This window comes from Phaethon aethereus (assembly GCF_964289735.1).
Source record: "Phaethon aethereus genome assembly, chromosome: 3".
Lineage (NCBI taxonomy): Eukaryota > Metazoa > Chordata > Aves > Phaethontiformes > Phaethontidae > Phaethon > Phaethon aethereus.
Genome location: NC_138576.1, coordinates 42,200,167 through 42,344,345, shown reverse-complemented (window position 1 = coordinate 42,344,345; position 144,179 = coordinate 42,200,167). Strand labels below are relative to the sequence as shown.

General features: G+C 43.1%; 3 protein-coding genes across 3 annotated transcripts; all 3 read left to right on the top strand.

Moving 5' to 3' along the window:
• Window positions 1-20,637: 20,637 nt before the first annotated feature.
• Window positions 20,638-40,620, top strand: RRAGD (Ras related GTP binding D; the record flags this gene model as incomplete). Its single annotated transcript, XM_081997104.1, has 7 exons — window positions 20,638-20,944; window positions 27,693-27,988; window positions 28,395-28,594; window positions 29,552-29,666; window positions 35,317-35,459; window positions 37,309-37,457; window positions 40,469-40,620. Exons 1-7 carry the CDS (start codon window positions 20,797-20,799, stop codon window positions 40,618-40,620), a joined length of 1,203 nt encoding a protein of 400 aa, XP_081853230.1. The 5' UTR covers window positions 20,638-20,796.
• Window positions 40,621-53,142: 12,522 nt separating this feature from the next.
• UBE2J1 (ubiquitin conjugating enzyme E2 J1) lies at window positions 53,143-86,433 on the top strand (the record flags this gene model as incomplete). Its single annotated transcript, XM_081997348.1, has 8 exons — window positions 53,143-53,173; window positions 66,385-66,458; window positions 68,624-68,755; window positions 69,429-69,513; window positions 70,956-71,061; window positions 73,496-73,625; window positions 77,420-77,551; window positions 86,173-86,433. The coding sequence occupies 8 exons, from the start codon at window positions 53,143-53,145 to the stop codon at window positions 86,431-86,433; spliced, it is 951 nt and encodes a 316-aa protein (XP_081853474.1).
• Window positions 86,434-89,271: 2,838 nt separating this feature from the next.
• On the top strand, window positions 89,272-127,278 carry LOC309403644 (gamma-aminobutyric acid receptor subunit rho-2; the record flags this gene model as incomplete). Its single annotated transcript, XM_081997872.1, has 9 exons — window positions 89,272-89,459; window positions 99,195-99,301; window positions 112,104-112,171; window positions 115,813-116,036; window positions 120,155-120,237; window positions 121,777-121,917; window positions 122,159-122,311; window positions 123,032-123,228; window positions 126,970-127,278. 9 exons carry the CDS (start codon window positions 89,272-89,274, stop codon window positions 127,276-127,278), a joined length of 1,470 nt encoding a protein of 489 aa, XP_081853998.1.
• Window positions 127,279-144,179: the final 16,901 nt, after the last annotated feature.

The window sequence follows — 144,179 nt, the reverse complement described above, 5'->3', positions numbered from 1 at the left end:
ACTATTGAAGGAGAAACGGTACAGCAGCCATGTTCTCCTCCACACACATCTGAGGATATCCAAACCAAAGTAAGACAACTTCTCTGCAGCAAATACAACTAAATCAATAATTCTAGTAAGCATATCAAAGTTCATTTTCCTCATTAACTGTTCATATCCAAGAATGCAATGGTGTGATGCTCAGATTTGTCATCGCAATGTTCTTGTTGGTACTTTACAAGATGTAAAATAAACACAGGTAGTCAAGGACAGGGGCACTAGTCTAAAACTCCATGATTCTGCTCCTCTTATACATTCATTTTGTCAGTGAGGTTTTTAATGTATCAGCCTAAAGGACCTAACAGTGAGTGCCATGACCATGATCAGTATAATAAGGTCACATTTGGATTTGTAATTCCTAAATATTTTGTTACTGAAATAAAAAGGTAATACAGTTCATGCAAAGAAGAAGAATTAAACTTGAAACAGGATTTATCGCTGAAGCTGCAAAGACAGAATATCACCATAGGAATTATGAGAGAGAGAAACTTGGCAATTACTACCTGAAAAATCAGTTCACTCTTATTTTTTAAGTCAGTGAATAATCTGCTTTGGTGTAGCAAAACACCCATCAGGGTGGTTGTCATGAGCCAGGAGGAACATATCCTTTCAAAAAGGCCGACAAAGCACACGGATGAGACTTGCAAATTACAGAGAGGGAACTTATGCGTGCTTTATGTCCTGTATCAGTCTGAAGGTTTTCTGAAGTCTTTCCTACTGCATGCTTTGAACAACAAAAAGGAAAAGCTTAACTTTACCCCTGCGTAATTACAGAGTATCGGTGGAAGGCAGATGTCTGAAGTAATTAAAAAATGGGAAAAGTTCAACAATGTTGGCAAGTTCTGGACTTGGGGGACTGAACAGGGAACACGATTCCCCAGGGAAACAAGACTTCAGTGCTTAATGCACTCACCACTATTAACAAATGGTCAGGGACAGAGAGAGTGAGATGCCACACAGATAAAACCATGCTCCATGTTCTTCCGGAAGGAAGTCTATTATAATCACAGAATCATTAAGGTTGGAAAAGACCTTCAAGATCATCAAGTCCAACCGTCAACCCAACACCACCATGTCCACTAAACCATGTCTCAAAGTGCCACATCTACACGTTTTTTGAACAATTCCAGTGATGGTGAAAAGTGATAAGAAACAGTATGGGCAAAAAGTAGTCTTAATCCCCCTATGAAGCTGTAATACTATCCCACACCTGATGCTTAGCAGTGGAGCTCTTTCCGATTTTTTCTGGCTGATGAATGGTCAAGCTGCCTTTCACAGCAGTATCTGTCAAACAGGTCATGACAGGCAATACTTTGGAAATCCTGATCCCCCTGCCTGATCCCATGGCAGACATGGAGCTGAATGAGCTCTCAGTGGGTTGCAGGCACTCTCTATGCTTTCTTTAATACTTGCTAAATTCTCTGGAAGTTCTGCAGAAGGCTCTTCCCCACACCACACGAAGTCCAGTGACGGGAATCTCAGTCAAGTTACAAAGTCTGACTTATGGTTGCCTACCCCAGGGCTCTTTTGTTCCAACCCACCAAATAGCCCAGTTCCCAAAATGTCCTTCTTTATTTGTTCTGGCAGGTAAGGCCATGCAGAGCAACAGTCTGCTACCTTCAGCTCAGCATTTGACTCATGAGGAATACCTCCACACAATGCTCAAAATAAACAAAATTGTATGTTTCTGTCCTATTCTACTTAGATTGCAAACTAAAAATCTCAATTAATTAATTTTAAAAAGCTATGTGTCAGCACAAAGTACTTTTAGGCCAAGTAACTGAAGTTAATCTTATGCAACCTCTCTCAGTGCAGGCTACAGCTCGATTAAACACAACTCACCTTGAAGATCACATTGCTGTTCCATGTATCTCTTGAGAATCTTGCCAGCTGTACAAGCACAGGAACAACAGAATAAAGCAGGTATCACAAAACCTTGGATCTTTCATCAGGTGACTATAATGAGCATCGCACAAGAGTGCTTTGATGTTACAAAAGACCTAAGAAAATATCGATGGGTTAGGGTGTATTCTTGCTACGTTTACTCTCTTACCAAAGGACGCTTGTCAGGCATATGCCATCTGCTGCATTGAAATGCGATACCCAATCAGGTAAAATAAAAATCTCCCATACCAGCAGGCTCTTCACACAGATAAAAAGGAAAATCACTAACACAATTTTAGGAGCTTAAGGAGAATCTTTGCTGCAGAGACTGCTTTTCTTGAAAGCTGCTCCTCTAGGACAGAACCTCTGCCCTAATGGCTATGCACAAGAAGTCACAGGTTCATCATCCAGAAATATTGGTACTTGTCTTAAGTACAGGGAGCTGAATGTGCAAAGGGAACACAAATGCTCCCACTCTCCCTCACTGCTCCCTGTTCCCCCATCTTTTCCCGCACACTTGCCGGCCCTGCAGGAACACAAAGGAGCAACCCTGCACTGGAAGCAGGGAACTTCTCTGGGAACAGAAGTTGGGTTTAAAGAGACTCAGCCTCTTAATGCTTGTGGAGGTTTCCCACAGCTTATAAGAAAGGAAAAGCTGGTAAAGCCTTACTACACAGGCCAGGCTACTGCACCTTTGTAGCATTAGGATCCCTTAGTGCAAGCACCTCGTTGGTCAGCCACTGGTAGGAACCGTGGAGGGCAACGGTATTTGTTGCACCCATTTCAGTCTCCTTATGTTTCGTCAAGCATTGGAACAGGCTGCCCAGGAAAGCGGTGGAATCACCATCACCAGAGGTGTTCAAGAGACGTGTGGACATGGCACTTCGGGACATGCTTTAGTGGGCATGGTGGTGTTGGGCTGCTGGTTGGACTTGACGATCTTAGAGGTCCTTTCCAACCTTAATGATTCTATGATTCTATGACAATTTGTCTACAACCAAAAATAGATGCTTTGGTCTTATTTTGAGTACTGAAAAGGATCATGCAGTTCAGTGTATGAAATTTCAGCATATCTGAGTTTCCTTGATACTCTACAAGGAGCTAGCGCATGCAAGACAGTGTTACCACATGGAGAATATCCACATTATCTGCCCACAAAAGCTGCCCAGGTCCTGAATAGAAATATGAAGCAAAAAAAAACCAAAACCAAAAATTCCAAAAATGGAATAATAGAGAAGGGCAGGCCCATATTACAGGGACATCATGTTCCTAGACCATGTTCTCAGAACCAGGCAGGATTTCCTCCTGGCCTTCTGCTTCCCTACTCTCATGACGCTCAGCACCACGGTGCCTCCTATATTCCAGGACACTTTTCAGTCAAATCCCACTTTCACTTTTACAACATACGGGGGGGGGGGGGGGGGGGAATCTCAAGGAGGCGGCAGTTCCTGTCCAATAGGATAGAAAAAGCTATTCCTTCATCCATCACTCCTACCCCAGAACACAGCAGACCAGCATTATCAAAAAAACACTGCACTGCTAAGGCCTGGAAGCATAACAAAGCTGGAAGAGCAACCAGAAAAGCCCATGAGCTGCTGATGTTGGAGTAGACAGAGTTAAAAGAAGTAAGAGATGGGAAAATATGCCCCAAGATCCAAACATTACTAAGGTTGAAGTGAAAGCAGAAAAAAAGAGATTGCAAACTGAGACAGGTAAAACCTAGAAGAGAGGATGAGGAAGAAAATCCCAAACACAGAGCTTTTAAAGAGCCTCAGAAGACATGTTACAAGAACCAATCTGGTAAAGAGCACCTGGGAGAGCATGTGAGAGGGACAGGGAACCTTTTTCACTCTCTCAAATTATTTTTTAAATGTTTGTTAAACTTCCTTTTGCTCCATTCATGGTTTCCTGGGTTCAAAGTGGTGACTCAGCACTCATTAACCACTGTCAGGGACACAACTAGCAAAACAACAGGAGATTTGTAAGGGAGGAGGAACAGATCAAAGAAAACCCCAGGATTCACAGATCAAGGATGAGAGATTACATCTAGGACAAAAGAGGGGAGAAGACAAATTGTGAGGAACAGTACAGAGAAACTTTCGGAAGTGGCACAAGATTAAGAGGAATTTTGCTTAGGAAAATGAAATGGACAGCACCAGAGAAAAGGTGGAGGACATCTTCATTACCTTAAAACCACAACAGTGGCCTAATATGGCCAAAACACACGTTGGCATTTCAGTGCAGACAAGATCAAATTTCATTCCGGAACTATGCCGATCCATCCTTGGACTTGCGGTTACTGCAATGTGATTAAGGAACAGAGTTACAGCATAGTTTTGCTCTGTCGGCACTACAAGACTGAATCATACCTTATCACGGGAGCTGCGTTGCCACACAACCATCAGCTCTTACTAGTGTATAAAATAGACAGAGACAACTAAGGAAGAGGAGGACTTACTCTGTTTCCATTTTCTTTTTCATACAGTTAGTCTGCCCATTTACTTTTGGCTCAATACAGGGAGGCAGAAAGGAGGGGGGAAAAGAGAAAGCAAGCACAATACATATTTTAATTCTTGTTTTCCAATCCCTCCACATGGCCAGTTTTGTAAACAGAAAGAAAGCTGAGACCTTCTTTATCCTGTTTACTACTCCCATGATTGTAACATACCACGCAGAGCTGACAAGCATCTCTCTGCTGAACATTCTCCATTGAGAATGCATTGCGACTTCTTTTGCAACACATGTTATTTTAGTCAGGCTATCTGCACCTTAAAACACTCAGCCTATTGTTTCAGCAGCACAGACCTGCATGCTGAATTATAAAAATTGTCGAATATCATATCATCTTGGCTACAGATTTAATTTCATGGAATATGAAACTTCGCTGAAAATCATTATAGCACGAGACAAGGAAACACAAACTTTGGTTTCCTTTTTTTTTTTTTTAATATTAAGTGTAAGCCTGCTACAACTCCCTCTGGGAAGATGTTTTTCATACAAAGCCAAAGTACTTGAGTCTTATTCACAGAAGCAGATTCACTGAATTAAATAAGATTAGTCACACAAGCAGGGAAATAAGGTTTTGATCCAGCATTACTGTTACAAAACATGGCATCAAAATTCATTTTTAAAAAGCCCAAGATAATAACCATCCATCTTTAAACTACATAATAATGCAAAGACTAGTTGAAGGTTTTGTTTTTCAGGTCTGCCTTTCTGAGACTTAATACAGTAAACTAATTATAATTTTACTACACACAAGTCATTGATAATTACCTCTCTGTGGGCAATACTGTTATTCAAGTACAAACCAAGAGAATTTTGTTAAAAGAAGAGCAATTATTTTAGTATCATTTTATTCTTGATCTTTAATTAAGCAAGGCCTGAATATCCCATTTACAGAGCATGAGCAGTGATTTTTTTAATAGTACTTGGTAAAATCTGCTAACTTTTGCATTACAGACACTTTTACCCTATTCTGTTTTTCTTGAAAGACTGCATGTATTTGAAGAACTAGTAAGTTTAAGATAAACAAACCGTGAGAAACTTCTCTGGTAACAGAAAAGTGAATACTCATACTCAAAATCTGAGGCATGAGAACTAATCAAGTGAGGGTTTGGTTGGTTGGTTTTTACAAGTAAATAGTACAGACATGCAACAGATGCTTGCCTGCTATATTAAAATTTAAAATGTGAATTTACTAATAGCAATCAGACTGAGACACTGCCTGTATGGTTAATGCATTTCAAAATCTTAGTATTTGGGGGGTGACAGTATATAGATCCTTAGAATGACAGGAAATCCATCATCTTAATGTAAAACACTGTAGCACAGTGTTTTAACACATTTTAATCGTGTGCCGAGAAATTCCATCATAGTTTCACTCTACTCTGCTAACCCTCCCTGGCTTAGCTTACTTGAAAAGTGCATTTAGAGTTTTTTCCACCAAGGCAGAGTAACTGCATGTCTCATGAGAGTTACATAGGAGTGAAAGACAGAACAAGATCTCCATTTCACTGACTCTTTGTTGCATCTCTGGGAAACACAGAGACCGGGTCGCACAGAATACTGGCTTTACACCACAGCCTAACGATTTGCTCAACACTTGCTTCAGCTTAGGCAAGGCAAGATTCTTCGCTTCAAATTATGAGAAGGCGAACAAATAAACCTTTAGAATGGTGGGGTTTTTAAGTGCTGTGCTCAGTTCTACTGAATGCACCACTACCTGTTCTCTTGGTTTGCCTGTGTGCTACTAAAAACCAGCTTATCCCATATATATATACACACACATATTTTCAGACACTTGCTGGAGGTACAAAGCCACATACAATATATAAGCAAATTCATATTAATACAGTATTTCAAAAATAATTATTCTTAAAAGCTGGAAATACATGCATTCAAATTCTGGATGCTAGATTTTGAATAAAATATGCTTCTAGCTTCCATGCCAAGTATTCCATTTTGAGGATTAAAAACAAAAAGAAGAGGAAAAACCCGACATGATTCTAATAACTGAAGCAGCAACATCCTCATTTGTATATCTGCACAGTTATAGACATGAAAGGCTAGATTCGCTGAAAGAGTAATGGAGTGTGGAAGCCAGAGGTTTGATTTTAAACTTCTCAAGCACATGTGTTGGTGGGCAGGGATAAGGAGAAACTGAGAGGAAGCAGAAAAAAGTCAGGGTTTGTTTTTTTCAACTTAAGTTACTCCTGTAGGCACACAATGAATCCAGGAATAATTTTCAAAATTTTTTTTTCAGTTAAGAAACTCTGCCAAGGACCAGATCTTTTACTTGCAAATTCTGCTTCAACCTGTTGGTGTGGCATGCTACTTGGTGCAAGTATTCATACCAATCTTGTAATTCTGCTGTTCACTTTTCCCATTGGGTCCCATCTTGCATCCAGATAAACCAAGTGTAACATTTTAATTGAGTAAGGACTGGATACTTTCTGAATAATCAAGGGAGGCCTAAATGTAGAAATAGTCAACCTGGTCTAACAAGTAGGAAGAACAAGAAGCAGAAGTGAGTTACTCTGAACAGTTTGTATTTGAGACCTGTCAAACAAATTCACCCAGGGCACTCTTTGACCAAAACTAAATCTGAAACAGCATACTGAAACTTAAAATTTTATGAAGCAAGCTGGGATGTGATTGTAATGCAACTAGTTAGAGCTGAATGCTGATTGTCTGGACACAAGAAAAACATTTAAATTAAGCTACTTCACATTTGTGGTGAGTTTGCACATAGTCTGTTACCACAGCTTCAATGATATAAAGTTATTCCTCAAGCCATAGTAATTCATGTCCAATTCCCAAGGATTCCCCTCAAAGGAAGGCAGGCTGCTTAAAGAAAAATAAAAAAAATCACTATTATAAAAACTAGGCAGCTATGGGATAACAGGAAAAGTCCTCATGTGTATAGAGAACCAGCTAGACGGGAAATAAATGGTACAAGGTAAAAGCAGTCCGTCTTCATAGTGGACACAAACCCTGCAGCCCCACGGCCATCTGCATTAAGAAGATATTCTGTATAATACACCCACTAATGGATCACAGGGGAACAGTGATAGATTACAACAGTTAAGTGACAAAACTCACTGATAATATTAAATTATTCAGGATAAAGGCAAGTGCTGACTGCAGAGAGATACAGAAGGACTTAATGACACCAAATCACCACCAGTAAAATGGCTGGCAGAATTCAATACCATTTAAACACAGACTGATATTCATGGTGGGAAAAAACACTTCAGCTTCATATGCATAATGATGGGCTCTGAATGATTCAGGAATGAAATCTGGGATTTATAACGGATTCTTCTTATGAAAGCATCAGCACAGCCAAAAAGCAGGGAGCGCGCTTGCAATTACTACCATAGAGAACAAAACCAAAAGCACCTTTATTCAACTGGTTGAAAAGTTCATCCTGGAAGTTGTAACTCTGGCCCTCTGTTCTTGGAAAAGGTTTAACAAAACTGGAAGAGTCTCAAGCGAGGAGAACATAAAAATATCAAAGACAAGACACAATTAAGTAGGGGAAAATGAGCTTGGAGAAATACTAGATCAGCATCAAATGAAACCAGCAGATGTCAGGCTTAAAACAAGTGAGAAAAAATGGTTCTTCTTCTCATAAAGCAATTTTCAAGCTATGGTTCTCCTAGCTTTCTCCTCTGGTTTTCTCAGCCTGTTTCCCACTCACTCATGTTCCCTCCTCAGCTTGAGTCACTGACATGAATGTCTTAAAAGAGGACAAAGAATTAAGGTCAATATATGCCATCCTTCCCTGCAAATGAAATGCAGGGTGAGCATTAGCCAGACACACCACAAAAACATTCACCTAAACCTCCAAGCCAGGTTGATGGTACCTGCAGGCAGGTGTCCGCTCAGCCACTGGTCACCGCACAGGAAGAACTGAACAAAATCTCCCCAGACGGACAGTCCTGTCCTGGTCAGCAAGATATCTCTCTCCCCCTCCCTGCCTTCAGGTTGACTGAAATAATGTGATTCATTAAGATGGCCACACAGAGAAGCAGCTAACATTAGGCAGTCTGTTTTTCCAAGATATATCAAAAGCATCTATATCGCTTGGTAAGTTTTTAAAGGCTCTTTATCTTATTAGAATTTAAATAAATTAGATTTGTTCTTGCTTATTTTGAGGCTAGTAGCAGCTAAGACAGATAACATCAACCCCCTCTCGACTTAGCTGGCCTCACTTGCCCCAAATCCAGTCCTGCTTTATCACGCATAACTGGAAACCCAGCTGTCTGTCTGCAGCCGCATCTCCACTTGCCCGTCAAGACATCAGAGAAAGTGAAATGGATGATAACCTCTCCCAGTGCATGCCATGTCAGGATCTCTTAAACCCAGGCTTCTCCAAACTGATTAAGTGTAATCTTATGGTGGAACAAAAGGATCCAACTTGGAAGCTGATTATTCATTAATAAAATACTGTACTTTAAGTTCACGCTTCAGCTTACTCCACACTAGAGTCGCCCATTCGTATCAGTAGATTTAAACCATAGCTCCACTAATGCAGGGAATTCAAGCACACTGAACAGCCATTCCTGGAGGAAACTAGCACACTATCTCCTGTGCTGAAGCAAATTTATATCTATTCAAGGGCTGGAACATGTGATGCTTCACAATCTCTTTGCTGGAGGGGCATGTGACATAACCCTGACAACTCCAGAGACTGGATTTCAGCATATCTAAGAGAACCTAAATCCATGAAAGAAGTGGTTATTGTAGGCAACATAACACAGGGGCAGGAGCAACAACAGTTTCCAACTACATCTTACCTCTGAGCTTTTTCCATGCTACCAAGTTTTTTGGACAGACACTCACATTCACCTGTAGGGCACCATATGACAGCACACAAAAATGGTAACATGATACAAGTTAAAGCATAACATTTATTCTTATTGTAAGTACCTTCAGAATCTGAAATGAAAAAACAAGCTGGTTGGCAACAGCTGTTGTGACATCCGCCTGCAACTCCATCATCCAGGACTATTAAATGAAAAAACATACCACTGACGATAGATAGATACTTCAGCAGTTTTGTTGCCAAAAGAAATCTATCCAAACTTCTTGCGTTTCCACACATGCAAATTTTAGATCTTGGGGGCTAGTCAAAGGCCTAACTTATATCGCAGTGTAATGAAAGAGGAAGAGTGTAAACATTTGAGACCAATGCCACTTATACTTAGTTGAAAAAAAAGGGGACATGAAAAGAGCACAGTGATTTCATACAGAAGCTTTGAAAAACTATGAACAAAAACATAATTGCACTAATTCAGAAGCTGCTGTAAAGTCTGGAAAACACAAAATTATAAGAAAGCACTGTACTTTCAAAATCTAGATTTAAACCAGAACAATCGTGTCAATGAAAGACTGCAGATAACAGGCAGATAATTCCACAGCCAGAAAAAAGGCCAGCCCTGGCCTCCCATGCCTAAATCCTCTCAAAAGACTTCAGCCAGATGCAGTCTAATCACAAAAGTGGTCAGAAAGAAAATGAAGGAAAATTACTCATAGGTAAGCTTTACAATATACTAATGAACTGACTTAAGCAATGGGTATGTCTTGCAGATATTAGTGCAATCAGTTGAGACAGTAGTGTTGTGGTGAACAGATCATGTCCTGTCCAAGACTCAACCAGCTGCAATTTCTGCAACTGTAGCACAAGTATAGACATCAAACTCTTAATAAAACATTCCTAAAATGATTCACTCATCACTACTAAAAAGTTACTCAAATATTGAGCTGACATATGATCACCATACATTCATGGTGCTTTTTTCACGGAATCACAGAATCATTAAGGTTGGTAAAGACCTTTAAGACCATCAAGTCCAACCATCAAACCCAACACCACCATGCCCACTAAACCATGTCCTGAAGTGCCACATCTGCATGTTTTTTGAACACTTCCAGAGATGGTGACTCCACCACCTCCCTGGGCAGCCTGTTCCAATGCTTGACCACGCTCTCCATAAAGAAATTTTTCCAAATATCCAATCTAAACCTCCCCTGGCGCAACTTGAGGCCATTATCTCTTGTCCTATCGCTAATTACTTGGGAGAAGAGACCAACACCCACCTCACCACACCCCCCTTTCAGGTAGTTGTAGAGAGCGATAAGGTCTCCCCTCAGCCTCCTCTTCTCCACACCGAAAAACCCGTTCTCTCAGCTGCTCCTCATTTTATTTATAAAGCTAGCACGTTTTTCAGTGACTGACCCATCTGAGACAATTTAGGGAATTTTGACTCAGAATTGTATTAGCACAATATAAATAGACTAGCAACAGGTCTTGCTAAGATGTCACACTGCAGATGCTGATAATACCAACAGAAAATATTTTTTACTAGCTTAAAGCAATCGGCATCTCAAACTGGAAAAGAAAATGATACCACTGCAGCACGGACACGATGATGCACACACCCTTATGGAATTCATTCGCATCAAATCCAAATGCATTTTCCGTAATGCAGATGAAGATGCTCTCATCCAACACCATGCTAGGTCATGAACCCAAAAACTTTATCTTCAGTGACTCACTTCACGAAAACAGACAGTGTTTATATGGGGAAAAAGGCAAGTCACGAGAGAGAAAGGGAAAGTAAGGGACAGACTGTTAAAGGAAGCTTGTTTTAAACCAGGATTTACAGGACATAAGATTTCACGATTTGAAGAGTACCAAATATGCTTTTGATAAAAAAGCTTAGGCTTGTTTAGGGCCAAATAAAAATTTTCTTCGGGATTAGTGCAGACCTGCTAGGGTGCCCACACTCAGTACATCACACCCCAGCTACCCCATAGCCCCAGTGGCCCCACCTGGCATCTACACCAGATGCTTCCATCCACCAATTCCCACAGACGTGTCCAAATCCCACCCCCAATCACAGCCAGTTTTGCCCATGGCTGTGGCTTGGCTGAGATGCAGCTAGGGTTTGGAGGACCAGCAGAATGCCTGGGGAATATGAAGGAGGGAGGCACAGAGGAGCAGCAAGGAAGACGTGAGTGCTGGCAGTAAGAGAGAGTCTTGCTGTTGACTGCAAGAATTTCATGTGACATACGGCAGGATCACTGACAATAGATCAAAAGTAAAATCATAGAATCTCAGAATCATTTAGGTTGGAAAAAACCTTTAAGATCGTCAAGTCCAAGCATAAACCTAACACTGCCAAGTCCACCACTAAATCATGGCCCTAAGCACCACATCTACATCTCTTTTAAATACCTCCAGGGAGGATGACTCAACCACTTCCCTGAGCAGCCTGTTCCAATGTTTGACAACCCTTTTGGTGAAGAAATTTTTCCTCATATCCAATCTAAAACTCCCCTGGCGCAACTTGAGGCCATTTCCTCTTGTCTTATCACTTGCTGCTTGGGAGAAGAGATCGACATGCACCTCACCACAACCCCCTTTCAGGTAGTTGTAGAGAGCGATAAGGTCTCCCCTCAGCCTCCTCTTCTCCAGACTGAACAACCCCAGTTCCCTCAGCCACTCCTCACAAGACTTGTTCTCCGACCTCTCACCAGCTTCGTTGCCCTTCTTTGGACACGCTCCAGCACCTCAATGTCCTTCTTGTAGTGAGGGGCCCAAAACCGGACACAGTAGTCGAGGTGTGGCCTCACCAGTGCCAAGTACAGGGGCACGATCACTTCCCTACTCCTGCTGGCCACACTAGTTCTGATACAGGCCAGGATGCCATTTGCCATCTTGGCCACCTGGGCACACTGCTGGCTCATGTTCAGCCGGCTGTCAACCAGCACCCCCAGGTCCTTTTCCACCAGGCAGCTCTCCAGCCACTCCTCCCCAAACCTGTAGCGCTGCATGGGGTTGTTGTGACCCAAGTGTAGGACCCGGCACTGAGCCTTGTTGAACCTCATACAATTGGCCTCAGCCCCTCAATCCAGCTTGTCCAGATCCCTCTGCAGAGCCTTCTGCACTTAAGCAGATCAACACTCCCGCCCAGCTTGGTGCGTCTGCAAACTTACTGAGGGAGCACTCAATCTCCTCATCCAGGTCATCAATAAAGATATTGAACGACCAGCCCCAGTACTGAGCCCTGGGGAACACCGCTTGTGACGAGCTGCCAAATGGATTTAGCTCCATTCACCACAACTCTTTGGTCCCAGCCAGCCAGCCAGTTTCTTACCCAGCAAAGATGCCCACCCAGTCCCTGAGCAGCCAGTTTCTCCACGAGTATGCTGTGGGAAACAGTGTCAAAGGCTTTATTAAAGTCCAGGTAGACAACATGTACAGCCTTTCCCTCATCCACTAAGCAGGTCACCTTGTCATAGAAGGAGATCAGGTCAGTCAAGCAGGACCTGCCTTTCATAAACCCATGCTGACTGGGCCTGATCACCTGGTTCTCCTCTACATGCCACACAATGGCATGCAAGATGTTCTGCTCCATAACCTTCCCCAGTACCAAGGTCAGACTGACAGGCCTGTAGTTGCCCAGATCCTCCTTCCAGTTAACAGGGACCTGCCTGGTTAGCCAGGACCGCTGATAAATGATGGAAAGTGGCTTGGTGAGTCCTCCTGCCAGCTCCCTCAGTACCCTTGTGTGGATCCCATCTGGTCTAATAGACGCTGTGTGTCTAAGTGGTAAAGCAGGTCACTAACCATTTCCCCTTGGATTACTGGGGCTTCATTCTGCTGTCTTAAGAACCGGTCCCTGTCTTCCACCTCAGGCAGCTGGGTACCCAGAGAACAACTGGTCTTACTATTAAAGACTGAGGTAAAGGCAGCACTAAGTAACTCAGCCTTTTCCTCATCCTTTGTCACTGTCGTTCCCCCCGTGACCAGTAAAGGATGGAGATTCTCCTTAGCCCTCCTCTTGTTGCCAATGTATTTGTAGAAACGTTTTTTATTGTCTTTTACAGCAGTAGCCAGATTAAGTTCTAGTTAGGCTTTGGCCCTTCTCATTTTCTCCCTGCATCACCTGACGACATCCTTGTAGTCCTCCTGAGTTGCCTGCCCCTTCTTCCAAAGGTCATAAACTCTCCTTTTTTTTCCTGAGTTCCAGCCAAAGCTCTCTGTTCAGCCAGACTGGTCCTCTTCCCTGCCAGCTCGTCTTTCAGCACATGGGGATGGCCTGCTCCTGCACCTTGAAGATTTCTTTCTCAAGAAAGCTGAGAAAACTCTAAAGAATTGAACAGACACTGGGAGCAACTGCAGCTGTCAGAGATACTGAAATTCGTGTTTCTGTTTTGCCTCATCTAAGTATTCATCCACGCTGTAATCTCAGTTTAGATTAGAAAGTCGGATTTTTTTCCTCCCGAGTAGCAAAAAAAATAAATTAGATGCAAATTTGATCCCATAAAATCCTGGTACAAAAGTTAAATAACCTGTATTTACATAGCAGGTAAGGCTGCACTTCAGTCCATCACATTTCTCCTCAGTACAAAAGGAGCGTACATGTTCAGCACTTGAAACTATGTATAGAACAGATTTTTGTAAACCTTTCAATAATTCTCTACAGCGTATACACCATATTCTCTACCAGCATATCCACCTTACATGGCACTCTGTAGAAAAAAAACCTCTGGAATAATTTCTGAGTCAAATAATAGCAAATATTCTTGCATAGTATTGCTAGCTTGTGGACCCTTTAAGAAGAGCTTAGCTGCTTCTCTTGACTACTCCACTCCCTCTTAGCAGGTGCTGCTGAAGAATAGTTTGTTACAGCATATTGGTCACAGTTGTGAGAGAGAAAAGTGAAATCCTGAAATGCATTGAAGTTGGGTCCTCAGAGCTAGGCAAGAAAATTAGCCCCTTGCTATACTGTTACAGACTGAGGTCTTTCCAAAGTGCAACCTTCGATTTTTGGTTGGACTGTTTTTGAAGAAGTTACATATTTCATTCCTTAATAAACAGAAGGAGATACAATTACTTATTTCAATTTTTTATTTGCCCAAAGCAATTACAATTAATTTGTCTTTGACAAATATCTCCCTAGGCCAATCTTGCCAGTGAAATATGGTACCTCATTTGTGGTCTTAAATAAAATACTTCCACTTAGTGACAAGTTGCACTGATATATCTCTAAGAAAAGATATGACTATGAGTTCTCTGGAAGTTCATCCAAAGTCCTAACTGTTGAGGGAAAAAGAGGAATTGCAAATCTGAAACTACTGAGAATAAATAAATAAAACATTGTTGTCAGATGGTATAATTAATTTAAGACCCTAAAAGTGCTTTAGAAACATTTCTCGTTATGCCACCCATCCAAACAGATAGATATTGTTAGTCCTATTATACAGATTTAGAAAGAAAGGGGCAGCAAGGTTTTTTTTCTTACAACACAAAATGACTCATTGGCAAAGTCAAGCAGAGGTGAAGCTGAGGATAAATGGAGAAATACAGCTCGAGGCTCATTACCATGCCCTACAAGCACCTGATTTATGAAGATCAAATCAAGTCCAAGAACATCGTACATTTAACAGTGCAAACTCCAGAACGTGCCACCTGTGGCAGAGCATGATGCTAAGCCTGATGCTGCAACTACATTATATCGGCAAACACTGGAGCCCCATTTGTGGAGCCTGCTTCCCAGAGTTTATGTTCCCCGAAAAAGAAAAGAGCTCTACGAAAAAGCTTGAAGAAAAGCACCTGGATGATCAGGAGGTTGATCACTTTTAGTTTTACCCATCATTTACTGATCATTTCATTTCTAGTGTTCAAAGCCAGCCTCCTACATGAGGTTGATAGCACTGTCTGGGTAAATATCAGGAAGTAGGGGAAAGTAAAAACTTCCCCAACTGAGAACTAACACAAAGCCGCTTTTGAATTTTATTACAGTTTCTTTTCAAACAAACAACACAGAGAGAATCAATGAGATTAATACTGTTACAGAATCTCCATCCACTCTCACTGACTGATAGGTCCTCACTGACACAAGCAGGTGTACATCATCTACATACCAGGGCTCTACATAAGCACTCGCTGAAATCTAAAGGCAGGTGCCTAATACTTTATGTAGCCAGCCAGCTGTAGTTTTGGTACATGCTGTGGATGTAACTAGTATTTTCTCCTCAGAAATTACTATCAAGTTCTGAACTAGTGTCATTAGGCTATGTCTTGTGGTCTGCAATGCAACTGAAGATCTTACAGGTAATCATAATCTCCAGAAATACTTTGTTTTCCAAGTACCTAGAGAATGAAGATTACACAATACTTGGAACTTGAGCCTGCCAAAGTAAGTTGTTATAAAACTAGCTGCACACCCGGACATATCACATTGAAAGCAAGCGAGTTAAGTAAATAACATTCTTCTCAGAATAAGCCATGCACTCAGACAGTCCTACTAGAGGATTTGGATCATACCTACCTAATGCTGCATGAGTATTTATTCTCTGTTACATTTTTTCATCTTGGAACAGATTTACTAATCTGCCCAGTAGATTGCTCCCTTAACACTGGTAGGACTTTCTTTTCAGTTAAACAACTAATAGGGGGAAGATCCCCCTCCCAGTAAGACACCTTCTACCCCTCTCAGTTTTTCCCCTGTGAATGAAAGGTAGACAACAGAAGGCATGTCCTTTTGGTCATGTGTATTGAAGAAATACCAAACAGAAACCGAAATAATCACTTCACACATAATTATAAAAATACGAAGATATTGGTTATGCCTTTTAAAAAAACAAGAGCGCTGAGCTGTAATGCACACAACACCCCCGGGCATGATAAGCCCTTTATTTATGCTTGCAATAAAATGAACACTGCAGAACAATTACACGCCGTAGCCATGGATTTCTAAAATGAAAGAGCAGCGAGCATATACTCACAAGGTGTAGAGTCCTCAGGGGAAGCTGCTGTTTGCAGTAAACTACTGGAAATATTTTCAGTGGAGTTTTCAGGTGATGTCAACAACAGGAAAGATGACTTTGAGCCAGATTTCCATTTCTCATCAGACGCGGCCTTAAAAGTTGGAACAAGAGCGTTAAGGCTTCTCGTTTATACCCCCAAACCTGCAATTAAACCCCTACGTAGACACAGGGTCCTGTATCTATGCGGCAGCACCGAGAGTTCGTGGGAGCATGGGGCGGAGGGGTGTCCCTGTCCGGACCCTACTCCGGAGCCGTACGAAAGCAACACTAATTACTCGGGCACCCAGCTCTGATTTTGCAGGGCCTGTACCCAGCCCTGCCACCTCCGCCACCACCAGTCTGGCCCCCGCCGCCCCCAGCCGCTGGCCCCAGCCCGCCACCGCCCGCCACGACGCGCTCCCCCCGCCCCGCCCCGCCCCGCCGCCGCCACCGCCCCTCCTCGCCACAGCCACACGCAACGCCGGCGACTGGGCGCGGGGCCCAAGCGTGCTGGCGGCGTCCCGCTCACCGGCGCTGCCCCCGCGGCACACGCTCTCCGCTGATGCGCGGGCCCACGCGCAGCCACACCGTCTCCAACGGCGCCTCCGCCGCCGCGCCAGGCTTCCCCGCAGGTGGCGCCGCCAGCGCCGCCACCGTGCACGCTGCGAGGGCGACACCCAGCGGCCGCGACGGGCAGCGCTCCGCCAGCCCGCCCCGGCGGCCCGTGCCACCGCCTCCCCGGCGAGGGGCCGTGACAGAACAGGCCTCCCCTCCCGGCCCGTCCCGGCCCGCGCCCCCGGCGCCCTCGCAGCCATTCCCCACCGAGGAAACAGGGAAGGTCGCGCGTGGTGGCGTGGGGCCACGGTTCCCCTACCTGGCAGCGGCGCGGGCAGAGGTGGGCTGATGCGAGCCTGGAGCCGCCGGCCTCAAGCGGGGTGAATTACCCGGCGCTGGCCAGGAACGCTGGGCCCTGACTGGAGCCAGGCTCCTGGATGCTCTCCTGAACCGACGCTCCTTCGCAACTTAATTGTGGAAGCTGATAATAATTTGCATAGGAGCAGAACTGCTACGAAACAGATTTCAGCGAGGCCAGAAGCCCTTCCCTCCAGCAGGGAGCCAGCCAGTGGGCTTTGAAGTCTGGGCTGGAGGTCAGAGAGCTGACTGGAAAGCCCACTGTGCCTGCTCACCACCTCACCCGCCCCTCTAGCTATTGCAGCATCCCAAGGACCTTCAGTTCACCAAAGTCACACGTACGTGTGGGCAATTACGTGTGTACGTCGGTCATTCACAGGCTGGTAGGGAGGCAAGTTAGACGGGACCATCCGTAGACACCGGTACTGGAGAAAGGAGTTTGTGTGAGTAGGCTGAGTAAAATGGTAAGAGTGGGATCTGAAGAAGAAGGAGAAAACAGAACGCAAGCAGCTGTTCCCCATGCAACACCTGATCCCGCAGGCACATTGCTTTCAAAGGCCTTTCCTCCGGCTCGAAGGCATTCTCAGGATAATGTCCTAAATTAACTAACTGTTAAAGTACCACAGGCACTATCTAGTTCAGTGATGAAGCTATTCTTCTGAATGTTTTTGCAGATGATTCTACTTCGGCATTTTCCACTAATTACTATGGTATTCATTGTTCTGTGGCAACAGTCACACCATAGGTTCACATCAAAACCCTTGGTGTTCCACAGAAAAGGTTTGCTGACTGAATTTTCTGTTCTGACGCCTCTCTGATCTCAGCAAAGCTTTGTAGCTTTGTCAAAACTACGGCACTAGCCTGAAGTTCTGGTGTCATTACTGAAATTAGAATGTTAATTGCTAAAATACATAAAAATACATTGTGATTCCTCACACAGTAATTTTGTTTGCTCATTTCCATATTCAGGATAGGCCTACTTCATGGGAATATTATTTTACTTGATGTTGTGTAAAATCCTGATGTAGGAATGGAAGTATTTGTGTAAGTAACAGTTAAGCTGTATGTTAAGTAAGTTCCATATATGTAATTGTTTGCAGGGCTACTTTGGCTATGTATGATTATGATTGAGAAACAAAACACTAACACAGTACAGAAAAAGGCTTTCTTGGCACTGACTTGCCACCAATATATTTAATGGGAGTTTTCCCCCTTTAACAGAAGCAGGATGAGATGCTGTCACAACCCTGCAAACCTAGATGCAGATGGGCTCCCTTGATTGTGTGTATGTGAGTAGGACCATTCCCCATGCTTAATTATCGTTAACCTTTTTTAATCCAGACAGCCCATTTTGTATTCTTCTGGATTTTTTTATTGTTCTGTCAGGAAGTGAAATTCATGAGGGATTCCCTCAGTTGCCTGAAACAGAAAGTATGTCATGTCTATGAACTGCAGCTCCCTGCTGACAAAGTCTAGTCACATCTAATACTGTACATATATATGTACATACACGTCATATATTCAAAGAGTCAACCCCTTGTCCACTTCCCCTTACTACAAGTCCTGTGACTGAAAGCTGGGTGCTATTTCCCTATGTGCAACAGGCTTCAAAGATAAATGACCTGACAAAAGAAAAAGAAAGAAAAAGGCCAGGTGCAGAGGGGACAGAGAACAACTTGGTGGCAAAGGGACAAGAGGAGGAACAAGTCCTGAACCTTACATAGAGTTCAGGACAGATTATATTGCCAAGGGCTTGGCAGAAGTGCTTCAGCCCTACTCTAAAAACCTACCTGGCGATGGGCCTGGAGTCTACGTGGCCTTGAACCCAAAGCTGTGATCAAGCAGGAGGTCACTGACAGTGTTGTGGGAAGAGCTGCATTGTAACCAGTCCCGTCATTCCTGAGCTTCTACACCCTGGTTTAGTATTTTAATATCTCCAAATTATTCTCTCTCTCTCACTGGTGGTTTCATAGCTCTTTGTAGAAAAGAAACATAATACAGACAGTCAGATTTCTGGGCAAGACCCACTTCCCATAGCTGGCCTTGAAATCTAATAGCCCTTTCTACACAGACATGGCCAGCCAGTGAGTGAGATAGATGGTCCTTCATTGCAGCCCTACTCTTTCCATCAGGAATTAATGCCTCCCAGGGCTGTCCCAAGACACAATGCTGAAAACACGGCTGGTAAAATTCCTGCTCCAAACTTAAGGCCTTGTAAGGAATTTAACTTTGAAATGTTTCCCATAATCTTTTGGTACATTGTTAATCTGTTCAAGCAGAACTTCCAGGCAGGTTGATAAATTGAGAATAAAGAAAGGTATTTCAATAAATTAATGTATTGGTAGATTTGTTGCAATGTGGAATGTAAGAGGGGGATTTCTTCTTCCCCAGCCAAAAAGTGTGCCTCTATTATCTCAAGTGGGTTAGTGCAGCCTGGAAGGCCTGGTGACAAGAAGACAGTCATGCAGTGTAGAGGGGTGAAAATAACCAGCTGCGGGAAACACATGGAGACTCCAAACATAAAACTGACTCCCCAATTGCAGGGAGGGAGAATGGGACAGGAAGAAGTAGCAAGTCAGAAAAATAAACAGAGGAAAATGCCAGTCACCACCACAGGCAGCGTGGGATGACAGCTAGGGGCTAACACACATGCTCTGGTGCTTGGACTGGTATAAGACAACAAGAACCGCACTGGAAACTGCTGAGGAGGCCTGGCTGAGGGGCAGAAGGTCTGCCTCCATGGTGCAGGTCTGGAGGCAGCTGCGTGCACCTCAGTCTGTCAGGGGCTTCAAAATCCCACCCTCTTCCAAGGTCTCACTCCTATGGTTTTCTTTAGTCTTCCTTATTCACCTAGAGTATTACTTCTAGAATAATCTTTCCCACCCACACTGCAATCACGTTACCACCCACCATTAGTGCCTGGCTTAACATTTTGGGCCTGGCCCTACGACGGCACGGCGGGCACGAAGGCGCACGGGGCAGGCCGCAAGCGGCGCCGCCGGCGCCGCTGGGGCCCGGCAGACCTGCGCGCTGCGCAGCCCGGGGCAGACACGGGCCCTGCCGCGTCCCGCCGCCTCCCGCGTGCTGCAGGCTGACCCGCCTGTGGGGGTGATGCAGGAGGGCCCCGAGAAGCCTCTTTCGGTCTCCGTGCGGCGTGAGGCTGCGGGATTTGACCGACTACCTGTAATAACAATGCCAGCAGTCATTCCGGTGCTGCAGACCGGCACTCCTGCGCGCCCGCCGCCACGCCGCTCACCCACCCAGGCCCCCCGATACGCCAGAGGCAGCGCCTTATGTGCGCACCGGTCCCACGGGTGTCTCCGAGCCCACGCAGGGCGCCACGGGACAGCGGAGCCGGGGTGGGAGGCGGCGGCGGGCGCGGAGGCCCCGGCGGCCCGTGACCGGCCGCGTCAGGTGACGCGGGTCACGCCGCCTCCCCGGCCCGCCCGCTCCGCGCCCCGCCGGCAGGCTGCGCCGCGCGCTCCGGCGAGCGCCGTGCGGGGGAGGGGAGCGGCGGCGGCGGGGCGCGGCGCCAGCGCGGCACCTGGGCCCCCCCGCGCCCGCGGCCAGGCAAGCCCCGAGGCCGCCCGGAGGCAGAGGGGCCCTCGGAGCCCCGGCGGGAGCGCGGCCGGCATGAGCCAGGTGCCGAGGAAGCTGCCGGAGGAGGAGGAGGGGGACGATGAGGAGGAAGAGGAGGAGGAGATCGTGGGCTTGGCGGGCTACGCCGACGGGACCGAGTCCTTCTCGGACGGGGACGCGGAGAGCGGCGGCGATGAGGCGTGTGAGTGCCACCCGCGGCGGCCGCAGCGGCATCGGCACCGGGGGGGCGGCGGGGAGTGGCGTCGTGGCCGCCGTGGGGCTGTGGGAGGGCGGCGGCTGCTCTCAGAGGGCCAGGGGGGCAAGCAGAGGCCTCCGAGGGGGCTGTGGGGCAGCGGGTGTGGGGCGAGGCGGGGCAGGGCCGGCCCCGTGTGCGCGGAGATGCGCCCGGGGTGAGGCAGGGGCGGTGGCGGGCGGGACGGCGCCGCCGCTGGAGAGGTGAGGTTTGGCTGCCATGGGGTCGGGCCTGGCTGCCTGCGGATGTGGGTCAGGGAGAGGAGGCAAGGCTCCCCGCGGGATTTGTGCACGGCGAGGGCGAGCAAGGCACGAAGGGAGTCGAGGATAGCGGCGTGGGGGAGACGAGGCGTTCGGAGGGAGGGCAGGCCTCTCCGGGGACGGGGGTGGGGGTGAGAGGCCGGGCTGAGCAGGGATGCTGCGGCGCTGACCAGGGGAGGGGGACAGGGAGCTCTGTTGGGCGCTACCGTGGGGTCAGAGAGAGCGGGGAGCTCTGAGGCGGGAGCGGGGCAAGGGCTGACAGGTAGCGGGAAGGGTTGGTAAGGGAGGGAGGCAGCGAAAGGAGAGCGATCAAAGTGGTGGTGGGGTGTAATCTCGGTATTTTCCATGTCTGGGGCGACAGTTATTAGTTATTAGCGGCCACAGCCTGATGATGTGACTTGAGTGTGCCAAGGGCGGGGGGGGGGGGGCAGTTGGGTGTCAGGCTATAAAAGGCAGCAGCAACAAGCAGGTCCGTGTCCAGGGCTGCTCTGCAGCTGTGAATGTCAGTCCCCACAGCGGCAGGCTCCGCTAAACGCCTGTTGTCCGTCTGTCTTTGCGCACGAGGGTCCGCATTACACCCTATGTATCCGTGTCAGTATGGCTGGTGATGCTAAAAAGGACAGGCTTACCAGGAAAAGCAGCCTCATTCAGTAAAAAGAGGCAATGCCAGCTCAGAGCCTGTTGCTTTCATTCAGAGCCTGGATTCATTCTTCTGAGACCTATTTCACAAAGGAGCTTGGAAAACTCAGTATCTCAGGGCGAAAAAAGAACTGCTTTTCATAAAAGCATAATAAAAGGCCACATGTTTTAAGGCTACTTTGATTATTAGCGTGCAGAACCTTTAAAAGCCCAGTTAAAAGTCCTTTAAAGGCCCAGTCCTACAGGCTGCCATGGGAGGTAACGCATTGACTACTGCAATTTTGGGAAGGTCAGTGCTTCGAGTATAAGCTTTCATAGTGAAAGGCTGTGAGAACGCTGGTATTGAAGAGCTGTAGCTGAGACTAATTAAAGTCTTATTTGAAACTACGAAAAGATTGCCTTTATTTCCATGCAAAGAGAATATATTTTAGCATATTTCTTTAGTGCTAAACTAACTTAGTATTTTCTGTAGAGAAGTAATCCATATTCTGTTCTCAGAGGAATTTATTTGGATATTTTTCAATAGGAACTTTGTTAGACTGCTGAAAATTTCAATTGCTTCTTCATAGGAACACCAGAATATTGTACTTAACAGAAACAAACCTTTGCATCCTAAATGGCAGGAGAAGACAGTCTGTGCAGGGACCTTTTTTATGCAGGATTAAAACAAAGGGCCATTTTAACTGTCCAGATCCCTTGCGTTTCTGTTTCATTCTGAAGCCTCTGGAGAAAAAGGCATAGAGCATCTATAATGGAGTCTGGGATTTGGGTCTGTGTTTTGTGTATTGAACACTGGGCTTCAGGGCAAGGGGCTTTCCTTTTCCCAGTTTTTGTCATCCCTCTGGATCTGTACAGTAAGCAGTCCAAAATTCAGTGTCACAGTTTCCACTTTTCTACAAAGAATGAATGGAAAGGGCAATATAAGGAGAACAGCTTCAATGTGTGGCTGTTGAAAGTGAAGGGAGAAGCCAGGCTTAAGAGTTTGTGCTTGTAGGCATAAGGGAGATTTCAAAACTTCATATTGGTCGTCTCTCACTCCATATTGGTTTCTTGTGTCCAACCTGAATGCTGAAACCATGTCTCTTGTCCGCTTAATCTTTTTGCTTTACACGTTGGAGTTGTATTCAGAGACCTTGAAGTATTTAGTTTACATAAAGCTGAATCATATTTTTGTTATATGCAAATAAAAAGTATTTAGAAACAAGGAAACCCTCTGCAGAGTGTCCAAGGAAGTAGCTTTAAGACATATCGTTGCAGACTGCCGTACTTGTGGCAGAGTGGAACCAGGTCTTCTGGTTCTGAGTCTTTTCTTTAGCCGCAAGAATTTCCTTCCACCAGGCGTTTCTGCAATGTTTGTGAACCCACAGTAGCTGAACAACTTTCTTGATTGCATATAAGCTTTTTCTGTTAACTCTTTAGACTCAGGCCATCTGTTAGTATTGAAAATGTTCATTGTATGTGTTTTGTAAGGCTGTTGTCTTGAGAGCACTTCAAAGTGCTGCAAATAGCACAGTCACAGTAGAACTGGAAATGCTATGAGATCTATGGGCTTGAAGGTACGTGAGTGGAAAGTTTGGGACTGCTAATTCTCCTTACACAGAAAAGGTTAAAACTTAAAGATAACATAACTGCATTAGTGGGCAAAAAATAATCTTTATTAGTTGTATTAGTTTAAAACTGGACTCAAAGGCTTGTTACCTTAGGGATGGTAACATGAGCAAAATAATTTCTTTTGGCTTGACATCACTTGAGAGGATGAACTGCACTGCTTTATTTGGATGTTTGAGAACTGTTGAGATCTACAAATACACCTTCCAACGTGGCATCCCCATCCCATATACCTGTGATACACTGATAGTCACCTGCTTTGACAGTTAATTGCAATTGATGTGTAATTCAGGATGGGCTTCTAAAATTATTTTAGTTAACGATGAATAGCTATAATAGTGTGAAGGAGATACTGGAGTATTCATTGTGCATCCCAGTGAGACAGGTCAGGACTACTACGTGCAGTTCTCAGCTCCTCAGAGCTGGACTCTTACGCATGTTGCAACGAACACAAATTGCACTCCATAAGCAAGGACAGAACTGCAGTTCCAGAAGTTTTGTAAGGAATTGAGTGCTTCTTTGTGGGGAAAGTGCATTTCGGTTTGTTAAGTTTAATTGGTGAATACTTCAAAGGATATGGCCTCTAACCAGAGTGATTTCTGTTCTTTATGGCTGCTTAGAAAAGTTGAAATATGAAGGACTGTTGATATGCATTAGAAACTGGCATTTTATAACATTTACTCTTTGCAAAACTGGATGAAGCAGGAAATGTGTTGCATCTCACAATAGGGAAAATTATCTTTTCCCCACTAAAGAATAGAGAAGAATTTAGTGTTTCTCTTAGGCATATTATGATCTCAGTCGGTAACCTAGTCTGGGAAGTTGCAGTGATACATCTACTGGCATTTCTGTGGCAAATTAAAGAAGGAGTTGTCATGTACTCTGCAAAGGAATGTGGGCAGGCAGCGCATCGTCCAATTCCTTTACATATAAGGTAATCTCTTAATTCTCTCTCGGAGGAAAGTGCTATAGCAGCCTTGCTATCTAGTCAGGTTTGGATGATACTCATTTACATTTCCCTGCCTTTGAACTGGCAGAATTTCAAAGGCTAAGTAACAGTCTTACTAGCAGAAGAGCTGGTGTTCATTCTTCTCAGCAGTAACTGTTTGCACTTGCTGCTGTATTTTTTTAGTATGACTTTAATATAAAGCAATTTCTTTCTAGTAAGTTTTACAGTCCATAAAAACCTAACAGCCTGGAATAATTTAATACAACAACAATGTAAAACCCAAAGTTATTTAAATTTTTTTTTAGATGCATGTGAGTTTTTAGCCTATTTCTTAAAGAAAAGGGAGTTATGTACATAGCCTGACTTCTGGTTGTCTCATCTCCGGTCAGAACTTTGGAAACTGCTGTCCACTTTCCGCCAAATTTGAATGAAAGACATCTGAAAGATGATTTAAGTTCCCACAAGTTTGATAAAAACTGGCATTCAGAAGAAAGGAGAGACCCGAATGAAGTGTCCTCGGAGGGACAGGCCAGCAGAAGTATGTGTTCTCTGTGGCAGCAGCTGGCAAACTGGTGTACATGTGTGTATGCTCTAGCCAACCGGCATGTGTTTAGCTCCAGATCAGCCACAGCATGTCATAGCTGTTATTTGGAGGATATGTCGTAAGACATACAGGGGGAAGTTGGTGTTACTGTGGTAGGGAGAGGAAAGGGACACAAAGTACAAATCCATAGCCAATTAGACTTCATCAGTTCTTGTTGCGTACAGAGCAAATGGGAGTTTTTTTAAATTTTTTGAAACATGCAATAAAGCCTCAACCAGAAAACTGTTCTTTATATGACTTTATGAAGTATTTTATTCAAACTAGTTTTTGTAAATATTTAAATAAATTATTTTCCCTTCTGATGGCCAAAATGCAAATTGCATGATGTATGGATATATGGACATTAATGAAATTGTAACTATACATTTGGCAGCTGTGGAAAATTTGTATGTTAGAGAGTGGGGTGGAGGAAACCCTGTTAAATCCTGTACCTTTGGTTTGATTTATTGCCAGGACTACCCCCCCAAACATGAAATTACTGTTGTATCGTCCTAGAGCAGAGGTTTATTATTCCTCTATAGGTGTGAAGTATTGTAGGCGCATGTTTCTTGCAGCCACAGGAGGGTACTTCTCACTGTTCAGGTTGACAGAAAGAGCAGAGCAGCGTGTTGACTGCAGTTTATTACTTCCTAAATTTGTTGCCTGTGGATCAGCAGAAGTTGGCCATTGCTGCTTTAGGAGGATGAGATCCTTACGGACTTACCTGTCGCTATTCTGCTTGAAGGGGTTTAATCTGTACGCTGCTCCAGCCTGGCAATGTTTCATGTGTGTAAATTGGCAAGAGCACAGTAAGTGATGGTGCCTGTCAAGGCCTTTCAAATGTATTTAAAATGGATAGGATCCCACCGATGATGAGTTTTCTACTCCTGCCAGTCACTGTAGTGACACGGGCCCACACTGAGTGGCATAACCACTCACGAGCAGTAGATGGTGCCAAGGGGATGTTTTACACGAACACTGCAAGACCTTCAGTTGAGAAGCCCTAATTCCCTGTAACTGAAGCTCAGGAGGGACAAACAGACGTGAACAAGGTTCTATGCCCTCCTGGCAAGCACATGCTGCTCTTTTGTTTCTCAAAGTTGTGAGTGAGGCTTGAGGAATACAAGAGGACGGATGTGATCACCACCCCTGGGTGCAAAACATGTTCCTAGGCAAAGGATTCCTTCAAGCTTTCCATGTTTTTCAGCCCAGTAGGCTATGTGATGAATTGACAGGTTCGAACTGTTGTTGCTGAAGTTTCTTGGTTTGGATTTTCATACTTTTGGAGTAAAGTTGATCACTTGAAGTATGCAGGCCATATGCAGGAAGGATGCATATGAAAAAATGTGTGCTGCTTTTCTGCAATTCAAAATTTACCCCAGCAGAAAAAAGAGAAAGAAATGCAATTATGTGGTGCTCTGAATTACATTGAATAATCTGTACTGCAGTGGGTGGGAGAAGATCTGCCTGACAGCTACTGTCTTTAGTCTCTTGTCTGATCAGTATTTTAAATCTGACACCGCTGTGTGCTGTGAGCTTTACTCTGCAGATTTAGCACTGACAACTCAGTTGTTTGCATTGCTTGTCTTTGATACTGCAGATAGGGTATCACAGAGGTGTCTGAAAGCTCTTTACATCTACGTGCAGTACCGTTTTCAGCTCAGTGCCAAAGGACGTTTCAAAGTTATAGGCCAACTAAATGCAGCAATCTAGACCGTTGTAGCTGTTTTGATTAGAGATACCTGAAACTGAAGCTGGTGTGCTTACAGGTGTGGATAGCTATACACTCACATCCTTACAGATACAACAGTATAGTTTATTCCCGTAACTACCTTTATGATAATATAACTGCATCAGCACTAGAAAATGTTCAGGTTTGGTGGTACCAGTTTCAAACTGGGGAAGGTAACACAATGAAATCACTGTGTTCCCAGGCCTTTGTTTTGCAAATAGGCAGGGGATATGCTGTAATCTTATTTACTGGGTAACAGACTCTTACAGATCATAATGCAAATTATTCAATAGCAGGTGAAATCCTAACCACCTTAGAAAAGAACTCCTCGTGAGCCCAGTACTGTGTTGTTGAGTCCCAACATACATGAGTTGCTGAGCGTGCCTGCTGAGTTGTCCTCTTCCTATAGGTCCTGGGATATGTGAATTTATTTATTTATTTACTTATTTATTTAAGGGAAAGGAAGGCCTCATGTAGCCTTAGGAAGATCACACAGATGTAACTAACACAAACTTCTTTCTTCCAGCAGTGTGATGTAGCTATCAGTTGACAAGGGTATTTGTTACCGGATGATATTCTTTTAAAGATGGGTTAGAATGTATGTGTGGTAGTGTTAATTAGAGTAAAATTAGGTATTTTAGGATGTCTTTGTGTGACAACACGTTTTTCACATACAAACTGAGTGATCAAGTCTTTTGCAGCCTCTGTCTTAGAGGTGAGAAGTAGGTTTTCTGATAGTATAGCCTAAGGCGCAAATAATTCAAGTTAAAATGCCTGTTGCACCATTCCCTAAGCTTAAAAATTGGTAGCACTTGCATAAATCTAAGTAAAAATGTCAGTAAAATAAATGTCAAATGCGTGTTACCTGGTAGTTACTAGTTATATTGCCAGAGTATATTACTTTTTTTTTGTGTGATTTTATTCAGTTTTGGATTTCAATGATCCCTTCAGTACTGAAGTTAAGCCAAGAATCCTGCTCATGGGATTGAGAAGAAGTGGGAAGTCTTCCATTCAGAAAGTTGTCTTTCACAAAATGTCGCCGAATGAGACTCTCTTCTTGGAGAGCACAAACAAGATCTGCAGAGAAGATGTTTCCAACAGCTCCTTTGTCAACTTTCAGATATGGGATTTTCCTGGGCAAATTGACTTCTTTGACCCTACATTTGACTATGAGATGATTTTCAGAGGCACTGGAGCACTGATATTTGTTATTGATTCTCAGGTAAAAAAAGGGGGTTTAAGCTATCTTCTTCTTTTCTTTCTTCAGCAATAGACAAATGGGTTGGAAAGCATAGATTTTTTTCAAAGCAAATAAATAACTTACATCACAAACACACATTAAAAGGAAGTCATTAAAACTTGAAGAGCTGCTTGGTTATTTTTAATCTCTCTCTGCCGTATGTTCAAAAGTTAACTAATTTGCTTTAACATCTCAAGGTTCTTGCTCAGATTCCTAAGTGCTGACAGCATGAGATAGGTGCACATGCTGGATATAGGCTCAGGCTTCTACTTAGAAGAAATTAAGCTGTTGTTGAACTGCAGTGTTATCTAAAAGTAAGTATCATAAAATTTTACATAAATTTTTAAGAATTTGCCTACAGTTGTAGCTTTTCTTTTTCCTTCATTAGGATGATTATATGGAAGCATTAGCTCGGCTGCATCTTACTGTGACCAGAGCCTATAAAGTGAATCCAGATATCAACTTTGAAATCTTTATTCATAAAGTGGATGGTTTATCTGATGATCACAAGATTGAAACACAAAGAGATATTCACCAGAGGGCAAATGATGACCTTGCAGATGCTGGATTGGAGAAGATTCACCTCAGGTGAGAAAAGCTGCTGTGCAGACAGTGTTAAAGAGGAGAGCAGCTTATTTGACAAGTTACTATTTTCTGTTCTCTTGAAGTAGCAGGAAACAAGCTTTTGATATATGAAGGAAAAGGATAATCAGAGACATTTCATTTGACCTGAGCCAAACAAAGTATCTTATTTCTGATTGCTGTCTTGGAGGGAAAGATGGAAAGGAGATGTGCTTAAAAACAGATGACAAATACACCAGAGTCTTACCAGTTTTTGCTGCAGCTGCTGTCTTGAAATAAGTTGCTTGGACAGTGGCGGCAACCAGTAGAGTGTATATGCCACCTACATCACTTTTGCCTTCTTTGAAACCTCTTTGCCTCACAGTCCATTCCCAGTCACTAGTCCTCACTGCTGTAGCCTGCTTGGAGCCACTTGGGAAGACAGGTGCTGTATCTTTGCCTTATGTCTGCTGATAAAGCAGATTATTGTAACAAATAATGAAAAACAGTGGACTTCTGCAGACTGGGAACTGGAGGACATCAAGTTGTCATGTCTTTCTTAGCACTTAAAGCCAAGTACAAAGACATTAAAAAGAGACACCTGCTCTGTGAGCTGTTTAGAGCTCTTAACAACTTGACTGCATCATTGCATTGATAAAGGGGTCTACAGCTTTCAAAAAGTAGATCACAACAGACATACTCAGTAATGATCCTCTCCTGCAATTTGAAAAATATTTTCCTAAAAATACCAAGGTGGGAGTTGCATCATGAAGTTCTATATCGAGTTTGCAGTGTCTAGGTTTTTTTTGTATGGAGATGAAATCCTGTGCTTCAATCACAACATGTGACTGTTGATCACAAGGGGTAATTGCATAAGTGTAGGCACTTGCTGTTTGACAATATTTCATTTCACTCATATTATGAAAGGTACATCATGTTCACAGTATGCGGCTAAAAGGAAAATGTGGTGACGTTTTTTTCCAGCTTTTATCTGACAAGCATATATGATCATTCTATATTTGAAGCGTTTAGCAAAGTGGTACAGAAACTGATTCCACAGCTCCCAACACTGGAAAACCTGCTTAACATCTTTATTTCAGTAAGTACTTGTTATATACTTTGTTTGTAGATCCGCCTATGCCCAACATGCATGTTCAGATAATCTGTTCGCTGCCTTCTGAAAGATTATGAGCAATGTGAACTCTCAGAGAAATTACAAAACTTAATTGAAATGCACACACATGCATTGCTTGGCCTCATCTCCCTGTCTATTAAACAGTGTTGCTGAGCTGCTGAGATACTCACAGTATTTCCTGTATCACATAAAATGGGTTAGCAGCCATCTCTTTTCTGTTCGCATGTTAATCTGAGTGTTGCAAAGGTCTGTGCTGCATGCATTTGTTTAAGTAGTACTCCTAAGTTTGTGTAATAAATTCTTAAAGGAACATCATCTAGTCTGACATCTTACGTAGAGCTGTCTATGGTGCTTTCTAGAATTAATTCTACTTTGTATCAAAGTTTAACCCACTTAAGAAAATCTTCTCGTCTTGAAATTTTTAGGGTTAGAGTCCATCACAACTTTCACAACTTTCATAATTACTCATAAGGCCAATTAGAGAGCTTTGTATATCGAATGGGTTGTTACCACTGTGAAGGTAATTGCTTGCTCCGCTGTTTCTGGATGTGTGGTCTCTTCCTCTCCTTTGTAGGAGAGAACTCCTCCTGGTTCTTACACTCACTGGTTCCCTCATGGAGTCACCAGGACACACACTAATGCACTGTTTAATTTAGTTAAAAGCAGGTCATGGAGGATTCCAACATGCTCTTGTTTTGGCACAAGATAAAGATGGTAACGTGTCCATGAGCAAAGGGGAACACAGTGAGTAGGTTGTGAAAAGGGGGAACTCCCTGTTTTGGTGGTCATTAAGTCAGGTTATAGTGGCTCCTGAAACTGCACGCTTTCTCACAGTATTCTAATTTTGCACCTTGCATCTAGCATTAATTTGTGAAGATTCAATTTCTAAGTAAGGTATTTTGTTGTGCCTTTTTGTCATTTTGAAGTAATGAAATTATTTAATATCATTCAACAGCCTGCAAGATAAAATTAAACGTCACAGTTTCTCAGTGTAGGATGTGAAAATGGAGAGCAAGAAAAGTTGAATGTGTTGCTGAAAGGGAGAGGTAGGATTAGAGGAAGGTCTTCCCAAAACTTACTCTCGTACTATTAGGCAACAAATGATGCTATTTCATAATAAGTGGTTTCTTACAAAGATCTGTTTGTACCAAAATGGCTGGACCACATACCAGTTATCATCCAGTCTCGAATTCCACTTAGGACAGAAGGGTAACAAAGGAGTGATGGCAACAGTTCTGGAGCAACTGGATATTGAATATGCTACCCCGTCTTAAGGAGAAGGCTGTCTGAATGATAGTCCTCCTTGTGCCAGAGTCACCCCAGTCGCTCATGTTGTGAGTCAGATCTCTGTATGGGGTCTCCTCACTTTTTAGAGTTGGTGAAGAATTTCTGCCAAACCACCAGATGAATCGAGCATGAGCTGCTTCCTGAATGGCTGATGACAGTTGCTTGTGTGTCTGGAACACCCGGAAGGCAGCTCCAATAATACCTAGAATATCAGATGTAATTTGTAAGGAAGAACAAGTCTTTCAAATGAATGAAAAGTCCAAAAAAGTGAGAGGTATGCTATTTCCCCTTTTCAATAGGGAAAAGAGTCTCATACTGTTTCTTGGCTCCAAATACAGCAAAATTCAGTTTGTTAATGACCTAGAGCAAGGTGTAGCTGCATCACTATGACCTCAGCATGCTTGCTGTCTGCTTTTACGAGTATCTTCTATCTGTAGACAGGAGACTTGAAATGGCTCTATTTGTAACCACAGGAAAACTAAACATCATTCTTCAACATAGAATTAGTTAGCAAGTGTTTCTTTACTTTAGCAACTCGGTGACAACAAATCTTGACATGGATTTTGGTCGTGCCTTACCTCAGGAAGCGAATGTGCTGGATATCAAAGTGTGGGTGTATTGGTGTTCTAGTTTAGGTTTGGCAGCAATATTATTCATGAGGATTTGCTTTTGTTTATGCCTTGAAGACTTCTAACAGGAAAAGCTGATGATTACAAAAATAGATCTGTGATCACTCTGAAGTTCACAGCAGGTTTTTGCCTAACTTCATAGTGCCACAGTGTGCTAGATTGTATGTTTGAGGAACCATCAGTGCGATAATACTGCTTCTACATTCTTAATGTAACTGCTTGTAAAGCATAAAATAACAGTTGGTTTGGCATTCAAAACCCATGTAAATCTTACTTGACTAACCCTCTATCAGATTCAGATAGAAGGATGTCTGTTTTTTAATTACTGTGGCCTTACCAAGCAATCAAGTTGTGTGACACAGAAATATGGATTTTCATTTTAGGGTTGTTGGGGTTTTTTTGAGGGATGTTAAAAAGTATCTATTAAAAACAATGAGTTATCATGGTAAAAATAAAATTAAGTACAGTTTTGTTTATTTAATGATTTAAATTTCATAATCTGTAGATTCAAATGTAGTATTTAAAATTAAAATAATCCACTAAAACTGCTGTTTGCCTGGTGGTAGCCTGTAATTCTTTTAAAAATTACTTTTTAGGGCCAAATTCTGGCTTACTTTTCATACTTCCAAGAAGGAAAAAGATAGGCCCATCTACCTAATCTAGGAATTGGAGTAGTACTACCAGCTTTACTGAACCCATTCCGTTTAAAGAACAGAAACTGCCTTCTGCTTTATCAAACCCAATATAGTTGAGAAACATGGTTTGAATTTCAACTACCTCATGATTTTTACCTATACAAAATAAAATCTCATAGATTCATTGCAGAAGATTTTTCACAATGACTCTCCTGGTTCAGATTAGCCATGGAATACTCTTACATCGATTCAGATACAGCTGCTAGCACATGTGGCATCTTCTTTCCAGACTGAAGGGTTGTGTCAGAGATGACTATTGCTTAGTCTGGCCCTGCTCTCACTGACATCAATGGCAGCATTTCATTCAGTTGCATAAGGCAGCAGTTGGTCTTCATTTCTCTCACAGGGAACCCTCCTGCTCTAGTAACAAAACCAATCAATTTCTTACTCCATGACTGAGTGTTAATGATATAATGTCTCTTTGAATAATATTTTTTTATCTACTGTTTACTGATTTTTTTTTTTGTTATGACTTGTAATTATTCTTTGTACTGGTATTTTTTTTTTTCCTTGAGCAATTTAATCACAAACATTCTGGCAAATCCTTTGCTTTTTCAGTTAAAGTTGTACTAAAAACCCTGGCAAATGAAATCTGTGAAGTCATGTGGGTACAATTTAGTGGTTACTACTCCTGGCAGTCTGTCCTACCCTTTCACAGAGGTTTCTGTCACCATACAAAGTTCAACAGAAGCAAATTATATGCCAGTTTCTCAGCAGAAGAGAAAGGTCCTACCATGATGTATTGGTTTCAACTGAAAATGAGCATGGTTTAAGTTACGACACCAAGCTCTGCCCTTAGCAGCAGGCATAACTGCTGACATGGCAAACATCTCACAACAAAAACCTTTTAAACTGTCACTGCAAGTACAGGCAGGCCTCAGTTTTAGTTGATGGCCAGCCTGGGTCAGCTGCCTTGGCCTTCATTCCTCCTAGTTTTAGCATCTTGTTATCTCAAGACTGCTGGAGGCCTTGATCACTATGGAAACCTGCATACCATGGCTGGCTGTAGACAAAAACAAAGGGTCTTATCAACTTTGTTCTCACAGTGACGGGTGCTGCAGTCGTCTTAGAAATGCAGCTTCCCCGAACAGAAAACTGATTTTATGATTCTATCCCAGCAAAACCAGGATAACTTATATGATACTTACAGGTGAATCTTACGATTAATCTTATTTGACAGCATCTGTTGAAGTATGTGAGGTGCTGTCAGAATTACTATTTTAAAATTGCAGAACTATCATGTGGCCAGAGTAACCAAAATAAATATACATACATTTTTGTTCTTGGTGCTCAAAGAACATAGACTCATAGAGTCTTGTAGGCTGAAAGGGACCTTTGGAGGTCCGCCCTTTCTCAGAGTCAAGGTAGTTAGAACAGGTTGCTCATGGCTGGGTCCAGTCCAGCTTTGTGTATCTCCAAGGATAGAAACTCTAAAACCTCTTAGGTCAGCATGCTCCTAGTGCTTCACCATTCTCATACTAATTTTTTTTTCTTGTATCAAGTCATAATTCCAGCTTGTGCCTTTTGCCTCTTGTCCTTCAACACTGTAGCTCTGAGAAGGGTTTAGCTCTGTCTTCTGTGCACCCTTACATTAGGAGTTTGTAGATAGCAACAAGCCTTCTCTGCTTCAGGCTGAACAAACCCAGTTCTCTGAGACTCTCCTTGTATATTTTGTGCTTCAGTCCATGTACCTAAGGCATCCACAGTGTACACTTTGTTTTGAATATTTTTTTAATTAATGAATTACTGAAACATGCCACTCATGGAGTCTTTTCTATAATGAAATGCAAGAAATTCACCTCTATACTCTGTTATTATTAATGGATGATTCCAGCCTTAGTTGTGTGCATTATGGTGGAAGAATTAAGCCTCTTTGAGAAGAAAATGCCCAAAATACTGCTGGCCATTGTTCGGTAGCATACCTAGGGTTGAAATTTTTCTACGTATTTCAGGAAATTTGGAAAATGGGAGGGTCACTGTCATCTCTTAACTATGTGTTAAATAGTTGATGTAGAATAGAAAGAAGAAAAAAGGAAAAGTTCTGTAACTACAAAAGAAGCTGAAGCTATTAAAACTTGTTAGGGGTTTTCAGTGTGTCTTTTGGTAGTTACAGAACTGCTTGTGGCAGCAGTTCCAAACCATATTAAAAAGGGAAGTCCATATATGGAAAAAATTCGGTTTGGTGGGACAAAGTTGCTTCTCTTCCTCTATAGGTGGATTGTGAAGCATATTACAGCTTGAGCTTTAGCAATACTTGGAAATTGCCCTTTCTGTTCATGTTGGGACAGCCACCCAGGTGCAATCCTTTGATATCAGCAAGCAAAGCTACTGCTTTCAATTAAACAGTACACATTTTTTTTCCTTTGTTTTTTCCAGGAAGCAGAGGCTTATGACAGTTTACCTTATCTACGCAGAGTATGAGCTAGCATTCCTGGCTAGCCTCTGAGAGCTGCAAATACATCTCCAGTACGGAGAGAGTCTTAATCAGCTTGGCAGGATGACAGGAACATAGCTGGCATCACATTAGCAAGCCTTAGCATTATAAACGTGGCTTCAGCCACCAATGTTACATGAAACTGAAAGAGCACCATCAAAATACTGGTCTTTCTCCTGTGATCCTAAAAGATGTCTTAAGGAGTGAGACAATTTCTCAATTGCCTTGAGAAATTAATTCCTAAACACTACTGCCTTCTTTGTCCATCAGCTTTTTTCTTCCTTGTTTCTACCTCCTTATATGTCCAGCTAGAATAACTTTAAATTACAGCTGTCTTTTTATGTGCATTGTTACAATCAAAAACCCAAAAGCTTGATCTTGGAAGATGACGGTTTGCTACAAATACAACGGTGCTGTATGTACAGTTCTTTGAAAATAAGCTCGACTGCAGTTTAACTTCCACTTCTTCCGCCTAGCTTTCCGTATAACAGGCAAGTAGGGGAACGAAAAAGCGTGGTATTAATTTGAAAACATGGCTTCCATTTTATTTTTCTTTTTTTCTTAAATAGAATTCTGGGATTGAAAAAGCATTTTTGTTTGATGTAGTCAGTAAGATCTATATTGCAACGGACAGTACTCCAGTGGATATGCAAACTTATGAGCTCTGCTGTGATATGATAGATGTTGTGATTGACATTTCTTGTATATATGGGTAAGTAGATTGTTAATGTTTTTCATAAAACTGTGTATGTGTAATCTCAATGGCCTCGAATTAGAATGATGTGGGCGTAAACAATAATGAGAATGTGTAATTTGCCAGAGTAATTTGTCAGGACAGGGGAGAAGGAGGAAACGGCAAGCCTCTCAGGTACAGATCCCCTGCTAGCAACAAGCACTGTTCCCTGCCCAGTCTCTTTTGTGAACACCTTCCTCTTTCTATGCTAATAATTTCATGTGGAGGAAGGAGTGGGAATTAACTAACCTAAAATAAAAAGAAACATTAACATTAACTTTTTGTTCCCCAGGGACAAATTCAACAGAAGGATGCTTCCCATTTAACAACAACAAAAAAAAAGTGGGGCCATATTTAGTTTTGTTTAAATAGCTGGTGGCCTTTACTGGCCTTAGAGAACTGCTTCACTCTTGCTTCGGTTCTCTGTTCATCCTCTTCCCCCTACATGACCTTTGTGTGTTGTTTTTTTTAAGTTTCCCCTCCTTATACATTAGCAGCTGGATAATTCTTGGGGTAGGGATGTACATTCCCATGTACATCTCCTTGCAAGTATGTTTTAAATGGCTTGGTTCTCGGCCAGATGTCATGCTAGCTATTCCTGGGTAGGGCAGAGGCACATTAAGAATCAGTACATTAAGATGCATAGACTTGTAGGCTAAACCACAGCATACTTAGAGTCTGGTAGTCTTTGGTAACCTTGTACTCTTGCCCATTGATAGACTTCTTGCACTCTTGGAGAAGGTATGAGGGAGAATCCTGGTGCAGGTGTATGCAATAAGCATTAGAACTTCAAAAGAAGAAGAAATTGTTGACTACCTTTCTAAAATTTCTTAAGTTTGTATGTTTCAGATTTTGGAGTCAGTCACTTCAGTAACTGTACAAGAACTTGTGTTTTGTGGTGGTATACAATAAAGGATGCTGATTCTGTGGCGCTTTTTTTTTTTGTACAGACAAAGATGCTGCTGTGTAGTTCAGAAGACCATGCATTTAAATTATTAGCTGTACAACACTACTTGTGGGATTCTCTATTCACAAAATAGTCTGTCTTTGTGCAACCATTTAGCATTTATCACGAGAAATATGCTTGCCATGTTTTTAGCTATAGACTAAAGACATGATACTACAATTAATTTCTTGTCCTCTGTTCCTGGAGCATCTGTGGAACTTGCTACCTTTAATATATTATTGATATTAATTGTTCTGGGAGATTGGTGATACCTACCCATTTAACACGATCAGTGTGTGCATTCAGGAATGAGGGTAAAATTAGAAGGTACAATACTAATACAGTGACCATCAGGACATATCCTCTGTAAGGGAGGAATCCCTTTTCATGATATGATGTTGCAAAAGCTAACACCTCATGAGGGAGGTCTCATGATGGCTTAAACTACCAGTCAGCTGCCACTGCTCAAGCAAGGTTACTGGATTTAGAATTACCAGTACAGACTTATGGGTTCACATGTTTTAGAAAAAGTCATAATACAGTGCATTGATAAAAGAAAACCGACAACCTTGTGGTAAGTGGTTGGCAACTAACAGAGGAAAAGTAAGGCTCAGCAATCAAATGATCTGATTTCTAGCCCCAGATCTAAGATTTGGTGTGTGATTGGATAAATTATTTAACCTCTTCTTAGAGATTACATAGTGTCTTCTTAGATTACATAGTGTGTAGTTTGAAGAAGAGTCTCCCTGAAATGTTAAAATGAAAATTTCATGAAGTCTGAGATTATCTGGTGAAAAGAATCAATGTGGGAGTACTTTTGTTAGCTCATCTGGTGTCCTGTCTTTTCTTGTTTGTTTGTTTGTTTTTAATATTGCCCTTTAGGCTTAAAGATGATGGCACTGGAACTCCTTATGACAAAGAATCAATGGCAATCATAAAACTGAACAATACAACTGTCCTTTATTTAAAAGAGGTGACAAAATTCCTTGCTCTTGTTTGTTTTGTCAGAGAAGAAAGCTTTGAGAGAAAAGGTAGTTTTCCCTTTTCTACTTTTGCATTGCTTTTCCCTTGTATTAGCGAGTTAATGAATAACTGTGGTTGTCATTAGGTGATAACAGTCTCTAGCTGTATCACAAATATTAAAGGTAAGTGCAGCTGGATAGAGATTACATAATATGTTTAAAGGCATGAGGTATTTGTGCTGGCATTAAGATAAGATGAAATCATAAATGTATTTGACAACTTTCTGATATGAAAGCATATGAAAATTAACATCCAGTACAGTAGAGCTTCCATCTGCAACAGTAGAATGTATCAGTTTATCTTGGCTAACATTGATCTGTACCTGTTGGCGACAGCATACGCATTTGGAACAGCTTGTGTGCCATAACCAAGGGAAAATTATTGAAACTGGTTGATAGAAAGAAATGTGTTCTTAGTTTTCTCATATCTGAAAGGAGACTTTTGAAAAGCTTCATGTTTGGGAACTACATGGCTTTCATATTTTGCAGTTAAAGTGCATAAAATTTCTTGGTTATCTCCCTGACCCTGGTCAAGGTCAATACTGAAAGCTTAGTTCATGATTGCTCTGCTCGCTGGCGTAATGTTCACTGCGTTACTGGTCTTAGTGAAATGCTCTGAGATTAGAACTGAGCAGTGGAAAGATGAGGCATCATCTGGGCTTGTGTCCCCATCTTATGATATTAATTCACTAGTGAGTGTTCGTGTGTTTGTGAATTCAGTACTTACACCATGTCTGCTGGGCTGTTCAGCTTTTATTTTATAGAACTTCAGATGGTCAAATTTCTCTTTCATACCCATACAGCCTTTATTATCTATGGATGTTAGATGTGGTCACTTCCTTTTTTTCCTGTAAGCATAGAATCGTAGAATAATTTAGGTTGGAGAAGACCTTTAAGATCATCAAGTCCAACCATTAACCTAGCACTGCCCAGTCCACCACTAAATCATGGCCCTAAGCACCACATCTACATCTCTTTTAAATACCTCCAGGGAGGATGACTCAACCACTTCCCTGGACATCCTGTTCCAATGTTTGACCACTCTCTTGGTGAAGAAGTTTTTCCTAATACCCCGCCTAAACCTCCCCTGGTGCAACTTGAGGCCATTTTCTCTTGTCCTATCGCTTGTTGCTTGGGAGAAGAGACCGACACGCACCTCGCTACAGCCTCCTTTCAGGTGGTTGTAGAGAGCGATAAGGTCTCCTCTCAGCCTCCGCCAGTTTCCTCAGCTGCTCCTCCTAAGGAGGAGCTCTAGACCCTTCACCAGCTTCGTTGCCCTTCTCTGGACACGCTCCAGCACCTCAGTGTCTTTTTCTGTAGTGAGGGGCCCAACACTGAACACAGTATTCAAGGTGCAGCCTCACCAGTGCTGAGTATAGGGGTACAATCACTTCCCTACTCCTGCTGGCCACACTATTTCTGATACAGGCCAGGATGCCATTGGCCTTCTTGGCCACCTGGGCACACTGCTGGCTCATGTTCAGCCAGCTGTCAACCAGCACCCCCAGGTCATTTTCCGCCGGGCAGCTCTCCAGCCACTCCTCCCCAAGCCTGTAGCATTGCATGGGGTTGTTGTGACCCAAGTGCAGGATCTGGCATTGAGCCTTGTTGAACCTCATGCAGTTATCTTGGCCCATTGATCCAGCCTGTCCAGATCCCTCTGTAGAGCCTTCCTACACTTAAGCAGATCAACACTCCGGCCCAACTTGGTGTCGTCTGCAGACTTACTGAGGGTGCACTCAATGCCCTCATCCAGATCATTTATAAAGATATTAAACATACTGAGCCCTGGGGAACACCACTTGTGACCAGCTGCCAAATGGATTTAACTCCATTCACCACAACTCTTTGGTCCCAGCCATCCAGCTAGTTTCTTGCCCAGTGAAGATTACGCCCATACAATCCACAAGCAACCATCTTCTCCACGAGTATGCTGTGGGAAACAGTGTCAAAGGCTTTATTAAAGTCCAGGTAGACAACATGTACAGCCTTTCCCTCATCCACTAAGCAGGTCACCTTGTCATAGAAGGAGATCAGGTCAGTCAAGCAGGACCTGCCTTTCATAAACCCATGCTGACTGGGCCTGATCACCTGGTTCTCCTCTACATGCCACACAATGGCACGCAAGATGTTCTGCTCCATAACCTTCCCCAGTACCAAGGTCAGACTGACAGGCCTGTAGTTGCCCAGATCCTCCTTCCAGTCCTTCTTGTAGATGGGCACCACATTTGCTAACTTCCAGTTAACAGGGACCTCCCTGGTTAGCCAGGACTGCTGATAAATGATGGAAGGTGGCTTGGTGAGCACTTCTGCCAGCTCCCTCAGTACCCTGGGTGGAGCCCAGCCCCATAGACTTGTGGTACTTTGACATACCTACTAACAAGTTGTTCCAGAAAAGACACCATGTTGAAGAAATACACATTAGGATTTGTCCACAACTGTGTCAGGCTGTTGTGTCTCCATAGCTTGGGACACTTCATGCTGTAGCCTGTAGTCTTCAACAGTACAATTCTGGTATTGTAGTGAAGATCAGATCTTGGTGCCTGGTGACTTCCACATAAGATATTGTCTGAACTCTAGGGAGGGGGGAAAATAATTCCTGGGAAAAAATCAATATATATCATTTCCTGTTAGGGAAACTGAAGAGGAAAACACTGCAGTATTTGAGTTAAGAAAGCTTATGGCATTAACCTTGAATGAGGTCATAAGCTCAATACCAAAATTCTAAAATTGTATTGCAGTATTACACAATTGTAGCACCCAGTAAGTCTTCCGATTGACTACCAATGTGGCTTTACAGCTTTTCCGTGGGATCACATTGAGCCCACTCACATGGTACTGTTATTTGCCTGTTATGTATGTATGTATGTCATCTAACAGCATGTCTGTTGTGTTACTTTTCAATTACAGTGTAAGATGAAGTATAGCTGGCTGTTATTTCATAATATTTCTATCAATTTTTTCATTACCTAATTGTATAAATGTCTTTATTAATATGGAAAACATTTCTATCTCTATAGGATTAATAGACTACAATTTCCATTGTTTTCGAAAAGCCATACAAGAAGTATTTGAAGTAAGAATGAAAGTAGTAAGATCTCGAAAACATCAAAGCCACATGCAAAAAAATAAAAGACCCACTCCCAATGGGACACCAAGAATGCCACTGTAACTGAGGTTTTCTGGCACTGTGGCAAGCAAAGTTTTCGTGAAGCTGATGTGACTTCTGCATCTCATTGCACTGAGTGAAGAGGAAAACAAATGGGACTGATGTATTATATGAATTTTCCCTGAATGTTCAGAAAGCACTGTTTAAATATTTTTATCCAATCAGTTTTTTTCATATAGTGAGCACTTTGAGAAAAATGTTGTATATATAAGCATTGAGGTGAACACTTGTAAGAATTTTCTTAATATATGCTGTAAACCTTTTTCATGCCATATTAAGAAAAAACAGCTGTGACAGAAATACTGGGTACATAATTTGCACTTTTTCATGTTTTCCTTGTGGAGTTGGACTTTGATAAACTTAGTTTTTATGGTGACTTTGATGCATGGTGTCAGGTAAAATGTATGCTGTAGTTTATTTACCTGCTACAATCAAATTGATTAGTAAACAATTAAGAAAACTTGGTACAATGCCTTTTAAAATTTGTGACAGTTAATACTAACATTCATACAGCTCTAATTTCGTATATTTTTCAATTTGTAAACTAAAGAATAATTTTGAAGTATTACAGCAATAAGCACCTTACCAGAGATCATAACTGGTAGGTAAATGTTAGCTTTTATAAAACAGGCTTTTGGCCAAATTTCATCCTGAGTTCTCCGTAACACTGGTCATGCCCTCTGTTGGGTCTCTTTTTATTATTTACCTCAGCATATACCACTAAAATACCTTTCTATAAAGATAATTGTTTTGTAAAATGGCTCTATGTTGCACTGGTATTTTTATAAGGCTTCAGAGGAGGGTGTTGTATCTGAAAGGTTGAATTTACATTGCTAAGTTTGTTTTGAGAGCCTGCACATCTACAGTTGGCGCAGTGAAGGATCTGTATGTATTTCCACCCTGATGTTCCGATGTACTGATAGGAAGTCCTAAAGATGTGAGCACTGGGTTCTGATTCCCTCTAATAGGGGTACGTCTGTAATTGAAACGAAGAAGAGACCATTAAAATGAGGATCGGACAGTCTACCTGCTGTAGTAATCGGCATCCGTCACTACTTTTTACTTCAATATTGAACATGGGCACACTTGCCACAGGATCAGCCAGGACAGCAGAGCATTCTCAAACCTAAAAAGAAGTAAAACTTTCTGAGTTCTGTATTCACTGGTTTTGTTTAATTAATGATACAAAATTACAGTTTCTAGTCAGAAGAGCAAATCTCTTTTTTCCCAGTCCCGCCACAAACCAATTGCATGTGTGGTCCAGCAGTGTTGTCCACAGCTCTGGGGAATGGGAAGAGCTTGACCTGAATGGGAGGCAGCTTGCCATACACCAGAAACAGGTAAGGGGAGCTATACCTCACTCACTGGTAACTGATCTGCGCCTAGCTGAGATAGCTCCAAAGACAGAAGGGAAGATGAAATTTGAAAGTTTTCTCTTAGCCAAGGTAAGGCATAATGCTGCATGTCTGTCCGTGAGTTAAGAGCCCCTGGTGTTCTCTGGCTTCTGTTGAACAAGGAGGGGTCTAACCTGTGGTAAGCAAGTCTAAATTCAGTTGTGGTTTGAATGCAAATGCAGAGTTTCTGTATGCTATATATTGACACATCTTGAGGCTCTAGTACTATACTGAATACACGAGCTGGAAGAGCCAGTTGGCATGAATGCAAAGTCTCTCTACACAAGTATCTGCCAAAAGGGAGACCAGTAGTTTCCAAGCCCTTTGCTCCTGCCTGATGCACATGACTTACCTTTTTGGTACAAACTTGCTCTTGCGGCATGAGTCCATTGAATATATGTGAAGTTCTTAGGAAAAGATGCTATGCAATAGATGGAACTCAGGCCCATCAAGGCTCACTTGGTAAGTAATGCACTTCTAGGTGCTCAGGAAGGTGAGAAACATTGAGAATAGCCAAAACTACTGGTGCTGGTGCCAGTGTGAAGGATAATGACAATAGCTGTAATCAAAGAACGCTTCAAAAATAAATTCCTTTTGATACTGTCACCACTTGTCATCTTGGGTGAGGGCAGCTCTTCTGACCAACCCCTCAGTTAAAGTAACACACAGCTGTCCTCAGAGTTACCTGCCATTGCTGTATTGAAGAGCCACCTTTTGACAGCTCTCCAGTCCACAGGACTTTCATTGAAGGGCTGCCATAACTTCTGGCCACACATTTGTCTTTTATTTTGTTGAGACCCACCATTGGGTCACAATCTCTATCCTTCTCCCTTCACTCCTTCATGTATAGGTGACCATGTGGGACAAAGAACACCTACTAGGCTGGATCAGAGACCACTTTTGTGTGGTGTTTTTTTTTTAAATAAAGTATCTCATCATACTGTCTATGGTATGAATCATAACTAAAGAATGTAGTATATACATATATTTGGCCTGAGTTCTATATAGTCATGCATACCCGTGTATTTAGAGACTATCAACTTATTAAAGACAATTAAGTTAGCTCTCGTAGTCCCCTCCAGAATTTAACATATACTATGTTGCATAATTTAGTGAAGGTGACTTTTGCTAACGTATACAATTTCTAATTGGATATTATCAGAGTATGCATAACTTTTATCAGGTTACTTATTTTTCAGATATGTTTAATTATAAAAATGAAAGAATGTTAAAAATGCATTAATTTTAAACTTTGGTATTTTCAGTTTAGGTGATGACTTGCGTGTTTCACTTTTGAGTAATCATTTTCTAATTAGTACCTCAGATTTCCATGTTCTAGCTGAAGTGACTGAGCACTGCATGAGGCATGCAAGGTTTTTTTTTTTATATAAAGAACATATTATTTCAAATCTCTTGCTTTTTCTTTTAGATTTTATTGAGATTCTAGTTTTTATTTGAAAGGGAGGAAATACTCCGTATGTTACAAGAGCTAATTCTGACAAGGCAGTGTTGAGATGCCTTTTTTAAAATTGGAGATTATGCAAGAAGTAATCTCCTCCCAAACAGTATAGTATTTCCAAAATACCTGATCTGTGAGTCTCCATTTTTATTATCATTGGAGTTGCTTTGACAGAGTAGGGACCATTATTGAACTAACCGTGTCTCTTTAAAACATGGATTTAGAATAAACTCAAACACACAGACTTTAAAGTTGGGAGATGAATAACTGTACAACACTGGTTCCAACAACTTGTTGTAGTTGAGGAAAGCTCTGTAAGTAATTCAGTAGGCAGCAGCCCAGAGTACTTAATGGATTCTTTGAATGGTTAAAATGCATCCTTGAGCATGCACTGGAACGTGGCTATTTAAAGTGTTACAGTGTTGGAACGTCTTTCTAAAATCCTGTGATTACAGATGCCCTGTGCATTAGTGTGGAAGTGTAATCAGCAGGAGCAAACTATTCTGGTAAAGCATAATTCAAATGCATCATTTGAGATCTCATGTTTTGTGACGGAACTTTTTTTTTTTAATTAAAACGTCTGTGTTTTCTTGCATGTGAAATTGCACTCCTTTGATAAAGTTATATACTGAGTTCATTCTGTGAAAGTACTGCAGTGATTTTTAAAAGAAATTTTAAAGAACTTAGAAACACCATTTTTATGCATCGTCAGCTTAAGTTGAAGAATTAAAGAAAATAAGCCTAAACAGGTCATCATATACAATAGCAACTGTTTGCTTTAATGATGTATCTACTGTCCCTGTCATTTGCCATGGTCATTGCAGAGTATTTTTTTCTTAAATTGAACATTGAGGTTTTTCCATTTTTGTACTAATAATGTGCATGACATTATTACATAGTGATTTTTTGTTGCTGCAGCTTTATCTCTGTCCTGTTTGATGGGGAAATCAGATCATTAAGCCCAAAATTTCTTATTCAGATTCTAAATATTTATCGATAACTGGATGTGAATTTATCCAATTACAGAAACACATATCAACTTCACCCATTTCAGCTGTGTGAGAAATGAGAAATAAGATTGGTTGGGAAATTCTTTGGGCCTCCTGTGATTAGAATCGTAGAATAGAATCATAGAATCTTTGGGTTGGAAGGGACCTTTAAGGTCATCTGGTCCAACCCCCTGCAATAAGCAGGGACATCTTCAGCTAGATCAGGTTTCTCAGAGCCCCGTCCAACGTGACCTTGCGTGGGGGCATCCCATTCCAGGGATGGGGCATCTACCACCTCTCCGGGCAACCTGTGCCAGTGTTTCACCACCCTCCCTGGGAAAAATTTCTCCCTTATCTCTAGTCTAAATCTGCCCTCTTTTAGTTTAAAACCATTACCCCTTGTCCTATCGCTACAGGTGGCATATGGTTGACATCCCACTTGATTTTCCACTGTATTAATATTTGAACTGTTGCTCATGCACATATCCTCACATGGCTACTTAACAGACTGTTTCTTTTCTTTTTCTCCTCGATACCTTCTGTGTTACCTTTCTCATTTTGCTGTGTCTGTGTACATATTTTGTTGTAAACAGGTCACATACCTAGTCTCCTTGATTCCTGTCAGCCTGTTCCCTTCAACTTATGAGCTACAGGCTAGGTCTTGAGCAAAAACCAACTGAAAAAATACCGAGTACAAGAATATCTAAATTGTATAAAATCCGTCACCTGCGACTAACATCCTTAAAAGATGCAACATATTTATGTAATCCACTCAGTGTGAACAAGAAGCCATTGTGGACTCTGCTGAACTAAAGGGTAGTGTAGTTAGTGTTGGTACAAATATAAGTATAAACCGGGCATGAACACATTCACACTGGAAATCAGAAATGGATTTCTAAAGCAAGAGCGCAGCGATGATCTGAAGCCTCTGCTCAGCGCAGGGAGAGCAGCCTGGCTGTGTCCAAGAGGAACCTCAGCTTGTCAATGCAAAGTGTTACAAGTTGTGGTGAGCATGGCAATTCCTTGAGAGTGCAAGTATCAGGGAATGCTGTAATCTTACTTTCTCATCAGCACTGTGAGTTTGCCTTCCAAATGAACTAATATTTGCATTTCGGTGCCAAGAGGTGTCTACTCAGCCGGTACCAGTCCATTCATCACTGCAAGTCTATGTTCTTCCTCCTAATTAAACTGCCTCCTTGCTCCTTCCCACACAAAACCTAAGTCACATACCTAGTATGCACTTCCTTGGTAAATACTGCCCTAGTCCTTCCTCAGCTTTCTGTTATTCCAGATAAAACCACCATCCAGCAGTTTGGGAGACAGTAATGCGTTCAGAGTCCTTCATACTCGGTGTTGTGAGTTCTCTCCTGCAGCTGAGGCTCCTGTAATGCTGCTGATAAAACTGCCTGATCGGATGAAGTGGTGGATGTCCTAGCAATAAAGTTAAAATCTTTAACTAGCACTCCTGGGGTTTCTAGGTGTGGCAACTTTGCAGTCGTATTATCCAGGGTCCTGGCACCTGTGGTACAATTCCTACCTGTTCTGAAGTTAAATCATCTGTTTATCTGTTACGTGAATTTTCCCCTCTTGCCCATGCCCATCCACATCAGTTTTGGGGACTACTTTGATTATAACCAGAGCCATCTGAGCTGTGGGAAACATGATCTGTTTGAACTCCTTTTGCAAAGCAGTGTATGGAGAGAACAGGGGTGTGCCTTCTGGGAAATCCAGTAGAGCCAAATCAAAAGGCCCCAGGGGCCAACATCTTTGTCTCTAAATGTTGCACTGAGAGGTGGAACCATACTCTGCTTTTCTGCAGCGCCCTTTTCAAAGACTGAATCATCCTCTGGCAAGCCAAATGGTCTGATCCACAAATTGCTTCTCTTTCCATACTCCCTTCGCAGCTGCTTGAACTCCTTTTGACTGCCAGTATGCTGTTCATCACGCTGGGTGGTCTCACACCCTAAGTACCGAATGCAAGCTCTGCAGCAGAGGCACACGGATCAGCTCACTCCCTCCGGTCCTGTCGCCTTGCCCAGCACTGTTTCCAGTCCTGTTCCTTCAGCAATTTCATTTCATATTTCAATTCCACATTTTCTATGTATAAAGCAGCAGTCATCTTTCCAAGTTCTGCAGTTCTTTATAAAGCCCATTATGCAGAAACTTGAGTTATTGGCTTTAAATGTAGTGTTCTCTTGACAGGTTATAAATGCCTTTCCTGCTTTTCTCAGTGCACCCTTCTCACCTGAAAGCTCCCTGCTCCCATGAACTCAGTGTATCCTTAAAGGTTCCTCAGGATGGGAGAAGTTAATTCCCTTCTTCTCCTCCCTCTTTATATTGCTACCATTAATAGTCCCCATAAAATCCAAGCTATAAATCTTTAATTTGAATAGTTATGACACCACCAGACTGCACAATTGCTTTCAGTTTTGTTACTCCTCTTTCAGACTAACAGCCTGCATCCCCTGCCAGTCTGCACCCGCCGTGAGTCACCTTGCTAGACACCTTTCACCGTCTGCAAAAATACCCTGCAAGCAGATACACACAATTTCAGAGTGTGAAGTAATAATTTTTTGGTTAATACAGGTAGTTATGACTACTAAGCTACTAGACTAAGCATTAACATGCTCACATCGCCCTGCAAGATACCAGATAAGTCTTCACTGGCCAGTGTCGCCAAACTGTCATTTTCTGACTGCTTTTTCCTTCCAGCATTTTATACCTTTTCATATCAGTGTTTTTCTTCTGGACCTTATCTCAGTAATGCTACTTCCACCTCTGGTTCTGCTTTATCTTGCCTGGCTCTGCTGTGCAGCCCTTTCTCACAGCACAGCGATGCCCTCAGCATGCTGAACCAAGGCTATGGGGCTGACCCCTACTGGGGCTGGGCCCTACTGGGGCTGGGCTGTGGAGCCCAAGCCCCTGAAACTGCGGAGGGAGGTGACTTGCTAGCAGGCGGTGGAGATCGGGGTGATACAGTTGGCTGGAGCCCAGAGCGCAATGTAATTTGCCAGGGGTTAGACCTGTTCGGTCAGCAGAGCCACCCTCTGGGCTTTCTCGTCTGTTGTGGTTAGGGGTTTAGTCCAGTTGCCCACATGGATGCCTCGTGTCACTAAAGGTGCTCTAGGCACTCCACCTGGCCTTCAGCTACTGCTTCATTCAGAACGGCACCAGCATCCCGTATCATACCTCTCTGCTCCACGTGGATGCCTGGCATACCTTAGGATACCTCACATGGCATCAGGTGCTTGTGTGTGTGCAACTGAATCAAGCCCTAGATTTCCGCTAACAATCTGAGAAACTCCAGGGTGTCCCAGATGTTTACAAGGGGCTGGTGGAGATGACTGATAACTCAATAGATCTTGGTTAATGACACAGCGAGTTTTAATCATACTTACACTGGTTGTCAAACACTTTTTGAGGGGCTTTAAATTAAGAGCTTGCTCATAAATCCTTTATTCCCATTGCTGAGTCAGTAGGAGCTGTATGCAAACAGGTCCATGCAAGAAGCTCACATTAGAGTTGTGAGTAACATTTTTGGAATGGATGGGGTGGAAAGACTGCTTGATGGCAGTCCAACAGACATTTCTCTCTGCCTGCCATGTAATTGTGAAGACAATTGCTCCCTTCCCAGAAAGAAGCTTATGGGAGTAAGTTCAAGTGAAGGGGCACAGGGAGCACCCCGCATAAGGAAAAAGTGACAAAAAGAAAATCTGGGGCCTCAAGCCCTGAAGAGCGAGGATCATGAAAAACTGGCTGCATGAGTCAAAGGCTATGCCTGACATTTTCTCCCTAAATAGTGGCACATGAGTAAAGTAATTTTTAATCGGAGTAGTTCACGACTATTCTCCAACTATCTAGCTCTCTCTGCAATTTGCACAGTAAAGAATATGGAACCAGAGAAAATTGCTGCCATTATCTGTAGTTGCTAAAGATAGAGTAACTAGATCGGGGAAGTCCAGAGTCAGGAACAGCTGTCACTCAGGCAGCAGCTTCAGCTTCCACTTGTGCCTTTGCACGTTTCTTCTAAACCATGAAACCATCTGAACTATTACAACGATGATGCCAGAGGGGTGTGAGTCAAGTGGCTGGCATGACTCTTCCCATTCTTCAGGGTGAAAAAAAAGGTGAAAAATATGTATCTTTATTTTGACTTCACATAGTGTGGACGACTGCAAGATGTTCCACAAACTCTGCACTGATGGTCCAGATCAGGCACTCACTTGCTTGGGCAGTTACAGCAATCTGATAACTTCTTCCTTCGTTCTCTTTGTTCCATTTCTGAAATAAAGCTAATTAAAAGTAATTTGGCAAAGCTGCCCATTTTGTGAGATGGCTGCTTTACAACTAAGCTTGAAGAAAAGACAGTAATCGCCTGCCTGAGAAGCATTACGCATCTGTGCAATTGCTACAGGGCATTGGTTACACAATGCCATGCTTGGTTTTATTGGTGAGGAGGAGGTGCACATGTTGAATCCAGATTTACCAGGTTTGAATTCACATAAAGGATTTTAAAAGCTGAGACTGTATTAGTCACCAATGAGCACAATAATGCTTTCTCTTCCAAGTGAGTCATAGCTGTTCCCACTGATAATGTAGGCATATTAATATTAGATTCCTTAATGCCATTAGAGTTTAATTCTGCAGCCAACTGTCTGTATTGAAAGGGTAGCATTATAAATGAAGCCAACCGCTCTACATTTTGTGAATTGGTGAAAGCAGGGTGTGGATGCTTTGTACAAAGAACTGTTGTATTTTCATAAGCATTTGTGTTCTCAAACTTTCTCTAGAAGAAACGATTTGTAGCCGAGTTTATGAGACAGCCTACAAAGCATACAAACCCTACTCTGAACTGACTTTAGGTAAGCACTTAATGTATAGTATACACCGTTGAAATGTACCTTACCTCACACAATTATATGACCTGCACAGAGATGATGTCACATTACCCAGCTAAAGTCCCTGAGATCTGCAAGAATACATGCTGATGCATCGGACCCAAGTGGAAAAACTGAACCCCTGTGTCACATAGGTGTCCTGCCTCCAAGAGAAAGAGGAGGTTTCGGGAGTAACTCCCTCTTCGGGGGCTCCTGCTGGAGGCTTCTTGCTGTACATTGTCCCAACTCCACATGTGGAACTCTGTGATTCCCATTCCTACCTGCTGAGCCCTTTAGCGTCAGATCAACAAGAGTCTTAACTGTTAAAAATAAGAGGTTCTATCAACTGAAATGTTTGTAATTCTTTTAAACTGAGGGGAAATGTATGATACATTTGTACCAGATATAGAGCTATACATACATATGCAAATACCTAACTGTAACTGTCTAATAACATAGATTACTTAGCCTAATCCCCCTTTGCAGCTAATGGAGAAAACTAGGAGCTTTTAAAGCATGATTTGTTGGATCTACAGCTAATATGTATGCCAGGTAAGATGAACTCTGCTGTAAAAGCTCCTGGTTCTCTCCCTCTGCTGTGACATGGTGATCAGCCCAGAAATGTATATCCATAGTCTGCAATTGTCCAGGGGAATTCTGCCTGTTTACTTTGATTCAGCCTTTCTTTCACAGTAGAAATATCTGCAATTGAAGAATTACACATTTTATCAGACCTTCTGATTGTCAATAATTTTGTAAACATTTTTTGCAAGAGAGGGGCCTATATGGTCCTTTGCTCTGAAGCTAGGTGGTGGTATCGGAATCCCTCTTTTCGTCAAAAAAAAAAAAAATCAGTACACCACAACTGCAGAAAAGTACATAGAAACATAAGAAAAACATCCTGGAAACTAGAAATTAAAAAAAAAAACCCAAACCAACCTAGAAATTATTAGTTATTTTTGGGGGTCAAACTGAAGCCTTACTTCAATGTAAAACATTTACTGAAGCCAAACAGTTTTTAATATTTTGAATTGTCCAAACCGATTATTCTTGCTTTCCTGCAACCAACTCGGTGAAGTTGTACAAAATCTTTCTGCAGGGATTCAGTGTGGTGTTAAATAATGAAATCTTTGTTGCAGCAGTGTTGAGGGAAACTTTCAGTTTCTATATGCTTCAGATGAGCATGTTTATTTTTTCACCAAGCTAGATCATGTGATGGGATACACAAACTATGTGAAGTGCTGCCAGCATGTGGGATTTGACTGTAGTTTTGCTACTATATTTGGCGTTTGGTTTTAAAAACCCACAAGTTCTAGTGCAAAATGGTTTCTCTGTGCAAAAGTCTAGATAAAAGGCAGATGAAAACACAAATCCAAAGGGCATTTTTGACCAGAGGTGAGAAGAAGAGGAAGGCCGCCACTCCACACTGGCAACACTGACTATGCAAGAGCTCTGCAGTGCTTGCTCCTTGTCTGCCCCAAGCAGCTGCTGACATGTGGGGCTGGGAATTAAGCCCCGGATTTCCACCCGTACACTGACGACCTCACAGGGATCGGTGGATTCACCTGGAAACATTCACCTCCTGCAGCTCTGGCCTTTAACTAGTAATACACCTGAAAATGAAAGCGGTCTCGTACTCCTAGCTCTGCACGATTTCATGTGGCGATTTACCCCAGCACCCAGCCAGGCCGTGGTGTAGCTTACTTTACTTACATGGGCAAAATGTATATGTCCTATCAGTGAATTTCTGGAACTTAAAATTTGAGTATATTCAGCTTATTTTCAATAGTGTTTAGCTGTTATGTTGTTACAGTGACTGTATTTCTTTTTTTAGCTAAAAGCCCAAGTTTCATGTTAACTGCAGGTGCTTCCTGCTTGAACTATTTAAAATGACATTGTAAGTGCTGCCAGGGTCAAAGGCCAGAGCCCAGAAGAGAAAGCTCTGGGCTTTTTTCTGGGAAAAAGCTCCATATTACTCTTAACTAGTTCACAATAACTACCACTTCTCGATTCATGACATTATTCACATTATAATACCATTTTTTAAATTACCTTCTATCAAAGCAGATCCCAGAACCTTTTAATGTGGAAGTCAATCTCCAAAGGCAAAATACTGCTCTCCTACTTTGGGGAGAGGCAAGATTTAGTCACAGATGGTCACAGAGCCCTTCTCCCACTGCACAGCAAGATGGCTTCAGCAAGCGAGGAAAGATGGGACATACTTGCCAAGAATGAGCAAAATAGTTCATAAACATGACACCCAGTACTGCAGCTCACTATCTCTCTCCAGCAATCAGATCAGCTGATGCTAACGAGAAAAGCTGAGATGTGATCAAGAATTGTTGTCCATTAAATAGACCTTGGGGTGCTTTTGGTGTAAGAGAGAACTGCAACGTCTGGCACCATCCCTTCCCTTGTGCTATAAATGTCATTCACTCTATACATTATTTGTAGAGGCTTGTCCTGGTAAAAAGGAAGATCACTTTGAAAATTCAGCTACTTGTTAAGATGGAGTAAAGTTTATTTATTTATTTATTGCTGTAACCAAAATGTCACTATGCAACAGAACAGGAAAGGGAAGAGTAACACCTTGTTTTGCAGTTCTGAAAATAGGAGGTGAAAAAAATATAACTACTCAACTGGTTTTGTTTACAACTGTTTTCCACTACTTTTCAGTCAAAGAAGGAAAGAGGAGAACTGAGACATCAAAACATGAAAAAAATAGTTTTATAAAGACCATTAGGAAGAATATAAAAGTAATGTTGACAAAATTAAGGACAATTCAAGAGCTAGAAACAAGAAAAGCTCAGGCTTGTTTCTTATTTACAGCTTGTAGTGAATTAAAGAGAAGCTGAAAGTGCTCAAAATATGACCACTTTGTTATGTATTTCTGTAGCTATAAACTGTTAAAAGTGCTATCCCCAGTGTATGTAACCAGGCAGCAAAGAAACTAAAGTTGTAGACGCAAACAACTATTCCTCTCTCACTGTGGGATGGACAAGGGGATCTGCCCATCAAGTCAAACTCTTGCTGATAATTCTTGCCTAAACTAATAGTCCTTGGTGTATGACACCATTTCAGTCTTTCATGATCCTGAAAAGCAGCAAACAAGATACTTAAGTCTCGTATGTAAGTCTTACAGTATGGTTAAGTCTTTTGGGCGGGGTGTCGGTGGGTCTGGGAGGCCCTTTTCTAAGCCCCCCGTTTTCAAGCCTCACGCTACGAGGTGTTGCGGCACCTCACCCCGTGACCTCGGCGGTTCAAGGCAGAGACGAGATGGGGACGCGGGGGGCATTTTCACTATTGCAGCCACCACGGTAGAACTGCGGCCTAGTGACCGTACCATCACCTCTCATGCCGGCTACGCCTGCAGTCGCGGTTCTGCTTTGGGCCGCGACTGTCACCCATCGCTGCTGGAAACCGGCTGCTTCTTCCATGCCACGACAGAGCAGGGCGGGCAGCTTCTGAATTTTAATTTGTGCGAACACAACCATACGAATAGGAATATTCACCAGCCGCCGTGATCTACTGGGCCCCGGCCGCCCGCCCCCGCCGGCTCCGGGCCCGGGCTGGGCGGGCCCTGCCGAGGACCACCCCCCGGGGCCAGGCCGCGGGGCGGGGACGGCGCTGCCGCCCTCCGTGGTCACGGCGGGGCCGTTGCCGTCGCTGCCACGTCAGGGGAGTTTCCCGAGGCGAGGCGAGGCGGGACGGGCCCGGCCTTCCTCTTCCTCCGCCCCCTGCCCCGGCCCCCGCTGCCGGAGACGCTGCGCAGGGAGCGAGCGAGCGAGCGAGCGGTGCCCGCTGCCATGGAGGCCCGCTACAACCTCAAGAGCCCGGGTAGGCGGCGTGGCGGCCCGGCAGGCCCTGGCGGGCGCCAGGGAGGCGGCCGTCGGCCTCGCCTGCAGGCCGCGGCCGGGCGGGGGATGCGCGGCCATGCCTTGCGGGCTGCCCAGGCCGCTGACTTTCGCGGCGGGCGAGCGGGCGTGCCCGCCTGGGGACTGCCGCGGTTCGCGGAGGGCTCGGGAGCAGCTGCCGGGGCGCGGGGGCGGCGGGGCCGGCAATCGCCTCCCGGGGCGCGGCGGGACAGGTGCAGCGGCCGGGCGAGGCGGTGGTGGGGAGGAGGGATGTGGACCGTGGGCCGCGGCGGTGCCCGCGGGTGCGGGTCAGCTGCGTGGCGGGGTGGCGGCGGCAGCGTTGAGGCGGTGGCGGGCTGGGTCGCTTCTTCTTCCCGGTGCGGTGGCGTTGAAAGCTCCCTCCGAGCTGTAATTCGGTTGAAAACGATCTGTGTGTGTGTGCGCCCACGCTCTTTTGCTGGGTGGTGGAAACATGCCTTCGAACTTCTTGTCAGGTGTCTGTGCCCTGTTCGCCGGGATGTCACCTCCTTTCCAAGTAGGTGAGGGGACCGCTTGCCAGTGATAGCTTAGTCTGTGTGGCGCAAGCTTGTTTTACAGAAGTGTTGACTGTACAGGCTGTGTTTACATGCATGTGTGTGTGTTTGGTGGGATTCCATGTTAAAATTCATGCCTTATAACTCCTAGAATTTCTTTTGAATCCTTGAAGTGAGAGGGATGCCTGGAAGAGATGTAGGAGATGTCTTGAGAAGCAGCGCTGGGAAGGGGAGATTTTGCTTCCCGGGAAGGGAAACCGAGGACAGGCCGGGTCCCTCCTGTAGGGCTGTGTCAGAGCAGCGGCCCCGCTGTGCTGGTCTTCGCCTCCTGGGAGCTGCGCGCAGGGCAGGAGACCTGGGGCTGCTGAAGCAAAACTTCTTCTGCAGCTTGTAAAGGCTAGTTGGGTTTGTGTGTTGGTCGCTGTCCTGCCCCTGATTTCCCCTCATCAGGTTTTGGGAAGTAGGTGTTATGAGCTTCATATTATTATGATGAATAGTGGCTTTATTCTTTCATCATACTGCCCTATTACCAGCATGGGAGGTGGGGAGAAACTTAACATTATGATGACTTGTACCTTACAAATGTAAATGAAAGGCTTATTTACAAAACATGCCTCATGTGGGTGATGTATCTATTGCTAAATTATGTGGGCAAGCCCTCATGCCCAGGTTGCATAACTGAAAGGTAAGAAGGATCACAAAGCAAATTATGTACTTGTTATAGTTTAAAATACCAGGAAGGAAAACTCTTCTGGTTTTTAGCTTTTTTTAGGGAGATATGTTGGATACGTTGCATATGTGAATTTACAAGGCCACACAAACATGCTCACTAGTTATGGTTTGCCACGTCATTGGAAATAATGGTGGTGTGCTGTCTGACCTGCTCCTGGGATCTGGGCAGGGTGGGCAAATATTCATGGTTTAATTTAGAAATGTTCTTTCCCTCTGTTGTTACTAGTCCCCCTTGTGTTTTCAAGAGAAAATGATCTTTACTGGAATTTATTTTCAGCACCTGTGCTTTTTGATAGCAAAATGGACCTTAATTGGCAAAGCTTCATACAATGGGTCAGTATTGCTTCCTGAAATTAAACATGCTCTCTAGCATATTAATACATTAAATTATTTCTTTCCATATGGATGCTGAAAGTCTACAAATTATTTAAATCACTATAGCATGATTTAGGTTGCTCATTTCAGTAGTCAATATGTATGAAATCTTTCATCTAAAAAGATGGGCAAAAAATATTAAATAAATACAAAAAAGTTTTAAAATATTGTTTCTTTAACAGTTGTCCATTAAAACACTTTTCTTGCTAACCAAGTAGATAAGCATATGCGATTATTTAATATTTTTGTGTATGTTTTACAAATTCCTACCTTGTTATGGTTACATGTGCAGTTCAGTGATGGTATCTTACACTTGCCTTTCAACTGAAGGCTGAAGATGGAAATGTAGAGTCTTCTAATATGAAGGTGGTTTTAATTAATCTAAATGCACTAAAATACATAAAAGCAAATCCACCATGTTTCCTATTTCAAATGGTTGTGTCATCTGTGGACTGAAGGAATTATTTTGGTAGCTGAGCCCTCTAAGGTTTTAGGACTAGTAGCTGTCCCTGTGCCTGCTGTTATTGTTGTTCTGACTTGAATAGAGGAAAAACCAAGGTGTTAACCTTTAGATCCTGGTCAGCCTTAGGGATCTGGAATGTGTTATCGTGAGAGAGAGTGAAGAAAATAATAATTTTGTACCTGCACAAGAGGCTTCTCCTGTTGAAATCTGCTTTTGGACAGAGCAAACTGGTTGCAGATGGTGACTTCCATCTGTTCAGTAATTTTAAGGACAGTAAATACTACTTACAGTTTCAGTATATGTTATTTTAAAGATCATAGTAGGCTTTATCCAAAATATAGTAGAGGAAAACACATGTTAATTAGGAAATTTTTGTGAAAAGAAACCTGTGCTTTTATTGATCTTCCTTTATAAGCCAAATTGTGCTGTAGAGCTGTGACAGGAGCTGAAGTTCTTCTAAGGTTATACATGGCTACCTGGATCCCTCTTCTGTGAGTAGGTGTAGCTAGACCAGACTGATGAACAAGGATCATCATTAGGCTTTCTAGTGCCTTTCTTTTTTGTGTGCTTTCAAATAGACCACGTAAAGAGCGATATTGCTACACGGCTTTGTCTTGCTGCTCATTGCCAATAGTCAATATATTGATCTTCTTCCTTATCCCAATTTCTCCAGCTAATGTTAGTCCATCCCAGCATATCTAAAAGACAGTAACTCTCCACAATGTGAAACAAATTGTTCCCCTGCACGCTGTGTCTCTGTCAATGAGAGGCAGTGCAGCTGGTGCTCTGGCAGCTCTCGGGTTACTATAGGTGTATGTCATGTCTGCTGCAGGTCTGGCCTTGGTGAGGGTGGTGTGTGCTAAGCTGCTGCTGGCTCCTGTCAGCTACCCTCCATAAAGGCAAGGAGGTGTGGGGGGCATTCACCTGAAGCTGTCTCCTTATGCCACCTGTGAACATGTGGTTTTGGGTTTTTTTTGGGGGGAAGAAATAAAAGACAATTTTGGAAAGGAAGACTTTTCCCACTCCACACTTCAGGCTTCATTGTATTGCCTCAATAAGGCAAAGCCTTTTAAGCTGTAGCTTCATATTTTTGTGCCTATTTTTGGCACTTGTAAAAGGGCAGGCTATTTTCTGTCTTAGGATTTTGAAATGGATTAGTCAATGTATATCAGCCTGCTACCATATGGCTGATAAACCTCTCCCATCCATATTAAAGCTCAGCTGACTAAAGCACAGACTTCATCCTCTTCATGCTTCAGGAACATCCATATTTTCTGAGATTTATAAGACAGCTACTTGGAATAATCTCTTTACTTTTTTTTCCCCAAGACCTGTGACCCTTAGCCTGCTGCAAGATCAGACACCAAATCTTGTAGTTGCTGTTTTTGTAGTGACAGTCTCCCCCTTTCGTGTTGGAGGTTACCAGTCTTCTGAGCGAGTATTAGCACAGACACACATGAAGAATTATGAACAGCTACTTACGGTGACTCACGTAAGAGTTCACAAACAACAGTGCTTTTTATTTTGTTTTGGGCAGGTTTTTTTTGTTTTTAACAGAACTCGTCATCTAGAATTTGACTAGTGAGGGAGGACTGGGGACAGCACACGGAGGGAGGCATGGTGCGCATGTCCTGAGTTTGCTGCCCAGGGATGGTGCTTTTGGATCTTGGACGCACAGGGAACGTAACGTGCCGAGACTGCGATCCTCTTAGTTGTCATCTTCAATAAATTTACTGCTTTTCCTACAAACTATACTTCTACCTCTGCTCTATACTTTTTACAAGTAAGAAGCATTCCTTGTCAACAAGCATGCATCAGTTCTTTGTTAACAAAAAACAGTTAACATAGAATAGCCAGTAGGTACTGTGCTGCCTAGTACCTTCCATGTGTAAAATAAAGATAGAATATTTTAAAAAGAAAAAGTTGAATGGATGTTAAAAATTGATTAAAGCTGAAGAAATTGTTTGATCTTAGTGACTTCAACAAGCACCTTGCATTTGCTAAATTTTATCTCCCTTTGTGTTGATTGAAAAGTTGTTTTGAATTGTGACTACAGAAAGAGTCCTGTACTTCCTACTGCTCTGAGGGAAATGAGGACTAAAGGTCTGTCATTTCTAAGGGTGAGAGGAAAGAGAGAATAGACTAATTAAAAGTATTCTTTTTTTTTTTTTTTACAGTTGTCAATACTTTATATGAGTACAGGAGGCTTGTGGATCTTGCTAAAGGATATATGTGAGGCTGTGAAGATGTAAAGCAGCTATTCAGGAGGCTTGTGGGTCTTGGGAAAGGATGTATCTGAGACCCTGAAGATGTAAAGCAGATGGCTTGTCTCTTGGCAAATGGTATTTCCATTTGTTACTGTAGCAGAAGTCAAAGCAACCGTCAAACTGAATTTTAAAATAAAAGCAGTTTTGGAACCTGTGGCTTCCCCAGACAGCTGTTAGAGTTCTGCAATTGCACATTTTTGTTTAGTAAGAACAGTTGCTTTGTTTTGTTACATGAGATCAGCATAAAATGGGAACTTGACTAGTGGAGAACATCACAGAAGCAGTGAATGATGAGCAACTTCATTGTCTACATTTGCTTTTCTTTGGAGGGGGACAGAGAAGTGTGATTTCTCTAGTATGGAGAAATGACTTTTAAATGTTGATGCTGTTCACCTGAGACAGAAGTTTTAACTCTTCTTCATTTTGCCTATTCCTCTGGCACTGGAGGATGTAGATTTGATAAGGTGATCACTGGTGGCATGAGGAGGATCGTTGGCATTATGGGTTGCTTCCATTGCTGGCTTTCTAGTTCCAGAAGACTGAAAAATCTGGAAATGTTTGCATGGTCTGTTGCAAGTATGCCTGTTTCTACATACTTCTGTTGCTGACTTGTCAGAGCAAAGATTTGTGTAGTCCACTGTCTCATCATAGGCAGAGGCAGTAAGGAATGCTTTGGAGAAGAGTTTTAAAAAAACAGAATATGTAGTATGTTTTCCTCATCAGTGGTTTAAGGTCTTGCCCAACTGGAAGTTTCATCTGTCTTCTAGGGATTTTATTTTGGATGGATGTGACTGGGACATGTTTGTTTTTATTTTTACAAAGAAGGATCAGATCTCTTGGCCCTAATGAAACTTGGTCACAAGACCACTAATGTGGTCTTGATTCAAAATGAAGTGACTATAAACTGCTATGTAAATTTTTATGAAAATATAGTCACATTTGTGTGAAATGACATACAAAAATACATACAGGAACTCAAAAATTTATTTAAAGACAGATGTGAACTCAGAAGGGTTAAGAAAGGTGGGGACAAAATGAATAAATACAAGGAATGCAGAGGTAGAAGAGCAGAGTGTTAGTAATGTGGAGCTCACTTGAAAGTGTGGTAACGAGTTTACTTCTAGAGTAGATACCGTTTGACACTATTCTGCAAAAGGATTGTAATTTATATTTCAGAGTACTTTTGTCTCAAGCCTTCTTTTTTCCCTCTTTTATCGTTTCTAATTCACTAATGATCACACATCATTCACAGGTTCTAAGCTGTCTAGGAAAATTACGTCCACAATGGACTAGGGGACACACAGTTACCTAAGTGACACTGTGCAGGTCACTGTGAACCTGTTAGTCTCTGTATGTTTAGATTTAATAAACCGTTTTCCGGAGAGTACAACGCTACGTAAAAAAATACTATTCTTCATATGAAAGAGCTGTAGTAAAAGTATTTCATAACTCTCCAGTCTGCTGTGACTATTTGCTTTAAATGTTTTCTTGCATGCTTTAGTGACCTGTCATGGTTTAATGCCAGCCAGCAACTAAGCACCACGCAGCTGCTTGCTCACTCCCCCACGGTGGGACGGGGGAGAGAATCAGAAGAGTAAAAGTGAGGAAACTCACATGTTTGAGATTAAAGACAGTTAATAGATAAAACAAAAGCTGCACACTCAAGCAAAGCAAAGCAAGGAATTCATTCACCACTCCCCATGGGCAGGCAGGTGTTCAGCCATCTCCAGGGAAGCAGGGCTCCATCACGCGTAGTGGTTTCTTGGGAAGACAGATGCTGTAACTCCAAACGTCCCTCCACCCCTTCTTTCTTCTTTGTCCCAGCTTTATATACTGAGCATGACACCATATGGTATGGACTGTCTCTTTGACCAGCCTGGGTCAGCTGTCCTGGCTGTATCCCCTCTAAAGCACAGCCTCACACTAGCTTCTGTGAAGAAAACTAGCTCTATCCTGGCTGTAACCAGAACATGACCACGTCACTTAAAGTGATTTTTTTGGACTTAAAACGTCAAAGCTCCTTGAGTGTTGTCGTCTTATGAGAAATCCTATGTACTTTACACATAAATTTAGTCCTGACTTTTTTTCTTGCATGATCCAGCCTTTGTGCAGTTGAACTACTGGCTGACTGTGATTCACTGTTATTTTTCCCCTTATGTTTAATTTAAACTTGCCTTTAGTAGACACAATTTTCTTTTGAATGTGAGTACAGGCAGTTTGGATGAATGGGTTCCCAGGTGCTTTGGGGTGCTGTGAGGACTGGTGGTGGTTCAGCAGGTTACGCTGTACTCTGTGAGCTCTGAAGTTGCTTGGTGGTTACACTGCCCGTGGGTCAGGCAGTCTTGGCTCAGTGGTCAGGTATCAAGCGGAGGGGGAAAACCAAAGCCAGGTGGATTTAAAAAGACTTTCCCAAAATGTCCTCCATGATGTACGCATCATCTTATTGAATGGCCTTGATGCTTGTCTCAAATTGATTGTGTGGTTTCAATTTTTTTTCTAATATTATTGTCTAATATTTTTCCTAATTGTAGATAGTAGCATCATTAATAGACAAACACATAACAAAGATTACATATATTTTACTAACAGATTAAGTGAGCTGAGTAGTTATAAAACCCTTCATCCCAGAGCAACTTTGTAAGAGTTTTACAAATTCATTGGAAAACATGGATTCGATAAGTAAATTGCATCCTTACTTGTGCTGCCTTGTCAGCATAGCTGTGGAAAAAAAATTACTACTACTTCTGTTTTTCTCCTGAGTCGACCTCTAAATCTTATTTAAAATGAATGAGGGGAAAAAAAAAAAACAAACCAGCAGCAGCCATTTAAAAAAAGAACGCAGAAAGCATTTGCTGAAGCAGTAAAAGCTGTCAGGTTGTTTTATTCCTTTTTTTTCCAGATCAGATAAGTCAACTTCAAAGATTAGGAGATCTTTAGCTTTATGCCAGCTGTTTTGGGTTCCTTTATTTATTTGTTTATTATGTACTTTCTTTTTCAAACAGAACTGAAAAGTGGTGGAATGAAATGGTTGCTATCCATTTGAGGAATGAATTTGTTTTCACTGATGATCCTGCAGTCATCTTTGTATGCACAAAATGCTCTCTTTTCATGTGATGAAGTATTAGGGACTGAGCCCTTACCCTCCCTGCGCTTTGTAATTTGGGTTTGATTGCAGTGTCACCCACCTCACCTCTACTGCGCCCCTCGTCTGGGTCTGTTTCTCCTGTTGAGCTCTTATACCTGAGTACTGTTGCCTTTTGTAGACAAGCTGTGGCATATCTTCAGGAAGCATGTAACGGTAACTGGGTTTTAGGGTTTTGAGTGTTGGAGGGAGTTGGAACTTATGTCAGGTTTTCTGAACTTCCAGTGAGCAAAAGATATGCAACTTTGTTATGCTGAAATAAATCCTGTTGCAATGTTGTGTGTTATGTTTACGTTAATTGAACCTTGGTCAGCTCATTTGATTGCTGTATGTACCGTTCACTGATAATGTAAAAATGGACTAAAATACTTCCTTATTAAATACAGAAGACTACGAACAAAACAAAGCTCTGTAAGGCTAAATATAATTGATTTATTTTGAGACTATTTTTATGTACATAGTAACAGATTTTTTTTAAAATAAGGCATAATATTTTACTAAGAGAACACCACTGATGTTCAAATCCCATCCTCTCTTTAAGCAGTAATATTGATATTTATGAAGACTGATTGCTTGCATTTTCTGTGTACAGAAAGGTTCCTGGGCCACGAGGTGCAGACTAGGCTAGTTGGGCGTGATAGCAGGAGTGCTTGAATGTGACTTCAAGATATATCCAAGAGAAGCAGCTGTGTTGAACAGAAATTTCAGGATAGGTTAACGTAAACGTTAATAAGAAGTAGGATTTGACCAGGACACAGTTTCTGACAGAAATAAATCTATAAATAATGCATGCATACATTACACAAATTTTGTTCATTGTGTTGTTCTACTGCCGCTCAATCCTAAAGCAAGCTGGTGGCTTAAATTTGATTCTCAGATTTTTAACATCCACGTTTTGCTTTTTAGAAAAATTCAGTAAGTTCAGTGTAATACAAGAGGCAGATTGTCAGGCAGAGCCTCTGCCCCATAGCACCCACTCTTTCCTTTCCTCCCCAGAGCAGCATAGAGCTCCCGCAGCTCCTGCCAGGGTGAGAACTCTCCTTCCATCTCTAGAGTTATCCCGGAAACTTAGTTTCCTCAGTATTTAATTTCAATGGATATTATGATAAATTGTTGCCGTGCCTGTGAAAGCATGGTTATTTTTCATGCTAGCAGTCATTGCTGCCTTTAGAAATACCTTGATTATTTTGTCTGTAAAACCTGCCTTCTACAAATTGAATGCCTTGATTTGAGGGTTTTCTGGGCTGAATTGGTGATACTTTTTGACTTGATTGACAGTTTGCAATTCTGTATTTTGAATGGACCCAAACACATTTCACAATTGCCATTGCCCAGTGTTTACTCAGATGACTCAGTATGATTTTTAAGTGGGTTGAAATACCATATTTTGCATCAAAATGTTTTAATGAAGTTTGGATAAGAATGTCATTTACTTGTTGCAGGCAGACTGTGTGAACTACGTTTGTTTCTTCCACCGCGGCTTTTAGTGGAAGTAGCTGTTGCGTTAAGAGGCAGAGCAATTTGGCAGAAACTAAACCCCCTTGCTTTCCAGTCAATTCTCAGATATCAGAGGGACTGGGGGCGGCTAAGCTTAGATTCTGAGTGATGCCCAAAGTTAGCGTTAGTAGTCCAGTTGCACCCAACACCTTCGCTGGACTATTACGGGTCCGGATGCACTACTAACATCACACTACCTGCTCAGCCGGACACCTCCTGAACTCACACGGCCGCACTCAGAGGTACGGTCGCGTTCAGGGACAACACACACACTGCTGAGTCAATCAATAGTGCGATTTATTGAAGCAACGGATGCACAAGTTCTTTTGGATTGCCGGTGATAAATTCACTGTCTACAAAGCACGTGTAATAGATTAAATACGGCCGGGTTACACACGCGTGGGGTAATAAAACAACTCTATTATATAGAGATTCCTAAAGTTCCCGGGGATTCACTCAGGATAGCAGAGTGTTTGAATCTTACCCAGAAGCGTCCCAATGAGGGGGAAGAGAGGGTCAGCCCGTCAGCAGATCTTAAAAGTCAGGAGTGATGGTATCTTCCCTGACATCCAGCTCTTTTCACACTATTTTATAGTGTTTTACTTTGCAGGTGGAGCTTGAGTGACTCTAGTCATACATACCTTTATCAAGATTGGTTCAGAATTCTCTCACTTCGCGCTTAAAGGTACAGACTAGGAAAGATTCAGTGCGCAAGCTCATTGAGGGGTGGTCGCACCTTGGGAGGTGGGTAACTTTTGAGAGGGGTGTGCGTTTTAGTATTATAATGATATTATAATAAGCAAAGTTCACTCCAAGTACAGCATTTTGTCAAAAACATGACAGACCGTTGGCTCAGGGTAGTGAATATGCAGCTTATCAGTTCCATTGTACCTTCGAGTTCTCTGTATCTCACAGAGCCTGGCCGCGGTGTCTCCACTCCGCTCCACCCTCCGTACAGTTCCTCCTAGAGTCAGCACACCAAGTCCCCCTGGTGTGGTAACATCTAGGGTTACAGGCCTAGGGAACTCCCGTGGAATGGATCCCTTGCATATCAGCCGTACTACACCCTGGAAGCTTCTTCAGTGCTGTACCTTTCTTTAAAATATGGATATAAATTAGATTTCTAGGTCACCTCCAGCAATTATTCCACAGTAGCCAAAGGAGGGACTGTGTTGATGAATACTGAAGCTATGCTTAAAGAAGAAACAATTTAATGCTTTTTTCACTGGATCACACGTTCTTAGAACGAACCTTTTATCAGTCCAGGCTGCTCTTTATAGCCTGTCAGTTGGCAATTTTCATCAATGTTGGAAATAGAACCACAGAATGGTTTGGGTTGGAGACACCTTTTAAAGATCATTTAGTCCAACCTCCCTGCTATGGGCAGGGACATTTTCCACTAGACCAGGTTGCTCAAACCCCATTCAACCTGATCTTGACCACTTCCAGGGATGGGGCATCTGCAACTTCTCTGGGCAACCTGTTCCAGGGCCTCACCACCCTCACAGTGAAGAATTTATTCCTTAATATCTAATCTAAATCTACCCTCTTTCAGTTTAAAACTGTTGCCTCTTGTCCTGTCACTACAGGCTGTGCTCTGTCTTTCTTATAAGCTCCTTGTAAGTATTGAAAGGCCACCTTAAGGTCTCCCTGGAGCCTTCTGTTCTCCAGGTTGAACCCCCGCCAACTCTCTCAGCCTTCCTTCATGAGTTGTTACCGAAAAAGTCAGGAAAAAAAACCCTCTAACACTTCGTTTGAAGTTTTAGAAGGCAGGCATTTTTTATTGCAGTACTGGAGACACAGGGGATAACTCTGCCCAGCAAATTACCTCTATGGTATACAGAAGCTGAATTACATGTTTTCCAGTAGTTCATGCTTCAAGAGTGGAATAGTATTTCATATTCTTTCTGTGTATTTAATGCTGGCTTCTTAAAATATCTATAATCTATCTTCTTGATAATAAAGTAATACTATGAAAAAATACATACAGTATCGCTATCACTACTAATTAAATACAAAAATATGTTAAAAAACCCAATGCTTTAAAGTGCTTCCATTTTAAATTCTACTTAACAGGAGCCCACCTGCTTCTTGTCCCCACCTGGCTGCTGGCTCTGTTACTTCTCAGTGCAAACCCCTGGTTTCTGTGTTTCTGCCTGCCAGCTGCTGGCACTCAGCACCCGGGGACAGCCTTGGAGCTGAAGCAGGGAAGAAGGCTGTTCCTTCTGGGACAAATCCAAAGTGCTGATGTGCACTGCCAAGGACCCTGCACCTGTTTTTAGGCTGGTAGACTGGGTACAAACCTTCCTCTGAGTTGGTAGACTTTTGTATGATCTTGAAATGTGGGTTGTTTTTTTTCTCTAATAGTTAGTTTTCCCTCAGTTAACATGAGTAACTGCACATGGTGCTCGTATACGGAGACTGTGTTTCTTTTCAACCTTGGTTCCTCCTCTGGGAAATCTCAGTAACAGAGTTGTCTGCGTTGTCCATGTCTTCGTTAGGCTTCATTGAATATGTTCTCAGTTTTCCCATGGTTACCGTTTTGCTTCATGGGGTGTTTACTCCTGAATTAGCTCATCCTAGTGCATGCCACTCTTCTTCTGAGGGCAGGTGTCCAGGCTTGCTGGCTGTGAAGCAATGCTGGGTCTAAAGCCTCTTCTGGTCCAGGCTGGTTTTCTTATTATTCCTCGCTAATGAACTGGTAAATCTTAATGCAGATGAAAGAGACAAACTGTTTTTCAGCAGAGCCCAGACGCTGCTGCTGGTGACGTGATGTCGTGGGATCTGCAGGGTGTTTATTGACACCTCACCCTGGCAGCAGCAAAACTGGGACAACTGGCAGCAGCAGATTTCTGCATAGTCTGTTTGCTTTTTGGGTTGTAGGAAGTGAAATTCTCAGACTTTGAGCTGTTGTTTATAGGTGTCAAGGAGTGTGAAGGAGGAAAAGAACTTTTTGCAGTAGATTGAAATCAGAATTCCTCTGCAGGAAGGTTAGAGTAGCTTCCTTCACAGCATCATGAAAGTGAGTAAAGTCCGGGAGTCTGAGCGTGCTACACAGCCTACAGTTGGCTGGTGATGCCAGGCTTTGTAAATAGAGGAACTATGGTGCACTTTCACCATACCCTTATGCTTACATTGTAAGGCAATTTGGCAGTGTTTCTCCTTATTTGTAGTTAGATAATTACATGAGTGGGAGGGACATCCGTGGTTTGAACTGAACCTGGAGTATAAGGGATCCTGTTCCTGTGTAGTTGCTTAAAGAAGTAACTGGTATTTGCACTTTTTCCAGTAAGAATTTTCTACCTAACCTTATTTATGAGGTGGCATCCTTGAATTTCTTGTCTGTAGTTCTTATGTTTCGTCTGCTCTTCCATTTGGCTGAGTTCTTTATTAGGCATTAACGCATGATGCATACGAGGGTACCTTGCAGGACAAGTGATGTAACAGAACTTACTAAAGGGGAAGGAAAAAGGAGATGCAGAAAATACAGATGATGCTGGCATTCTGAAGTAGAAGATTGGAGAGGGTAACTAATGACTAGCCTGAATTTAGGATAGAAAAATACCTGTGTGTCCACACTCAGTAGTAGGTTCAAATTACAAAGGCCCAGGGTAAATTTTTGTGTCTGCGCATATGCATTTTCAAATCTAGTATAAAACTTCCATCTCCTTGTACACATCTTTCTGGTGTGTTGGTTTCTCTCATATTCCAAAGGAGGTCACAGTAAGATTTAAGGGAGTCTTGTAAAAGTCATGGGAGATGTCAGGATAAAGCTTTTCAGCAGTTGTTTAAAGATGCACATGATGTCCTTTGAACATTAAATATTGAGGTTATTAGTCTTGTACATCTTGTATTTAAAATCTGAAACTCTGTTAATGACACGTATGTTTTTCTTCATGTCTTTGGTGCAATTAGTGATGTAAAACTACTTTAGTCCCAGTGTTCAGTGCTGAGAAAACCTGTGACCATGCAACATATTTTTCATAACACTGTGCTTGTATAACTCATTTAAGGCTTATTCAGTGTGAGTAATTTATATTGTGTCTTGGATTATTAACTCCAGTGAAGAGGTTGAGATGTGCTGAAAAAGATTAGTTGGCTGAAAGGAGCTTTTCCAGAAATATTGTATGCAATCCGTATTAATATTTTTCTTTATTTTCATGTCTTACACTTTCTGTTTTTCAGCTGTCAAACGTTTGATGAAAGAGGCTGCAGAACTGAAGGATCCTACAGATCATTATCATGCACAGCCTTTGGAGGTTAGTTTTTCTATGTGTGTCCAAGAGCCCGTAATTAGGCTGTGTTAATTAATATATGCTCTAAGTTCTCTGTATGCATATGTATTTAAAATGTACTTATTTAGATACTAGCAGACCTTTTGAAATTGATTCAGTTCTTTTTTTTTTTCCTATGATGGAAATCAATAACAGAATTCCACTTTAATGGTATTGTAGTTCCAGATTGTTAGTGAAAGTACATGATAATTGGTTTCACATTGCACCTGAGTAATTTTATCACAAAGGTATTTTATATAATGTTTATTCCCCCTCTTCCTCTCTTCCTTCCTGAGACTACATAAATGCATTACGTTTAAGTTAAGCTTTTTACACCCAAACCTGACATCTGGCTCAGTTGCTGAGTTGCTCAATAAAACACTTAAGCCTAGGTGATCTGTGAGGATTCACTATTTTGCATTAAAAAAACCCTGTGAAAAATGTAAATGGGTACAATTCTGGATGTGTTAAGAGAGAAGGCTTAGATTCCACTTAAATAGTAGCTTCCTTCTTGATGTCCTCTAAACACCCAGTTAAGTTTTTGGGCTGTGAAGTTGTATTTAGAAGCTTAAACAGAAACCCCTTCTGATTTATCTGGAATAATAAAAAAAATAGTGTTCTGTGGTGTTCAGTTCAGGGGTTTGATTTAACTGTTCAGATACGTGTAGCACACTTAACGTGCTTACAGGAAATAGCATGTTCCTAAGTGCTATAAAATATACCTTATTATCAAATAGGTTTTGTCTGTACCTTGTGTTTCCTTTTCCTGTGGTGAAATGTGAGGTTTAATTCATGCTATTACTTGTAACTTAAAAGAAGGTCCTATTTCTGTGTTAGAACAGTGACTCACAGGGAAGAGTGGCAGATGAAAGGAAATGCTGCAAGTGTTGACAGTTACCTCCCTTCCTTGAAAAAATTGTAACTAAGTGGACAGTCACAGCCCTGTGATACCAATGTTCAGCATTAGTTGAGAGATCTTGTTCACTGACACCAAGCCTCATTTGGGCTCCTGTCCTAACAGTAGGAGTTGTTCTACTTGTAATTCAGGAAGCTGTGGGCATCATGAGATCTGATACACAAAGCGAAACACGGAACCCCGAAGAAGTAATGCTTAAAGAGAAGTTACTTGTATGTCCAATGAAAATAAATATTCCAAACTTCAAAGTGTACCTGTTGTGGAGTAAGGCACAGTAGCTGTTTCAAAATTGTTTATTGTGGTGGGTTGACCCTGGCTGAAGGCCAGGTGCCCACCAAAGCCGCTCTATCACTGCCCCTACTAAGCTGGACAGGGGAGAGAAAATGTAACAAAAGGCTTGTGGGTTGAGATAAGGACAGGGAGAGATCATTCAGCAATTACTGTCACGGGCAGAACAGGTGTGACTTGGGGAAATTACTTTAATTTTATTACCAATCACAATCAGAGTAGGATAATGAGAAATAAAACCTAAATCTTAAAACACCTTCCCCCCACCCCTCCCTTCTTCCCAGGCTCAACTTTGGGCTTAGCCTTGGCCGGTGATGGGTCCATTTTGGAGCTGGCTGGCATTGGCCCTAGCTCACATACAGGAAGCTTCTAGCAGCTTCTTACAGAAGTCCCCCTTGAGCCCCCACTGCTACCAAACCTGCCACGCAAACCCAATACATTTATGGAGAAGCAAAAGAGGATGGGAATTCTCTGGGCTGTGAGTCAAGTCCCTGTGTTGACTTGGGCATGGAAGGGGCTTTGGGGAGGCTGTCATTAATGTTTTTTCTTGGTGTGGGTCTCCCCTCAGTTTTCCAGAAATTATTATTCACTGGGGCAAAGACCCAGTTTTCCTTTAGTTGACTCAGTTTTCCATCTGTTAGGTAACAAAACTCTTGTCATAACTGACACAACTAGAGTGAAGAGCTTGAATAATGAATTTGAGGGTATCAGCAAAGGCATTGTGTAAGAAAATCATGAGAAAGCTACAGTACTTTATCCTTTTAACCAGAATCTTAGTATTGTATTGGTTGTCTTACTCTCCATTTGATTTTGACTTCTTAGAATTTCTGCTGTGCACTGTTTCTTTAGCCTGTCCTTGTTCAAGAAAATGGTGTTTAGTTCTCTACTACTTTGACACGCTCTTCATTCTTTTTTTTTTCTTCTCCCTTTGGTGGGCGCATTTTAGGATAATCTTTTTGAATGGCACTTTACTGTTAGAGGCCCTCCAGATTCAGATTTCGATGGAGGGATTTATCACGGGCGAATAGTACTACCGCCTGAGTATCCCATGAAACCACCCAGCATTATTTTGCTAACGGTAAGCATGTTTACTAGTTTTTCCTTTTTACCTGATCAATTTAATCATAGGTATCTGAGAGACATTTTTGGCATTTAAGGTAATGTTATTTTGTAAGAGAGGTGGCATAGTACAGTTAATGCTGCCAATTTAAGACCAGAAGTCTTCCAAGGTGACTTTGGTATTCTGTAATTACATGAAGCTTTGCACCTAATAAATGAAAGGTTTTTACAGGAGTAATCACATTGCTGATGTGATTGTCTAACCTTCTGTTCTCTCCATGGGCCCGCTTGGTCCCTGTTGGAGACATTGGTCACATGTAGAAAGGCAGACCTATGGTTTAGGGCAAAGGTCCACATTTGTGCATAGTTTCATAGAGCTATAGCTTTTCAGGCTCTCTGCCTGTGGTGTGTGGGTTACAGCAGCAACAGGCAAGCCACCATGTCACACTGGGACATGTGAGGTATCAGTTAAGGTTTTCTTCATGGGTGAATAGAGGGATGCATGGATAGAGGCATCAGCTTTCTGTTCTTTGTTCAGAAACCTGAATGGCAATTTTGTGAGGTTGGTAGCAATATAATTGTCAAGTTTTGTTTGTGTATAGATTTGTTTGATCATGATTTTTACAACTTGTACCAAAACACAAGTGTTAACTTCCAGCATGTTTTGTTATATCCTCCTCCTTCCTTTGAAGGCCAATGGCAGGTTTGAAGTGGGGAAGAAAATTTGTTTAAGCATCTCGGGGCATCATCCTGAAACATGGCAGCCTTCATGGAGTAGTAAGTAACAATTATTTGGAAAATGTTACCTCCATCAAACAACTAGATTTTTAAACTGAAGAAAATCTCACAAAGAATGCTTATAGTGGAAAAGGAGACAATTTTTCAGGGAGTAGAAGTTTGCGAGAATTTGGGAAACATAAAAGTCATGAAAGAGCAACATGGGGGGATTTGGGAATGGTATTAAATAAATGCAGGGTGAAAGGGTTGAGAAACTGAGTGGTGATGGTTAGCTGTATTTATTTGGATACACAAATATTAAGAATTTTCAGACTACTTGAATATTCTTTGGTGGTTTTGTTTTTTTTAAAATTGTTCTTACGAAAATACTTTAAATGATACTACATTACTCTGGGTTTGTATAATCACTAAAACCAGCTTGAATATTGATAGATGAGAGTGTGGTCAGCTTTTAATTCTGATGCTGTACTTCTGAACACTCAAGAGGAAAGACAATGTGGTCTGAGTTCAGAATAACTGAATGTTTTCTAACTTTTTTTTTTAAAGTTTCATTATCACAGAAATTGAGAGTTGGCATAGTTCATCCAAGGCAATACTTCTGTATTTATGTCATTTTAGTTTTGCTGATTACAGTACATCAACTATTTCTTTGGATATCAGTTGGACTTTTAAAATATGTTGATAAGATCTTGGGAATTTTCTAGAAGATCACTCTAACTTTTGTAAAGTCTCTTACATTTTTTTTTTTAAAGAGTAGAAAATACTGTCTTCTAAGTAAGAGGTATAAATGTCCTATCTCAATTTTGTGGTTCTTCATGTGATGTTTATTTACCAAATCTACTAGCAAAATATCTCGATTTCTTAAATGTCATGACTATGTAAAACAAAATTGAAGGATAGGTATTGTCAAAAGAGATGTTTTAGATGACAATTCTGTTATGAGCTGTTATTAGTATTTAAGTAAGCTCCTTCTCCAGCAAGGTGACATAAAAGGAACAAATTCTGTGGTACATTTCATAAAAGAAATCCACTGAGCTTGTGTGCACAAAATTGCAGAATTCATGTCTAATAGAAAACACCCACAAAAAGAAGAATGCCTTGTGAATCCTTCTTGTCTTTCCCCTCCCATTTATATGTTAATTCTGCCTTACCTTTTTTCCTTCAGAACCTGTTTTTGAAGTCTGGAACTCTAATCTTTATATTGATGCAACAGTTTTGTGACAACTTATCTTTTCATATCTGTTATTGGATGATGGAAGAATAAGGCCTTACCTTTCATTTATAATATGAAGTTTAAAAAATGAAGAAAGCCTTGCTGTGTACCAAAAAAATCAGTGCTGCTTGTATGAAAATCAGCCTACTCCTTTGGACAAAATGAAGTTTTGCAGGCAGAACTGCAACTCTTCTGTATGGGGTGTAGAGGGAGATGAAGTAACAGTTATTTCTGCAACCGTGTTTGTATCTCTGTGTTTCCGTTTTAGTACGAACAGCTTTACTAGCCATTATTGGATTTATGCCAACCAAAGGTGAAGGAGCAATAGGATCTCTAGATTATACACCAGAAGAAAGAAGAGCTCTTGCAAAGAAGTAAGCACTAAGTGTATTACTGTAGGTACATATAAATGTACTCTCTTTTAGGCTAAGGCATTGAGTAGAAAGTAAGTCACTTCAGTTTATTCTCTTGCATTTATTCCAAATACAAAAAAAGTTCTATGTCTTGTATGAGTTCCACCCCCCCCCAACATTGTGCAAACTCAGAGCTTAATAGTCAAACAAAATACTTGGAGAGGGCTATGTTCCTTCCAGCATTGTGTGGTCAAATTAGAGGTTTGTCTGTAATTCAGGCTTGGAGATGTAATTAATATTGTGAAACAGTGGTAATTGCAGGGTGGAGCGAAAATGAGTATGATGGAATTAATAGTAAGTGCAAGCGGGGGAGAAAACAACCAAAACAGTGATGCATCATTTTCCTTAAGTAAATAATAACAATGAAACAATGACAAAAAAATCTGAAGCAACTGCTTCTGAATGATTTTTAGGAAATTAACTTCAAATTAGATTTATGACTATGATGAAATGATTAGCTTAGTGGACAAGGGGAAAGCAGTGGATGTTGTTTATTTTGACCTTAGCAAGGCTTTTGGCACTGTCTTCCTTACCATCCTCAGAGAAAATCATGAAGTACAGCCTAGGTAAGTGGGGACAGTAAGGTGGATTAAGAACACTGGCTGAGCTGCCTGGCTCAAAGGATTGTACTAAGCAGCACGAAGTCCAGCTGCAGGCTGGTTGCTACTGATATATTCCAGGGGTCCATACTGGTGGGACAGAATACACCCTCAGCAAGTTTGGAGATACAAAACTGGGAGGAATGGCTGATACACCGAAAGTTGTACTGCCATCCAGAGGAACTTCAGTGGGCTGGAGGAATCTCATCAAGTTCGACAAAGAGAAGAGCAAAGTCCTGCACCTGGGGAGGAATAACGGCAGCTGGAAAGGAGCTTGGAAGGGGAGTAACTGGGGGTCCTGATGGACACCAAATTGATTATGAGGCAGCAATGTGCCCTTGCAGCAAAGGTGGCTAATAGTATCCTGGGCTGCATTAGGAAGAGGATTGCCAGCAGGTTGAGGGAAGTGATCCTTCCTCTGTACTCAGTACTGGTGAGATACATCTGGAGTGCTGGGTCCAGGTTGAGGCTGTGTCCGGGTCAGGGTACAAGAAAGACATGGACTTACTGGAGCGAATCCAGTGAATGCCATGAAGGTAATTGAGAGGCTGGAACATGTTTCATACAAGGAGAAGCTAAGAGAGCTGGGAGTGTTCAGACTGGAAAAGAGAAAGCTCAGGGAACCTTATCCATGTGTACAAATATCTGAAAGGAAGGCATAAAGAAGGCAGAGCCAGGCTTTTCTCAGTGGCATCCAGTGACAGGACAAGAGGTAATGGTCACAAACTGAAATCCACAAAATTCAATCTTAATGCAAGAAAATACATTTTTACTGTGAAGATGGTCAAAGCACTAGCACAGGCTGCTAGGAGAGGTGGTGGAGTCTCTATCCTTGGACGTATTGAAAATGTGACTGGAAACAGACCTGAGCAACACGCTCTGCTTGACCCTGCTTTCAACAGCAAGGAGACTGGCCTAAATGATCTCCAGAGATCCCTCACAACCTCAACTATTCTGTGATTACCCTTAAATGAAATTTTATACCTGTGGAGTTTTTTTTGGTCTTTCTCCTTTCCCCATTTGTGGAGGAGAAAGTACCTGAAAGACTATATCCCTATCTTATAAGCAAAATACGGTATCCTGTATTGTAACTAGTGCCTTATTTTACAGGCAGATGTGAGCTTATTCTGCCTGTGCTCTGAGCTAATTGGAAGCTGCAACTTTCCTCTTAGGATGGCACTGAGTCATAGAAGCATTAAGGTTGGAAAAGACCTCCAAGATCATCAAGTCCAACCATCAAAGTTAATAAACTCTGATGAGAGGTAGGGTTTAGTGGCTTGGTCTTGATACTATACTATCAAGGCTGTGGGGTTTCTCATTGGCTTGGAGAGCTGCCTGCAGTGTGCCCTCTGGACAAATTATGTGTGCAAGAGAGGAAAGGTAACGCTGTCACAGAAGCTGAAATTCCTGGATATGAAGTGCAAATTCCTGAGTCCAATTTAATATTTGTAATAATAGTTAGATCTTTATAATTTACAATTTTAACTTGCTGCAGGTATAAAGTAAATTTTAAAATGGTAACAAATTGTTAACAGAGTATATAGATAATAGTAATATGTAAGTTAGTTTTTAATATTTTCCTAAATGACATGAGAGAATATGTATTTGTAGTATAGCTAACTCTCAACATATTTTCTCAAGATAGTGAGATTGGGGGGCAGGGGGAAGTACTTTTAAGCTACTGATCTTGACACCACTTGTCTTTCTGTGGCTTGTTTTGCAAATAGTTTTGTTTAAACAAGCATGCAAGAACGCTATGAGAACATGCTATTCTGAGCTATGTCATTTGTGGCCAGGTCACAAGACTTCTGTTGTGAAATGTGTGGCACATCTATGAAGACAGCCCTCTTACCACTAACATCCGGAAGTGTGTCAAGCCAGGCGGACAAAGAGGCTAAAGAACTTGCCAGACAAATTAGCTTCAAGGTAAAGTCCCTGTTTAAACTTTTATCACTGTACATACTTAAATAACAACAACAAAAAAAAAACCCAAACAAAAAAACCCACCCTATTGAGGAAAAACCTGTAAATTGCAGAAGCATTCATCATTTCATAAACCTTCATCAATCACTATGTGGAAACCTGTTTTTTTTATCACAGTCTGAAAGAGAAAAATAGGTGTGGATCTCTGGCAATGTGCCGGTTACTAAATTGTGCATCTCAAACACTGGTTGATTAGTTTTCGTTTCGGTGGTGAGCACTGTAGGAAGAACTGCCTAACTATGTTGCATTTACTTCCATGTTTTCAGTCACTGATAACTTGAATAAATTCTCCAGAATTAGTCTTATCATAAAAGTATTAGGAAAGTTTGGGCAAAGCTAAGCTACATTTTTTTTTTTTCCCCCCTTTGTGATTACGCTCCCGTTTGGCTTATGGAAGGAATAATACATACTCCTATTGACAAAGGGTTGCAAATTCTTTTGAACTACTCTGCAGTTGAAGATACTGGAAGTTGAACTCTGGTGTGGATGTTGCTGTTACCCAAAAATGTGTTCTGTATCTTGTGTTTCAGTGAAAGTAAGGTTTGTTTAGCCAAATAAGAGCCTTAGAAAATTGCATGTCTTGCATGCACAGTATTGTTTTTTGCTGGATTTTCCACTGAACTCTTAAATAGGTTGCTAAGGGAGACTGCTGTGCACGAGGGCAGGGAACTACAGTGAAATATGACAATGTGGCATTGGTGTAGAATATCCTCACTTAAGGTCAGGGATGCTACTATGTCTACTTGTATCACCAATGTTCTCCTAACACTATCCAAAATACTACTTCTTTTGTGCCATAAGAATAAAGGTTGCTTCCTACTAAGCATTACTGCCAGTTTTGCAGGACCTGCGTATTCCTGTGCGATCTCACATCTAGACTTGTTGACATGGTTGTATGTCATAATGCTTATTGATTAAAAACATCTCAAAATACTTTACAAAGGTGAGGAGCTACAGGGACAGAGTTTTAAAGTTGAGCTACTCAGAGAAGCAATGGACTACCTGCTTCTGGCTTTTTCACAGTATATAAATGTTAAAACGTGTAGGATTAATTTTTACTTAAGAACGGCTAATCTTCCTCACAGAAATTCTAGAAATATAAGAGTAGGTTTTTGTGGGGTTTTTTGTTGTTTTGGTTTTTTTGTTTTTGTTTTGAGAAAGGACTCTTAAGTTACATTTCATGCCTTTTTCAGTTTTAAAATGAAAAACTTAGGGACATCAATCTCTAAAGAATATACTTAACTCCACCTCCTGAGAAAAAGCACTCAGCAAGGGAAAAATGAACAAAAGCGTTAGGTTTCTACAGCCTTATATAATCCATTGTGGGTTTCTTACAAGGTAAATCAGTTCAGTCCTCTGGTTGTGCCTTCCCTCCCTTTCTCAAATCAGATTTTAGGGATTGTGTTGTTTTAAGCTTCCTGCTTCTCTGCTTTGCTTGGCTTTGTTATTGTTTGTTTGATTGATGCTAGGCTTAGGTATCCAGTTGATGTGCTTGTAGTAAACTAATAGTATGAATTACTATCAGGGAGTACAAAAATTTTTAATCATTTGGATATATCCCATGTCAATTTATGGGGTAAGATTTAACATTGGATTGCTGATGGAGTATGTAATTTGAGAGACCCTCTCTACTAGGAAACATACTAGCAATCTCTGCATTATCTTTATCCTTGAAGAAGAGATTTCCAAACTTTTTGTAGATTATCCTGGGATTATGAGAAATTATTTCATACCAGCCTTAAGCAAAATGGTAACTTTTTAAAAAACTTTACATTGACTTGCAAATTGCTTTGTGCTCTTTAGGTGCTATGTACCATTAATTCCATTCCACTTAAAAGAAAAAAAGATAGAAGACTAATAGCATACATGTTACTATAAAACAATATGGTTTATCTACATGCTGCCATCACAAGGCATATTTTGAAGTAAAATTAATTCTCCATTCATCCTCATTATTACATTTAAATATGTTGATCTTCTTTCCTTGATGTCTCTGTTCTCGCCAGCTTTTTTGGCAGCAGGGGTAAGGGCTGGAGAAGAGAGAGACTAGGTGACAAAACAGATACTTCAGTTTTGGGAACTTTCAAGTACATTATTTTTTTGAATGTTAGTCTGACTTCAGTCTGGCATACTAGACTTGGCACTCTCAAACTGAAATGAATCAAGTGCACATTTTGTAGTACATGTGCTTTATACATATTAACAGTAAAGACAAAATGGAGAAAGCAAAGTATGAAAAGCAGCGGTTACAAGTTCCAGGGAAGTAACTTACAACTGGATATGGGAAAAGAAAATTCACCCTGCGGGTTGTCAAATGCTGGCTACCCAGAGAGACTGTGGAATCTCCGGGTATGGAGATGCTCAAAACTTGACTGAACATGACTCTACTTTGAGGAGGGAGTTGGGCTAGGTGACATCTAGAGGTCCATTCCAGCCTAAGTTATTCATAATCCTGTGTTGCTTTGCTGGTCGATATTTGAGTCATAACTTGTCCTATCTAATATTAGAGTTCATAATAGTAAAGTGCAAAAGGAAAGCAGTGTTGTCAAATTATAAGTGTTTTTAAATCTTAAATTCATCTTCAGGTTGTTTCAGTGACATATTTCTCGGATTATCCTGAAATAATGTACATCAAGGAACAGGGAATTTAATTTCCTCACACAGAATAATATCTTGAAAGAATATTATTATCTTGTGATCTTACCAGCTTGTTATCACCATAACTGCTTGTTTTCTAATACACTGTTTGTATTTCTTACTACTACTATCACTACTTATATCTGCATTTGAAGACAGGTATTAGATTTGGAATTGTCATCTATATAATAAGTTGAGAACTAGATATATGACTTGGGAGGTGACCTGCTTGCTGATAAAAATGGATCTGGTCATGACTTTTTTGGGGAGATAGGTATAAATTTTAAAGTGTTTCCGTTCAGGACTATGATGCTATATCCTTTCCAGTTCCCAAGGGATTATTGCAAGCGTATGCTGCTTTAACAAGAGGTTTGTTTATGATCTTCTACATGTCACTACTGATCTATTGTCTCAAATTTCTAAAAGTGTGAAACCTAAATTCTGGGAATTGATGCTTATTAGACATTTTATGAATGTGTACAAAAGTGGTATTACAAGACTTGTATTTTTTGTTTTGCTCTGCTTGTGCTGAAATTTCAATACTGGAAGCTGAGGTATGCATGCCTGACACAGTGTAGTGCTATGTATATATGCCCCACCCACGCTGTGAGGCAACTTTTGTACTAGAACCAATATAGCCATGTTAAATTAGTACTTACCAGAGGCTCGTTAGCCCTGCTGAGAAACAAAGCTAAGTTAGTTCACTTGTAACAACAGTAGTCGTTATTCATTTAAGGACATGACAAACAGAAGTTTTTAAAAATGGTGTTATTTCTGGCATAACGTTGGCCTGGATCATCTAAAGAATTTTCTTTTCTGCTCCATGTATCTGTGCATTTTTTGAATGTTACACCTGTAGTTATATGCAAATAAACTTAAATTTTTTTTAAACTGATGTTTGCACATCTATAGGCTTATTTCTAAAGAATGAGAATTTCTTCAACCTGTTGTGTAACTGAAATGCAGTTGGTGTACTTGATTATTACATTTCAGTAAGTCTTATATTCTCTGTACATTAAAATACACATTCCAAAATAAGCCAAGTCTTTTTGGGGCAATTTTGATCTTGTCTCTGAAGCATACATATGTACTCCTTGTAGGCAGAAGTCAATTCATCCAGGAAGGCTGGTGCTGGACCCTCAAACATGTCAGAATTGAACCACTCTGCTGCCTCACGTGAGCCCCAGCAGGGTGGTGCATCTAGAGCATTCCAGGATACAACAAGTGCAACGGTATGGCCCGTCTTTGAGCTTTATCAGTGCAAGTACAGGCATAGTCCGAACACGAAATCGGTACTATTACGCTGATTGCAGGCTTCGTTAAGAGTATGACATTCATACATTTGTTCTAGAACTTCTGCGTACTTTTATATAAAATCTATGTGTAAACTTTAGCAAATAGTATGCTGAATCGCTATTTCTAAGCAATCTCTTTGCTCTCAGTTTTTCCTCTTCAAAACAATAAATAATGTTATTTTAGCAATTCTTGTTCCCAGTAGTTCCTTTAATGTATGGGTTAACAGTTCATTAAAATATTATGGTGTCTGAAGTACGACAATTTACCATGTGCATAATATATCACAGGTTTTTGCAATAGAATTCATAGCCACAGGCAAAAAATGTTTCAGTGATAATTTCTAGCTTTTAAATATTAATTAAAAGTATCTTCCTGTTTTTTTATAACCTCTTAAGTAAATCAGACTAAAATATTCATATCATTTGAAGTATGACACTTATGTTTTAATACTGCTAGGTGTAGGGCTTACATAATGCCTTTGGAAGTGACTGAGGCCTGGTGGTGGGCCAAGGCAGCCGCTGTTATGACTGTGGCAAATGCAGTCTAAATTCACTGATAAATTGCAGGCGAATCCCAGCTAAGCTGTCTCTTTTAGAGAAGATGCGGCTGCAGATCTTTTAAAAAAAACTAAAACATGTTGCATGTTTGCAACATATTTTCAAGCTATGTAGAAATATAAACATGCTAATAGCATACTTTTTTCCCACAATAAGGATTTTCCAGATTGTTCAGGATTTAATAAACCATTTTATTTTATTCTTCTTATTACAAATCCTGCCTAATATAGTAGAACTAGCCAAAACAACAAGGTATTGCTAGCATTTTCTTGAGGAAGCAGAGACTGATTTTTTTGATTAATAGAATTTCTAAGAAATTTGTTGTAATAAATTATGCTGATTTAATAAGTAATGATTAACTTAATTTTCAGCAGAACAGTCCCATGTGAAATGAGACCTTTAAACATATAAATGTATGTGAAAATATTTATGTGATAAACTGTAAATGATGAAAAGTGGTTTCATGTTTTAAGGGAATAGACTGTCACACTCCTGATAGTTAGTTTGAGTTTGAAGCAATACCTGTGTTTCTGAGCTGCCACATTTTGAGTGTTAGGAATTTTCTGGAGCCATTGGGGAGTGAAAACCTACAGCCACACAGTGGAAGAAACAAACATGTAACAGGAAAGACTGTTTTAAGGAACTCGAGCTTGCTATTTTTGTGTTCTTATTCATGTGAAAGTTAATAGAAATCTCCTTGAAGTAGGGGGGCCGGAGGCCTTGATCTACTAATAGGCCTGAAAGAGTATCCATGCAAACCCAGACCCTTTCTACTCAGCTGGGATTCTTGCATGAGTAAAATCAGTTTGGGTTAGTTCTTGTTGTGTAAAGACCGAAGTCTACCTTACTAAGTTGTAAGGGTTAGATGTGGGCAATATCAAAACTTTTTTTTTTTCTGTTCTTGGACAAAATGTTTACCACTTACTCTACAAATGTGTGTTTAATTAAAGGCTATAGTAGAAAATTTGCTGTCGTGAACTTGAAATTTATGCCCTTTGAGAATAAAAAGGGCAGAGGTAGACCCAATGCTGTATTATCTTCACAGAATCACAGAATCATTAAGGTTGGAAAAGACCTTTAAGATCAAGTCCAACTGTCAACCCCACACCACCATGCCCCCTTAACCATGTCCTGAAGTGCCACGTCCACACGTTTTTTGAACACTTCCAGTGATGGTGACTCCACCACCTCCCTGGGCAGCCACTCAGTAAAGACGTTTTTCCTAATATCTAGTATAAACCTCCTCTGGTGCAACTTGAGGCCATTTCCTCTCATTCTATTGCTAGTTACTTGGGAGAAGAGACCAATACCTGCCTCGCCACAACCCCCTTTCAGGTAGTTGTAGAGAGCGATAAGGTCTCCCCTCGGCCTCCTCTTCTCCAGACTAAACAACCCCAGTTCCCTCAGCTGCACCTCATAAGATTTGTGCTCCAGACCCCTCACCAGCTTCATTGCCCTTCTCTGGACACTCTCAAGCACTTCAACATCCTTCTTGTAGTGAGGGGCCCAAAACTGAACACAGTATTTGAGGTGTGGCCTCACCAGTGCCAAGTATAGGGGGACAATCACTTCCCTACTCCTGCTGGCCACACTATTTCTGATACAGGCCAGGATGCTGTTGGCTTTCTTGGCCACCTGGGCACACTGCTGGCTCATGTTCAGCCACCTGTCAGCTAGCACCCCCAGGTCCTTTTCCACCGGGCAGCTCTCCAGTCACTCCTCCCCAAGCCTGTAGCGTTGCATGGGGTTATTGTGACCCAAGTGCAGGACCTGGCACTGAGCCTTGTTGAACCTCATACAACCTTGGCCCATCAATCCAGCCTGTCCAGATCCCTCTGTAGAGCCCTTCCTACCTTCCAGCAGATCAGCACTGCCGCCTAACTTGGTGTCATCTGCAAACTTACTGAGGGAGCACTCAATTCCCTCATCCAGATCATCGATAAGGATATTGAACAAGACCAGCCCCAGAACCGAGCCCTGGGGAACACTGCTTGTGACCAGCCACCAGCTGGATTTAACTCCATTCACCACAACTCTCTGGACTCGGCCGTCCAGCTGGTTCTTTACCCAGCGAAGAGTGAACCTGTCTAAGCCACGAGCCGCCAGTTTCTCCAAGAGAATACTGTGGGAGACCGTGTCAAAGGCTTTCCTAAAGTCCAGGTAGACAATATCCACAGCCTTTCCCTCATCCACTAGGTGGGTCACCTGGTAATAGAAGGAGGTCAGGTTGATCAAGCAGGACCTGCCTTTCATGAATCTATGCTGCCTGGGCCTGATCCCTTGGTTGTCCTGCAGGTGCCCTGTGAGCACCCTCAAGATGAACCTCTCCATAACCTTCCCCAGTACCGAGGTCAGGCTGACAGGCCTGTAGTTCCCAGGATCCTCCTTCTGGCCCTTCTTGTAGATGGGCGTCACATTGGCAGCCTCCAGTCATCTGGGGCCTCCCCTGTTAGCTAGGACTGATGATAAATGATGGAGAGTGGCTTGGCAAGCTCCTCCGCCAGCTCCCTCATAAATTCCATCTGGTATCGTAGTTGTAATGTGCCTAACTGAAGTGATGGGACCTTATGGCCTGCTATACAATACAGTAATCATGCAGAAAGAATGGAGTGTTACCTTTCTTCTGCCCTTGGAACCGTTGTAACCAGTCTTCATTAAAAACACGATGGTAAATAGGTGCTAAAGAAAGGGTCTACCTGTGGGTTAAGAGGAGGGAATCTGTAGGCTATGTTTTACTGTGGGAAAACCAATCTACAGACTGCTTCATGGGTAAGTTTTTTCTTTCCTGCAACAATTGTCTGTTCCATGATTTTAACCTTTAAGCTGCTTGAAAGGGCAGAGATTTTTGCAATGAATTAATGGCAGGACAATTGTGAGTACAGTGATGCCCTTCCCAGGATAGGTTTAACAGAACTCTTGTGTGAAGAGCGCACTGAAATGGGTCTCTGGCCTGGCGTGGCTTTGAGTCCATTCCCCCTGTACCATACAGGGCCTTATTCCTGAAGAGAGACTTTCTCATTCCATCAGAAGATATTTTCAATTAACTTTCCCTTCTGTCAGCTTTCACTTAGAAAAAGGAGTATAGCCTCACTGACTAAAGAAGCATCAAGACTTACAGTATTTCAGTGAAGCATAATTTTTTAGATTTCAAAACTCAATTTGAAATAGGAGTTTGTGTTTTAGTAATGGCAATTGTTATATTAACAGCCATGCTATCATAGTGTGAACTGTGGTGTTACTCAGTACTTTAGCCTTAGAGATTTTTGCCTGTGAAGAGACTTACCGTGTGATGTAATTGTTGCATGGGTGTGCTTGTCTATACTGTTGAAGAGGTGCACTCAGTGTTCTTGATGTTCGGGCTTTCCCTGCCTGACCTCATCTTCTAGGTCACTTCCTCCCTCCCCACCTTCTTTTGTCATTTTGCCAGACCAACAGCCAGTATCTTGATGCCACACTTAAAATACTGTAGTGTCCGCTTTGGTCTGCTTTCTAGCTGAGGACTAAATACCTCCCCTGTGCAGTGTTGAATACATATTTCTTGAGTTCCTGCTGTTTAAAAAGCAGAGGGATAGAGGTTGTGTCTCCAGCACAGCACGTGGTGGTGATGATGTCTTTTTGCCATGCTTTTCACCTAGTACTATGTACTTTTCCTCAAGACCTGCTTGTTGGTTGTTCCCATTCATGGCCCTGTTAGAAATGACTGACGTGTGCAATAATAGTGCAGATGTTGCACATTGGTTGTTAAAATCTTGTGCACCTATATTGTTAGAGAATATTTATCAAGTATTTAAATGACTTCTCTTTGAATGAAGAAAAAGGAGGGGATGATTCTCATGCCAGTGATAGTTGCTTCACAGGAGAACTTGTCACAACAACATAATTGAGGTTTGCAGGTGCAAGGCAACGAGTGCAACAGCATGAGAACGATAAAAGGAACAATGCTGCTGTGGAGGCTCTGGAAAATGCTGCCACAGCAGCTTGGGTAAAAGGATACAGAGCTGCAAAGAATACAGGCTTTAAGAATTATTACACCTTTGATTGGACTACTTCTGACAATATATGTACATCTTAAAATCTGTAGTAGCTGTTGATGTGTACTCAGGGCAAAGTGATGGTACATTACTCCTGTTTGAGTACTCAAATTGCAAGTGAGGTGCTGCTGGAAGTTGGCTTGATAAAAGCATTAAGAAAATTAGATTCTTCCACATCTGAGCAAAAGAATATTTTGAATGAATATATTGTAGACACTTAGGTTGGACTTGAGTCCAGATTAAGTCAGCTACTATGCCAGTGGTCATCTAAATGTTGGTGCCAAAACTCTCACCACAGTTGTGGGACTAGATAGTGGAGGCTAGAGAGCACTGCAGCTTACTGAGAGGCAGAGGCTGGTAGGCTGCATTGCTCACTCTGTCCCCCTGATTGCACTGACTAAATCCTCGTGGACTATTACAGGAGTCTGAACTCCTGCCACGCCTGTAGCAACCTACGTTTAGTGTATTGATGCGGAAGGATGTCCTGCCTTGGTGCTTATAAGCAATAAGTTGATGAATAAAATTGATATTTGATAAGAATTATACAGTGACAAGCTAAAAAATGTGGTTAGACTTTTTTTCTAATAACCTGGGAATATATTAAACCTCAGTACACAATATACTATAGTAGTGTCCTGCACTAATATACTGGCTGGATGAAGTGTTGTAATGAGGAGTGACAAAATAAGCAGTGTAACTGAAGTCAACTAATCTTGAACTGACGAAGGAGCTTTCTGTGAAAAAATGAGGCTATGTTCTGATACATGATGTTTATAGAGGCCCTTATTTTTAATCACATGTTCTGAATAATATATTGTTTAAAAGTGTTTCCTTTTATGACTATTAAGTGATTACATTTTGTAATACTACAGCAACAATTTTAAATGTTTTGGCAATTGGGAGTATTTGGCACTTTGATCCATTAAAAAATAGACATTTCTTACTAGCCTTTAAGCTATGCTGTGTCAAACTTCAACTGTTCTTCAGTTGGAAGGTATATGGACAAACAAGTATTTCACCTATCCTTATATCTTTTTATTTCTGATTCTGTCTGAGCTCATGAGTAAAAGTGAAAGAGATTTCTGTAACCCAGAGGATTTATATGATTCTGAGTTCTTAGAGTTTGCAATATTTTTTAAAAACATCCCTTCCAAGATGATTGTTTAAATACCCCCCAGCATTCTGATAAAATTTTTTACAATAACATCCTGGAGACGTAACTGATGCAGTGAATGCTGCCATTCTTCAGTAGACTGAGCATAGTGTAAATTTCCTTACTTGCATTTTGTTATACGATAGAACCTTTTGATAATTCTAATACATGTACATTTTACTAAACTAGTCTTATTTATCAAATTCAGATGTCCTTGGAGCAAAGTTTTCTACCGGTCCTAAGAGTTTCAGAAGCTTCAGAAGTAATATAACACATAAAGTGCATATTTGATGACTGTTAAGTTCAGATGCTAAAGGTGGCTGCGATGTAGCTCTTACTAAATATTTTTATTTTTAGTCTATTAAGCCCTGATACCCAACATTTCCACTATGGTTTGGCAGAAAATGACTTAAAAATTGATGGAAATTTTGTCAATGTGAGGTATTGTGTTAGTCTAAAAGTCTTGACATTTTTGCTTAAAGAGAATTTAAGAACTTGCCATAAGTGAAGAGAAAGATTGTGCTTTATTTAAAAAAAAAATTATAATACAACCCATCTGCCATTTTTAGGACTCTTAATAATTAAGTCTTCAGAGAAAAAAAAAACTTTATCTAGCTATATCTATTATTTAAGATACACTAGCATCTGGTCCCAGATTTATATTGGGTAGTGATGACTCCTTTCTTATCTAACTTGCTTCTGCATGTCTGCTAATACTTGGTCATTGATTATGTTGGGAATCCCAAGGCAGTGGATTAGCTCACCTTTGGGTGAAATAGTCTTCTGCTGCCCTGATGCATCTGTGTAATTTCCTCAAAAAAAAAAAAAAAATTAAAGCCTTGCAGTTATCAGTGAGGTTTCTCTTGAATTACAGTTTTGTTCATGTCAGTGTATGGCACCTTGTCTTATTCAGAACTGGGTCTTTCTGTTTTATTTTGAAATTAAAAATTTGAGGTGTTGGGAAGAAATCCAGATGTGTTAACAGCTAGTGCTAGTTACTTCAGTTAGTAAGTAGGAAGGATCAGGAATATTCCTAGACTTTTTTTTTTCTGTTTTTTAAAAGCCACTTTAATAACAACAACACTTTGCCTGCTGAATTTGCAGTTCTTGCTTCCTAAATTCACTTCTCTCCCTCTCCCCTTCTGAAGATGGGAGTGTAGATGAATCTAGGAACTTCATTTTCAGAGACTCAGCTTCCCTGAGTCTTTATTTTCTTTGGCATGAAGAGCTTTCAGGTGGGTTCAGGATGAAGCAGAATGACTTTCTTCTGCAGTGTAGTGGAAATCATGGCAAGCTGCTTGTGGTGTTCTTGGCTGTCTCTGCTGATAAAATAAATATTTGAAAAACATTTTTCTTTGAAGCTACTTGCTTGCTTAGGCAAGAAACCTATGTAAACTGGCAAGTTGTCAAATGTGGCAAGTAATTACATCAGTACTTCCTTGGTGATAATAAACAGTGGGAAATACTAGTGACGATGGGTAGGAAAGGAAGGTCTCTTCCCTGGGCTAGTTAAATCACTAACTGGCTGAAAATTGGGAGATTCTTCTCCCACATGCAGAATACGTGGCCAAAGAGTCATGGGAGCAAGAACTACTTACCGTCTTGTGGATCGTCAAACCTGATGCACAGTTGAGGACATTACCTGTCTGGGCATGTGGAAAGGCTGTCTTCTGTGGATATAGTAGCTGGCCAGAACAGTGCTTAGGGTTATGGATATTGGGTCCATCAATAGGCTTTTGCTTGGAAGCAAATATAAAATGTCCAGAATCCTGGTTTTACCTGCTGTAATGATAATCAATCTTTTAGAAGGCAGAGGGAAAGCAAATAACTCTGGAAAATAGCTACAGGTTGCCTTAAGTGGGAATACCTGCACACTGTTTTGAGAAGTGAAAAGAAGACTTAAAAAAATTTTGGTGAGAGGTACTTTTCTTTTTAAACACTTTAAAATTGAACCTTGTCAAAGTATTTATTTCCAACAGCTGTGCTGTGTCACTATTTTTAATACTAAAATGTTGGAAGTTTGAGCCTTTTAGTATTGCAAGCAGGATTAGTCTCGTGGAATATCAGAACCCACAGTTTCAATCTTACAAACTGAAAAATTATTTTCTTTAGAATAATACTCTCCTGAGCTGAACATCAATGCCAATGTTTGGGTTTTTTTTTAAACTACATATAATGGTAGACAAACGTTTGACCAGTAGAGGGCAATAGGTACGTGCATGCATTAGTACAGCCCTCACTAATTCGTGCTGGAATCACTTGGGTGTTCAGGATTTTTGTTTTGTTTTTTTTCCAGTGGTGGTGGTGGTGATGAGGACAGACTTTTGGACCCAGCTCTCCACAGGAAGCAGTGCAACACTGCTTAATTACAGTTCTCGGGACTTCTCTCCTTCCTTTCTTGCCCTCCCCAGCCTGTGTTCCCTTCAGTATAGGTGACATTACAAATCCTCAGAGACTTAACTACCTGGAGGATTGTTAAAGATTTCTTGGACTGCAATGAGTTAAGCAAATCCTAGGCAAAGATATTTGAAATCTCTTGATTTGGAAGCAATCTAGAATTCAAATATTGTTTGGCAGACTTTTTTCAGGCTTTTCTTGTCCCTAGAACTGCTAATTTGCAGCTTGAAATAGACTTCTCAGGATAGTGTATGGACAAAAATGATGGCTGTAACAATCTTGTAATTACTAGTGACATGTATTATCAGGCTTTCAAGTATTAATAGTTATCTGAAGAGTACATTTTAGTCCTAATGATTTTATTCCTTTCTGATCTTAAGCACTGTCTTGCCTCACAACTCTCCACATTTCTTTTTTAGTCTGAAACTCAGAATAGCTCAGCAGCCAGTCAAGAGCATACTCCACCTGTGTCCACTAACACATCTATGAGTCCTCGGCAGCGCCAGCAGCAGAGTCAGAGGCGGACTCCGTCTTCAACCGACTTTAATCGGGTGCAGCAGCCAAGAGTCAACATGAACCACACTGGATCAACTGTTCTGATTGTCCTTCTGACTTTTGCATTGGCAGCTCTTATATTTCGTCGAATATGCTTGGCTAATGAGTATATATTTGAGTTATAAGTTTGTTTCTGTCGTAACAACAGTGACTTGAATGCTTCATTGAACATTCTGTATTGGGTATGACATGAGAGGTGTTTACAAAGGTTACTTTTTGTATTTACGCTTAAATCCTTATGAATGTTAATGTACCTGCAGATACATTACTTCTAAGAAAAGCGAAGTTGGATATTTAACTACAACAAGTGTTAATTGAGTGCCCACTAGATACTTTGAGAAACAGTATGGTAGCATAGTAACATAAAGGCATGTGGGAGGGGAGTCAATTTGGGTAATTTATCAACTAGAAAAAGACAATTTAAGAAAAGTGGATGATTCACTTTTTTATGGAATATAAATACAATTAATCACCCTAAGTTAGTGTAAGATTTGACATTGGAGAAGGAATTTTAAAATGAAACAGTACTATGTGCTTGTGTCCAGTGAACTCTTAATTTAGAGGGGATGCAGTTTTGTAACCACTTTTATTTACCATGACACATTTCTAGAGGGGGAATACACACGAATTGGCTGTGATGCTGCTTTGTGTGTGTGTGTTTGAAAGGGGAAAAGGAGTAGGGGAGGAAAGAAGGGGCCAGTAAACTATTTGCATTATTTTGATTTTTATTGTTTGGAAGAAAGATTGGATAATCTTTTGCAAGATTTGAATATCCTCTTCTAATACTCTCAATTGTATATCTTGGTTTTTTTTAAATTTGAAGATTATATAAAACATGTTTATTCTTGCAATAGTTATAAATATGTAATATAATTATTTACCCAGAGCTATTGTCTTTTAATTATACCAGAAATATACATGTATTGAACTGAATGTTTCATTATGTGTTTTTATTTACTGAAGAAAATTTAAACCTCCTTATACTTAAACTCTCATATATATGAACATGCTTAAGAGAAATATTTATTAAAATCTTGGTAATAATAAAGAGTTTCAAGCCAGTCTTCGGTTATGTTTCAAGTATCACATGGCCTTTTGGGGAGGTTTGTTCTTTTTGTTTTGAGTGTTTTTTTAAACTTAAAATTGCTGTTGGACCCAGAGGCTTTCTGCATTGTTAGTTTATTGAAAAAATAAACAATTGGTAATATTCATGAATGTTTGTGTATATGATTTCACAGCAATAGACCTACAATTGTTAGGGTTTTGAGAGGTTTCGTCTGTGAATGTTTAAGTATTGCAATGAGGTAGCAGAAAGCAATCAGTGGGATAATTTTCCTCTTGTATTATTCAGGTTTAAATGTATTCTAGCATATTTATTTCAAAGACAATGAAATTTAGCTAACGTTCATTTTGTTGCTGTCAAGCATGGTAGCACTGACTTACTTGAGATTCTCATCCTGTTTCTCAGCAAGTATTTATCAGGCTACCTGCAGCTTTCTTAAATTTTGTTAAATATAGTATGTATTAGTGTTTTGAAACATTAAAGCAGGTATAACAGCTTCTAAAATAAGGAAAGCCCATTGTGTGTCTAAGGGGGATGTGGAAATTTAAAAAAAACAAACGCAAAATTGAGGGTTTTTTTAGCACTTCTTGTGGATTGTTGATATTCTTGTTTGCAGGTGCAATGGAACGAAGATCAAAAAATATTCTCAAGTTCAGACAAAAGTATGTAGTTTGTTCAGGAGTTACTTACACATTCCGCTGCAGAACGATTTGATGTCAATATATTACTTGATCTATTTTTACCTAATTTGTGTATTTATTTCATAGAAATTTAAAAAAACACAAACCCCCTCAGACCCACACCAAAACGCCAAAAAACCCTCTCCAGATCCTGCAGCCTCTGAAATAACAAAGTACCATGTTTCCTAGTTGGTATGTTGCTTGACTACCCATTCTATTCAAGTATTGCAAACCTGGGCTCACAGAGGAAAGTTCTGCGAGAGGTCTGACCCAGAAGACAGCTTTGCTGGTTTTTGACCCGCTGTGGCAGCGTTGCTCTGAATGTGCTTTTCTTCTCCTAGAGCCTCGCTGCTGTGCCAAGCAAACTTTTGCTCTCGTACCTGTACCACGCGCCGGTTATTAAAGCAGCTGAGTCTTACGTGAAGAGGCACTCATTGCCCTTTGAATGGGCTGTGAGAAAATAAGCTTCGCACCGTTTCTGAAAACAGCCTCTTCCTTGTGATTAAAGAAATAGCTGCTTTGTAGCTTTTCATTTTTATTTCAAACTTTTATTAAAAAAAGTTAAAATGCCTGTTTGTGCAAATACTTATTTGAAAAAAAATATATTAACGGTGACCTGATTTATGTGAAGAGTCTATTGCATGTATAGATACTTCGGGGTTTACTGTGTTTTAATTTTCCTTTAAAAGTTAACAGTAAATAAAGTCATCACTTTCAGAGGAAATAGCTCATCTTTTATCTTCAACAGCATAAAGAGCCAGACTACATTGGAAAATAAAATCTCAACTGGCATAAAGCCATCAAAATATGTACATTTTACAATGATAGACATATCTGAAACCTGGCACAGGCGGTTTCCAGTTGAAAAACACGCCGTGCGAAGGAACAGAAAATCTGGAAAGCCTAATGAAAAGGGACAGCCCGGTTTTACGCAGTCTGGCAGAAGGATAGCGCTGTCCTGAGATTAGGGGATTGAGCAAAAAGCCGGCGTGCAGAATTGCGGGTTTTTATATAATGGCTTTAGTAAATATCCTTTAGGACCCAGTGGAGATGTTTGGGGAGGCAAACTTCATGAGTAATGGCCAATCGTTAAGCGGTGGTGAGGGAGAAGCTGTGAGTGAGAAGCCCCAGGAAGCCTGTGGAAAACATCAGGTCGGGAAAGCAGCGTTTCTACCACCCGCCGCCGCCGAACGTGCGACGCCGGAATTGGAGCCGATTCAATGATTAAACCCAGGGGCACTTGTACTGCAGGAGGTTACTGGAGTGCAGAGTGCCGGGCTCCTGTTTCCAGCAAGATGCCTTATTTTGCAAAACTCCTTTTATTAATCTTTTGCTTAGTTCATCTTGTGGAAAGCAGAAAGCACAGGAGGAGGAGGTGGGCGAGCCAGCTGGAGGTGCAGAGGGCAAGGTAAGGGGTATTAAAGCACATACGTTTCTCTTCCAGTAGTGTTATAAATACATCCCTACATACACGTAAAAATCTGCCTTGTCATGTCTCTCTGTATATTGTAATGCAAATGTTAATTGTCTCTTAATGAGGCAGGTTTTGTGCATAAGTTGACCACTTCAGCATGGATTGCAGTAAAAATATTCTTAGCCCGACGTGTGAATTACTGAGAGGATTCAGAGAAGTTGCAATTAAGAGATGTTCAAATCTACATATTGCTGCAGCACTGTTTCAAGAGCAGGTTATTTCCCCTGCTTGTTGGAATGCCTGTGCTACTTAGTTCACTTGAAATTGCATGTTATTCTCTAACAATTTGAGGAGGACATGTTGGTTAGCATGCGCGATACTAATTAATAGCAAATAAATCCCTGGAAGTTACCCAGGGATTGTAAAACTAGAAACATATTTCGAAGAAACACATGGAAACTTTGCTTGACTTTAAAATACATATTTTTGTAAAGGCAGAAGGAGGAGTTAAAGGTCTTAGTATTTATTAGATTTACTGTTGCTGACATTTGACCAGAGGTTTACACTAGAAAAGATAATCTTCCAAACCTGTCAGACAGTCCAAAGTATGTTATCCTTTTCTGTAGTTATGTCATCCAGTGGCAGTTACATCTTACAAGACTGTTTGTTGTTCAGAGGGCTCAAAAATAAAATTGGGTTAATCCATCTTATTAAATGCCTTCACTATGGCTGTAAACCTTTATCTTTTCATGTATTTTGGGGGTTTTTTTTGGTTTAACACTCAACGCTTTTATAGGGAGTGTTGTTACTTGAACGTTTTGTGAAGAAATGTTGTGATATAACTGAAAGAAAAAAATACCTAATATGCTCTTAGATTTATACTACTAACTGGAAAATAACAGTAGCGTATACTTTTAGTGACATAAATGTTATAAAGCTGAAACAGCTAGGGCCTGATCCTGAAATCCCAAAGCCAGCTGAAGTCTTGCCACTGATTTCCACAGAATCTCCATTATTGAATGAGATCTTTCATTTAACTCGGAAAATTTTTCCAAGTCTATTTCTGGTAAATATGGGGGATTCAAACAGTAGCATTTTCTTGCAAACCATTCACATGTAGTAAAGATCGTCTACTTTGAAGTAACGAAATAGTATAAATAGTATAAATCCTTCTTTTAAACATGACTTTGTCCAAAAGTAGTGCCATTCTCTGGATTAAAGGTTACAAGTTGTTTGAATATTTTGTACTTCATTTAAACATTGCAAAAATAATTTAAAATTTCTAGTGCTCTTATTTTTGTGAAGCGGTGATAGAGTGGCTGTCAAAGCACTGCTAAAATTATTTATATAGACAAATTTACTGTAAACAAAAACTGATGCCAGTGGAATAATGATTTTAATGAACAGTTTTCCAGCCAAGTAGAACCTGAGAACTATAGGCCTTTTATATATATATATCTCCTATGCAATGTACTTATTTAAAAGTATAAAAAATCAAGTTTTAGGGACTATCACATATGAATGACATTTTAAATACAAAGAATTCTGCAATATTGGGAAAAAAAAAAGTGTATGGGGCAGTGACATTGATATTTTAAGTTTCCAGTTAAGTAGAAAAAATATAGTTGTCTCTAAACCACCGATGAACAGCGGACTGTTCTAGTAAAAGCAAGTTAAAACCAGTACCTATGCTGGTTTTCTAATCATGTAAGAGAAATGAAAACAGTGTCCTTTTTAATAACTGCCTCACATTTTCTGGTTAGCATTTCTCTTGCTGACTTATGCTAAGAAATACAGTCCACTTATTTTACAGTAAACGTATTGGCCAATAAAATTTATTCCTACGTTTGGGAATCTACGTTTGATAAGTTCGATATGTGGTGACGCATCGGGCTGCTGCAAGGATCCTTATGCTGATTTCAAGAAGCTAACGTGGGTTGTGCAAGCGCAGAACGTCTTCCGTTCTGTAGTTCCTTACGCGAACGTCATCTAGAGGTTCGGTCTCGGCAGACGGGTGTCTGCTAAGTGTACCCTGAGAAGTTGTTGAGCCTTTGCCTTCCTGGGAGAGGGATGCGGGGAAGGCAGGTGCGGGCTGTGGAGTCAGGAGCCCCGTAAGAAATGCCCGGGTAAGGGTTGCCTGTGCATCCTTAGTTACTCCCCTTGTTTCACGTTCGTATTGAACCGTAACGCGTTGTTTTGTTCTCCGAGTGGTACCTCACTCAGCGTGCTGACTGGATAGTCCTGGCTTAATTAGAAACGATGTCGTGGTTCCCCTCCTCTTACCCCCGCGCCCCCCACCTCACTGATAATGCAGCTCTGCTACAAAGCAGAGCTCTGACTTCAGGAAGCAGCTGCCTCTGTGCGGCTTTGCCGGGGCCGTTGCCTGCAGCAGCTTCGTCTTCCGCTCCGCAGAGCCCGGGCTTTGCCTAGGAAGTCGGTGTGTGCTCTTCGGGTGGCAGCTCCTGGCTTTGTACTTTGATGGTAGGTTTTTCCCATTTCCCAGGGGTACGGTCCCCATCTCTTGTCTTACAAAACTGGGCGGAGGGATTCAGCCACACCTCTGTGTGCGAAGTTGAAAGCCTTTTTGCTGATGTACAAGCTGGCATGAAACCAAGGGCTCATAACTAACAGAAGATTTGTTGGTTAAAAAATTTTGCATTTCATTCTGTTTTAAAGGAATCAAGCGATAAACGAACTGCAAAGTAAAACCTGTCAGTCACCTGAGTGACTGCTGGGCAGCGGATCTTGCTGCCAGCGTTACCCGCACACCAGGGAATAGATTTCCAGAGAAGAGGTAAAGACTTTGGCGCTGAAGGAGATGGTGGAAGTGTGGAAAGGTGCGGGTGCGTGTGTCGGATGGGCCATGGTCTGTGCTGCCACGTTGCTAGCTGGGATTCTCCAGGGAGCTGTGTTCTGCTGCCAGGCCGTGTCAGACTTGCAATGTGTAGTAGTACCGATGGTACAGTGCATGTGTATGTGTGCTTGTAGCTTCCTCGGAGCATCAGCCTTCCTGTAAGTGCCAAGCAAGTGCTGTTGGCGTGTCCGACACTGGATTGGAAACAATTTGGGGTACTCTTCAGTAGCTCTGTGGTGGCTGCATCTCAGGAATTGCAAAGAAATGCTGGTAGTCCTTCAAGACTATCCATCCGGACAGGATTTCCACACAGAAAAATAGAAACTGTGAAAAACAGTGCTTTTGTTAATATTTATCGCTCTATAAAAATTGCTGATAACGCCTTTGGTAATGTTTACTACTCTGCATAAATTGTCCTAGAAGAGAGGGCTTGGGAGACATTTGCCATCTCAGTTGTGCCCGTATTTCCCATGACCTCAGCACTGGACAGATAGGCAGAGTCTGGCTCCAACTCTGCTTATTCCACTCTCCTAACAGTTGCGCAAAGCCTCATGCTTCAGCCAGCAGAAACACTGCGCTTCTGAAATAGAAGTGGCTTTGAGCTTCTGTTAGAGACATCCAGTCAAGGTTTTTGGAAGTGGTCAGTGATTTGGCGTATCTCATTAGAGATGTAATTTTCAGGATATGCTATATGCCAGCCTTAGGTTGTGACCCAGAAGCAGAAGTAGACCATCAGGGCATGGCACCACAGGGCTCAGCACAAGGACGGTTTTTCCAAACAGTGGTCTACTGGGGCAAGTCATCTGCTGATCCTTGCTGAAAGGGCTGCTGCTGGCAGGAATGCTCCCTCCGTTGCCTTGCAGGGCTGCATTTTTTCCCCCAATTTTTTGACCAGGTGCAGCAGACAATTCTTCTGGCCTGTGATACCTCCCAGCTCCTACTCATCCCCTCTGCTCTCTGGTGATTTCTCAGAAAATCATAGAAACACAGAATAGTTGGCACTGGAAGGTACCTTTAAAGTCACCTGGTCCAACCCCCCTGCAGTGAGCAGGGACATCTTCAACTAGATCAGGTTGCTCAGAGCCCTGTCCAACCTGACCTGGAATGTTTCCAGGGCTGGGGCATCTACCACCTCTCTGGGCAACCTCTCGGAAAAAATGTCTTCCTTATAGCTAGTCTAAATCTGCTGTCTCTTCTAGCTTAAAACCATGACCCCTTGTCCTATTGCTACAGGCGCTGCTAAAAAGTCTGTCCTCATCTTTCTTATAGGACCCCTTTAAGTACTGGGAGGCTGCAATAAGGTCTTCCCAGAGCCTTGTCTTCTCCAGGCTGAACAACCCCAACTCTCTCAGCCTGTCCTCATAGGAGAGGTGTTCCATCCCTCTGATCATTTTTGTGGCCCTCCTCTGGACCTGCTCCAACAGGGCAGAGGAGCAGAATCACCTGCCTTGACCTGCTGGACATGCTGCTTTGCATGCAGCCCAGGATATGGCTGGCTGCCTGGGCTGCGAGTGCCCATTGCCAGCTCATATCCAGCTTTTCATCCACCAGTACCCCCAGGTCCTTCTGGGCAGGGCTGCTCTCAATCCCTTCATCCCCCAGCCTGTATTGATACAGGGGATTGCCCTGAACCAGGTGTAGGACCCTGCACTTGGCCTTGTTCAACCTCATGGGGTTCACACAGGCCCATTCCGCAAGCTTTTCCAGGTCCCTCTGGATGGCATCCCATCCCTCAGGCACGTCAATCACACCACTCAGCTTGATGTCATCTGCTGAGGGTGCACTCAGTCCCACTGTCTATGTCATTGATGAAGATATTGAAGAGTACTGGTCCCAATACAGACCCGGGAGGGACACTGCTCATCACCGATCTCCATCTGGATATTGAGCCATTGATCACTACCCTCTGGATGTGACCATCAAACCAATTCCTCATCCACCCAACAGGCCACCCATCCAATCTATCTCTCTCCAATTTAGAGAGAAGGGTGTTATGAGAGAGGAACTGTGTCAAAGGCTTTACAGAAGTCCACACAGATGACATTCGTAGCTCTTCCCTTGTCCACTGATGTTGTCACTCCATCACAGAAGGCCACTAGGTTGGTCAGGCAGGACTTTCCCTTGGTGAAGCCATGCTGGCTGTCTTGAATCACCTCCTTGTCCTCCATGTGCCTTAGCACAGCTTCTAGGAGGATCTGCTCCATGATCTTCCCAGGCATTGAGGTGAGGCTGACAGGTCTGTAGTTCCCAGGATCCTCCTTGCTGCCCTTTTTAAAAATGTGTGCAATGTTTCCCTTTTTCCAGTCTCCAGGAACTTCAGCTGACTGCCAGGACTTTTCAAATATCCTGGGGAATGGCTTGGCAACTACATCAGCCAGTTCCCTCAGGACTCTGAGGTGCATCTCGTCAGGTCCTATAGGCTTGTGCATGTTTAGGTTCCTCTGGTGGTCTTGAGCCTGATCTTCTCTTACAGTGGGAGGGACTTTGCTCCTCCTGTCCCCGCCTTGCAGTCCATCTGCTTGAGAGGTGTGGAAGAGAGACTGCCAGTGAAGACTGAGGCAAAGAATTGGATGAGTACCTCAGCCTTCTCCTCATCTGTTGTTACCAGTTTGCCAGTCTTGCTCATCAGGGAGGTGTGCTTTCTTTGACCTCCCTTTTCTGGCTGACGTACCTGTAGAAGCCCTTATTATTCTTTGCATCCCTTGCCAAGTTCAGCTCCAGCCGCGCCTTGGCCTTCCTGTACCCATCCCTACACAACCAGGCAGCATCCCTGTACTCATCCCAGGATACCTGTCCCTGCTTCCACTGCCTGTGCATTTCCTTCTTCCTTTTAGTTTGCCCAGCAGGTCTCCAATCAGCCATGCTGGCCTCTTGCCTTCCTTTCCTGATTTCTTACACCTGGGGATTGAGAGCTCTTGCACTCTAGGGAAAGTGTCCTTAAAGATCTGCCAGCTCTGTTCTGCTCCCTTGTCCCTGAGGGCAGTTTCCCAGAGGGTCCTATTGACTAACTCCTTGAACAGCTGGAAGTTTGCCTTCCTAAAATTCAGGGTCCTGAAAGTCCAAAAAATTGCACTTTCCTCTTTGCCTGCCCCATATCCCTCAGGACTGTGAACTCTACCAGAGCATGGTCACTGCAGCCCAGGCTACCTCCAGTCTTGACATCACCAATTAGCTCACTTTTGTTGGTGACCAACAGCTCCAGTATGGCATCCCCTCTGGTAGGGCTACCTATTATCTGGCACAGGAAGTTGTCCTCCATCCACTCCAGGAGTCTCCTGGGTTGCCTACAGCTCGCCGTGCTACTTTTCCAGCTGATGTTGGGGTGGTTGAAGTCCCCCAGCAGGACGAGAGCCTGCGAGCAAGGTGCCTCCTGTAGCTGGAGTGAGAAGGCTTCATCAATAGGCTCCCCTTGACTGGGCAGCCTGTAGTAGACACCAGCCACAAGGTTCCCTTTGTTCTCTCGGTCCCTGATTGTTAGCCATAAGCTTTCAATCTGCTCATGGCTCTTCTTCAGAGACAGCTCTTCGCACTCTATCCATTTCTTGATGTAGAAGGCAATGCTTCTGCCTTTCCTGCCTCGCCTGTCCCTTCTGAACAGCCTGTAGCCATCAATAGCTGCACTCCAGTCACAGAATTTGTCCCACCAAGTTTCAGTAATGCAATATTTGTAAGTGGCTTAATAATGGAAATGTTGATAACCATTTTTTTACAGGTGTGTTGCCTGCCTGGGGTTCAAGTCCAGGGCATTGCACAGCCTCTAGTTGTGAAAGGTTTGATGTCTCCTGAGATTTTTTCACAAACACTGCAGCAACACAGCAGGGCCAAACAGCAATGTGAAACAAAAGCACAGGGAGACGTGCACACACACAAATGGCAACAGCAGATCTGAGAAGCGAACCTCATGCCTTATCTTGGCTGTGTGCTCCGGCTGTGGTTCATTTTTAAAGCAGAGTAGACCTGCCTTGCTGGGGAGCTACCAGGGCCTCTTGGGCAGCCGGGACTCATCAAGCCCTTGAATTGGCGGCTCTCACAGGCCATAGAAGGAGACCACCCCAAAACCAAGGACCTTGAGCTTCCCACCTTGTCAGAAAGTTCTCAGTCATATCTGATCCCATATCTGCTGTTGTTAATTTTGCCCCCTCTGACTGTGCTGCAGCTGCGTAGCTGTCCATGTAGGCTGTGAGATGTTTAGGGCCTCGACGCTGCTTCCTCACCAACCTGTGCGTATTCGGCGCTGTCTTCAACAGTCGTGCCTCCTGCCTCCTCAGCAGAACGGGGGCCTCCGTCTCCCTCAGCTAGACCCGTTATCCCCCACATCGCCGCCGTTTGGCTCTTTGCAGTGTTCACTGCCCCAGCAGCCTCTGTACACTGGAAAGCTGAGCATTATCACAGTGCTGTTCCTCGGCGATGTTTAATTGCTGGTTGACTTTTGCTTCTGCTGATACCAGTGCGACTTGCACTGATTTCACAGTGAGGAGAGCCTGTAACTGTTTTTTTTTGTTTTCGTGAGCCAAAGATGTCTTAAGTGTCAGGGGGCATGGGGACGGCCAGGCAGGTGGGATAGTTCTGCCCTGAAATAGTGAAAATAACAGGTTGGGCTTTTTAGCCTTGCAAGGGAGTGTCTCCGCATAAAACATCCATGTGAATTTTACCCTCTGCTTATGTTACTGTTGTTGGCTTTGAGTTGATGGGATGTAGGAAGAGGCAAGGAGAGCAGGGTTTGGAATATGCTTGGTAAAAAAAAATCTCCATTTATTGCTGTGAAGAACAAATGTATTCTGCACTCATCTTTAATAAGCTAAAAAATGAACAACCATAGAACAGACTTTTATTTTCAGGTTAAACCCCGTATTTTATAAAAACCAAGCAAAAATGGAGGGTCCTAAACCTAAAGGTGTGTTGGGCATCTGACCATGAGATAGTCCTAATGTGTATGATAACAATGATTGTGCACATCCTTTGAGTTTGCATCATTTTCCAGAGTCTGACTGAGGTTTTTTTCTAGAAATCTGGCAAGGAAAGCCACTTTCCTTCCTGCTCCAGGCATAATACCACAGATGATTCAGTGTGGAGCATGCTACATCCAGAGGTAGGGCACCAGAGTCCCTCTCCCCTGCAGCTCTGGAAACAACAGGGACTGGTGTGTGTGGCCACCCATGTAAACCAGAGTAGACCTGCCTTGCTGGGGAGCTACCAGGGCCTCTTGGGCAGCCGGGACTCATCAAGCCCTTGAATTGGCGGCTCTCACAGGCCGTGGAAGGAGACCACCCCAAAACCAAGGACCTTGAGCTTCTCACCTTGTCAGAAAGTTCTCAGTCATACCTGATCCCATGTGATCTGTGTCCTTTAATACTAAAGATGCACATCTATGTGGGATACACTCATAGAGTAATGGAGAGAATAAATTTGGAATGCTAATCTAGGAGGGAGTTAATTATTATGGCAGTCATACACTGTTATTCCACCATCTCTTTTTCATTTATTTTCCTGGGCATCTTTGCAGCAGTCATATGCTTCATTGGTTAGAAAAACGGGAGGTTTTGTACCTTTTTTGGTGCTAGGTTTACACAGTGTGCATCTCCTCCAGCTTGCTATGGTTGCTACACAAAGTAAATGACACCTTCAACTAATGCATTTTGAGTTTTATTCCCAGAGAACATACTGAAGTGCAGTAAGATTTTCACTGAAACTTTAGAAATACGCAGCCACACGTAGGAGCGCGATGATTGTTTTGTAAGCTCTGAATTTTTGACCAAGATTTTAAGCCTAATTCACCCTCATTTTTGTATCTATTAGAGTAGTCCTTATATTTTTCCTCCAAAATTTTTTGTGCTTTATTGTCAGTAATATTTCTTACACACAGGCAAATGAATCTGAACCCTTTTGTATAAAGTTCTTGCTATTTATTACTGTTATTTTTAATATGTTACTGACAAACTGCTAATTGCAGCAATGTTTTTAACTTTGTCAGATCTTACGCCCAGAGCAGAGGGATTGAGGGACCTTAATAGTCCGAGTCCTCCTTCCTGCACCATTGGGGAATGGCCAAGGATGCTGATCTGGATTTTCTTCCAGAAGCGCATGTAGTATCTGTCTGTCTGCTGTTTAGTTATCCCCTCATGTGATTTTAGTGGCTTTCTTGCACTTTTCTCAGGGGCTTGTTGTCATCCTTGTTCTACTGTTATCATATAACCTCTCAAATAAAAAGTTAGAAGTTTTTCTCCCTTAATATTCAGAAAAGTGGAGGACTGCAGGTCTTGCTGACTTCTTTAGCTAAAAACCCTCTTTTCCTGCTGCTGTGGAGGGAAAGCGGTGGTTTTGTCGTCGTTCGAAGTCAGAAGACAGAGCAAGCCCTCTGGCCACACAGACTGCTGGTACCGAACTGGTGTTCACGGGGCAGATGGAGAGTCTCAGAATAGTGTGTGACACTGCGTGACCGCCGTCAAAAAGGGCTTTCTCGTGAGAACATCGCCTTGGTACCTGGCCAGGATTTGGGGGCAAGTCGGCTGCTTCTGCTCTTGCTTGCTCTGTCACTTTTGCTGCATCCCAGCTCCCCCATGAGATGCTGCGCCCTCCGCCTCGGGCCTCGCCGGGAGCTGCGGTGTCCGGGGCGGAGAGCGCACCGTGTCCGTCGGGGAGCCAGGCTGCGGCAGCGGGGCTGCCCGCCGTGGGGACCCGACCTGAGCTGACGCTGCGGAGAAGCAGCGTCGGGGCTGCCGTGTTGGCCCACGCCGCGGTGCTGGCAACAACCCCGCTTCCCTCCTTCCACTCCGCCGCCGCTCCTGGGGCTCTGAGATCAGGCTGGCAGAAGTCAGCCGTAGAGTGCCGCTGGTGCTGCAGAGACGTCAGACCAACGCTATTGCTGTCTTTTGCAGTCACATCTATAAGAAGAATCGTGACGTGACCAAAACTTGGAAAGGAAAGACAGAGCAGCTTCTCAGGGTTGATGACCATGACTTCACCATGCGGCCGGCTTTTGGAGGTGAGCATAAAATGGTTCTCTTGATTTCATGCTCATCTAATTAAAAATAATCTAATTACCTACTTAATCATCTAATTTTAAAAAATAAAATAAAAGCCTCTGGGCAGGTGCACCAGTGTGAAGGGAAAGGACCTGGGTGGTCTCAAGAGGTATTTGAGGCAATGCAGAGACCTCATCCCCACCTCACAGTCCTCTGTACTCTGTACAGCTCCTATAAGTCTTCCTGTCACTAAAGCTGTCTCTTTTTTTGGCTAACGTTCCCCAGAGCTTGGGACAGATTCTCCCAGTATTTCACCCTGTTGAGAAGATGAACAAGCTGCAGGTTTTAACATTTGCTTGTCATTTTGAAGCTGCAATGAGCTTTTCTGCTGATGTGATCAAATTGCAAAATAAAGAATTCCTTAGGTAGATCTCATCCCTTACTTGCTAGGAGAAAATGGAGTATTTTTGTCAGGTAAAATCTTGCCTCAAACTCTCTAAAGCAATGAAAAGAGCAGGAGAGGAGGCCTCCATCACCTTCACTTATGTCTTCTGTTGTAGCCAGTTACAAGAATGTGCTTGCCTCATCTTTCCAGGCTCACTACTGCAGAGGTAAGAGAGCACGTGAATAAGAAATGTGCTGGTGTATATACACACACACACATATGTATATATAAAACAAATATATATGTGTGTACACATATATATAATCCCTCTTCTGATTAGATCAGTGACCAAGCCCCTCTAGAGCAAAGGACTGTGTTTTCTGCAGCTTTCACTAAATGACTAATACTGCATCCTTCATCAATCGGCCTGCTAGGATGAAGTGCAACATCTCCTCGTCCAGTGGGTCACACGAGTATTTCGTGCTCTGCACGTAGTCCATAGAACAGAGTTTCTCTGACCTGCCCGTTCCTGGTGAGGCTGGAAAGATGTTTCTCACCCCCCAGTGCAGATGTGCTGATCTGACAGCACAGTGCTGTCCTCAGGCTCACAATCTGTATTTCTCCAAACTCCAGAGTCCAAAACATGTCATCACTAGTGGTTTTTTTTCCACCCACTGTAATTTACTAAACAGGCTGCAGTCCACCCTGCCTGATGGAGGTAACTCTTTTGATAATCAGTAGTAAACTTGATCTGCTATTTCTACAGTTGAAGAGTTAGTCTTAAGTTGTCCTCTGGGTGGAACACAGGCAAATGTCCCTGGGGTTGGTGCCAGCACATCTGACAAACCCAGACATGCAGCTGAAGCTCAGGGCTGAGGTCTGGGAGCTGGATCTGGAGGCACTGGGAGCCTCCAGATCCTCCAAAAAGGAGCATGCCTGCTCCTTTTTGAATCAGCCGTAAAAGTGCCACTGCATGAGCTGCTCTTGGGCACTCACCTGCTGATACCAGGTGGGTATCTCCTTGACAGTGATGCTGCTGCTCCACCCTCTGGTTAGGGAAAGGGAGACTATGGTTTATTGCTTATTGTTTATCGTATTTCCCTTCCTGCCAGATTGCTTCTTTTGGAAGGCGAGCCTTTCAGCAGGGTGGATTTGGGAAGGAAGGTGGTCTCTGAAAGGTGAAAAGACAAGGAGCTGTGAGATTGGTTTGATGGACTGACCTAAATCCTCTTGGCTCCAGGAGGAGATGGTCACTGTCCGGATTGTCCATCCAGCCACCTTGTTGTCTCAATCTCCTGTTTGTTTGTTTATTTATTGGTCTTGGTTTTCTTTACCTGGCTTTCTAGGTTTCTTTTTTCCATTCTTCTGTTCTTGAACGTGTTTCACATTGCAGACCGCGAGGGCAGGTAGTGTCTGCAACACCTGGGTCTGTGAGGTGTTGACCAGATGTCCACTGCCTTCAGTCTGGCTTTGCTTTGTTGGCGTACTGCTCCGTCATGGATACTGGTGATGGTGTGCCATCCCACCTGATTTGTCCCGCACAGCAGTGCTTTATCACAGAATCACAGAATGGTTTGGCTTGGAAGGGACCTTTGAAGGATTATCTAGTCCACCCCTGACTGGGTGGACAGGACCACGCACAGCTTGTAAGTTACAGAAGTAGGAAGGAGAAGAATCCTGAATGCTTGCCTTTTGCCTAAACCAGTCTCACTGAGGGTGGCCATCCAAGCTGTATTTCGTCACATTAAAATGTGAGGGAATAGAGCAAGCAGAGGAAAATAGCCAGCTCAGAGGGAGTGCAGCTATGGGACCCTTATTTGTCTTGGTGACTTTAGGTTGGTTTTAACAGTAAGTGGGTTTCCCAGACAGTGAAGTCCGTGACAAACTCTGCTGGTCCCAAAGGGAAGGGATCAAACTTTCCATTCGGTGGGCAAAAATCAGTGTCAGTGTCAGAGAGGGAATCTTACTAATCTTCTAGGTAGCAGGGAAAAGCCTCAAAGCATGTGTCTCAAAAATCTTTGAAACCCAAATCATTAAAGATAAGGATGCAGTGTTGGGTTTTCAGGGTTTTTTTTTGAAGCCAACCTCAGTTTCTGGAGTTTGGCTGATGACTTCTGAATGCCTGATTGGACAGACTGGAAGTGCCACTCTCTTCTCAGTGTCACTATTCTGGCCAAAGGACCTGCTGGCTCCTAGGGTTAATGGGGTGGGATGTCAGGGCTTCTCTGGGAGGAGATCTGGACTCCTTCCCTTCACTCGCTTGGAGATAGCTGGGGAGCCACTGTGATTTTCTTTTTTTCCTAGTTGGATATATGTCAAGGACATGATGCCTGCGCTTTTTGGGGAAGCTGAGGGGTTTTGTTCTGTTGTGCTAATGGTCTAGGTTTTGATGTCCAGTGTCACCACTGCACTGTATTTCTGTAAACAGACCAAATGTTTTCTATTTTTATCAGTGTCACAGAGCCCATGAGGAACACCTTTATGCACAGTTTGCACCAAGTAGACACACATATAGTTACACGGTTACTCTTCCAGTGCTCATGTAATTGCATTTTGATCTCCCTCTTGTCTTGTTTTCCTATGCTACCTCCCATCACAGGCATTAGGATACTGCTAGAGCCTAAAAACTTGGATTAACCTTTATAAAATTGAAAAATATCCTAGTGATCCAGTGACTTTTTGTAAAGGAAAAACACGTTGTTTCTGTTATTTTTGCTCAAAACCTTATCTTACAGAGCTACCTGGGGCAAAGGTGGGGTATTAGCAAAGTTGTGCTGAAGTTGCATGCGATAAGGAACAAAACACAGCAACAGCTTTGTTGAGGTTCCAACTTTGGAAAGCATGAGCCACACGCAAGGAGATAGCTCGGGTGCTACAGATTCTGGCACAGCTACAAAATTATGCAGTGTATTTTTAGTGACAGAAGATAAGCCTGGTGGAAAAAAAATATGAAGGAAAGAAAACAAAAGCCTGGTAAGAGGCAATCCTTATATTCTGTAATGTTATTCGTCAGGCAGTCACAGTGATTTGCTACGCCCTGTGGGTCCTTCCAGTTTTTTGCTGTGGCAACACCAGTCAAACTGGTGTGGTCTGTCCTGCATAGGATAAAAAAGCTTTTGTACTGCAGAAGTGGAGTAGAGGAGCCTGTGGGATGTGTGTGACCATAACTGGTCGCTGCCCTAAGACCCTTTCTACACTCTGAGAGCAGCTCAAGGACCACAGCCTAATGGAGAAGCCCACCCCATGGCATTGCATTGGACCGATTATGCTATGGTGCAGGTGGGAAAAGCAACTCATTTCTGGAAAACATAAATAATATCATAATGAGATTGTGACTGATCTTAGACTACAAAGAAACCCAGTACTGTTAAAGTGATGGTTCCCAAGCTTGGTGGAATAACGGGCAGCTGTTAACCTTCAACATTTTTGGTGGAGCAGTCTACAACTTCACCACTGAACTTTAAGCTAAAAGGAGATAGGGTCTGTGGCTGTTTTATTGTGGCCATGGTGCCTCTTGCTGGTCTGCAGAGGACAATCAGCAAGCTGCCGGCCCAAAACAGCTGTGACCACTGGACAGAGCAGGCTGGGGTTATGCAAGGTGGAATGGAAGAAAAATGTTAGAGGAAGGTGAGGGGTTTTTCAAGAAAAAGTATCTTTGTAAAGAGCAAGTAAGCAAGCAAATGTTGTGTAAGTTGTGTTATTAACAGCCCAATAAGCATGGTTGTCTTGCCTGCTCTTAGCCCGTTAGAGACGGGCTGTTGGGTACCGTGGTAATGACAAACATATCTTGCTTTGCTGATGTTCAAAGTAGCCTCCATAAGCTAAAACAGACTGCATTTGTTTTGACCCTTAGGAAGTTAACTCCGTGTCAGTGACCTTGTTCTAGCTAGCAGATGTTCAGGTATTATTTATAAATATTAATATTCAAAGATTATGTAAATGTTTGTTTTGCTGCCTTCCTTAAACATCCATTTTAAGCATTTCATCTATGACATCTTGTATTTTACAGGGAGCCTGTGAATAAGCAGCTTTACTTGATACTTAAAATAGCTGTATCTTTGCTGAGGAACAGCCTAATGCTGTACTTTTATTATATTTCTTCACAGCCTAATAGCCTGTCGTCAGCTGGTCCTCGCTGCCTTCCCAGGCAGTACTTTTGTCAGGAGGGATGAATGGTGGGGTGAATGGAGCACCAGTAGTTCACTTAAGGGTGTGTACCAAGGGCTGGAATAAAACTTGCTTCTCCCTCGGTGAGATGCGGAGAAATGAAGTTCCCCGCAGTCACGTGGCAGCTGGTGAGCAGATACCGGTGGTGACTGCCTGGAAGCCGCCCGCAGCTAAGAGGTCCCAGGCATATATACCTACATTTAAAAAAAATAAAATATACATGTACACATATATGCAGAAACACCGAAGACTGTTTTGCAGCTTGCAGACATGGAATCCCTTATGGACATTTGTGAGCCTCTCCGGGTGTGCGCAATATACCTGGCAGCAAAGAAGACTCAAACCTCCTTGTTTCCCATTTTTGTCTCAGGGCCTACGTTTGCCTCACTCCTTCAAAGATGGATGAGGAGACAGAGAGGCTGTCTCAGAGAAAAACCATGAGCCTTTGAAATCACTGCCAAAGAGAAAAATTAAAGAGATGTCGCAAAGCTTTAGTCTCAGAGCTGGAGTGGAAAACTCACTCCAGGCATCCGTACAGTAGCAGGCTATTCCCTATCTTCCAAAGCCTGCTGCAGTGCTAAAAAATAAAAACCATGGTTTTGTCCAGTACCTGTTTCTGACTGGGAACCGCCTGGGCCTTTGCAGCTTTCATGCTGCTCCTCAGTGGTGGTTTTAGGCACCGAGACACACTGGGATGCGACAGACTTTATCACTGGGCCCCTTCTCTATGATTCTATGGGTCCTGCACCTGGGTCGGGGCAGCCCCTGGTACCAGTACAGGCTGAGGGTGAAGGAATTGAGAGCAGCCCTACTGAGAAGGACGTGGGGTTACTGGTGGATGAAAAGCTGGACGTGAGCCGACAATGTGCACTCGCAGCCCAGAAGGCCAACCGTCTCCTGGGCTGCATCCAAAGCAGCGTGGCCAGCAGGGCGAGAGAGGGGATTCTGCCCCTCTACTCTGCTCTGGTGAGACCCACCTGGAGTCCTGCATCCAGCTCTGGAGCCCTCAGCACAGGAAAGACATGGACCTGTTGGAGTGGGTCCAGAGGAGGCCACAAAAATGATCAGAGGGCTGGAACACCTCTCCTGTGAGGACAGGCTGAGAGAGTTGGGGTTGTTCAGCCTGGAGAAGACAAGGTGCCGGGGAGACCTTACTGCAGGTACTTCAAGGGGTCCTATAAGAAAGATGGGGACAGACTTTTTAGCAGGGCCTATTGCAATAGGACAAGGGGTAATGGTTTTAAACTGAAAGAGCGTAGATTTAGACTAGATTAAGGAAGACATTTTTCAGAATGAGGGTGGTGAACCACTGGCACAGGTTGCCCAGAGACGTGGTAGGTGCCCCATCCCTGGAAACATTCCAGGTCAGGTTGGATGGGGCTCTGAGAAACCTGATCTAGTTGAAGATGTCCCTGCTCACTGCAGGGGGGTTGGACTAGATGACCTTAAAAGTCCCTTTCAACCCAAACTATTCTATGATTCTGTGATTCTGGAGTCGTTCCTGAACTGGACTGGTGGAAACCTCCTAGATTCCCTGGAGGGGTTATCTCCAAATCAGATGTCCCAAGCAAACTGAGGCAGAGTTTGGTATTCAAACTGGAGTTTTTGTAAGGTGAAACAAGGCACAAAGTCTTCTCGGTGTCAGAACCCACCCAGAATGGAGACTTGCTGTGTCTGGGCTTTGGGTTGGTCTGTTCTCCTTGTACAACCACTGAATGCAGATGAAAAGTGGGTCTTCTGTGAAGGTCTTCTCTACAGGATCTTTTCTATATGCAGCACCCAAGTCGAATGTGTAATGGCTTTCACCGAAGCTGAGAGGTCACAAAACTGAGCAGTTTACTGCAGAGGAAACAGAAATGAGGGAGCACTCATCGCCAATTCTCAGGACACCAGGTTGTGAACTTGGCAAAGGAATAAAGACATGTAAAGCCACAAACACCTTGGCAAGCTGGTCCCTGAGTATCTTTCTAATACCCACATTTGATTTGAGGCAAGGATACTGGCATGCAGGAATTTCCAGAAATAAGATATTGCTGATGCAGTTTTGGAAGGTGGTACCTTAACAGTGAGAGGGTGCAAGGGTGCTCTATCATGTCACATGTAAATCCTATGCAGAAAATGTGGGGCTAGTGGATACTGCCCAATACAAGAGAGAAAGCAGAGGTGCTCCCATCAGCCTTAAGTTGTGCTTCAAGTCACTTGAATCCCCTCTCAACACGCAAATATAAATACCTCATCAAAAGGAAAATCTCTTATTTTCCATTTCCAGTTTTTAAATTGTCAGATTTGCTACTGACTGTGCGAGTGTCTTGAGCTTGCTTGGAAGCTGCCACTGTGCTGTGTCTGAGATGCAAAAGGAATAGTTTATTGGTGGGTTCATCTCTCTGTTTTAAGTGGAAGTCTGTGACTTTAAGTTTTTTAAGAGTCCAGGGTTTGCTTTCTGATTGTATCAGTCCTGCTGAAATAGGTTTTGTGTTCCACAAGATATTGCTGTGGACAGTGATGGAGATAATCGATGTCGACATGTTTGCTGTTTCTGGAAGAAATGCTTCAGTTGAATGTTACGTAATTTCTCTCTAGACCTCGAGCTATAAATACTTGAGCTTATGTTTAATTTGAATAATTCCATGAATTTGGCTGACACTTTTCAGAGACCCTAACATATGCGCTGGAAAGCTTTGCTGGACTGCAGTCTTTGAGCAAAGCAGCACTGCTTCCTCTTCTCAGCCAAATCCACAGCTTCTACAGTGGATCTGTTTAGCTTCCCATCCAGTAGTGAACATCCTAGAGAGGACCCTGAGCTTTGAGATTTCTTCAGTGTTAGGGTATTCAGGCCTTTTCCTGCTTGTAATTCTCCAAGCTGATCCTTCTGTATTTATTTCTTCTCACTGAAGAAAAAATGGATATTGATAAAATATTGTTTATGACAAGGAAAAGCTGGTTGATGAGGGTTTTTTTACATTTCATGCTATAATCTAAGTTACTTGTCCTCTGTCTATCTGCTCAGTGTGTCAAATACCACCTCCACTGTTCTTTTCCCTTCCCATTCACACCTTCCTCATCCTCTGCTCCGTCTCAATAAAGAGATTTTTTTTCTGTTTGTTCATCCCTAGTAGCATTTGATGGGAAATTTGGCAAGGCATCTGGAGTCCCAGTGGTTAAACAGTTTAGTTTCCAGAAGGACAGGATTAAAAATCTAGCAGTTCCCAACTGACTCCAAGGATTAGTGACACCAAAGATCTCTTGACATCTTTCTGTGATTGATCAACAGCCGTTTAATTCAATGGTATGTGCTGTAGCCAAGACGAACTTTATGGAAACCCAGGGTTTATTTCTGTGGTTTAAAAAGGATATTTCTTTACAGGGCTTCTGTTTTGCTTCAGACACTGCATGCATTTACAGTGTTGCTCACATGAAGTACCTCTGTAAAACTGCATCTTAGTAGAAGTTTTGAAGAGTGATGGGCCAAATGAATATGCAGTTATCATTATCAGTTATGCTTATCACCTAAAGCAGGACTTGGTGATGAGTCGATTCATGCCACTAGCTCCCAGGCAGCAACATTTGGGCTGGCCCCACTGGCTCTTCACCTGCTCTTGGATGCTCAGGCCAACCTCTGCCCAAGCCTCCTCCAAAGGGTCTTGGTGTCTCAATGTGCTCGCGTTCCCATTGGTGTGCTTTCTTATCGCCTCAGCCCCGGGTGCTGAATGAGGAGAAGGGAGAAGGGAAAAGCAGTGATTGCTCCTGCTGATTGTAGTAGGATTTTGCCCAAGAAAGGCAGGGTAAATATTTCCACTGATAAGTAAATTTTACAGTCTCGTCTTCATATTCTCTGTATTAAGACCTTCACATTTCAGCCTAGAGTTCAAATGATCTCTACATCTCTCTATTATACTTACTGTTCTATCATCCCTCAAATTAGTAATTAACTGCAGAAAAGAAAAAAAGTAAAAGCAGTTTCACTGATGTACAAGACCTAACCCAACTTCAGGCCTCTTCTCTCAAGGGCTTTCCAGCTTTACACTGACCACCCTTTATTTTGGGTTTAATAAAGCTTCATGGCAGCTCCAGACTGAACCTTAGGCTTTGTCCTTGCAGTGAGGTAACTGCTGGTTATCTGAGAGTGAAACTGAGCATTTGGTGCAGGAACATGAAAAAAGAAAAGAATGTGGACATGGTATTTTATGTTCAAGAGCAGATAAGAAAGGAATAGGAGAGATGGACAAATACCAACTTGACAGTGTTCTTCTGTTTGTGGTTTTGGTTTTTGTTGTTTCTTTTTTTTTAATCTGTGATTAGTGTTCAGTCAAGTGTGGAAATTGCAGCAGTAAATAGACTTTGGGTGGAAGTCTATTTCCTGAGTCAAGGCTACATTAAACATTCCTACACAGAGAGTGTCTCTTGCAGTCTGGAAGTGGAGGGGGGCTGCCCAGCGTGTGTTGGGCACACAGCCCCTCGGAACCAGGGAGACCCAGTGGGAAATACCGCAGCTGACCACTGTCTTCCTCTTCTGGCACAACCTGACTGTGCTGTGATGCCGTCCTGTCAGACACCAATGTCGTCTCTGTTAGCACCGGGCCTTACCACGGCATGGCTGTTTGAGATGGCAGCACTGTGGGTACTACCGCAATGTCAACAGCTGTGTGTAACAATGAATAATATTAATTACAAATGCTTTCTAGGCCAAGAGCCAGAGGCAGGACTGATGGCAGCCTTGTGCCTGCCATGATGTTGGCTGTGTTGGACCGTAGAGCCTTTCTGAAGTGTCTCACTGAACATCGAGCCTTGCTCTTGCAGAGGCCCAAGTATCAAAAACATGGCTACACTGAAGAGCTATTAGGTATTTACAGGCATCATGGGAATAGATAAATACTTGAATCATTGCCCAGGCTCTTCTTAACCACCCTGCATGATGTCATGAGGTATCTGAGCAAAGAAGGGATAACTGGCTATCAACAGGGTACTGCCTATCAGCAAGCTTCTATTGTTTCGCTGTTGACTATACTGCACATCAAAATGCTTGTTATACCCCAGATATGGTGCTTTTTGCTACATGAAGTCTACCTTGTTTAAAAAAACCCAAACCACATTTTACTGAGCAGAAGGAATGTCATGTAGAAATTCTTTCTCCTGGTGGTGTTTTTAACTTTTCTTTGCTCAATGTCCTAAATAATCATAGAGAGTAGAAAGAAGTGTGGCTGCAACCAAGGTATAAGTTCATGGAGTGATTTCAAATTGAAAAGGACTGCATTAAAATACTGTATGTAAGACAGGCAGGGTTTGTAGAGAGATGTATCATGATTTATTAGGTCAACTGAAAGAACCAGAAATAGCAACCATCTCCTTAAAAACAGCACTCTGTAAGCTAATTCGCTTGATAGACCTTATCATACTCCACAACTGCTTAACTGATGAGGAGAAAAGGGAGCAGAATACTGTGAAGCCTGTGCCACAATATTTCCGCTTAATGAAGCCACCATTACGTCTGGCCAAACCAGCAGATGATGCATTTGTGGGGTGACAGAAGGGCCATGTGCTAGTTAGTGTCTGCAGGGTGCTGGATTGCGCATTAGGAAGGACACATCTGCCAGGGACATAAGCAATGTCTCCTCCCAGGGCAAGGAGCCAGTCAAAAGAAAGGATGCATGGCAAGGGTGACAAGGAAAACGTATCTGTGATTTTGCCATGGATCTGCCTCTCCTTGATGAGTTATGACGGTCTAAGAAGGAATCCACTGGCTGATGAACAGTTGCATTCTGTGGCCAGATCAGTAGGGACTGAGCACGTCTCCTGGCCTGGCAGGCAGGGACGGGTTCACAAGGATCTGAGGTGGTGCCACCAAAGGCAGAGGGCTTGCTGACCTGTCATCCTCCTCCATGCCTCTCTCCTCTGGACCTGGTGGCCGACTCAGCTGCCTGGCAGGTCTTTCCCTGGGTTGATTCAAGTCACTGGTTTGGAAGAAAATACCTGACTTGCTGCTGCTGCTGTTGGTTTTGGCTGGGTTAATTTTCTGTGGGTCAGTGAGCTGAACACTCCTACAGAAGGTCCCAGCTCAAGCTCAGTCTACTCCTCTATGCAACTTCACCCTTTGCTGAAAGTCATTCCCTGTGTAATCTGGGGAGGGGGCTGAGGACTGTTCTTGCCTGCTGAATGAGCACACCTGTGTTGTGAAGCCCTGTGTACAAGAGGAAAAAATCTTCAGCACTTCTCAGCCCTGCTGCTGGACGCATTTGTGGCAGCATGTCTGTGTTCCATCGGTGGGTGCAAGCTAGGGCTTTGTGGGTTTTCCCTGTTTCAGGGAATACCTGGGAGAAGGGGAACTGAATGCCAACAGGGTGAGAATTTCCTTGGCGTCCAGTGATTCCTTATAGTATATAAGCAACTGAGAGGGAGCCAGGAAAAGGAGCAAGATGGGCTTGTGTCATTGGAGTGAAAAACCTTACCAAAGTCTCTGGGCTCCTGAGGAACATGCCAGTGCTGATTAACTGGAATTTTTCGCCACGTAAAACTTCCTGGTGGACACCCTTAGGCTTGGACGGACACCACCAAGACATGAGTAAGAGTGAGCAAATGTTTTCTGGCATTTTTTAAAGCATGAAGTACACAGCTGTGTGTCTGAACATGACATGTAGGTGTTTGTAAGCATCTAGGAGTCATCTAAAAGTGCTGGGTTAGCCATGTTTCAGCTTCATTGCTGGGGCAACAGTCACGTAAATCGGAACTGGTGGTGCCGAGAAGCCTGGTCCTGCTCCACAGGGCTTTCTTCAGGGTGGATGTACCCAGTACAGCTGCTGACGGATGGCGCGGGCGCGACAGGCTGGAGCTGTGCGTGCGGAAGGGGGACGGTGTCACCCTCAGCATGCTGTGCTGTAATTCGGTGGGGCTGGCTTATCAAAGCCCTAGCAAAATCTGCATCAGGGCCAGTCACAGTAATCAGCTTGTCTCACGGGCTTTGCGATTACTCTTCCCCTACTGAGGCCGGGTTGGTGCTTCTTTCTCCTCCAGCAGAGGCAAATGTAAGGCTGTGTTCAAAAGTCCTGAAGATGCCTGGGAAGACCATGTCAATGTGGGTGCAGGAGCAGGACGGATGGCAGCTTGCAAAAGTGTTCTGCGTTCTCAGAACAGCGGTTCTGCTGCCTTGTTGGATGTATGGTGCATTCAAAGCTTGGATATGGTCTTGAGGAAGATGCTACTGTACCTAAATACAGGCATGCAGCAGGCCCTGCTGTGCATGGCACTGCAAAAATACAGGTCTGGATCTACAAACGGATTGTTGTGCCTCTTAAATACCATCCAACTGCTAATCAGGTTCAAAGTCTAGGTGCTAAAAATCTTTGCGAATCTTCATGGAGGCCACTGTTGTCCTCAGAAAATTAATTTCTGCTGGGCAAGGTCTACAGACCTGCTACTTCCTTCACCACGGTCTGTCTCACTGGCAGGGCCCAGACTGGAGATACGCTCTAGATACTCACATCGGCATGAACCCTGTGAGACCTACTGCCACACATGGAGAGCTCAAGGTAACAGTGGATCCACCTGGACTGTTCCTCAGCAGTTCCTGTGGACCTACCTTGGTGGGTCGTGCTTGGTGTGCCTGTCTCTGTAGGCCCTTACCTCCTCAGTGCACCGGAAAAGCGAAAAAGCTGTGTGACGGCATACTATGGAGAACCTGAGCAACCTGAGGAGGTCCTGGTCATTAACGAGAAGCAGTCTACAGTGAAATTTTGATACATGGTTTCTAGTAATAGAGGAGTGTGCATTTAGTATGGTATGTTTTCTGCTTATTTACTCTTCATGAATTTTCTGGTTGCTAATTTAAAAACTGCTGTGGAATACTAGTAGTATCATCAATGAGTCATATGAACCAAAATGTAGCTTGTCTTGTTGATAAGAAATGAGAAACCCACAGGAAGAGCTCATTGCTTGCAGTTTCTTCTACTCAGTCCCCTGGTTTTGGGTCTAAATTTGTTCATAAACACCTAAATTTATGATGGTATGGCTCAGTTTTTAAAATCATATGCAAGTGTTTCATTCAAGCTCTGGATTAACTGGGCAGACTGTCAACATTGCAGTGCATGCCAAGGGGAAGATAATTCAGTGTTTCAAAAGGGGTCTTACATGGTTATTCACTGGCTTTTCATCCAGTCCCCTCATGAAGAATCATGGACAGAAAAGCGTAACATAAGTTCAGAAATGTTTTGCATGCCACCTTACAGTGCTAATTAAATACAGAACACTTATTCACATATCTAAATCTCATTCTCTGACAGGCCCTGCAATTCCTGTTGGAGTGGATGTGCAAGTTGAAAGCTTGGACAGTATTTCTGAGGTTGACATGGTATGTAACCTTCTTTTAAGCCTCAATTATTTCTAGTCATAGAAAGTCCCTCTCACTTGAAACCTGTGGGTTTCAAATTATTGGTCAGATGAAAGTAATGGCAGCATTTGGCAAATTCAGAGGCTGATATTCAGAACTACAGACTTGATAAAAACAGGTGATCAAAGGCTTATCTCTCTATCTTCAGATAAAGGTTAAAAGTATGAAGGAAAAAGGGACCTTAAATAAGAGAATAATCAGCGCTATGAAGGATCCATCACAACCAAAAATATAAACAGCTGCGTATGAAGGCTTGAAGGTATATGGTGAAGTTCACATAAGCCACATTTACTGCAAGAGTTTTCTTCCTTAGGGAACCATTGAGTCCATTTTTTTAAAATGCATGCTTCTGGGAGGCACATTAGAAAATTAAGTTGGCAACATAAATGAGAAGGAGCTGCTCCTGCTTCTTCATCACTGGGAGTAACCTCATTGAGGCGCGTGAGCGGGAGCTGCCGGGGGAGCCGGAACTGCCTCTGCCAAAGTGGAATTTGGTGTGGGGGAATAGTCTTTCACTCACTGATGATGCTGTTCAGGAAATTTGCACCAAGTTCAGTTGTGATTTAGTATATTTATTTTTTTACTAACCAAAGAAGAGGAAGAAATACATGCAGTTGTTCACCCTCAACAGGTTTCAAGGTGTTCCCAGCGAAAAGAGTGTTCACATGCATTTTCCCTTTTGTTTTTTTTTTACTACAGGAAATGGAATAACAAGAATAGAAAGAGAAATGGAAAGGGCAAAACAGAGGAGAAGAGGAAGCTTCTTGGTTGCTTCCTCCTTCTGCCTTTTCCTCCCTGTTCTTAGGCACCTTCTCTGGTCTAGACAAAACATGAAGACTTAAAGGAAGAGGTTTAAGTTGATCGGATTTTACTGTGGTGCAATTACACATTCATTAAAACAAGGGAGCTTGCCTGCCTGGGTATTGAAAGAGAGGGGCTGGGGGGGATGAATGCAATAAAGTGCATGGGAGGGAGCTGTCAGCGTAGGAAATGGCTGTCGCAAGGAGACTTGGGGCTCTAATATATCAAGATAATGTGATAGCAGCAAAGAGACCTAATTAGTGCAAGTAAATAACTTGCAATACTTTGTCAGGAGCATCTGATTTCAAGAAAAATCTTGCCCGTCAGAAAGCTTTGAGGTCAGTTCTCTCCCTTTGCTGTTGATAGCTCTGCAGTCCTATTTTCCCAGCACAGGACAAGTACTTTCCACAGCTTATATTTGGGGTGGAAGAATGGTGTCCCAGGTCAGCCAGGGTTATGCTGGTTTGTTTTGCCAGCAGTCTGTCCCAGCATGGGTGTTTGCGGAGAGAAGAGCGGGCAGTAAGCTGTCTGCACGGCCGGGGGACGCACCCAGAGGAGCAGGGTGCCCTCCTCCTCTCCCCGCCGCAGGCAGGGCAGAGCTACGGGCAGAGCTTGTTTCAAGCCACTCTAGAAATCGGTTACCCTCAGCTGGGAAGTCTTCAACTATCATTGCTCGAGCAGGCACCCGGTGCCCCAAAGAAGCACCAGACCGAAGCATCACCCGCCGCAACCCACTGTACCTGCAAGACAGCGTGTGTCAATGAGAGCAGCTGCGGGCTGTTTAAAGCACATGGTTTTAAAACTGGTGCCTGTCTGGTCGGGGCGCGGGTGGGCTGCTGCTGTGTGCACTGGCAGGGCATGCTCTCGAGGTTGCCTGGAGCGTGGCACAAACACGAAATGTGCTGCCAGAGGTGAGGCACTTGTGAGGCACAACTCCAGCAGGTTGTCTCAGTAAACCTTGTTTCCTAAGGGATTTTCTTACTCATGAATGTTGAAATAAACCCCTTTTCTCAGCTTGTAGCTAGTGTGTGTGCTGGTCAGAAAGGAACAAGCTGTCAGTGATTGCGAACTGCCTCATTTGACTCACGCCATGAGAAAACATCCAGAAGCTGGATTTTGTACTTAGAAGCTGTTGTCAGCTGCCACTTCGCAGCACTTGGTGCCCTTTGTGGAGGCCTGTTGGGAGAGAGAAGGGAGCTGAAGGGGAGAGAGGAGAGGGCTCCTGCCCGGTGGGAGAGGGAAAGGAGTGCCCTGCAAAGTGGTGTGGCCCTTCCCGTGCTGTCCCTGCAGGCACTATCTAGCTCCCCGCTCCTCTCTGGTGGCTGTGAGTCGTGCTGAGGGTGCCTGGCTGGTGCCACGTCGGTCCTTGTCCCCCTGGGCTCTGCTGATGGAGCTGCCCAGAGGCATTTTGCAGCGGCAGCCTCAGGCTGCCTGGTCCTCCTCTCTGGGGCATGTCTGTGCATCTCACGTCATAGCCAGGGGGCTGCCCATGGCCATGAGGCAGGGTATGGTGACCCTGACTAGCCAGGCTCTCTTTTAACCCCTTTTTTGACTTGTGGTGTAACTGGCACTGACTCCTAAGCAATCATCAGTTATGCCTCTTCCTTGGTTTCCTTTTCCCAGCTCTGGCCAAGCTGATGAGCCTGATGTCCAGCCCCCGAGGCTGGCTCCTCCAGCCAGGCTGCAACCTAAGCCCTGCCAGTAGCAGCAGTCGCTGGAAAAGTTTCTCTGGGACGGTAGCTGTACGGGGAAGGTGGCCAGTGGCCAGCAGGGAACAGGAGCTGGCAGCATCCCTGGGGGGGAGCAGGGATGGAGGCTGGCACCAGTCTGCCAAGGTGGGGACCTGCAGGTGGGTGAGCAGACGTGTCCCTCTGGCAGGTCTCTGCCATGGTCAGAGAGGGAGGTGTCTGGCCAGCTCTGCCCCATGCAGGGCAGCAAGGCGAGGGCTGGCACTGGAGACTTCTTTGACAAACTGATGAAAAACCTACTGGCAATGCGAGACTGTTGCCAGGGGAGTTCTTTGAAACAGAGCACCAGGTTAACCGGTGGTTTGTCATCGGCAAAGCAAAATGAGGTGGTGGTGGTGGTTTTAGAAAGCAGTTGCCGAGTGGTTAGGAAGAGATCCCAACCTGTGTTGCTGCCCGCCTCGCCCACGTAACCACTCGCTTAATTGGGAATATAATGAAAACAAGTGTATTTGATCTCTTAGCATGAGAGAATAGATTCAAATACCTGAAAGCCAGGTAGGGATCAACAAACAGATGTTTTTCTTTGTGTGACTGAAGTTCCTGCCCCCTCATCAAGCTTAAAAGAGAGCTTTATTTAGACACTGGTACTGTACTTGTACTGTAGGTAAAACAATTCTCCTACTCGGTTGCTGTTTGGCAACAATTTAGTTCTTTTCAGAATAAGTTGCTTAGTGTTTAGCCTGACCATTAAACTGATTTTGAAAGTTTTTCCTCTAGAACATGCAATAGATACCATAGTCCTTCAAGATCATTTTCCCAGAATTGAAGAATCCTTTCTGCAGGGCGGTGCTTCTTTTGGGGCATATTTATATCCCTTTTGGGACTGAACGTTACTGGGTAGTTAATACATTGTTTGGGGGTTTATGTTTTGTTATGACTGAAATGATTTTGTCAGGAAAATCTACTCACAAAGAGCATTGGTCCAGGGAATAAACATGTTGAGAGGGGAGGGATTTCATCTACCTGGAGTAGTGAGTTTTCTTTCTGGTGTTTCCTAGGTGTAGAGAGCAACACTGACAGACCTCTCTCTGGTTCTCTTCCTTTTTTGTGAAGGATTTCACTATGACTCTGTACTTAAGGCATTACTGGAAGGATGAGCGTCTCTCGTTTCCCAGCACCACCAACAAGAGCATGACCTTTGACGGCAGGCTGGTGAAGAAGATCTGGGTCCCTGATGTCTTCTTTGTGCACTCCAAAAGGTCCTTCATTCATGACACCACCACGGACAACATCATGCTGCGAGTGTTCCCTGACGGTCATGTCCTCTACAGCATGAGGTAACGGTGCAGCCCCGCTGCTCCTGAGCATCCCTCAGGGCTTCACTGTTAATTTTGCTCCTGGCCTGGCTTTGGTGACCCCCAGGACTGCTACTGCCAACCCTCCTGCAGAGCCCTGTTTCCAGCATGTCCAGTACAAAGTGCTTCGCAGGAAGCTGCGAGGAACCATGCTGTGGGCAGTAATGGGATAATCTCCTCCCGGGAGAAGCATTCTCCTAACTCACTACAGTCAGAGGAAGGCTTAGTTGAGCAGGAATGTTTGTCCCGGGGTCAGTGTGTGATTAAACTGGAAGCTGCTGATATACCAGATGGTGACCTCTATAATTATCCTATTTTGCTTTCTGTTTGTCTAGAAAAACTTTTTTTTTTTTGGTTGGCATTTGCATGTTGATGTAAAGGTTTAAATTTATTGAAGCGGAAATGGCAACATTAAAGATGTCCTGTAGTCCCTGATTTTCTAGCAGGTTTTTTGGCTGTAAGAATTCTGAAGCATGTCTGTCATGACCTAAAGGGTTACCCAGCCTGCGGGTGTACACAGATCATGACCGTGGGTTTGTAGGATTCTGTAATACACAAGGACACAGGGGCTTTGTCCTCTAAATTTCTCTACCTTATTACAGATTACCAAAAATACCACAAAAATCACCACTAGCAAGTAAAGTACCACAAAATTACCACTAGCAAGAATACCTATGATTAATACAGCAAACATATATCTCAAGCTATTACACATTACTATCGGCAATCAACAACACAGTATCAATCAGTAGTACGGCAGCAGTCAGTAATAGCAGCAATCATTCGTATAGCAACAGTCAATCACGTAGCAACAGCCAATACCAGCACCAACGAAATACTTACATACTGTTACAGGTTACTACAAACTTACCATTAGTGAAGCAATTAATCAGCAATGGAACAGCAGATATACTTATGATAGATTACTTATATCGATAGGCAATACCAGTATCAAGTTAATTAGACAGATTACAGCAGGGGCTAAACCATCCCAAAGAGGGAGGAGGACTTACTGATCCCAGAGGGGCACCCAACTATCCCATGGGTGGGAAGATGAACCAAACTGACCTCAAAAATGGACCAATGAGCCAACAGAGTCTCACTTCAGAGATGCTCCCCATCATCGAGTCTGGTGTCAGCTAGGCACCCCCAGTGAGGGTGCTAAGAAAGTTCATGCAGCAAATTCAGCCTTTTTAGGAAAGGAAAAGTATGTACAGCACTGGAAGTTCCCAGAGAGAGAGGCTTCATTTAGGGTAAAAATTAAGTAATTTCTATATCAGAGAGACATATGATATCACAGGACACAACCCTTTCGAGCAGCCGATAGGTGCTGTTAATTTTTATTTTTCACCTGGGAAAGCCAAGAGACGATAATATTTTCTGTTCTTTCAGGCCATTTTTTATTTTCCAGACTGTTTTCCATCTTTTCAGATGACAAGTTGCCATTACAGTCCCTTGTTTTTGTGCTTATCGATGGTATCTCGGGTTGTCTCAGATTTCTAGGTACCCAAGCTGCACTTCTCAAGGTTGCTGCTGCTTCCCAGGCTGGCAGGCCTTTCTCTATCAGTATTTTTCAGCAGACATTTTCTTTTGCTCAGTAATTTTCCCCTTCTAACAGGCCACCTTTATGGCTGCTCACATCAGCATCCAAGCAGATTTCATTTACTTCAGAAGAGTGCAAAGAGAGATGTGGAGAAAAATACACCACCAGAGGAGAAAAAAGCTCTGGAGTCCAGACAAAAGGACATTTCTGCAGGACAGAAAATGCGCTCTCAGTGTACAGTGACCTTTGAATGCTTTGTTGCCAAGGATTTCTGGAATTTCTAGTATCTTTCTGGAACTTATTCACTTCAGCTATGGTAAAATAAGTTTCAAAAATGAGGAAAGGTCTTCCAATAAAGTTTGATTCAGGACGCTATTTCTTTTTGAAGTAGGCAATATCATCCGAAGTAGGACAATATCCTACCAAACCTGGGGACTCTTAAGTTCACTGGTTTCATAGTCCAAATGTAATTCTACTGAATTTATTTTAAAAAACCTGGACAAATTATTAAAACCACAAAGAAATGCATGTGTGTAAATAAGAAAAAAGGTATGTACCATATATCCACTTTCATTTTAACCAAACATTTAGGCACAGTTACCATGTTCTGAACTCATTTAATAAATGCATTAATTGCATGAAAGGTCTGATTACTCACACCTTAACTAAGCATCTAAAGACGTTGTCTATTTTATTAGAACTGAGTAAGGATGAAGGTGCCATGTAGCAGGAGAGACAGGAAGGAGAAATTAAAATGAAGAGGGAGGTTAGATGTAAGCTTGGGTCGGCACTGAGCAGAGAAGAGCGGGAAGAGGGTACAGATCTTCTTGACAGATGTTGCTCGGTGTAACCAGCTGTGGGTTTCCATTGCTCACATCCCACAGTTTTTGTGCACTGAAGCCCGCAGCATGCCACTTGTTAGCAGTGGTCAACAACCAAAATGAAGGAATAAGTATTTTTAATGGCAAACATTGGCTCTGTTCAGGTCTGCTCATTTGCCCATGTACAGAGTTTTTACTTTCAAAGTTTTCTGTGAGCTGTCAAGGAGTTGATGTGACTTTCTAATGTAACCCCACAAGAGAGAAGGATGTGAGTAATCAGAGCTGACTGCACAAGAGTTAAATGGATAATTTGATTCATAAAATCCAAGGATACACATCTGCCTGATATTTGGGCCTGGTGGTGTTTAGGACAGTCGGAACATGATCCGGCTGCCCAAGCATGGGTGTGCAGTGGCATTGGAAATGTCCCCCAAGATATCTCAAGGTGTCATGGGGTTGGCACTGAGCTGAGGGACATTTCATTCCTCATTTGGGCGTTGGGCTTTCAAGGCCAGCTGAACACTGCGCTTTAGTTGAGGAATATCTTATTGACAAGCTGAGTTTCTGTGCTGTCCCTGACTAACAAATTGTTAATGACCACACATTGTGCCACAGTTTAGGTGACCCCAAGGAAAGAAAACTACTGACTTGGTAATGAGACTGAGTTATACAATGCTTAAATGCTACACACAAGTATGGGAGGTCATTGCTACAATATACCCTCTGGAGCATATCCCCAAAAAGCTTCTTTAAGTTTTGCTCATATGGCAAAATATTGCTCTAGTTTTATAGTCCAAATTAACAGCATGTGCTTTTCAGGGGCAATGAGTGTGTAGGTCAGAGTAGGACTTGGATCACAATCCCTTTAACAGAAGAAAAGCTCTTTATCAACATCTGCAACGAATCTAGAAAATGGTCATGGCCAACATAAGTCAACTTCTGAAACGATGACTCACATTGTTTCAGATGTTTTTCTGATTTTCCTTACTAAATTGGAAGCTCCACTGCAAATCTGTCCACAAGACAAAGTTCAGTGACCCACTGGAAAACTTATTATGTAATGTTGTGGACAACTGGACTCATTTGAAAATGGGAGCTGTGATGGCTGCAGCTTTTTAGCTAAGACACAAACTTAGAGTCAAGTCTCACTTGTTGAAAAACAGCTACACCGATTTTACAGCACCTGCCCCAGAAACACACCCCCCAGATTAAAATAATTTGATCGAGGACTGACAGAAACTGCTTTTGCCTTAATAATGTATATACTGGAGGAATTTTGTGGCTTGCAGTAAGGTTGGTCATGTCCCTGAGGCTTGGGTCATTGTTGGGATGACTATGGAGACAACTGAGGAATGGGGAAAATGTGGAAACCTTAATCAAACTGGACATAAGAGAACTTTCAAATGTAAATAGTGAAGTTATTTTATATTGTTGCCTTGTAGGGAAATAGTTGGATATAAAACACAGTGGAAGTATCCATACTGACATTAGTATTACCATAGTGTGCAAGATAGTACTTTAGTTCCGTGATAGATCTTGAAATTACAGCTTCCTTTGGAGCATCTGCATATAATCCATCTCGCTTGGACATGGAGAATTGATTGGCATTTTCCTGGGGATTTTATGGTAACATTATGCATAACTGCTGGCTTTAAAGTTGCAGAATGATTTATCTGTGTTAACATTCTCCGTTCATTCATTCATAGAAACCAACCTTTCTCATTTTTGACTTCTAGGATCACAGTGACAGCAATGTGCAATATGGACTTCAGCCGCTTCCCCCTGGACTCTCAGACATGTTCTCTGGAGCTGGAAAGCTGTACGTTGTATCTGTGTTTCTAGCTAGATGTGCTCCATGGCTGGCTGCACACATTTCAGAATACAGTCTATTTTAGAGCCTGAAAAAATAATTCATCAGAGTTACTAGGAGTCTTTCTATTGACTTACTCTGTTGTATATCCAGCCCTTGTGCTGCAAAACAGGATAATTTTCAAGGAAAGCATCCTTGTATGAATTTTAGCAGATGGCACTTTCAAAAAACAGCACCAGCAGAAATGTTCAACATATACTGCTTCTCAGCAGCTTGCTGATGAGAAATGTCAAGAGAGGTTTTGGTCTGTTCATCGCTTCTGACAAGAAGGTGGTACTTTCAAGTGTCACAGTAAAAAATTGAGTATAATGATCATTGATTTTCTCTAAATTTCATTACCAATGTAGTTTATGTATGGTATAATCCTGACCCTGCAAACTCTGTGGCTGGGCTCAGCTTCTTTGGGAAGGAGCTGTTCTGTGGAGAAAGTGATGGCTGTTGTGTAAACTTTCAGCAGAGTGTGCAAAGAGTAACATCGAATTGTTTTGAGGTCCTCCCAGCTATTTAACTGAAATTTTCCTCTGCAGGCAACAGAATCACAAAATCACAGGGTAGTTTAGATTGGGAGGAGAGTTTTAGGTTGGGCTTGAGGTCAGCTTCTCCAACTCCCGGCTCAGAGCAAGGAGAGTTTTATAGTGGGTTGCTCAGGGCTGTGTCCAGTTGGGTTTTGAACATTGCCAAGGTAGTGGAGGCTCCACAAATTTTCTATGCAACCTGTTCAAATATTTGACAGCCCTCATCCTGAAAAAGTTTCCTTTTACCTGCTTAGAAAAAATCCTTTGCTGCAGCTTGCATCCCTTACCTCTTGTCCTTTCACTCTGCATCTCAGAGAAGAATCTGAGAAAAGCCTGTCTCCACCTTCTGTATGACCCCCAGCAAGGCAGCTGTTGGACCCCACCTCGTCCAGCTGAACAAACCCAGCTTCCCCAACTTCTCATCTTATGCCATGTGCTCCAACCCCCTGATAATCTTGATAACCCTTTTTTTCATTCCCCATTCCTGCAACCTAGTGCACTAATTTTTTCATTTACAGTCTTCAAATATTTTTAGACTTTTGCTTCAAATTAAACCTGGTACTCTTGTTTTTATCATTCTAAGATAGTTTGAGGTGTTTGTGTTTCTTCCTTCCTCTAAATTCAGGTGTTTTACCCGTTACTTTTCTGAGTTATTCTTATCAGGTAGCAATACCTTGTTGATGATTTTTGATATGTGATGCTCAGAAAAGTACCATTTTATCTGTCATTTCATCAGTGTGGAGTAAAAAGAGGATGTGTTTCCCTTGATCAGCATGACCTGGACTTTTTGTTGTTGTTGTTATGGTATGTCATATGGCAAGATCTTTTTAACTTGCTGTTGTTAACACACTTATTTGAGGCAATACTTCATGCCAGAGATGCCTTTGTGTTTGTTAATTTTGTCTGGATCTATTAAATTTTGCTTCCCCTCCAAGCTGAAGTCACATCACATCGCATTTCTTCTTTCCCCAAGATGCTTACACTGATGAAGATCTGATGCTGTATTGGAAGAATGGGAATGAATCTCTGAAAACCGATGAAAAGATTTCTTTGTCTCAGTTTTTGATACAAAAATTCCACACTACGTCGAGACTGGCTTTCTACAGTAGCACGGGTATTGGCCTTTTCTGATTTAATGCTATTGCTAAAGCTAATGCTGTATTAACTGCTTGTGAGCTGTTGGGATTATATGTCACTGAAACGTAGTCTCCACAGTCTGGACAATACATTTTTTAAAAGATCAGTTTCTCTTTTCACTACCCTTTAGAAATTAAAGAGCAAAAGAAAGATCTTATCTTTCTGTGCCTACCATCCAGGCTGTTCTCACTGATTCTGGCTTTCCTCCTCTCTCAAAGGTTGGTACAATCGCCTCTACATAAACTTCACTTTACGCCGGCACATCTTCTTCTTCTTGCTCCAAACCTACTTCCCTGCTACCCTCATGGTCATGTTGTCCTGGGTGTCTTTCTGGATTGATCGCAGAGCAGTTCCCGCCAGAGTCTCTTTGGGTGAGAGCAACTGCAACAAGCCATGACCATGTGAAACTCTTTGAAAGTGAAAATTCTGGCAGGAAAGTGAACTGTTCTTTTTGGTGGTTAAAGATATCGGGGAAGCAAATTTTATCTGATGATGTAAATATAAAACATAAACCTTGCAGTTTGTCTCAAGTCCTTCATCTTTAAGCAGTCCTCCTGGTCTATATTTAGCTTTGGACAGAAAGAGCTGTGATTTCAAAAATAAAGGTGGGCAGAGAAGAGAGGTTTCAGTATTTATGAGTCAATGAATTAAGATTTTTGCCTGTTGTCAAGTCCTGCAGTTCTGAGACATGCATTGCCATGGGTGAGGGTAGAGTTTCACAGGAGTTAGGCACCTGCAGGGAATTAAATTTTAATGAGTGCCTTTCACGAGCAGGATCCTGCTGTGTCCCAGCTGCCACAGCAGGTGTTCCAGCCCAGGTATGTGTCTTCCCAACCAGCTGGCACTGGTGCTGTGGCCGGTGGCCTTCTCCAGGCTGCCTGGAGGGCGCTGTTGTGGCACACCTTCACAAAGCTGGGAAAGAAAGGCAGCAAGGGATTCTGCATTGGCAGGACAGGTATTATCACTTTTTTTTTTCCTCATATCTACTATCTCTTAGGGCATTGTGTAGACCATAATTCCTGTTTTTCTTGAGACAAAAGCCTTATGGACTGTATCAGCCAAAACCACTTATTTCTTTTGGTTCTTTCCAGGGATAACCACTGTGCTGACCATGTCCACGATCATCACTGGGGTGAACGCCTCCATGCCCCGTGTTTCCTACATCAAAGCAGTGGACATTTACCTGTGGGTCAGTTTTGTGTTCGTCTTCCTCTCGGTGCTGGAATACGCGGCAGTGAATTACCTGACTACGGTGCAAGAGCGGAAGGAGAGGAAACTCCGGGAGAAGGTGAGAAAAGTTTTTGTTTTGTTCATCCATTTATTTCTTCTTTTCTTATACCTGACCTGGTCTTTCTATTGACTGGCTTATGTCTATAAATGGGAAAACACTGACATCCATGTGTGTATAATTGGATCTGTTTAGACCGCTCCACCTCATGTTGAATTGCTGACACCAGAAAAACAAGAATTGGTCTTGTGGGTCTTTGTAAAAACATCAGAGAAGAGGCGAGTGTGATCTGAACTGGGGAAGTCTGCAACCTGGGACTGTGTGGGGATGGCAAGAGGGGAGACTATCAAATTTGATACTTTACTGCAGGTGCCACAATTGCTATTTTTTAAATCTAAACTTGTTATTTGGGTCGAATTCGTTTCCTCCTTCTACAGTCAGCTTTACTCTGGAAACTGGTTTAAATGGATGTACTAGTAGAGTTGTTCCCCGTTACCAAAACCAAACAACAGTCATCTAAGTTTATGCTTGTACTTTTTAATGTTCTATGAAAGGTCTTATCCTGCATCCTTGGAGGTTTTACAGACCTGACCAGATTCATCCCTGAGGCGTTTGGCCCTGCTGTGAGCAGGAGGTAGGACTAGAGACCTCCTGGGGTCCCTTCCAGCCTGAATTATCCTACAAACCTGTGATGCTGCCTTCTTTGTCATTTAACAAAACACCCTCACCCTTTAAACACTAAGGCTTGGCACCAATTTTTTTCAGTCCCCAGACACCCAGAACATCATCTTATTTTACAGCTTCTTTCTTCCCATTAGGAACTCCCAACATTAGTTCACAGGTAACATTGGTCACCTATTGCCTTTGACTCCTGGAGAAATTTTTATCAGCCTTTCAGAAATGCCGGTGCAGACATCATCATTCATATGATTTGACCAGGGACATTTCCCTCTCTGAACTACTCTGTTGGCTTTGCATGTCCTTCTCTTCCCCTTGCACTTCTTCCTATGACTTCCTGGAAGTACAGAATAGACCACCTATCAGCCCAGTATGTCTCATAAAAAATTTAGTTAGATAAAATTTAAAAAGTGATTGGAATAAATTCCACAGACTCCTGTGACATTTTACCTCTCTCCAAGGCCTCCTTAACAGTAGTGTGATTCTGGAAAGCTAATTGAACAAGTCCTGAGTATTAAGCTGAGCTAGTTGAAGATGTCGCTGCTCATTGCAGGGGGGTTGGACTAGATGACCTTTAAAGGTCCCTTCCAACCCAAAGTATTCTGTGTTTCTATGATTCTATGATCTTGATTTATCTATTTCTCTATCCTAGTCCCCACCCAGGGCCCAGCAGTTCTCTGCAACGCAAGGTAGAGTGTTTTGCAAGCACAGTGAGTCAAGTGTGTCTTACTTGCTGTGTGTGAGTGGTGGTCTGTGGCCTTTTAGCCAGCCCTGCTCAGACTTCCCATGTCCAAAGAAGAGTTTGTATAAACCCAGTGCATCTTGACAGTACTCAGGAAATAACAAAAATCATCATTGCTAGGTTCAGCTTGCCAAGAATAAACCTGTTGTTTTTTTAATGGCAAGAAAACTCTCCTTCTGTATCAGAGGGAAAAAAATGAACTTGAGAGGGTTTGTTACTGTTAAGTTTTCAGGAAAGTTTTCCGACATCCAGTGATGGCATAACTTGTTATTTGTATCACAAATCTGCCCTTTATTGAGTCTTGTGCATTGAATTCTATATTCAGCAAATGCCTTTTTACAACACAAAGTAAAATATTCTATGTAGTCTTCAGCATGTGACAATATTAATTCTCAATGGTGGTAATGGAAACAGAGATAATAAGTGACATTACTTGAGGGGATTGCAGCAAAAGTGCTCTTGAAGACACAGAAGAGACATTTCTCACTGTAAACATAGATCTTGTCAGCCAATGCTGCTCCCCTATGAAAGATCCAAAGAATCTGAATACAAATATATCAGGGTGCCCAGAAAAGACCCCTATGTTATGTCTACGTTAAGAAATTAAATGTGCCTGGGACCAAGGCTGATGAACACAGAGTATCTAAAACTAAACCTCCTTTCCCTCAAAATCAGCATGGTGAACCGCCTGTGGCAAATGGTCCGTGGCCCATGCTAATTCCTGAACTGTACATGGGAACTTTTTGGTGCTTGTTGGCCTGGACAAAATTCAGGAGAGCGACATTTCTGGCACTCTAATAGTATTGTCATCTGAGTTCCCATGCCCAGGGATGCTCTTTGGCAGTGTTTAATTTAGTAGTATAGACATAGACTAAAATTGCTGCAGCATGAAATTATGTAGCATACTTGTGCACTTATGTGCCTATGTGAAGATGGGTGTAATTTAAGACTCTGTAGGGGTGGGTTTCTAGTATGTTAGGCTCCCTTGTCCATAGGGGTGGCTGTCATCACATGTATATGAAGCCAAGGGAACTGTAATTTGACCTGGGGACTAAATCTGCAGGATTTCTTTCTCTGTTGGATCCTGCAGCAATTAGCTTATTGCCATTAAGTGCTTTCTCTTCCACCCACCCACCATCTCACAGACCTGTCACCAGCTTATGGTACAGAGCCTGATGTAATTCTTCCTTCTGGTTTTTGGGTTTGGGGTTTTTTTTTGAGGTACACCTGCTTAGTATAAAATATGTCTTAAAACTCAGCTGATGTTCAGCTGTACCCATGGAGAGTGCTCCAAAAAATTCCTTCAGTGATGGGTCTAACAAGTAGAGCAAATGGGCTACAAACTTGTCATGTTTTGCTGCACACTATCTGCTGATGCCAAATCATTTGATTATGACTAGAACACAGAAAACAACTCCTAAGTTGATTTTCAGGTTTTCAGTAAGCAATGTGATCTGTAGTTAAATAATTTGAAGAAAAAACCTTGAGTGCAGAGTTTTCTAGTGGCGTCCTTAATATTACATATTCAGGTATATGTACCTTTTTTAAAATATATATATATATAGGATATATACTTTTTTGTGTATACATCCTTCATTATTTTAGTTGAACTTATCCTTGAAAACAAGTCGTTGGTGTTATTGGGTAACGAAAGCAGTCTGTTGGGAATCGGAGGCAGGAACTCCTAGAAGAAAGGAGGTTTTGGAGTCCATTTTAATTGCATACAAATATATAATCCATATTGCTGAGACAGAAAACCTGCAGATTTTAAACATGAGAAGATAGCATTTGCTATTCAAACTTCTACTGTATTAAAATTTTTTTAGACTTGTGGAATGCATGCTTGTGCTGATGAAGTCAATGTGAGTTTTGACATCGACTTCAACAGAGCTGGGATTTTACATCTGGTTTTTAACTGGTCCTTTCCTTGGTTTAAAATCAGTTTTAAAATCAGTACCTGTGAAAGCAGAACTTGGCCCTTTTTCCCACAACATGTACTGGATAAGCCATTTCCACAGATAAAACTGCCTCTTGCCTTTGAATATTTATAAACAAAAAGAATGCAGAATAAGGAATCTGAAGACAGCAAGGCTGAACAGAGCTAGCTAAGAAAACCTTCTGGTTGCTTTTTATGTCTGCTAAAGCACTTTTCTAATCTTTCCTGAAGCTGCTTGTCCAAGCAGTGTAGCTAAACCACATCTCTTCCTTTGGAACACAAGCAAAAAAAAAAAGTGACTTTTTTGTTCAAAGAGGAATTTGCAGTATCTCAACTAAAATTTGAAGCTCAACAGTTTACAAGCTGTCTCTTAATAGAAGGACATAATTTCTGCTGCTAATGTGTTCTTCCAGTATTCAGCTATATTTCTTGTTTATGTTCCTAGTTTCCATGTACATGTGGAGTACCTCATTCGAAAACTATGATGCTTGATGGAAACTGCAGTGAATCTGATGCCAACAGCCTGGCAGGATATACAAGAAGCCAGATGGTCATAGAGGAAGAAAAACAAGAAAAGATGGTTGTGCACTTAGCTATGAGCAATGAATCCAGTTCATCAAGGAAAAGAGGCCTGAAGGGCCATGTGGGCTTGCTCATCATCCAGAACACTCATGCAATTGATAAATACTCAAGATTAATATTTCCAGGCACCTATATATTTTTTAATTTGATATATTGGTCTGTCTTTAGCTAAGTGTGCTGGCACAGCAATGACTGAAGCAGAAGACCTTTACAAAACTCTGTTTTGTTGGTTCTTTTTCAGTCCAACTGTGTGCAAAGCCAGAAAACTGATTATTTTATTGCTTCTTTGGACGGTAAAGGGGAGGGCACATCCTCCAGTGGGCAACTCCATGCACCGGCATCACGGAGGAACCTGCTGTGCTGGTTGCTTTCCAACCGACACCCCAGTTCCTGTTTGCTTTATGACACATGTCATTTCTCATACTTGAAAATATGTGCTCACCATTCACTCAAAAGGTGCTCTATGTTCATCTGGGGCTGGCAACACTGATGGTGCCTGCTGTGCAATGGACAACCAGAGATGGTGCTCACATGGGCTGTCCTGAGGGATTAAACAAATGCAACTTGCAAGGAGGGGTCTGGACAGTGCATCTCCTGTAAGCAAACTGAATGAGGCCTTTCCGTTTGAAAATATCTGGTTTTGAGCAAATTCTTTTATTTTTCTTTGGCATATGAACATAATGTTTCTTTCCATTGGTTTATGAACAAGATCTCCTTTTAGGGTCCAAATTCTGGTCTCTCTGGATAGGACCTTCATTGATACCAGTAGGACAGTTGACTGGGTAGGATCAATGGGCTAGGTTACAGAGTGCAGGTGGTAGGTTTGAGTCAGTGGTCATTTTTTTCCAGATTTGAAGTGGAGAGTGATGCTGAAGCAGAGCAAAGAAGCCCACAGACTGACAGCAGATGGCCCTCAGGGTACATGAGTAATGAAAACAGGGAGGTTTAGGCATGTGTTCTTCATATAACTTGAGCACAGCATGTGAGACATAGCACCTGCCCACTAAAATGAGAGGGGAAGATGGTATGTGGCAAGTATAGTCAGCACACAGTGAATGGGCAACATCTCCGGGACCATCACTTTCTCTCTCTAGGAGCAGAAAACAGTGTTGAGGGCAGCACTGGTGGCTATCAAAGATTTTCCTCACCCTTGTGAGGAAAGTGGAGCCCACAGAGAAACTACATATCCCAGTGTGCCTCTCCCAACCAACATATTGTCCTCCTGTCAGGCATTTTGGATCAAGAGGGAGAGATGCCTGCCAGATCCTCTCTCTGCAGAAACATAGGCATGTCAGAGATTAAATGGCCAAGAATAATAATATTGTGGGATTCAGTGAGACCCCTCCTGGCCTCTGGCTCCAAGGTTGGTATAAGTCAGTCCTTTGAAGCTGCTGGAGAGCACTGTAACAAGCTTCTGTGCTTGGCATTACATTTTTCATCCCATGATATCTCCCTTCCTTTGTTAACAATGCTGACAGCAAAATCCAAATGTAGAAACATGATAGCACCAAGACAATGATGGCCAGGTTTGTTTGCCCTTTATTTTTAGAAAACACCATGACTTTGGGTCTGTGGAGGAGATTATGTTCATCAAAATGTTTGGTTACCAAGCTGAAACTCAGCAAGGTGGGCAGAGCCTAAAGCATGAAGACCCAAGACTGAGGTTAGAAGCTGACAATGATAAGATTAAGTTATATCTCCGACTGGGGTTGGGCCATGAAAATTCAGATAAACCACGTGAATAAAGGAAAAGCAAACAAAAATACTAATAAAACTGTAACTGTTTGTTGGCGTGTGAAATTTTCTGCTTACCATAGCAGTAATTCTTATGTCTTAAATCTCAAGGGATGTAGAAGATGTCAGGGAAGCGTCAACTCCAGGCTGTCAACAATACCCAGAATTTTTCTTGTGCCTCAAATATTGCTCAGTCACACTGATCGTCACACTGATTTACTGGAAAGAATATTGACAAGAGAAACTAAAATTAACAACTGTGTTCCCCTTTCATCGGCCATGTTAATAGCTGACATTAACAGATTTCTGTGTGATCATACAACTAAGAAAATACAGCCTTGAAATCTCTGGTGAGAAGGGGAGCCATGGAAGGATAGTATCTGAAAGGAAGGATTGCCCTGTATCCCAGCCTGCCACTTCTCTCCTGAGCTACCAGGTCAGTGTGTTTACCACACATAGCTCTTGTTGGACCTGAAACCTGGATACTTCTCACATTGACAGGTGGAGATCTCTGCAATAAAGAGGCAAGAAGTATTAAAGAAATAGCTCATTCTTATTTTGAGAGGTTGAAGCCTGGATATAACAGCGTACATTCTTCAGCATTAGCAGTTTTGAGCGTAAAACGGGAACTGAGGCTGCGGTTGGCAGCAGGACAGCACAGTGAAGGGACCTTTGCTGGGGGAAGGCAGCAGAACTGCACCATGAAGTCACCAGTGCAGGGAGTGAGAAACTCAGTTCCCGTGCCCCCCGTTTTGCCAGTCTTTCTGCATTACCCACGGCACGTGCCATTTAACCTCTCAGTGCCTCGTCTTCTCCATCTGGAAAGTGGAGACCAACAACATTTACCTACCTCATGAGGTGCCGAGGGGCTTAACTTGCTTAACTAGCACGTGTGTGGGGCATGGTTATGATTTCTGAGCAGGTGACCTAGTGGGAATCCAATGGTTTTTGTCTTAGTTACCAGTGAGTTCTTCAAATGTGTCCTCTGAATCAGTCCATCTGGAAGAGAGCGGGTATCTCCCCCACCTTATAATATTAAGCCAGGTAACTCCCCCACATTATAATGATATTAAAACAGAGATAAATGTAGCCCTACTTTCTGTAGCCAGAAAGTGAACACTATAAATGAATAATGCTTCCCAGCATAGAAAAACAGGAAGTCCTAGTGCTTTACTTCTTTGCCATTTGTTTTGATTACATCTCCCTTAGAAGTTATGTGGCAGATGACAGAGACAATCCTTTAGATCCTATCATCTTTGTACTAGTGCTGCCTGTAGTTTAAATGCTAGCTAATAAACATCTTTTGGAGAGGCTACATTACTGTTATTTTATACGCGTATGTAGATAACTGGTAAGAGATTGAAGTCTGTTTCTACCAGACACAATTATACAGCCTATAAAACCATTAAGGAGGGTCTTTTTCCATTAAAGGAAAAAAATATCTCTATCTTGGGCACCACTTACACTTATTATTAATTAAAACAATAGATGAAAAGTATAGATGCAAATAAAACCCAGACATCTCTTTCAGGCAGCATATGAATCGTAGTTTTCTGCTTATTAAACGTAGGGTAGCTAGGCATGAAGCTAGAACAAATATTTGAAGTGTGGTCTTGAGAATGTATTTCACCTTTCGTCTCCCTTGGGTTACAAAAGACTTCATGAGCGCTGTCTAACTTCTAGTTGCAAGATCCAACCAATGTTTTGAGAAATAGTGCCTGAAGCTTGGCTCTGAATACTGTTTGATGGAGACAGCCCAATTCTATGAAGCACTGAGCATCTGGACAATTAACCCACCGAAGGACAGGGTTTTCAGAAGTGCACAAGGGATTTGGGCAAATGAAGCCCATTGATGAATATGCCTGCTCTGAATAACCTGGTCCAATTGCGGAGAGAGAAAATGTCGGCCCCGCTCATTCTGCATCTGGCTCATTGTACTTTTACTTACTTCTAACCAAATCATGTCTTTGAAAGAAAGTAACTCTCTCTCTATATATAGGTATGTACACATATGTATAATGTATATGCAGGTAGCATATAACAAAGGAAGATACTGGGACATATATCTATGTTAAATAGTGTATATATGTGAAATTGTAATATATTGTATGTCAATTACCATTTATTATGCCCAGAAAACTTACTATGTCGAATTGAAAAGTCTCTTATTGCCATCCAATGCCAAGAAATGAGGTAACGGCAAGTTATTCTGTAAATAAAAATTATTTTCCTTCTGAAAAGGGAAGTGTTGAGAAGTTTGCAAGAAAGGCTGATGCTAAACTGGTTGTACAACGGGTACAACTCACTGTGCTGCTCACTGTAATCAAACTTGTTAATAAATTAACAGATGGAAAGGGTGGAAAAGAGTTCATTTCATGGTGTGAACTTTAAAATGTGCTTTTAATTCTGTTTGGAGATCCATTACATATGAGGTAATGCCCAGTGGTAAAGGATTTGAATAAACACCTAATTTCTAATTGATTTTAAATAAAAAGCATCTCAAAAGGTGGAAGAAATGTAGTGGAAGCATGCAAGTACTTTGAAGTATGCAAAACACCTTGGGAAAACTGAGCCGTTAATTACAGCTATAAACTACAAAGACCTTTTGTGAAAACTGCAGCCCACAACTGAAGAAATTTTAATAATTACTTTACATTTAAGGGCGCATTTTCAAAAGTCCAAATGGCAGGTATATTTCTCAATCTCCATTTGACTGTAAATGAGAACTTGCCATTTAATTCCTCATTTGTGCCTTTGAAAAGATTGTCTCCACACTTACTTACCAATGGAAGATAAAACGGCGCCGAGGTCCCGGCTGCCCAGTCTCAGCTGTTATCCCTAATGCAGACAATGGGACTAAAGGAATGGACATGGGTGAGACTGATACCGGGACCACTGAATAATGGCTATTGTCTGTCAAATTTCCACAATGGAGAGATCACAGCAAGGTACAGTCTAGCTAAATGAGATACTGTCCTGCTGAAATTTAAAGAACAGAAAAATGTATTTAAAAAACAGTAAGATTTTAGCACTATTAAAATTAAAATGCAATCCTGTCTCACACTAAAATGATTAATTCCTTTGCGAAAATGAAATTTGAAATAATGTATCAGGGTCATTACTTTCCTGGTCAGAGGAATTACCATTTCAGATGAAGCAAGAAGAGTGGGGAGGGAAATCATGCATGAGGAGGGGACAAGGTGCTGTTCTTGTCATCCAGCTCTTGCGGTGGTGCAGGGCCGACCACCAGGCTGAGCAGAGCCCACCGCGGGGGCGAGGATCGGAGGACCCAGCTTTTCCAAGGCACTCGGTGCCTGGGCATCACACCATGGGGCACTCCTTGATTTGGGCAAGAAAAATTCTACTGGGAACTAGGCTTACGCTAGCTGCAGGCTGGGACCTGAGGCAGGGGGGACATTGACAGACAAGCAATATTTGCACTCACAGCTGTCCACAACATTTTCTCAAATGAATCATGCCTCATGGTACTGACTTTTGATGCTGGCCTGCGTTGCGCCCGTGAAAGAGGGCCCCTGATCTAGGACAGCTCTGTATCGCCCACGCCTCGGAGCAAGCAGCAAAGCCCTCGGCAGATAATTTTAAGACCGATTTTTAAGATTTCCTACCTTTGAGAAAACACACAAGACTCGTCTTGGCCAGTTGTCCAAACTGGACTTCTCCCATGAGTCTTTTAAGGTGCTCTATTGCGCACTTGCAACCATAGAAATTAGCTTAGGAAAAGCGCCCGGCAACTCAATCCATGCAAAATGCGTATAAATGATGGGGGAAAAAAAAAGATTTTTACTGCTCTACTTGTCACGCAGATTTATAGAAGAAAATTGTGTGTTTAGCTTAGAGGGAATTCAGAGAGGAAAATGAAAGGACAAGTTAATTGTAATGACAGTTTGAATTACTTGAACAAATATATTTTGGGAATGGGGCAGAATATCAGAGCTGTAAAACTCTCTAGCCTCCTGGCTCTTTCCATTTTATCTAGATTTTTAATAGGGTGCAAATTCATTTCAACCATGAAATTTTAAACCGTCCTTATTAAGGTGCATAATGATGAAATTTTTATAGGTACGGTTGGGAGGAGACCTTCAGTGCCACACGCAGATTATAATTGCAGCAGCCTTCAAGCAAAAATACTTTTTTCATCTAGAGTTTCAGGAGAGCTGCCATTCCACAAAATGGGAAAGGCAGAGTTATTCAGCCATTAGGCAGGGAGACAAGACACTCTCCGAGGAGCTGGACAAGAGAAAGATCATATCATTTGCACCAGATAGTAGCCTCAGCACATAATGCATATTGCTAGGTGCTCAGGTGCGGTGCTGAGGAGGACTGCATGGGGAGGAGAGCAAGCTCCTCCTTGGGCCAGATCTGGAGGCAGTAACCATCTTGGATGGTCACCTCCAGCCATGATGGTGACATGGATGCAAACTGGAAGGTGACAAACGATGTTTCCTCGGGGCTTGGTCCCATGTGCTATGCCTCCATGAGACTCTTTCTTTGCTGGGTCATTGTCTGCCTGTGCCCCAAACAGCTCTGTTCTTGTCCAAGGACAGTGCACTGAAGGAAAAGCTTCTCTTCCTTGGGGGCTGGGAGGCTCTCCATGTGTGTTTTGTCCATGAGGGAGCTCAGTGCCCTGGTCTGTAGATGTGGTGGCTGTCTGCAAGATTTTGCTGTCAGGTTCCTGCCATGTCAGACCTCCTTTTCCTCCTGGCCCAGGAGAGGAGAAGGAGGAGCCCTTGTTTCAAAGGGCTGATTCCTTTGGAGAGGGGCTGGTGAACAGCACAGAAAGCAGAGGAAAAGATCAAAATGGGAGGCCCTGCTGATAACCTGGGGTCAAATGATCTGCCCTGGGCTCTCAGGCGCTCTCTGTCCTAAATGACAGAAGACATGAAAACTGTGCAACTCAATTTTGAACTGAGCTACTAAATGGAAATGTTACTTGCTGAGCTGCCCAGAGCCCTCGCCACCATTCACACAGAGTAAGACGGTGGTAGGAGCTCTGTGGGGGTCATTCTTTACCTCAGTAACACCCACAGGAATGCCTGGTGCCCGGCAGCAATGCTACCCAGGATAGATGCTGCCTGTCAGCTTGCCCTTCCCCAAGCTCAGCCTCCCACAGAAAGGCTCTTCCCATCTCCTGCCCACCCTCCTGCAGGCTGAGGCATACAGCGCTTAGCAGGACATGGCTTCCTTAAAAAAGAGAAAAAAGTAGGGAAAAAAGCAAGAAGAGGAAAAAAGTCCCCCCACAAATGAAAATAAGTATTTTTGTGGCTGTGCCAAAGGCAGTATTTTTCCAAGCCATTAGCTGCTCCTCACGTCTCCAGCTTTTCTTTAACCATGGCTGTAATGTTTGTGCTTCCTCTTCCTTAGTCCTCTGTCAGCTGATGTAAACATTACAGCATGTCAGTATTCTTCCCACGTCTCAGCTGGTGACAAAAGCCATGAAAATATGTGACTAACAGCTTCAGTGCAAACCACCTTTTTGCTGGCGCTCTGCCAAGGGAAGAAACCATCAAGGGTCTTCTACAAATACAAACCCTGTCCAGAAGGCTGCTTCCTTACCCTGTGAATCCAATAAACCAATTAGTTGAAGTGGTTTCATTGGGAGGAGGTAAAAGAGCCTGGTATAAAAAAAAAAAAAAAAAAAATCTGTTTGATTTCACAGAGAAGGAAGCAGCCTCAGAAAGAAGCCCAAGGCTTGCCCTCACTTCAGGTATCGTGCAACATGGTGCAGATGCATGGCACGCAGCTGTGAGAGGCCTGGCCCGGCCGGCCAGTGCAGGTCCAGGAGGCAGCCTGCAGGAGGACCCACCAGTGCACCCAGGGCTGGAGCAGCCACCCAGGAAACACCTGAGATCCAGACTTCTACTCCTCAGCTTCTCCATCCCATGCTGCTGGGCTGCCACCTGAGCCCTAAAATGCTCACACTTGCTTCCCAGCACATTGGTTCCCAGTATGGAGGCTGCCCCGAAGCCTGATGGTCTCTCCTAGGCATGTGCCTGGTCCCTGGCTCAGCCTGGCTGGAACTGAATGCCCAGCCGCTCGTCTCTCCTGAGCTTTCAGGCTGGTCCACCCTGCTCAGCCCTGTGGAGTTAAACTGCCCCCGCTGCCATTTCCCAGCTGCCTCCCTGAACCTGGACGTGCCTCAGCACCTTGAGCACCTTGCCCATACTTCAGCCCAGCCTCCTCGCTTTCTGCTGTCATTAGGGCAGGTAACGGACTCGAAGACTTCACACGCACTTGCTGCCAAGTAGGCACCCCTCCAGCCGTCTTCTGGTGTCTATTCTGATCCTCGTTTCTGCTCCTGATGAGGCTGCGAGAGGAGGTCAGGAATTGCCCAGAAACAAGCTGATAGGAGCCACAGAAAAGGGAAAGGGGCTGAAAAATGTTTCTCAAGGGATCTGGACAGGCTGGAGAGGTTTAATGTATGAGTTTTAATAAGGCCAAGTGCAGGGTCCTGCACTTCAGCCACAACAACCCCATGCAACGCTACAGGCTTGGGGAGGAGTGGCTGGAGAGCAGCCCGGCGGAAAGGGACCTGGGGGTGCTGGTTGACAGCCGGCTGAACATGAGCCGGCAGTGTGCCCAGGTGGCCAAGGCGGCCAACAGCGTCCTGGCCTGTATCAGAACTAGTGTGGCCAGCAGGAGTAGGGAAGTGATCGTGCCCCTGTACTCGGCACTGGTGAGGCTGCACCTCGACTACTGTGTTCAGTTTTGGGCCCCTCACTACAAGAAAGACATTGAGGTGCTGGAGCATGTCCAGAGAAGGGCAACAAAGCTGGTGAGAGGTCTGGAGCACGTCTTATGAGGTTGTTCAGTCTGGAGAGGAGGAGGCTGAGGGGAGACCTTATCGCTCTCTACAACTACCTGAAAGGGGGTTGTGGCGACGAGGGTGTTGGCCTCTTCTCCCAAGTAACTAGCAATAGGACAAGAGGAAATGGCCTCAAGTTGCCCCAGGGGAGGTTTAGATTGGATATTAGGAAAAATTTCTTCACTGAGAGAGTGGTCAAGCATTGGAACAGGCTGCCCAGGGAGGTGGTGGAGTCACCATCTCTGGAATTGTTCAAAAAACGTGTAGATGTAGCACTTCAGGACATGGTTTAGTGGGCATGGTGGTGTTGTGTTGATGGTTGGACTTGACGTTCTTAAAAGTCTTTTCCAACCTTAAAGGTTCTGTGATTCTGTGATTCTGTGAGAGGGTGAAGCTGCTGGGCTCGGTCCCTGGATACTTGGGCAGAGCACACATGCATGGCACCAAGGCTCAGTGGGCACCAGGGTTCTGGCATCATGTGGTGAGGCCCAGCCGGTTCCCACACCGACACCTTGCTGGCCAAGGAATAGTAGACTCTGGGCACGTCCCCACCAGCAGGAGAGGGCCACCATGCCAGGTGCTGCTGCAGCAGCCAAGCAAAACAGGCTTGGCGGGGCCATGGGGAGGCCAGCCAGCCGGCTCCCATGCCCAAAGGCAGCACTGACTGCTCTTAAATCATTTCTGACAGATGCTCGTGCAGCCTGCTCTTAAAAACCTGCAATCCCACAGCCCCCCGGGGCAGTTTATGTCAGTGGTTAACCAGCCTTAAAATTAGAAAGTGTTTACTGGTAGCCAGGCTGAATCTCCCTTGCTGTGACTTGGGCCTGTTACGCCCTGTGCTACCTGCAGTGGATATGAAGGAAAGTTTACGTGCCTACGTTTGTGCAGTTATCTGTCAGGTTTCCTCTGCTCTTCACTTTGGACTAGGCGGCCTCCACTCTGCCTGTGACCCTCCTTGAAGCCCCTCCAGTTTGTTTACGGAAAAGCCTCACAGCAGCCTTGCTGCAATCAGGCCATACGAGCCCCGCTCGCCCCCACCGTTTCCTTCTGCAGAAGAAGCGGCCCGGTTTGAGGTTGGAATTTGATTTTTTTTTTTTTTTGGCGTACATGTTTTTCAGCTATTTCATTAAATGTCTTATTACACTGCAGAGAGGTGATAATTCATCCATGAACAACAGCTATCTTTTCCATAACACCTATTAAGGTTACCTGGCAGCCCAGAAGTGACTAGTTTTGAACTTTAGAATTTTTTAAATAAAAATTCTGCTGGGCAGAATAAACTCCTCTCCTGACTTCATCATCAATAAACTCACGCATTCCATAAATGCACGGAAGTGCTTTCCTGTGCCTTCTGCATCGCTGCAAGCTTTGGTTCCTGCCATGCTGACAGGTAACACCCCAGTATAATCCGAAGCAGGACTTTCACAGGATGGGTCTCTTTTATCAGCTCTACTCTCCAGCGGGGAGGCTCTGAAGAGCTGAGGCCACATCCCTCAACCGGGAAGCAGAGAGGCAGGAGGAGGCTGAGCCCTTGCCCTGACCTGCCCGGCTGCCCTCCTTCCCCTGCGCCAGCACACGCGTGGGTGGGCAGGCGGAAAGCTGGGCCTGCCTGGGATATGGATAAGTGCATTTTCATATTACATCTAATGTAATAAGTCTGTTAAACGCCCCTAGTCTGGGGAGGGCAGCCTGTTAATAAATGGTCGTTACCAGCAGTTGACAGTTGGTTAGCATAGATTAATTCTTAATGAAGAAAAAACCTCTTTATGTAATGTAATGCTTCTGGCTGTGGATCAAGGGTTGCAATCATCCACCCACAGCAGACCTTTAAATCCGGCTTTGTTCCACTGCGGGAAAAACAGACCAAAAAAAAAATCTGCTATTTTTTAAAGGTTATGATTCAGCCAGCGTCATTCAGATCCTAATTCCAGAAGCCCTGAGCTTGTTTCCTAAAGAGTACAGTATGTTGCACCATAGCCTGGTGATGCAGATGTCGGGGAGGAAGGCGGTGGGAGGTGGGAGGGGGACACCATGCGAACCCTGTGCCCTGGGGATGCAGGACATAGCCTCGCGCAGCCCCCGGGCACGCCAGGGCTCTTGTGTCTGGTGGGATGATGCTGTCTCCCTGACCACGGCCACGGGTGCTTGGGGCTGGCCGGCGGGTGTCGGGGCACGCTGGGTTGCACAGTTGCCCTGGGAAGGTGCAGGGAGCAGGGGTGCAGCTGAATGGGGCTGTGCTTGCACGCAGGGCTGGGGTAGCCAGCCCTCACCTTCCAGCAGTGGGAGAGGAAACTGGCTGCGAAAAGCAGGAGGTCAAACCCAGCTTAAGCAGAAGAGGTTTTGTCAGGGGACTGCGCAGACGCCCAGACCCCAGCAGCCCATGTCATGGCACATGCACACACACGGGCTTTCACCCCTGCAGCCATCAGGAGGCTCCTGGGACCTTTATTTCCACTTGCAAGAGAGCAATGAATTTCACACTGACTCACTCACTTCCCTCTCCCTCCCTTAAGCCCTTCCTTGAGATGAGGCTTTAGGAGCTGGTTCCTGGGTTCCTCTGTATGTGACACCATCTCTGCAGGCTGTGCCAGCAGCACCCTTGCAGGGGGGACTTACAGAGGCACCTGCACCCACTCCGACATAGACATTCTCCCAAAGCCATGAGATAAAAAGCAAAACTCACCAGAAAGCCAAATCCACTGAAACATCAATAAATAGTGTCAATAATTACTCTTCCCGTGAAGAAGAAAAATTGCTATGGTTATCTTGTGACTTATGGATACCGATAGCATAAAACTGATTCACATACAGGAAAGTGATTTGTACTTGTGAGGACTGGTTTTTTACTATATTGAATTTTACTCATGATCTGATAGGAATCTTCTTACTGATTTACTGGTGATCTCACAGGAAAAATTTGGAAGGAATTTTACAATTATGGCTTAAAGCAAGAATTATTCCATTTTACATGAGCATTTTATATTTTACTGTATCTTGACTTACACAAAATAAATGTGCATAAAGTAGGAGAAGCCCCACAAGCTGTGACATGTGAATAGAAGACAAATGAGACTTGCATCTCTTGAGCAGCGTGGGTCCTCAGCAGGTAAAAATGCGTCTCTCAGACGTGGGGGTTTTTCTTTCGTCTCCTTTCCCGTCATGCCAAGCTGCGGAAAGCAGATTAGATCTGTAAGAAGTGTGAGAACAAAGTCAGTTCTGTTGCAGGCAAAGGACTTCAAATGTGGAGAAAGGCTGCTGCCAGAGATACTGTCATAGGCAGAGACTTCAAAAGAGACGCAGCAGGTGATTAACTTCGCAACTAATCGGTGCAGCCGGAGTGAGGTACACAGGCTGCAAATTTCTGTTTAAGTCATTCTTTAGAGTTTTTGCCATTTATGTACACTCGTGTAAGGGGACCTGGAAGAGCCCTGTGCTTGTGTCTGGGAGCACAGTATTGCCCCGAAGGACTTCCCATCTCCCCAGGCCCCCCGGGGGTGGGAGGGCAGGGGCACCGCCGCTGGGGGATCGTGCTGCCAATGCAACAGCCTGGCCAGCAGCACCCCCAAACCGATCCACTGCTTAAACTAGCCACTGTGGCAGATGAGGGAAGTGAAAAGAAACACCACGGGGCTGCTGCCCAGGCCAGTGCTGCCCAGGGAAGACATCTCTAGAAGTGCCCAACAAGCAAAGGGCCATCAGCCGATGCTACCTGGGTGTGCAAACAAAGCTTTGCAGCAGGCTGCCTTGCAAGCAATGGGGAGTGGATACTGATGTGAGCAGAGAAAATGGTCATTGCGCCTTCTCTGGGCCTTTTTCATACACTGTTTTTTACCAGTAAAGTCCATGGGCAGCTTTATGCTTCTCAGCACGAAGCAAAATCCAACATCTTTTTACTCATGGGTGACTCTATATGTTCTGTAATGGAAATTACAGGCCACATTTATAACCATGAGAAAATTTTGTGACACCAATACAAAGTGAGCAATGAGATGAAAATATTTGATTATAGACGTCAGAGATGGAACAGCCCCATTAGATCATCTTAATCATCTCTCAAAAATGCTGAATATTTTCTAGGACGTTGTCCGGGCTATGAAAGAAGTTACTGTTAAAGGGATGCCGGCCTGGAGACTGTTAATGGCTTTTTTTTGGCTCTGGCACACTGGACAATGCCTTTAATGCCAAATGGAGGGATGAGCTCTTCTAAGGAGCTGCAGAAGCTATGTGCAAAAAGCATGTACACATTAATAACAAAAAAGAACAGACAACGTTTCAAAGAAATGCCAATATGTTCTTGGGCTTTGGGGTTTTAAAAAAAGTTCACCAACATTTTCTGTCTCAAAACATGCTGCTTTAGAAATATTTGCTTTGTAGGTTTTCTGATTTTATTTAATTCCCTTGCTCAGTCTTGCTGTTGAAAGAAGCTAGGGAAATGAAGGAAGTAAACAAAAGGCAAAAGTTTGAAAGGCTTGCAGAAATATTTTAATGGAGAGAGGAAGATGATTCTGGGGCTTTTTGCTTTTTGCTCTGCTTTTTTTGTTGTTTTGGTTTTTTTGAATGGTGGAGAAGCAGCATTCTGAGGGCTCAGCTCTGGGTGGTGGTGTAGGACACCACACACTGACGTCTGATGATAATGTCCGTGCTGGGGCTTTGCAAGTGCATGGGGCAGTTCTTCCACATCTCCCTCCTCTGCACAGGGCTCCCAGGTATTTCTCTACCATTCCTTTTTTTCTCTGCCAGAAATATAGTGATCCCTCCTGGGGTCCGCTGTACACAGGGGAAAGCAGCTTTGTCCCATAGGGAGTCTCCTCTTAACATAGGGAAGTATTCAGCACAATGGCCAAAAAGAAATGTCTCCTTCCTCTGACGCCATAGGCACTGAGGATCATCACATCGGAGTAAAGGAGTACTCGCCCACAGCAATGGGTATGCCCAGTAACCCCATGAGGCACCCCAGGTCTTTTGGTCACACTTTGAAAATGCCCATGTTTGGAAAAAATGCACAGTTCCATTTCCTACAGCGATTGCAGTCTTATAATCCATGGACGAGTGTAATTGTGTCATATTTCCACCTTTGATTGTGCAAAACCACCTTTCTTTTCCTGTTAAAATCCAAACCTAAGTCTGATCTTAGAATATTCTTTCTTTTGGCAAGGACATATTGTTTTCCCAGACATGTTATGCTTAAGATACTCAGCACAAAACTCATGTTCCTACATACCATGGGGTGATTTTCCTGAGGAGATTTCTGTTCCTGGACTGCTTCTAAGCTGACATCAGCAAGCTGTGCTGCAGAGCCATAAACTTGCAACTACACATGCCCACAGTCTGCTTTTTGGGTCCTTGCCCAGAGCATCTCAAACCACTGTCTCTCCCTCTATTAGCTCTGCTCTGGGGTTCTCTTGGAAATAATTACATTATTTTCCTTTAAAGATAAACCGTTCAAGTGCTATTAGTATCGAGCTTCTGATAACAAATTCACTCTTGCCAGAGAGGGAGGGTAAAGGATTTGGCCTAAAAAATCAGAGTCTGTTTTCAAGTGCCTGAGAGTTCAGTGAAACTGCTGTTCAAACCAAAGCCATAAACAAACCCACTAACGCTAGGCAGCTTTCCCTAATTAGAGAGTGACATCTTTTGAAGAGGGAGGGGAAAGAAAGGATAGAAATTTTTTATTTTGTTTTTCGCACCTTTGAGTGAGTTTTACCACCGGTGGGAGCTGCTCGGCCCGCTCCCCCGAAATCTCCAGCGACCCACGCATTAGGGTGGCTGTGGACTGTAGCAACCTGATTGTTTTCACACTTTCCCCACCCTGGGCAGTTTTATGGGCCATGAGGGACCTTCCCTGTCCTCTCCCTTCCCCAGAGGAAGGTGTCGTTTCCTTCCAGATACAAATACACATTTGCTTACAGTCCCTTTTTCGTGCTGGAGTAAACTCCTCTCATACACCAAATTGTGTAAGTGAGAACCTCTGAAGCCCCATATATACTAAAGAAGGGTCTCCTGCTCATGTTTTTTTTCTCATTAAAAAATGCTTCCTCCCCTTAGGAAGAGCTGCTCCCCAAACCTCCTTCACCTCCTCCCCGATCCACCCCGGCCTCGGGGCCGCAAGGCTGGGGCTGTGTGCTGTGGGCAGCCCTGTCAGGCCCCCATCCGCGGGGAGCGCGCTTGCCAGGCGGCCGGAGAAAGTGGCTGTGGAGCTCCTTGTCTCCAGCAGGTGGGAGCCTGCCTGCGCTGCTGCTGCCTGCCTGCGCTGCCTCCTGCCTGCCTGCGCTGCCGCTGCCTGCCTGCGCTGCCTCCTGCCTGCCTTGTGCTGCTGCCTGCACGCGCTGCTGCTGCCTGCACTGCTGCCTGCCTGTGCTGCTGCTGCCTGCCTGCACCACGGCTTGCACTGCTGCCCACTTACCTGCTTGCTTGCCTGCACTGCTGCCCGCACACCCACAAACCACCTGCACTGTTTCCTGCCTGCCCATAACACTGCCTGCACAGCTGCCTGCACTGCTGCCCACGCTGCAGAAAGCAAAGATGTGAGAACCCAAAACAGTCATAGCAAAAACTGTATTATGTTTGAGATTTTGTAGAGGCTTTCCTCTTTTATGGATGTATCTAATATGTTAGTAGATTCACCTGTTAGTAGATAAGTTAGTAGATTGTTAGCCAGTAAGAATACAGGCTGGGGGATGAAGGGATTGGGAGCAGCCCTGCCCAAAAGGACTTGGGGGTACTGGTGGATGAAAAGCTGGATGTGAGCTGGCAATGTGTGCTCGCAGCCCAGAAGGCCAACCATATCCTGGGCTGCATCCAAAGCAGCGTGGCCAGCAGGTCAAGGGAGGTGATTCTGCCCCTCTGCTCTGCTCTGGTGAGACCCACCTGGAGTCCTGCATCCAGCTCTGGAGCCCTCAGCACAGGAAAGACATGGACTTGTTGGAGCGGGTCCAGAGGAGGCCACAAAAATGATCAGAGAGATGGAACACCTCTCCTGTGAGGACAGACTGAGAGAGTTGGGGTTGTTCAGCTTGGAGGAGAGAAGGCTCCAGGGACACTTTATTGCAGCCTCCCAATACTTAAAAGGTACTTGTAAGAAAGATGGGGACAGAGTTTTTAGCAGGGCCTGTAGAGACAGGACAGGTTTCAGCCAGGGTAGAGTTAATTTTCTTCATAGAAGCTAGTGTGAGGCTGTGTTTTGGATTTGGGATGAGAAAATGTTGATAAGGTGCTGATGTTTTGGGTTGTTGCTAAGTACTCAAGGACAGTCCAGCTTCTCATGCTGGCCTGCAGCGAGCAGGCTGGGGGTGCACGGGAAGCTGGGAGGGGACACAGCTGGGACAGCTGACCCAGGCTGGCCAAAGAGATATTCCATACCGTATAACGTCATGCTCAGTATATAAAGCTGGGACAAAGAAGAAGGAAGGGGTGGAGGGACGTTCGGAGTTATGGCGTCTGTCTTCCCAAGAAACCATTACGCGTGACGGAGCCCTGCTTCCCTGGAGATGGCTGAACACCTGCCTGCCCATGGGGAGTGGTGAACAAATTCCTTGTTTTGCTTTGCTTGCGTGCACGGCTTTTGCTTTACTTATTAAACTGTCTTTATCTCAAACCATGAGTTTCCTCACTTTTACTCTTCCAATTCTCTCCCCCGTGCCACCGTGGGGGAGTGAGCGAGCGGCTGCGTGGTGTGTAGTTGCTGGCTGGGGCTAAACCACGACAAAGGGGTAATGGTTTTGAATAAAAAAGTGGGCAGATTTAGACTACATGTAAGGAAGAAATTTTTCACAAGGAGGGTGGTGAAACTCTTGCACATGTTGCCAGAGAGGTGGTAGATGCCCCATCCCTGGAAACATTCCAGGTCAGGTTGGACGGGGCTCTGAGCAACCTGATCTAGTTGAAGATGTCCCTGCTCACTGCAGGGGGGTGGACCAGATGGCCTTTAAAGGTCCCTTCCAACCCAAGGATTCTACGATTCTGTGACTGATTCTATGATTATGCAGACACATCTCCAAAGTGAGACAATAGTAAGACGAAATCTTAGAATTTCCCCATCATCTGGGAATAAACATATGGTGTATTTACAGATTTTTGTCAGAAGAAAGTGTCACTGAATACCAGGAATATTATATTGCCTGTAATCGCATTTCCATGCCTTTGACTGCGCTACTTGCTCACCCAAGGAAGGAGGCTCTTCCACCGCACCCCATCCCCCCAAGCATGTCATGAATTCACATCACAAAATAGCAAAAATGAGAGGCAGAAAAGGCTCTGCTTGTTCACCTGAGCACCTGTTACAGCAGTAACATCTGAAGAAGTGACAGTGTAAAACAGGAACAGTGACAAATGCGCACATTTCATACCTCCAAAGCCGGGTCTCATGCTGAAGTCATGGTCGTCTATTCGCAGCAGCTGCTCTGACTTTGTCAGCGGAGATTTAGTAATGTCTGGGCTTCGTTTTAGGATTGGGCTACCAGGGAGAGAGAAGCACAGCTATGAGCCCCGAGCGGTGCCCGTGAGAAGTAACGCGCCCG